Below are 121,896 nucleotides of genomic sequence, written 5' to 3'. Positions count from 1 at the left end.
TGCGTGGTGGCTCATGAAGCATTGACTCCAGCTGCAGTCCACTGCTTGTGAATCTCCCCCAAATTGTTGAATGGGCTTCGTTTCACAATCCTCTCAAGGCTGTGGTTATCCCTGTTGCCGACACGTGTTTTCCTTCCATTCAACTTTCCATTAATGCGCTTGGATGCAGCACTCTGTGAACAGCCAGCTTCTTGAACCAGACTGAGAGACCATTTAGGGACTCCTTTGCAGGTGTTTTGGGTTAATTAGCTGATCGGAATGTGATGTATCTAATGTTGAACTTTTTCACAATATTCCATTTTTTATTTTTATTTTTTTTAGATACTGAATTTTTTGGTTTTCATTAGCAATTCCTTCTCTTGTTCTTGTTCTTCACACCGGATTTAATTCACCCGTTAATTAATTAAGAAACACAGGGTTGCCAGATTAAACATTTACATACCTTCTAAATATTTTAGTATCAAATACAGAAAACTTGTTGTGGTATATTCAGTATTCATATTTTATATTTAATGTTTTTCATATTATAATTATTATTTAAATTGTGTGTGTGTGTGTGTGATAATTTGGCAACCCTACACACACACAGTGCTGGGACGCGCTGTATGGCGCAGGGGTGTGGAGTTTGAAGCGCGTTCTGAGTTTAAATAGTGTGTGTGTGTGTGTGTGTGTGGGAGGATCATGAACGCAACATCTTGAACACTTTGCAAACTTTCAGTAGGCCACGCGTGCGTGCGTGCGTGTGGGTGATCAACGGCAGGCAGGCAGGCAGGCAACGGCAGGATCACGCGCTGATGTAGGAGCGCGCGCGGAGCGATGAACCTGGACCGGAACTGTAACGTGGTGCAGAGTGCGGTGCAGAGTGCCGTAGGATCCCACAGCTGCGTGTTGTTCCGCGGCCACTGGCAGCCCACGCTTACCTACTGGAGCGCGTTCTTCAGCTTCGGCCTGTGCCTGGCCCTGCTCGGCCCCACCGTGCTCGACCTGCGCTGCCAGACGCACTCCACCCTTCAGCAGGTCACACTCGCCTTCTTCTCGCAGCAGTTCTGCCTGTTCGTGGGCAGCTTCGTGGGCGGAATCTTCAGCAAGTCGTGAGTAGAGGCAATACAAAACTACACACGCTCAGCGTGTAGGCTCTGAAGGTTCATCCTGGACACACACACACACACACACACACACTTTCTCTCTGTCTCTCACCTGAAACTGCTCGCCCACATCCATCAGTGTAATCTATTCATAGACTAAAGTATTCTGTTACCAGGAATAAATTCACATACAGTAGTTGCACATCACAGTAAACATTGTAATTCTTGGAAATCCATCATTTATACAATTCTTGAATGAAACCCTTTTACATTCTTCTACAAACTACACCAAAATGAGAGAAAAAAAAAAAAAAAGTAAATCAACACCACACACTCACACACCGCCTCCTAATATTAGTCATGATTAAAGGTGGCCATAATCACCAAGATGATAAATTATTTTATTGCTGATTGGAATTAGTACCTGTCGTTGATGGGTAAAGAGTTTGTAGAAAAAAAATAAGCCAATCAGCTTTAAATTAATCAGTGATAAGCCCATGTATGTCTGCCTGTCTTTCTGTACAGCAAAACTCGGTGCCTTACTTTATTAATATGAAGAAATAACATTTTGTAGGGTTGAGTTATTTTACAGCTTCTTTACACGAAGTTGTACTTCTATCATCGTCAGGCAAATACACTCCCTGTTCAGTAATCGGAAAGTGAATCACAGATAAGAAATTGAAAAACTAGATCGGATAAAGAGTAAGTTTTGCTTTAAAACGGCTCCACTAAAATTCACTTATACCACAGTGTATTTCAGCTTTTTTAATTAATATCTATTGGTGCAGGTGTTTGTTTACGTTGTGCACGTAGCTTATTAGAAGCTTATATTAAAGTAGATTATTAAATCTGGCACATGACTGTTAAACATAAATCAAACATGAATTGATTATATCACTTTTTTCTCAGCATTTTAATTTCACTTATGGTGCAGGTTAAACTTTAGGCAGATGTCTAAGTACTGCAAAAGTTTTATGAAATTCAGTCCAACAGTCAATTTAAGACACGCCGACAGTTTTTTTTTATTTTTATTTTGGCACAGGTTTAAATCAAGGCAGGTACCTAAGTACTGGCAAAGTGTCCTTAAATTCTGTCCAGCCAGTTTCGCGTGATGCTGTGACAAAATCTGGCTAAACATATGTACAGATAAAAAATTTAGAAAAATAATAATAAAAAATTGGGTATTCCAATATATGAAACGTAAAGATATTATTGAAAGAGCAAGTTCTGACCAATGTACAGACAAAACCTTTCTTTTATTCATATAGATCTCGGGCTAATTAATCTTTCTGTGCTTCCAAAGCTTTTAAACGAGAGGGTTTTTGTTTTCAACAGATTTTTTAATAGCATAAAGATGAAGCTCCGGTCCGACAAGCTGACCCTGACTTTGCAGATTTTTAACCTTTAAACCACACTATAATTATGTTAACAATAAAAAGAGGTATTTCAAGATTGCTAGCTGTTTGTCTCGGGCACGGTCCACCCTCATATTGACCAACAATCAAGCCTCGTAAAAATGAGAAATTTCCTTGGAATTTTTGCTTCTAGGCCTCAGTAAGGATGGGAAATTCTACAGTTTAATAAAATAATTTAATTATGTGAATAATAGGCAAATAAAATTTTTCCCCATGTGGGGGTGGGGGGTAATTTGGTTAAACTGAAATAATAAAAAGGGGGCTAACATTGGATACACTAATATAAATACTTCTTATTAAATTATAACGATAGGAAGAGTGCATATAAAATTGATTATATCTAAGTGAATAAAAATTGTGTAAAACTAAATGTTCATGAAACATGTATATAATAACTGCCATTTCATAAACATCTACAGGGTGAGTGGACTGAACTACGGTGAAGTAACTTGGCATTAAAATTTCAAATAAAATTCAGATTTCTAATAGAAATTTATTGAAACACATTGTAAATGTACTTTATTACATAGGAAAATGAGAGCAAATATTTAAATTGGGTGGCCACTTCCTGCATCGTTCACCGAGCCTGTGGTCATCAGCTGTTTATGACAATCTTTTATTGTCTCCGGACGTGGTGTTGCATTTCTCCCTTTCACTGTACGCCACCATCTCTGCACAAGAACAATGGAATTTCACACTTCGTAGTGACTGAAATCTGTTTTTTACTGAGTATTTTACAGTGTGTGAAACTGCGCCCACATGTAACGGTCTTACCTCGGGATACGAATTTAATCTGTTCATGTGTATAGCAAAACACATTTTTCCATAGGTTATAATGTAAATGCAGATAATCCTTATAATAATGAAATAAATGGAAATGACCCCTCACTTAACATTCCTTAACTTTGATTCCTCTTGGCACTGGCTGTTTTAAAAATCAAACTGTAAGTGGCTGCATTTTCTTCTTGCTATGGCCCATACTAACATTCTTGCGACCCATTGTGCGACGTCTTCTCTAAATCTTGCAAAAAAACAAACAAAAAAAGATGTAAGCTCGATTCGTGTGGCTTTGTACTGACACAAGCAAGTTTTGAACGGCTCCCGAATGTATGTGCAACTTAGCAGCCATTGGTTCGACCCGGTTGGTATGCTTAAAATACTTTGTATGCAGAGGCAAATTTCTTGCAATATATCAGTTCTCAAGATGAATATTCATAAGGCAGGTCATTCATAGGCCAAGGTGCCACCTTATGGCACTTTCACTATCATGTCAAAGGAAGCCAGGCAGATTGGTTCTCTTTTAAAAAAAAAAAAAAAAAAAAAAAAAAAAAAACTTTTTATAGACTAAACTGTGATTTGTCAGAACAATGCCAAGGGGAACAGGGTGGTAAGATGGCTTCCTTTGTTAAAAAAAATATATATATATATGCAGTAATTTGGAATTTTTTTTTGGGGGGGAGTACCACTACAGTAGCAACTAAATAGTAAAAGGCAGAGCTGCAAAACAGACAGGAAAATAGTGTGGACATCATGTCTGAATCCCTTCAGGGTGTCTCATTATTACTGCTAAACTTCAGCTGGTGTTCTGATGGCCATGACTTTAATACTGCTCATTGTGTCGTGCTCGCCTGGTATAGCTGCACATGTTATTTACTGTAGTCATTTTACTGTGATTGTTTAAACACAATAAATAAATAGTATGAAAAGAATTTGTCAAGACCGTATAACCGGGTTTATAAGTCTTATGTTTAATATATGTAGCCTCACTGTCTCATCTATACCGCTTTATCCTTTATACGGGGTCACGGGAGGCCTGGAGCCTATCCCAGGAGATTTAGATCATCTGGCTGTTAAAGCAGTGACATGAGATATACAAAACACACACACGTACAGAGTAATAAAAAGGACATACAAGTCATCCCAGTTGGCTTCTTCTAAGTATTTCTCCACACTGCTGATTATACCCATCATTAGTATAACAAGTGGAAGGTCGGTACACTGGATTAAATATAGCATTGCCTGGGGCTAAGGAACTTTCCAGAAGCATTTAAAACGGCCAGCAGTAAACGTCAGGGAAGCATGTCGATAACCATCTCGGCTTGTTTGTGTTCGGTTAGTGGCTGTCTGACCCCTAACTATCCTCCAACGCAGCTTAATTTTCAGGAAAGAACAAATGTGTTTGCAGTATCTTAAGGCGAGATTGAAGATAAGAGACTTTTTCAATTGGGTCTCAAGGTGATCTGAGTCTAAAGTTTTATAAAAACAGATTGTTGATTTATTAAAAGCAAATTTATAAGACTGCATCTTAATTTTAAACTAAAAAAATATCCATATTTTAAGGGCGGATTTTAAACTCTGTTTTTTCCAGCCATAACATTTTGATATGTTATCACTTTCAGGGCAAATAGAAATATCTCAAGTCAAGGTTAAATTAAAGTTGTTCCCAGGAGTTCTGTTACTTGGCTTGCCATATGAGTCTTTTTTTTAAATGATTACAGTATTTTTAAAACCTGTTTAAATAACCTTCTTTACATATCACTGGAAGTCCCACAACTATGTCATTGAAAAAGGCAATAACATCCCTGAAATCTTCGCGCTTTTTTCCAAAGAAAATAAATTGTTGGCCTCTTTTTTTTTTTTTTCCTTTGTCCTTCTTTCAAATCGTTTAATAAAAGGTCTTATACTGTCACATTTGTTGACAACTGAATTGTATTTATCATCTTTATTTTTAAAAGTATTAAAACATCTTTTTTTTAAAGACATGTTTTTTTATTTTACATTGTGTGTATAAAATACAGAAACCATAATAAAGAATGGGAAAAAAAAATAAACAAATAATCTTTGTACAGAAATTGACTGTAAGGTAACTTAGGGACTCTATGAGCAGCACTGAGCTTCTGTTGTTATTATTAGTAGTAGTAGTAGTAGTAGTGGTAATGGTTATTTAGAAATTAGAGATGCACTGATTTAAATTTTCTTGGTTGATCCGATTTTCTTCCCCCCTGTTAAAACTGATTTTGGTCAATAAGCAGACTTTATGTAACATCATATGGATTACCTTTAAGTTACCCTAGTTCACATACTTTCATAATGAACATGAGTATTATGGTAATATTGGGCTTTTGTTCATATTACCATCTTGAAGGGACTTAAGCAACATTCAAAAATGTGTACCCGAATGTAGACCACAGAACTGATTTGTGGTTGGTTTGTTTGTTTTTGTTAATGCACAAATTATGTTTTTCAGATCACATCTGTGTCTCTTTCGTATGGGGTCATGGATCTGATATATATCGGATGTGGTCATGTGACTTGAATGAGAATGTGCAGACATTAGTGTGTACGACTTTTTGCCTCTGTGCATGCATAGCATACTCCCTAATGTCATCAATCGCACCGGCAGTGCTGTAATGCACATTATAAAAATTTCCCAACAAGTTTTTATAGTAATGCCAGCAACAGCTGCTAAAACAGCTAAAGCGAGGTGTCTAGCTTTCTTCCTTCTTCTGAACCTCAACAAATACAGCCGACTAACTGCTCACCATTCTCCAGAGCAAAATCCCAAGCAGATGTTTGCTAAAATCCCATACATTGTTTGAAATGAATGGGTGGTCGCAGAAATATGACATGTTTACACCCAGATGATGCAAGCAAAGAGATGTTATGTGCATGTCTGTTTCAGAGGACCAACGCGTCCACATTAGTCAGATAAATCACTTATTACGAAAAAAAAACTCGGAACTGAACGATGCGGCTTGTAATGTGAATGTGGCCATATGGATTTATTTAAACTAGTCTTTTTCTGGAGTAGAAAGCTTGTACTACATAGATCTTTGGAAGAAGGAAATGGACAAATTTTGGAGCACAAGGTTTAAATTATTGTTTTGTTTTAGTTTTTTTTAACTTAGCATAGGGTCAGGATTACCTAAAGGGGCAACATTATACAGATGGCACACCTCACATTTATACCTGATATCATTGTTATCTTAAACAACACTTTGTCTACTTGGCAAGTCCCTGATCAAGGGAACTACTTGGTGTGTGGAACAACTGATTTTACACCTTACATAATGCAGTGGCTTTTTTTTTGGCTTTCCTTTTTTTTTTGGCTTTTGTTGATTAACTATTAATTAGAAAGCTTAAAATGTCTGTACGGCTTTTTACGGAGCGTAAAGCACAGCATATTAAGTATCTAAATGAGCTAAAGCTAACACTAGTAAGCGCCATTAAATCCAGGAGGAATCACATGTCATCACAATGTAATCATGTCATGGTAGTCACATGTTTGCAAAATGTCAGTAGGGAAAACCTTAATGTTCCTGATTGTGGTTAACCAGCTTTTGGGGCAATAGACGCTATTGTCAGAAGCATTAGCCTCAGAGTGTGCCTACATTCAACAAACAAACTTGACACACAGTAACTCTGAAATATAACACTTACAGATTGAAGATCTGAAGTTGAGTCACGAACAGTCAGACTAGATTGACTAGACTGTAGTGGATTTTCCTTTCGGAAATGCTTTTAAGTAGCACTGTTTTTAGAATACTTTAAAAGGGTTTAGAAACTTTATTTTTCTTAGCATATGGGCAGCTAATGTTATAAAAACCTCATGTAGTGTGCATTGGATCTACTGGTTTCATGTTGTTGGCACCCATAATAAAAGAAAGGCTCTTATGGCTCGATACCTAAAACTAAACCCTTGTTCTAGACTGAATGTTGATCTCTGCTCTGCAGATTTTGCTCCTCCTTGACGTCCCTTGCTGCATCCACATTCATCATCTCTGTGGTGTTTGCATTAATCCCACTATGCAGCAATCTGTCGATGCTAGTAACAGCAATGGCCGTTACTGGCCTGGCCATGGGCATTATCGATACCATCTCCAACCTGCAGCTGGTGAAGCTTTACCAAAAGGACTCCACTGTCTTCCTCCAGGTGAGAAGATGCACTATATTTTTACAAAAGTATGTGGACACATGACCATCACACCCATATGTCCTTTCTGAACATCTCTTTCCAGAGTTTGTCTCTCTTCGCTGTCTTCTGGAGAGGAGGATTTTGAATTGTGACTGGGGAATAGGAGTTGCAGACGGGGCTCTTTGTAGACCTTTTGGTTGCTTGCACACTAAGCTTATCTTCATGGACGTGGCTTTGTGCACAAACGGGGACAGGGTGGGGTCGCATGGGAGATGATGGGGATAGGAATATGATGGTCAAGTGTCCACATGCTTTTAGCCAAATGGGTTAGGGTTGAGGAATTGTGCTAGCTTCATAGAAGTTTCTACAGGCATCTAAAGACTTAATGCTTGAAAGAAATGCTCTTGTTATTATGGATAGGCAAAAATGTTTATTAAGCTCCTCAACTGATAATATTTCAGTAATGTTCCACGATAAGATGGGAATGGGCATTCTCACTTTAGTTCCATGGTCCCCAGATCTCCAGTTTCATAAATATAGAATTAGGTGGACTGGTAGGGCTAAATTTCCCCTAGGTGTGAACATGCTTGTGAATGCAATCGAATGGCATTGTAACTTACATCCAGAATTCATAGGATAGGTTTTGCTTTCAGGTCAAGTGCCACTCGACAAGACAAAGTACTAAAGATGCATGTTTTGTCTAAATACAGCCATCACCATCCCAAACCCATTTAGGTACAATGAATAGCCTATTTTGCATAGACAGGTAGCTCAAACTCCTGAACCTGTTAGCTGAATTTAACAGCAATCTAACAGGCAATTTGTTACATTTATACACTTGCAGCAAAAAGGTTTCATTTAGCAGTTTGTAGGGCATCTTGACATTCAATGTAAGCATGACCATAAAAAGACATATTTTAATAAAGGTATGTGCTCTTCATTTTATTTCATGTTATTTTACTCTCCAGGTGCTTCACTTTTTCATTGGTCTCGGAGCATTGTTAAGCCCCCTCATCGCTGACCCGTTTCTATCTGAAACTGACTGCATCTTAGGAAACACCACCATCAATTCAAGTTCAACCATGAGGCACCTGAGGAACACGCTATCCGGCAGACACCTACATAATGTGTCCCACATTTCTCTCGAAAATGACGGTGAAGTGGGCACCAAAGTGTCTTACGCCTTCTGGATCATGGCGTTCGTCAATGTAAGGCGTGTCGATTATGTTACTGCAATTTTGGCTAACTAGCGTTTGGGGCCTCAGAGTGTGCCTACATTCAACAAACAAACTTAGCACACAGTAAGTCTGAAATATAACACTTACAGATTGAGGATCTGAAGTTGAGTCACAGCCAGTCAGACTAGATCTACACACTTTAGAGCTTTAGTATTGTCCCTCATTGAGAAATCAGTCTTGCATTACTGTAACTGACTCAGTGGTTTAATTCAAAACACTATGTTGCTTTTGGGCAAATAAAATGACTCCTGGGCATAGCTGGGCCCTGAGAACTTTCCCAAATTTATTAAAGAAAAAAGGAGAGGATGTTATGTTTTTTTCCCATGTACTTGCACACTAGGGACCCATGAGACTGACCAAAAAGTACATTCCCCATTAAGTTACTTGCAAAGTTGTTGAATGTAACTTATTTTCTAGGGTGGATCGGAAACATCTTATGATTTAAGGCGGGGTTTGGAAAGGCCACTGGGATGACTGATATCACTGTGTGTGTTGTGAATGCCTTAACATTGAAATTGCAGCACATGGAAGGTGAAGTTTCTGAATCACTGACTGTGCATTAGTGAACTTAATAACTTAAGATAAGATACGATAAACCTTTATTAGTCCCACAAGTGGGAAATTTTGTTTTGCCACAGCAGCAAGTGGACAGTACAAAGTTAAAAATTAAGAAACAACAGAATAAAGTAAAAAAAAAAAAGAAAAAATAGAATACTAACAGTAGAAAATGTATACTATACAATCTGGCCATAAAATATGGACATCTGTGTACGGGCCAGGGGTAGCTCAGTGGTTAAGGCATTGGACTACGGTTCGAAAGATCCCACAACCACCTCAGGGGTAGCTCAGTGGTTAAGGCATTGGACTACGGTTCGAAAGATCCCACAACCACCAAGTTGCCCACCTTAACCCTCAACTGCTTAGATGTATAATGCGATAAAAATGTAAGTCACTCTGGATAAGAGCGTCTGCCAAATGCTTAAATGTAAAAAAGTATTTACATAAATATATATTTAGACTATAAGTAAACACCGTTAACTAAGTAATATGTTTGTACCCAATGAGTATATGTATACATACAGAGAGTGAGTGACAGGCATTTACAACAATATTTTAAATATTTTAAATTGCACTTTGCCCAGTTATGGTAGTTCCCCAAGACGGAAAGAAGAATTGCATGTTCCACCATAGTATTGCACATCACTATAAAGTTTAACATGTTCCGTCATTATATTGCACATAACTACCATGGTGTATTTGATGTGTGTGTTTGTTCATTTGTGCGTTTGCTTGTGCGTTTGTGGTCAGAGTCTAAGTTGTACACTCTGATAGCAGTTGGCAAGAAAGACTTACGGAATCTCTTCTTCCCACATCGTGGGTTCAGGAGTCTGCCACAGAAGGAGCTGCTCAGTGCTGTCAAAACCTCCTGCAAGGGGTGAGAGATGTTATCCAACAGGGATGACAGCTTAGCCACCATTCTCCTGTCACTCACCACCTCCACTGGGTCCAGAGGGCATCCTAGAACAGAGCTGTCCCTCCGGATCAGCCTGTCCAGTCTCTTTCTGGCCCCAGCAGAGATGCTGCTGCCACAGCAGACCACACCATAAAAGATGGCTGATGCCACCACAAAGTCATAAAAAGACTTTAGGAGTGGGCTCTGCACTCCAAAGGACCTGAGCCTCCGCAGCAGGTATAGCATTTGAATTGTGAGTCCAGTCCAGTTTATTATTCAGATGAACACCAAGGTACCTATAACTCTCCACAGACTTAATGACCATGCCTTGGATGTGGAGGATGTTTGTGCACTGCGAAAGTCTAGCACCAACTCTTTGGTTTTTCCAGTGTTGATCTGGAGGTAGTTCCTTTGGCACCAGTCCACAAAGTCCTTGTTAAGTTCCCTGTACTCCTTGTCATCCCTGTCAGTGATGAGGCCGACTATTGCAGAGTCATTGGAGAACTTCTGCAGGAAGCAGTTCGTGGAGTAGTGAGTGAAGTCTGCAGTGTAAATGGTGAAGAGGAACGGACATAGAACCGTTCCCTGTGGGGGCCCCCGTACTGCAGACCACCATGTCCGACACACAGCCCTGAGTTCTCACGTACTGTGGTCAAATAGTGAGGTAGTCCAGTATCCATGTTGTGAGGTGATGATTCACTCCTGTGTACTCCAGCTTGTCCCTCAGGATTGTGGAAAAGATGGTGTTGAAGGCACTGGAGAAATCAAAGAACATGATTCTCACAGAGCTCCCAGCAGTCTTCAGGTGAGAGAGGGAACGATGCAGTAGGTGAATGATGGCATCCTCTACTCCAGTGCCAGGCTGGTAAGCAAACTGAAGTGGGTCCAGTAATGAGCTAACTAGGGGCCGAAGCTGAGCCTGGACCAGCTAATCCAGGGTCTTCATCAAATGGGATGTCGGAGCTGTTTAGGTCCTTGGGTTGTGGGGTCTTTGGCACTGGTACCACACGAGGTTTTCCAAGGCTGTGGAACTCTCCCCAGCTTTAGGCTCATGTTGAAAATAAGCTCCATCACCCCACACAGTTGATTTTTTGCAGGACCTTACAACTCTGGAGCTGATTCCGTCTGGACCTGCATTCTTCCTGGCTTTGATCCTCTTAAGTTCCCTCCTGACCTAAATTGTTGAGAGAGACAGACTGGAGCCGTGTGTTGGATGTGTACTGGATGCTGTGGTTGGGGGTGGGGAAGTGAGCAGGATGTGTAGAGGAGGTGTAAAGTGATCTTATTTTTGGGTCAGAGGTGGAACAGCAGCAGTGAGGTTGGGGGTGTCTGCAGCCAATGTTAAAGAAGTGATTCAGTTCATTTGTTCACCTCACATCCCGCATGGGCAGAGCGTTTTGATCTTTGTGGCCTGAGATGGTTCTGAGGCCTCTCCAGACTTGCTAACATTGTTCCTCTGAAGCTGGTTTTCCATCTTCTTCCTATAGCTGTCTTTCCCATCCCTGATCAGTCCTTTCAGCTCTCTCTGCACCCTTTTCAGCTCCTCCTTGTCTCCAGATTTGAAGGCCACCCTCTTCTGCTTAAGGACCACTTTTATTTCTGGGGTAGTCCATGGTTTGTTGTTTGAGAAGCACCGTACAGTCCTTGTGGGTACAGTGTTATCCACACAGAAGTTAATGTAGTCCGTCATGCAGGTGACAAGGCCATTGATGTCCTCCCCGTGGTCGTCACAAAGCACCTTCCACACAGTAGACTCAAAACAGTCCTTTAGAGCCTCCTCGCTCTCCTCCGACCATCTCTGCAATGTGCGAGGGACTGGTGGCTACCTGCGCTCTAGGGGTTCGTACACAGGATCAAGGTGCACCAGGTTGTGATCAGATCTACTTCCTTTGTATTGGCAAACAGTAAGTCCAATGTTTTATTGTTTCTGGTGGTGCATGTCACATACTGGGTGAAGGTGGGCAGTGTAGAGTCCAGTGATACATGATTGAAGTCCCCAGATATTTAAAAAAAAGGGCTCCTGGCGATTGAGTTTGCAGTCTGCTGGCTACAGAGTGGAGAGAGTCACGGGCTGCCTCTGCTACGCTGTTTTCGCGAGTACATGCGAGAATTCTCGTGGAAGATAGTAAGGACGCATGCTAATGGCTAACAGCTCAGTGTCTCTGCTGCATTGTTGTTCTTTACAGTGATGTGCCCAGGGTTACACCATCTGTCGTTTACAAACACTGCCAGCCCCCCCCTCCTTTCCTCTTACCGCTCTCCCTCATCCTGTCCGCTCGCAGCAGCTGGAAACCGGGCTGCGCCACGTTCGTGTCCGGTGTTAGCATTGTTAGCCAGGACTCCGTTAGCATCATGATGCTACACTGCCGGTACCTCTGAGATCGGGTTAGCGCTGTTAGCTTATTCATCTTATTTACAAAAGATCTTACATTTCCCATGATTACAGAAGGCATAGATGGTCTGTAACGTCTTCTTCTCGGGTGATGACGCTCCCTCCCGGCTCAACATCCCCGTCTCTTCCTTCTCACCTCGCTGGGGATATCGGGTATATTCGCCAGCAGCACCGCTGCTGGGCGCAGGGCTAACGGCTGATCTCGAGTATAAACGAAGGAACCATGTGCCGGGTCTCCAAATACGGGTGAAAAAAGTAGTAAAGACTAGAGAAACATGGCCAGGACTGGCACAAAACCGTAGTGCATGCTGTCAGAATAAACCTATCTGCTCCCGGGGTGCAGTATCCTTGACTGACCCTGTGGTCTGACCACAGCTTCCTGACTAGGTTAAGCAAAATAAAAAAAAATTATAATAATTTCACCATGCTGTAAGGTACATGAGAAATAGAATCTTACTCTTATAACAGTGGTGAAAATAAAATGCAGTGTAAGATCCAATCAGTAAAGGTTTTGCATTTCATTTTTGCACGTTGTCCTCATGTTGCCAGTGAACAGCAGTACTGCCTGTTTATTGTCTCACAAACCCTTTGATATTTTTTATTTTTTCATATCTGCCAGGCATTCGTCTCTGTACTATGTGATAAATATTTTATTTGGATGATGATAATATAGTTGTGATATCACTAAAACAGTCCTTGCTTCCCCTCTTCCTGTTGAATACACACTGGATGTGATTACCTCCACACACAAAGCAATTCGAGCCTGAGTAGGGAAGATATCAAATTTTAAATTTCCTTCCTTATTCCCACAACTAAGAAACCTTTTCATACAATATAAGGTGAGGCTAGAAATCCTTCAAGTCTAGCACCCCACCTTGTCTATACAAACTAACACCCTCATGTTAATCCTACAAAAGCTTCTGGGATTGAACAGTATAAAAGTGAAACTTGACACAAACCCAAGAATAAAATTCGCCACCCATGGGCTAGAACAGCCGTGTCAAATTCAGTTTCTACCTGGGCCAAGAAGCATTTTTTCCAGGCCATTTATTGTCTATTCTGGTGAGTCAGAGCTCAAGTTATAGGTGATAAGGTACAGTAGAGGAAAACAATTCTAGCAAGCGGTTTAAACATGCATGTTATTAAAATTAAGTGATGTCATTGGTTAAACCGAGCATTTATAAAATGCACGTTTTCCAAGTATAAAAAAATATATAACCTTAATGAAGACCTTGTGCACTGAGTTTATTCATTTCAGCATTTTGAAATTAATCACTCTTTCGTCCTGAAGATTGTAACAATTTTTTAAAATACGTTTCTGATATGTAAGCAGCAAATAAGCATTGGTTTTCACCAGCCTTACAGCTATGTGAGTGTGTGAGAGCTCTAAAGTTAACGTCTCGGTTACAGGTCTACTGAAAATTTTAGACAGGAGAATATTTGGACAACAAATCAGAAAACTCCTCAGGCCAAAATGCATTGATTTGTATTGATTTGTTTGTGTAACTCATTTACATGGACAATGAAATGGCATGCTTGGAGAAGGATTGAAACAGTGGGAGTTTAAGGTATAAAATGTGCATTTAAGGAGAATTTGAGACCTGCATTAACCCCATGGTGAAAATATGGGACCTTTAGAGCAAGGAAGTTTTGCCCATTGTTTTAAATTATAACAATCCAGATGTATCCTTCTGATAATTTCATATACATTTCCATAATTTTTTCGTTTGATTCTGTAAAGCTGCTTTCCAACAATGGCCATTGTTAAAAGCGCTATACACTCACTCACTTATCTTCTTTATAGCTTTATTCTGTGTTCAGGGTTGCGGGGACCTGGAGCCTATCCCAGGAGGCTTAGGCCACGATGCGGGGTACACCCTGGACAGGGTGCCCATCCATCTCAGGGCACACACACATACTCACACACTTGTTTACAGACTATGGGCAATTTGGGAACACCTATTAGCCTAACCTGCATATTTTTGGACTGTGGGATGAAACCGGAGTACCCGGAGGAAACCCACCAAGCACAGGCAGAACATGCAAACTCCCATGCACACTGAGACGGGAATCGAGTCTTTCCGGGAATCGAGCCCGGACCCTGGAGGTGCAAGGCGACACTACACCATCGTGCCGCCAAGCACTACATAAATAAAATTTAATTGAATGTCCAAGCAGACATTAATTCATTGGAATTCTGAATATTTATTTCATGTAAATAGAATATTTCAGTCTCTATTTTCAGTAAATTAACAAAGCACTTCTTCAAAACATCTGTATTGTGGAGTACTGTGTTTAGAATGATGAGGGGCAAGAACGGATTAGAATCTGTTTTAAATAGTGCGTGAACCTTGAAAGCTTCTGAAAACTTCCCATTGAGAATGTATTAACAGTTTCATTACAAACTTAAATTTTTTATTCTAACCCTGCTATATATTTGTGTTTTTATCATACAATGCCATGCAAAAGTATTCATACCCCTTGACCTTTTCTTCATTTTGTCATGTTATACCCGCAACCATAAATGCATTTTATTGAGACTTTGTGATAGACCAACACAAAGTGGTACATAGTTGTAAAGTGGAAGGAAAATGATGAACGGTTTTCAAGATTTTTAACAAAGTAAAAATCAGAAAAGAAGGGCTAAAATCCAGTGGAACCAATTACCTCCAGAAGTCACTTAATTAGTAAAAAGAGTGCACTTGTGTGTAATTTAATCTTCGTATGAATACAGCTGATAACCTTAAATGTTTGCTGTTTGCGACTATGTGGGGGACACAGCAAATGTGGAAGAAGGTGCCCTGGTCACATGAGGCCAAAATACTATGTGTGGCAAAAACTAAACTAACACCGCGTCATGTTGTGTGGATGCTTTTTTTTTTTTTTTTTTAGCAGGGACAGGGACGCTGGTCAGAGTTGATGGGAAGAAGGCAATCTCAGAAGCATCTCCGATCGAAGCATATTCATATGTTAGAATGGCCCAGTCAAATTCCAGACGTTCTCCATCCAAACTGACTGAGCTTGAGCTATTTTCGTAAAGTAGAATGTTCAAAGGGAGGGGGGAGGCTAAATAAAATGCACGTTTTACTTTTCAGATATTTATTTGTTATACATTTTCCTTCCACTTTGCAATTATATGCCACTTTGTGTTTGTCTAATACATAAAATCCCAGTAATATACATTTGTTTGTGGTTGTAATGAGACAAAATGTGGAAAAGTTCCAAAGGGGTATGAATACTTTTGCAAGTCACTGTTTTACCTTTCTTTCCTTTTAGGAGAGTTCAGTAATTAGAAATAAATAATATCTTTTGGAAAATGAGAAATCATGCAGTGCATTGAGACTGGAGTAAAAACCAAGTGTATAATTGCGCGCCCTTCTTTCCATCCAGCTCCCTGTGCCTATTGCTGTTTTGATCCTAATGTATCGGCAGCAAATGCTCCCATGCTGCCCTGAGCCCAGTCCTCGTCTCCTGGGTCAGGAGTCACGCTTGGGTGCAGTGAAGATGCAGGGCAGCGTAGACAAGGCAGACGTAAGCAGCACAGAGCTGAATGAACCTACAGGCAAGACCCAAACTAACTACACCTTCTTCTTTGTTCTGATTGAGTGCAACACAAAAAACAAAGGAAATGTGTTATGTCTGAAGTAAAATGGAAAGAAAGCACATAAATTATCGAACGAACCACTTGATATTAACTTTTCTCCACAGGCCACATGGACATGCTAAACTGCTGTCGCCTCAGCAGGTTGAGAGGACAGCCTGCATCCTTCTTTGGGCTCCATGTCTTCGGCGGGATGGTGCTTTTCTTCTCAGATGGCATAGTGGTACGGAATACTGCTTCCAATCTACACTACTTTCTACTTTATTGTTTAATAGAGTGTGTAAGAAATATTAGTAGAAGCGCACTAGTGATTGATCTCATATTTTTTGCACTTCAGGGGTCGTACACAGGTTTTGTTTATACCTATGCCGTGGCTCCACCTATGAGTCTAACGCACAAGATGGCGGGCTACCTGACCAGTGTGTTCTGGGCAGCTATCACAGTGGGACGTCTAGTCTCTATACCGCTGTCTTACCGGGTCAAACCTGTTCGCCTACTCACATTTAACCAGGTATGTGTAAAAACCTACCAAACCTTAATTGCTTCAACCTTAAGCTGTGATGGTTATAGTGAGTGCTCATCTAGAAGGTCAAGGTACTATGTGTGTGGTGGTGTACTTCCAGTGTACATCTGTTTATTCCAAACAATGTATCAAAAACAGCTGTACTGTAGCGCTGGGATAATGGTAACCATTAGGGCTGCAACTAACGATTATTTTGATAATCGATTAGTTGGGCGATTATGTTTTCGATTAATCGATTAATCGGATAAACCTAACCACTTCATATTTCGCGTATAACTATATATATATATATATATATATATATATATATATATATATATATATATATATATATATATAAATCAGGGTATTATTTATGTATAAAAATAAACTTTTAAAAATGCAAAAGCCACATATAGAGTTTAATAATCTTTAATTTTGACATTTTAAACCTTAAATGAAATGTAGTGTGTGTATATATATAGAGAGAGAGAGAGAGAGAGAGAGTTTAAAAAATACACTGATATATTCAGTTGATAAGATATAAACAGCTAAAATTATGTAATTTTGTATAATAAAATGATGGATGCATAAGTAAAACCACAGTAAATTACAAGTTAACTTTGTAGTGGACTATAAAAAAAAAAATGTAGAAATGCAAAAAAGCTAATAGTCACAAATATACTGTTATTTGCATTCGCTGAAAACCACAATAATCACTAAATGTAATATTCTACTGTTATTCGCACCGTTTAAATTAAGCTAATCTAAAATAGCGCCATTTAACTAATCACTATTGCTCATGAGGTGATTGTGCGATGTGATGCTCGCGAGTAGCTCGTGAACAGATCTAGCGCGACTGTCCCGAAGTCAGCAAACAGTTTAAACAAAAGCACTTCAACTTTTACATGATGAAGGGATATAGTTTTTACTGACCCCGCTGACGTTTGGCCATCCGTAACACCAACATGTTTTTTTTTTTTAAGTATTCGTGCATGACATGCCATGAAAGCTCGGTCTTGCATAGCGTGCAGGTTACCGTCTTCTTAGAGGCGTTTAATGTAAATCACTCCCATACCTTGGAGGACTCGGGGCGCGCGCTTTTTCCTGCAGACGCTTCTGTAACCTCCATTGCGCGAGCGGCTGTGTGTATTTGTGCATCTTGTGGTCGCGCGCCTCAGTGACGTGAGCAGCCCAACTAATCGATAACGGCATTCGTTGACAACGAATTTCATTATCGATTTTATCGATTAGTTGTTGCAGCCCTAGTAACCATGAAGTTTTTTGAACTAGTGTAGGCTTAATACATGCTATGCTAATAGTTACAATGGACAAGTCAAACTGTGATCTTTTTTTTTTTTTGGAAATAAAGGTGTAAACCTGTTTGATGGAAGACTTTAGGCTGTAAAACATTTGCATAGGGCAACCATTTCAATGCATCTGTTTTTAGGGACTGTGCACACAAATGCAAAGTTATTCTCTGAGATAGACCCAAATAATGTAAGATTTCTTTAAAAGATGTCCCTAAAAGACCTGCTGCAACGGAATCCAATCAGGATATAAGATGCAGTGGAAGGCCCAAATGCACATCTTTCCAAGAAGACAAGTACTTATATGTGCAAGTCTATGGGAAGCACACCTTACTGCTACTGAATCCTAAAAAAAAAAGATAGGACTATAGGAGGCTCCAGTTGGCCTCATGGGCAGAGTTGCCAAGAAAAAAAAATAAACTTCTAAGGTTGGCAAATCAGAAGAAAAATTTTGCAGCTGGCCATTATGCAGAAACAATGGACTTTCGATGTTGGACCCAAGTTTTGTTCACTGATTTAATGTGTGATCTCATGAAAAGATGATAAAAGCCTACTTAACACCACTAGTAAAGGTGGCCCGAGATGCGCTCACAAAGGGAAAGTGGATAATCTGCATCATGTCCAAGACATCCTCTATCAGCATGGATACCACTCTATACTGAAGAGGCACGCTACTCTTTCTGGACAATGACTGACTGGGGATAACTTTATTGTAGAGCAAGACAATGACAAGGATCAAATCATTCTTCCCAATTGTATAAGAATTTTCTGGAGAGAAAATCACCGGATCTGAACCTGAGGTCTGGTGTGGGAGAAGCCGGAACGAAGATTTTAGGTACACTGGCCAACCAGCATAGGAGAACTTTGTGAAGTGCTGCAGAAGGCGTGGAAGAAAACCACAACGGGATATCTGCAAAAACCGATCAGGGGTAGCTCAATAGTTAAGCCATTGAAGAATGATTTGATCCTCGTCATTGTCTATGGTACGAAAGGTTCCAGGTTCAAAGCCCACGACCACCAAGTTGTCCCTGTTGGGCCCTTGAGCATGGCGTTTAAATCCTTAACTGCTCAGATTTTAAATGAGATGAAAAAAATCAAAGTCGCTCTGGATAAGGGCATCTGGCAAATGCCTAAATGTAAATGCTCCGAAGTTATTATGAAAGTTTAATGTGCAAATTTGATTTGACCATTATTCTTTCTCAAATATGCTTTAAATTGAATTGGTGATAATTTTTTTGTGTTTTGTGATTTATTTACATCAATTTGATTGAATAAAAAAAAGTGTTTGTAGAAGAAAAAGAAATGCTGGCTGCCCTGGAAAAAATGGTAATAGTGTTTAAGGAGCACAATAAGAAGGTACTTGACATGGTTGACATGGCCTGGAGAAAGCTGTTACTGAACCCATGCCACAAAACGGCCCTTTTCCCCTTCTCACTCATACTGTTTTCTTTAAAAAGTGGTACACATCTTGCAAATTCTTCCAAGGTATGTAAACTTTTTAGCACAACTGTATATATACACATATTTGTGTGTGTATAACGTTATCATTGATGTACAAATATGTATGTATACACATGTGTATGATAAAATTTCAGTTTGGAATTTCCTTAAAAATCCATTTACATATTTTTTTCTTTTAGTTCAATTTTATTTATATCGCGCTTTTAACAATGGTCATTGTCTCAAAGCAGCTTCACAAAAATGAAAGAAATTCATAAAAAAAAAAAAAAATATATATATATATATATATATATATATATTATATATATATATATATGTGTGTGTGTGTGTGTATTTTTTTCATAATACATACACGTTTGTGCATATATTATATATCATCAATTTTTTTTCTTTTTTATGTGAATGTTTTCCCGAAGTCGGTTTTACCACGTGGGCTGATGGTTTACCAGATTTTTTACCCCTTCAGCGTCTTTAACTTCTCCTTTACATAAAGATATATAAAACTCTGTAGTAGCATTCACTTGTAAAGTTTGTTTTTTTAAGGTTGACTTGTACCATAAAACAAATCAATCCAGCCATAAAACAAAGCACACATCTACATCCTTGTTCCTGCTGCATCGGTCACTTGGTACACTGGAGATGTCAGCCCACAGGTTTTATTTTGTTCTTTGTGCAAGGTGTATTATGTTCTATCCACAAGAGTATTTAAGGTCACCTGGACTGACTGAGGTAACAAACAATCAGTCAGGTGATCTTGGCTCCAGCACTAACTGTGTAGTAGTTGGTGCATTTGTCACGGTATATTTGTTTAACACAAGACAGGAATGTTTACTCAGATTTTATTGCCTGATTTTTGATGTTGGGTGAAGTTGGTATACCTTGGCTAAAAAAAAAAATTAAGGCTTAACTAATCAGCTGAGGCAGCTATCATATCCCCAACAAACCATCTACATCACTGTTAGCAACTATATAAATGTAAGTAAGTAAATGTAAAGAAGTGGTTTATCTTGACAGTAGATTCCATGTACTAAAGCAGAGTTCAGGCTAATTATAGGATTTAAAATCGATCAATTCAAGATAAAAACCTTTGTCCTTGTGAGTAAATTTACGTTTAGTAGGATAGGAACGTTTTCATCAGATTTTGTGGGATTTTCCTGAATAGGCGATTTTCTTGTGTAGAAGTTTTTACAGTTCTTATTTTGCCAGATCTTATTATCTTTCTTAATTTATTTCAACCTTGTACACACTCCAGAAATGTGATGACCGCTAACTAGAAATTTACTACTTATCACCATCACAATTTTTGTAACCGCAGATCTGTTTTTAGAGAACCTATTTTTAGAGACAGAGAACACACAAATGATCACAGGATTTTATCGGGCTCTTGCACAAAGTGAGAAGTAATGATCTTAAGACTAATATAATCACAAAAGGACACATCTTTTCTTCATTTTTTTTGTTGTTGTTTTTGTTCCTGTTCTTGCAGGTTGGAGTGATTTTGACTCAGTTGCTTCTGCTCATCCTGTACACAAACAGCGCCTTCCTTTTCGTTGGTACCTGCTTTCTTGGTCTGTTTATCAGCAGCGTCTACCCGTGTCTGCTGGCTCTGACGGAAGACCTCCTTGACTACAAAGGTATTTACAGCAATCTGTCACTAAGGATCTTGCTTTTGGTTCCCAGTGTGACACACAGATGATATCAGCAGTGTTTACCCAAGGCTTTCTGCTAAGATCAAGGATACGCCTGTAGGATGTGCCATCCTTTGGCTCCAAAACAAGTCATTCCTGTCCTCATCCCTGCGTTTATCACCAACGTCTTGGTTTGACTGCCCATCGATCTCTCTTGTAAGACTGACAGCTTTTTTTTTTTCTTTTTTTTTTTCTCCAAATTCATTCGGTGGACCCTGGTATTGGGACGCCACCTCAGAGTTGGACGCTCGATCCATATTCAAGTAAATGATAATTGATCTCTTCGGAGCCTCTTTTGGAAGGGCTGAGGAATTAGCACAGGCTCTGCACAGCTCAAGTTTGAAAGACATTAATAACCTTCTGAATGCAAGTCTGGGCGAGTGAATAATCTCATGATCCAGAGGAGAGAAATTAAAGCGGCATTAGTTCGTTCTCAGCGGCTTTAACACGTTCCCCCTCCTGTCCAATTAAAATAACCCCTCTTCTATTAAATTTGATGCCATCATGAATTGCTCTCTTAGAAGTTTTTCATAAGATACCCAGAAAATACTAAAATATGTCTGTGCTGTATGAATTGCTGCAGGGAGACCAAGTTTTGCATGATCCTATTCATAATTTTTTTTTTTTTTATTCATATTTTATTGAATTCATGAAGGGGGTTTGGTTGTGAAATTTAAGCATATTTTTTTTCTGGTGCTGTTTCTTTCTCGAATCCTCTGTAGAACATTGATGCACATTATTTTATATTTTTGTCATAAAGGTTGTGCCACTACAGTCCTTGTGACCTCTGCTGGGATGGGAGAGATGCTTCTTCAGTCACTGGTCGGATCGGTAATAAAACCCTGTTGTATTTCATATGTTATATAAATAACCTTGAACAGGTTTTGACCTTTTGCGCTTTTTCTTTTCCAGATGATAGATACACATGGCAGTTACAGCTTCTTGTTGTGTGGTATGATCTTTGGCTGCATGGGCTTCACACTCTTCCTGGCTCTGCTTTTAGTTCAACACAGACACAAAAAGCACTTAGCAGGTATGACTGCTTTTCAGTTACCTGTATTACTGAAAATGCATTTGTTTCGGAGGAATTCTTTGGCAAACAGAGAAGTATCAGTTAGAGATGTGCAATAAAACCAAAAATGCATTTTAATTCATCATTCGTTGGTCGTTTTGATCCATTGAACTGAGGGGGAGCTGGGTTTGCGGCACGCCAAACCAAATCACACGGGTATGGGATGGACTACATTGCTGAATGTACAAGGGGGTTTTAACAGCTCTCCTTTTCATCTCTTGAGTGCCTGGTTCTACCAGTGTAGATCCACCAGTATTGTGTTCCAGAGAAAAACCTGTTGGTTAACAGGTTGTTATGCTGGTGATTGTAATTTCAAAAACCTTGAACTAGTTTGTTGTCAATGTATTGTATTGTCTGTGTTGTTGGACAGCTGCGAGTGCCACTCCTGTAGCAGAAAGCTCTGGGACAAACGAAGATGAACACTGAGTAACCAGTCATGCTTTAGTCGAAGTAGGATCAAACAGACCAAGACGGTCACAGTCCGAGTCTGAGACTGCATCATACGAGAGAAGAGGACCAGACCGAGACTGAATCAGTGGATTGAGATGATCCTCACACGCTAAGATTTGATTTTTCAAAGAACTTTACACCAAGCCCAAAGATGATTTGTTGTTGATTCATCTGTATTAAGCAAGTAGAGGTGTTCCAAGTCTGAGGAAATCGGGGTTTTTGTTGCTGAGTCTGTTGTCGTTGCCAAAAAAAAAAAAGTGAGAAAGGCCTAGGACTTTCCTCCTGTTTGGACATGTTTGGTATGAGTTGGGCTAAAGCATGTTGTGAATCACCTTAAACGCTAAATTTATACATCACTGGCTGCCCGTTATGTTTGTGACTAATCATTATACAGTGTAAATCTAACAAATAAAACACATTTAATCCAACTTTCACATTGGGGTTAATGCATTTATTTGGGGGGAAAATATTTTGTGGATTAAGGTTAGAACAAGATGGTGGTCTTAATTGCTGTTTGTAAAAAGGGTAAATTGAGTACAATGGCCAACAAGATGCTGGAAATTCCAGCAGTGATTAAACATGGATCAAATGTATGGCATAAGCTTCTGGGAGTTTTTGTGTTGCTTGATATATTGTGTAATGCCTGTGGACTGTTTGCGTGTGGTGTTTGAACGGACATTTCAAATGAACATACATTTCTGAAGTTTTGATAAATAATTTTCAAATGATCTTAGCAAATATTTAAACAATGGGATACTAGATTTTCATGACCTAAAATTAAAAAGTACTTTTTCACTTTACTTGCAAAGAAGCAATAATGAGGCAAAGTTTTTAAACTAAATACAAAAAAAATATGCAATATTGTTTACACATTATTTTTTTTTAAATTTAAACGCACATCCTACAAGTCCACTAGTTTCTTAACATAATACTGGGTATCTGCAGGCATGTTTGGTGAAGTCCATGAACTTTGACCATGAATATGCGCAAAGTTAAGAGCCCTTTGCACAGTCAGTGTCTCCTTAATATCCACTGCTAACATAACAACAAACCAGAGAATTTATTAATTTCAATTTCTTTATTTCACCTTTTATTCAACTTTCACAATAGCAATGAAGCCATATTGACAGCTGTAAACATTTGCGCTGGTTGTGACAGACTGAAAAGACAGTAGGACAAAACATTCAAAAATAGCATTTGCACCTAGATATATTTATATATTTCTTCCTTTACAGGCTGAACATTTACATGATATGTTAAGGACTGGTCATGTGTCAAGGCAGTGTTTAGGAAATTTTTATTCCACTAAATTTAACCTTAGTTATTTTAAAAGGCATGAGCAGGTAACTTGAGTTGGCTTTTTTTCCCCAATCCAAATTTTCTGAAAATTTTATTCTTAAGAAAATAGATTTGTTTATCAATTGACTAGCTTGAATAGTGCATAAGATGAATATAATTCTGGAAAAAAAGTAGTAAATATAAAGGTCTCTTTAGCTGTGCAGTAAAAGACAGAGGTGCATAGATTTGTCTTTTTGTAGGAGGGAAAATGGAGGTACTTCCCCAGCTCCCCATACAGATTTGATTTCAACATGGGATATTTAAATGTAAGTGCCACAATAAAAATTAACACTGAAAAGTAAGATATAAGTTTGGGAATGCTACACAAACAAAAGAACGATTTAAAAAAAGAATGTCACAAACTAATCTACAGATAATATTTACATAACACAGACAAAACTATACATAAAATGTCAGCTTAAAATGTTTGAGGGCAAAATATGAGTATTTTTCATTTTATTAGCTGTATAATAAACATGAATATTGAGAAGAAATAAAAAAACAGTAATCTCCCATTTTACATCACACACTAAACACATCTGTGTGTGTATAAAATACACACCATAACGGGGTGAATACTTTCAGGAATGCTCAAGTCTAATAATTAGATATGTATTTAATCATTTAAAGCACACTAAGTAAATTGAAGGCTGTGGCTATTAAAGAAAACTGTTACTTGGAGGGGAGGGGGAGGGGGAGGGGGGAAAACACTGAGAAAAGCCACAAAAACTTCTCAAAGTAAACAGCACAAAAGCATTATTTTGAAGTCTAATTTTCAGGTCCTTAGACTTTCTAAAACATACATACTCTCAAATTACACTTTCAACCTTGTTAGCTTTAGTTAATATACGTTACAGCTAGGTTTTTGTTCCGAGTTTGTAAAGTCTGTAGTTCCAGAAAGCACCAACAGCCAAAAATCTGACCACAGAGAAACCAAAACAAAAAAGGGAGGGGAAAAAATTCTCTTGTATGGCAGTGAAAAATCAAATGCATTAATACACCTTAATTTCTACTTTCATGTTTTCTTTTAATAAAATTTATATAAAGCCCTTTTAAAAAGTTTAGGGATTAGAATAAAGAAATTGTAGCTACAATTTGTGTTTCTTTTAGAAACAACTTTGTTTTTCTTTAATATATAAATTCAAATAATTACCAATATATCCTTATCTTTTTATTGCAATGTATATTGTAGTTAAAATCAATTTTAAAATGGTTAAGTTACTGTTGAGTATTTATTTATTTATTTATTTCAAGTTATTCTGCCTCTTTATCGTTCATCATTACTGTTTAAATCGTACTGGCTTGGCTGTGTATTTATAATGCCCACATTCTCTACCTACGCAGTGTTTCAAGCTTTATACATACTGCATAAATGCTTTGTATTTGACATACCTGAGACTCAGTCTGAGATGCTGAATAATTTCAATTTTCTCTGTCACAATTTTGACACTAAGCTGAGCTGAGTTGCTCAAGCGCTTAAGTTGCAGATGTGTACTGAGTGAATAACGATAGCAGGCCGTGCATGGCCGTGAATCCAGTTCTGAGTTTGAGTCATGGCTTTACAAGATCCTAATTCGACACAATGACAGAGGTAGGATTTTGCGTTGTGCAACTGTTTAGATATACATTTCCTAGATTTGATCACAGCTGCAGAAATCTGCTGGCTTCACTATTAAAAGGAAATTTTATTTAAGACAATGGCCATGTCGCAAGTAGTCTCAACTGCATTGGATGGGAATGAATGGAATGAGAAATGTGGTACTACAGCAGGAATTTAAATAGTAAAAATCTTAAGTGAATTTGGAAGTAAAGCGTTGTACAGTAGTTGATTGAAATCTAACATTGAACTACATGACTTGAATTTGTGTTCAAGGCTTCAAATACAAGAGAATGATAATCAAGTGCAGAAAATATTTTAGTTGAACAATCCATTTCACGTTTAAAATTTGGGCAGTTAAATATGCGTTTCTTTAATTTCCTTATTTCCTACCATGTCAATCTATTCTGAAATGGATTGAGTTTTACACCTGATTATCATTGTACAGCTTGGTTTGAACCCGAGCAAACAAATATAATTTGATGCCTTTCAACTATAAAAATTTATTTTGAAATTTAAAGCTATACTTTTCAATTTTTTTTCCACAAAACTAAATGTGAAATTTTCTGGTAATAAAATGGCCAAATTAAAAGACAATTTTTTTTACAGACTTGTCCAAATAGAGCTCAAAATATTTCCACAGAATATTTGCGCTTTGCACTGGTATGAAATTTTAATTTTTCAATTTACGTTATGTACATTATATGTTTACTTAATTTAGATTCATTTATTCATTTCAATTCTTGCAGCTTTTGATAGAATTGTTTTATTTTTTGGTAAACATACTGAAAATTCTTTAAAACCACATTCATATTAATGTAATACACATTATAAAATAATCAGCTGTTTAATTTTTTTGGAGTTGATTTCAGATTAAGTTTTTTTTTTTTAAAGAGAAGGAGAGATTTAACTTGTTTTTTTACATTTGATGTCACTTTCTCAGTAGGTAACAAATATATTGAATAAGAAATGTGTGGAGCTGCCTACATTTACATTTTGACTTTTATTTAGACGTAGTGGCCTAAATTTTAAGTTCCAGATATTTATTTTCTATTTTTTAGTTATTTGAAAAATTACAAAAATAGTTTTTCCAGAAGAATCTTGGTATTATTTTTCAATCCAGTTTGACAACCAAATTCAACTTACCTGTCACTTAATTCCTCACAACATACGAATATATCTCTTAAAAAATAGTATGACAGCTATAAACCCTATTTCAACAGGCGATACAAACAATATAAAAATAAGAATCTGGATGCTTAGAGCCCCTGGGTCTTATTTTTCCATCTCAAAACTAGATAATTTCTAGATATTTCTGAAAAAGATTTAAACGTCCTTGAGACATTGTAAGTGCCTCAGTTAAGTGACTAAGTGACCGACATGAACGGTTGTGTAAAGGTGCTTGTAGATGTATGGCAAAAAAAAAGTGCAAAATAAGAGAAACTTTGTTTAAAATTTGGGTATCATCTCCCTCCAAATACGAAGGCAAAGAAACAAGAGGACTGGCCTGGCAGAGAGACAATTATGTAAACTATGCGTCATGATGTTGAAGTAGGGATGCATTGATACTGACACTGATGTTGAGTATCGGACTGATACCACATGATAGTACGTGTACAATACAATACAAGCTGATAAACTTTTTAAAATGCTAACTAGTTAAAATAACAGCTATTGCCTAGTAGGATGCTCTTGATAATCAGCTGGTTCATTTTTTAATAGAAACAGGTTTTCCGCATCTTGATAAAATTAGGCTTTATAAAAAGACCATATGTGCCTTTTGTGCTTTTCACAATCACTTCTTAAACTGAGGAAATATAAACAGAGCTAACTAATTTTCTGGCTGTGATATTCATGATCAATTACATAAGAAGTAGGTTACTTGTTTCCTGATAACTATCTATGATGACCAAGACACTTTTTTGGTCTTAGTTGATAATATTTATGCATCCCTATGTAGAAAGTATAAAAATAAAATCACTATCACAATCGCAATCACTGTATTTTTTTAAAACAACAGTGATTACAGACAGTGACTCCCTGAAAGCCATTCCCTAGAAAAGTCACAAAAACACAAAAAGAAAGAGCCAAAAAAATGTTCCCGTCTAAACATTTCCGTATCGATGGCTCTTCATCCATTTGAGCAAACAGCTAAAAAAAAAAAAAAAACACCTTTACAACTCTCCCTTCAGGACGAAGACAAAGTCCACCTGAAGTTCCTAAACACTCATTGTCGTTTTCGTCACCAGGAGGGAGCATTTGGTCAACAAGGTTGCACACATTTGTCTTAAAATAGAAAAAGACAGGATGAGGATGTGTGCTTTTTCTGTGTGTCAAGGCAACCCACCAATCATGGCAGTCTTCAATTTTTTTTGTTCCCCTCTTTTTATCCTCTATGTCTTCTGTGGGTCTGGAGAGAGGGGTCCAGGCGTGTTGGTGCCGTCCAGAGCGGGTACCGGCACAGAGAACTGGGTCGAGCTTAGGACAGATGGAAACTGAGGAGATATAAGATGCAAAGAGCATAAAAAGAAAGTCAGTCGAAGCTGTAATAAAAGTTGTACTAAAAAAATATTTTAAAATGTATATATAGTAGTGGCAAAAACTATTAAGACAGAAGTAAACCTAGTTTTGAAATGACAAGATAAGAATAATGTGTCTGCAAGTACTCTGGTGTTGTTCAATCTATGTCTGCTTGTTTGCTTCCTGAAGTACAGATGGTTTCTTAACTGCTCCTGCCTTCTTCACCATTATCCAGGAGTTTGCTATTGGCTTTAGGTCAGGAGAAAACCCAGGGCATGACTTCAGAAGCTGAACACCATTTCCACAAGTTTTTTTTCTAGTTAGCTCAACTCTTCAGGCTCAAAATTAATTAGTGACATTACCTGTTTTGTGCATGGAGAACTTTAGGACAATACAATATAGGGGCATACGATGTCTTAATACTTTTAATCACTATTATAATTTCTTCTGTGTACTTAATCATCCAAGATGTGTGTGTGTGATACTCTATATGGTACTTTAACACTGTATCACTAAACATTATGCCTAAATAAACAGTTTACCCAAACTGGTTGAAATTATATTGGTTTAAAATCATATATGTTTCTTAGAGATGGGGGGGGGGGGAAATCACTTGATTCAGTCTTTTGTGTGGCGATACACAAAACATGTCCACACTGACTATATATATATACACGTGCATTTGTGGTAAAAGGCTGCTATTCCTCTATTCCTCGATGATCCTACAGGTGGTGCACTCTAAACTATAGACCAAATATCATCATATTGGTTGGTCCCTGGTGATTTCAGTCCCTATTAAATACACCACAGTTTTGGTGAAAATACAAACTGCTTCCATGTTCTGCAAATACTTATGTTTTGTGAGAGTTTCGCTGCGTTTATATGTGGTTTGTGCCAATACTGCCACCTACTGGACCGGAGTGTTAAGCATAAGACTAGCATGGGGGAGTTAAAAAGGAAGACATGGCATTAAACAAATCAGTAACACAAGTTACACAGCTTCTCAATATTAATTATATACTTTTATTAGTTTTGAGACTTCAAAACCTGTAAGCAATATAGCTGCTTGAGAAGAAATCAGACAGTAAACATTAATGGTGGAATGTAATTGAAAAAAGAAAGTCACAATGCCAGTCACACCTCACTTTCACAGCTCACAGCACTTTCACAGCAAATTTACACACAACATTCTGTGTCAGTTCTGTGGCTGGAAGAGAGATAGTAAAGTATAAGGGCCAGACAAAGCATAATCTAATTTACAAACGTCAAATGAGTAACGTATGTTTTTTTTGTTTTTTGGCTTACTATATAGTTAGTGTTTTAGATGTAAACCAATAAATTTGCAGGTTAATTGATCCAAAGCCGATAATTGTATATAAGTATCAGCCCATTCAAAATGTAAAAAGAAGTTTTGCTTCGTTTATTTTCTATGATCAGAGCAGTACCTAAAGTTCCCTTCTTAGTCAAAGAACCATTTAGTGTTACAAAAGAATGGTTTATCAATTTGTATATAGCAAATAGTGCACTGTTTTGCTTTTTTTTTTCAATATTAAAAAATATATTCTTCATTTGAAACAATCATTGTTTGCACTATTTGCTTTAAATAATAGTGTTACTGTTGCACATCTCTCATCTATTAAATAAAAAAATGGACATAAATTTTTTTTATAATAAACAGACAAAGGTCATACAAATTGATCATGTCGGTCAAATAACTCTTCATCTTACCTTCTTCAACAAAAGGTACTATTCAACAGACACCCAGCGAAATAAAATCGATTTAATTGCATATTAAATATACCGTCACACTGACTTCAAATTGGATTTTTTTTTATACATTTTTACATGGTTTGCTGTTGAGGTGGTAAAGTGTTGTAGTTGCACCATAATCCTACAGGTGGCATATACACAATGGCATGCAGCACACCATTCCAAATAAGTTTTGCTGTTTGTGTAGAACTGTTACGAATATAAAAAAATCAGGATTTTTATAAAATCGTGATACTTACAGAATCACAGTACAAACTGAATTGGCAACTGGGTATGGCAATATCATATCAGGTGGCCCCTGGTGATTCCCATCCCTACTACTCAACATAGTCAAGTGATGCGTTTGTGCCAATATTAAAGTCATGGCGCAAATGCATAACTTATAATTAAGAATACATTACGTCTTACGTTTTTATAGAGGAAGAGTTACTCTACCAACATGTGGAATTCATGCCACCTGTCTTAATCAATAAAGAAAGATGCCCACTTTTGCATTATTTCAGGACAGCCCTTGTATTACATACAATTTCTGTTTTACATCACCCAGCCCTACTTCCATTTTTACCTACAAGCGTAACAATGTAATGATTGCAATGTTTTGAGCCCTCTTCTCATTCATTCTTATCAAGGTTGCATTCATACATTTTTTCCCCACCTCAACGCAAACACGCAGTTTTACATTAATCCTATAAGCATGTTTTGTTTAACTTCCTCTAACTCACAGGGACATGACAAGATAACAGGCAAAAACTGAAAGACGGGAATGCTGCATATTTTAAAAAGTGAGACAGAAAACTAAACCAAACGAAGCATGGTGACTTGCACCTTGTGAATACAAAATATGGATTAATAACAGGATGTGTGGATGAGCTAAAAAGAGACTCACCTGAAAGAGTGTATGTGCGCCTTGTCTTCGAGCCGGGCTGATTGGAGCAACAGGACTGAGTGTGCTCCAAAAATGGATGTTGGAGAGCAGAGGACTGGGTGTGAGCAACAAGGGTGTCTGTGGCACAGAACAAACATCTAATCAGCGAATGAGCTTACTTTACCTGTGTGTTCTCTTTACCGTAAAGCTATAAAATAAATTTCTACATCCTCATGTTTCTGTACAACAGCTGTGTTGATTTCTGAACTTTCTGGAAAAGAGACTTTCCAGTTTATTCAAAGCACATTAAGTTGCAGCTTTTTAGTCTTATTAAGAGAGAGAGAGAGTAAGAGTGACTAATAAGGGAATGTATAAAGCTGCTATAATTTAAGTGAAGACAGGAACAAATTTGAATTGTGGACATAAGTGAAGTCACTGATTATTTTCTACAATAGCGTTTCATTGTTAGTTTTAGCACAAACTGATCAAAATTATTTCTTTAAATTATATAAATATATATATATATATATATATATATATATATATATATATATTTCTTTGATTATGCTTCATTTTAAATATCTAACTGACTACAAAACAATGAAATATGTAAAAATGTTTTGTTACACATCATAACAATGCAAAAACCAGTCTGGTGGTACATGATTAGTTTTTAAAAAACACAGGAAGCCCATCCAGGCGTATGGACGTGCATTGTGACTACACAAAAGAAAAATCATAAACAAAAACAATACAATCCCTCATCTGTGGTGTAACTTTAACAAATAAATGGTTGAGCGACAGCTGAGCATCGTCATCTGCAACCAAACGAGTATCTGATCATAAAATCAGCCATTGTGTGGCCTTAATGAGGTTATCCATCAAAGCTTCATCCAACCAAATCTCCTCAAAACCCTGTGGGTGAGGAAGCCACCTATGCAGCAAAAAGCTAACCTCTGAAGCTGGAGCGTCACTGCCATCTACTGTCTGGATAACAAGTCTCCGTGTGGAAGAGGGAGGATATTAATTAGCCCCTGTTATCGACAGGAAGCTGTAATGGGAGTGAGGCATCTTGTCACCAGAACTGTCTTTCAGTTCAGACCTACAGATCACCTGCTTCTACATTCCTAACCCTAGCTACCTGTGGAAATATTTTATTACTGAGAAGATGTAACTAAGGGAAGCGTTCAAATCAATGAGGCAAAACGGAACACAGTTATGAGAGTATAAAGTTTCTTTATTTTTCTATATAATCCCCTGCTACACTAATGCACTTCTCCCAGAGTTCCACAAGTGCTTGAACGCAATCAACAAAGAAATTTTTCTCAGTATGCTGGAGACTGCCTCATGTTAGAAATGCTGGCCTCCGAAGAACTCCTAAACATGTAAAAATGGCTTGGAGTGAGGTCAGGACTATACAGTAGATGTGGCAATAACTCCCAGCCGAGTTCCGGTAAAGTGCAAGTGGTGTTGGTGAATGATTTTTTACACAATTCCCACAGACAATGCGTCTCTTTTGCAAGCTGGCGAGTCATTCACAGACTTACAGCCTTTTTTAAAACATTTGCATCATTCAAATGTTTGCAGCTAAGAGTCTCACCATACTGTGCTTAAAGCCCCGGTTTGACTTGAACACCCCTTATATATAATACATGTTCACAAGCGGACATGAGATATAACTTTAACATCATCTAGATCAGTGGTTCTCATCCTATTTCTGGTGGGACCACTGCCCTGCAGTGTTTCCCCTGCTTAATAAGAGAAGGCTGTTGATTAGTTGATTAGTTAAATCAGGTGTAGGTGTATCATGAGCTTTTTTAAAATAATCTACCAAATAAATAACACACGTATAAATCATTTAAGTGCTTTGGTTTAAAGACAGCCCAGTCTGCTTTTCTCCTTAAATCTGAAAATGAAATTGCATAACATGATCACAATGATTAACAGGCAAGTGCGACTAAAAAAAAAATGCATTTAGGCCATATCAAGAAGGATGATATAGACAGTATAGACTGAGCTGCATGTGGTTGCTATTGTCTTTAAATACCAGTATAACACAGTTAAACAGATGATACACCACATTGTAACCACTAGGGGTCAGTATAATCCTCATAGAAAATACATGTGTGCTAAGGAAATTTCAAGTAAACCTTCAATACATGTTTTTTTTTTTTTTATCATAACGCTGACTCCACAGCACCTGGGATGGTCAAAGAGGATCATACTAACCTGCAGGAAGGCTGGTGTGAGCGAGGCTGTAGGGAGTGACGGACTGGACAGGTTAAGGGGACTCAAATCCGAGCTGCTTACCAACAGCGTGGGCATCAGCTCAAGTCCTCTGGGCTTCTTCGACGTTTTGCCGCTTTGACTACGGCATAGGGACAGCGACATGTCTGAGGAGCTGGATTCAGATGAGGGCTGAATCTGGGGCAGAGGAGTAGCAAAGATTCAGTGTTAAATGAAAGGAGTCTCCAGTGTCAAGCAATACATTGTTAAAGCAGCTCTTCAGCATAAAAGATTTTATGTTTCAATGGTTTCAGCGGTTTTGGTTTTATTATTTTAAAAAGAGAAAAAGATAAAATTCAGTGAGGGAGGGATTATTTACAGCTGCTATAATGTAAGTAATAACAGTAACTAACTGGAAGAACTGTTGTTGCTGATTTAACTGTTGTGTGAGTTCAGAACACTGCAAATGAAAACCACAACACTAACCAGTAACTTGATTACTAATTAAGCACCTAAATTTATGGCCATTTTATGGTGGGACTTGACACCCATATTAACATATAAACTAATTTCCATAATAAATTTGGGGACTTTGCCTGTAGGTGCAGCTCAGAAGGCTGAGAGGAAACAGATTCGACATCCGTGTCTATAATCAGCTCCTTGGAGTCAGCGAGTGTGCTGGAAGAAGGCGACAAACATCCCAAAGAAGGAGAAATCCCTGAAAGGATAATGTTCATCGGCGCTGCGTCAGTACCGGGGTTCACCTCGAGCGGCGTGGAGGGAGTGAGCTGCTCTTCCTCAGGTTCTGACAACTGGATCGGGGGCTGAATCGCAGTTGGTGGAGGCGGAGTCAGCTTATCCATTACGCTCTGCGTAGGCACCCTGATCGGTGGCGAGGTCCCAAATTTGATGACTGATGGTGGCTGCGGGGCTTCCTTTTTCTCAGCCATCTTCTCCCCAGGATTTTCCATCTTGATGGACTTGAAGAGCTGTGTTCCAGACTGGAGAGAAGTCAGCGTAAAGGACGTGTACAGACCTGAGTGGATATAGTCATTCCGGCCCGACGATTTGGACTGGCTCGGAGTGGCGCTGCTTGGTTTGAAGGTGTCCTTGGGCGGTTTGGTGCTGGAGGCTAGCGCTTTGTTTGGCTGTTGTTGCTCAGGAGGGGGAGGAGGAGAAAAGGGACTCGCTTCGCTTCCTTCAGCTCGGGTGGCATAATCGGCTTTTAAAATATCCGGGTAGGAGACGAAGCGGTATACAAACTTCTGCCCGTTTACTTTCTTAATTATGTTCTAAGAAAAAGAAAAGAAAAAGCACAAGCCCCCAGCTCAGAAAATCACTATTTTGAAGTTACTAATCATCACAGATTCTACTGTAGTGAGTGAGAAGGTACCTTATCATAGTAGTAGCGCAGGGCTCGGCTCAACTTGTCGTAGTTCATGCTGGGCTTGTTCTTTCGAGCGCCCCATAGTTTAGCCACCTGCTCGGCCTGCAGCAGCTTAAACTCACCATCCTCATTGGTCCAGCAGATGAGCTGCTCATTGCCCGGTTCTAGCAGGAGCTGTAGCAGGAATTGCCACAGGGTCACTGAGCTGTCCATGCTCTTCTCTACATAAAAGGAAAACAAGACACCATACGTTATACTGTATATGTCTACTTTGCCAGCAAGTGAAGAAGTGTAGTGACCTTGACAGAGGTGACAGTACTGACAGATTTCAGGTCACCAGTGAAAAATTCTGATACTTATTATAGTGAGTCCTGGCAGCCCTAAATCTTAGACACTACCACCACTACTCACTACCGTGCATTACTGGTTTTAAGGTGTGGTCAGACTCGTTACTATAAGTACCACAGGATCACGCTCACCTGCATGCTGTGTGCGGTTTCTGCAAATTTATTATTCAATTATTTTGTGATATATAACTAACCAATCCCCTTAAATCCATCGTCCATCCGCTTACACCTTCCTTTTCCCCCTCCTATGAGAAGTTACAATATATAAACATTCCTGTACATACAGTATATATTAAGTGTTCGTTCCTCCATCTTTGCTCTGGTTGCTGTTGGAGCCAGAAGTTCATTAGGCATAGAGACATTTTTTTTAAATAGTTGTGTTTTTCAGCCATGAGAGCTCATGTCTCATTGTAAAGTCTTAAAGCTCATCTTAAGAGCTTAATAGGAGAGGGACACTTTCATTTATACTCATTTAACTTTTTCTAACCTAAAACAGTCAAAGTATGGAAGAATGTAACATAACCGAAGTGTAACAAACATGTTGGATATTTACCTCCTTACAACAGCCAACTGTGTCATCAATGTTTTAGGGCGCATTCACAATAGGCACGATTGATTTGTACCGAGCACAAGAACAATTGCTCCCCCCTCCCGACTCCCCAGTTGGCCAGCGTGAACATTGTTTTTTCTTCTCTGATCTCCCCAGGTGGTAGGACGCACCTAGTTGGTCATTAAATACGAAGAAAAGAAGAGAATGAGAAAGTCAATCTTCCAGCTATGCCTATTATTATTGATACTTTGTGGGAAAAAAAAAGTCAAGCGCACAGGTTCTGGAGTAGACATAAGAGACTGATGACATGTTCTGGTATGATTGGCTTCCATATCTGATTCGATCAAGCTGACTCAAGCATGGTTCCCAAGTGTGGAATGATTGTGCTCTCACTGATCAAAATGAATCGGACTTTGAAGTCAAGTGTTCTTGGAAATTATCATGGGTAGTAATGTGAAAATGACTTAGTGTTAATATACAAATATATATATATATATATATATATATATATATATATATATATATATATATTAATGGTGTCTTACTTTTTAGGCAACAGGGTGGTTGGTTTATTTGATTTCAATTGATTGGAATTTGGAAGTTAAAGGTTAAACTTCCCTAAACAAGGCCAGACATGGTCGTACATGTGTCTTTAAGACCTAAGTGTACAAAGCAAAGCATCACACAGAGCTCAGAAATGACCAAAGAACCCTGGAAAACAACATAAGCCACCGTGCCATCCTGAACGTCTCTGAACAGTGCCTCACTACCACTATGCATAGCAGTACAGTTTCTCCGAGCATCAAACACCATCAATACCATCATAATCACCATCATCTAATGCCCCTGGGGTTCCACTTTCAGAAAGGGATTAATACTTTCTTTAGAAAGTTTAGAAAGGAATTATTCAAAAACCCTGAATCAAAATACGTCAGAACACACTTTTTTAATGATATCTTAACAGTTTGTACATTGGAAGACCCAAAACCAATCTTTGACAGTATTTAGGTATTTGCCTGAAGTTAAACCTGCTCAATAACTGAAGTCAAAACGCTGAGAAGAAGTTAAGTTATGAGCACTTATGTGCCAAATTACAAACCGCAAGGTTTGACGGCGGACTGTACATGCGACAAACTGTGGGTGCGTATTAAATCAACCGCTGGACAGAATTTTATGAAACTTTTGCAGAGTAAACACTGCACTATAAGTGAAATCAAAACGTTGAATAAAAGTGATGGTATGAACAGTTATGTGCCAGATTTTTGACAAATTTCTATTTTCTTCTTCTATATTTGTTATATTGATATTTTGTTCTTATTCGTAAAGTATATTTTACTTTGTACAATATATTTCACTAGTTAATTTTATTTTCTAACGTTTTTCTTTTATTACAGTATATTTCACTTTGTATAGTATATTTTACTAGTTTATTTTATTTCTAACGTATTTCTTTTATTAATATTTATTTTTTTATGTATAAGCTTTTATTTTTTAAAGTCACTGGCAGTCGTATAAGCATTTCACTGCATATCGTACTGTGTATGTGACGAATAAAAATTTTATTTGAGATTTAATAACCTACTTTAAAATAACTAACATCTACTAACAAGCTTAATGTAAACTAATTCATGCACCAATAGATATTAATTAGAAAAGCTAAACTAAATATTTTTACTGGGATTAGTTCATATTTTCACTGCTGAAGTGGAATAAGTGAATTTCATCGACTGGGAAAGAAGTACATAAGTAGCATAAACAAGGCCTAAGACACTTAACCTTGCAAAATTGTAATTTCTTTGTATTAATAAGTTAGACAGAGTTCTGCTGTACAAAAAAAATAAATAAATAAATAAACTGATTCACTGATTACATTAAAGCTGATCAGCTTATTATTCGCTTCCCCCATGAACGGGTACTAACGCTAGTATATCAATCAGATCATTAGTATGAATCAACAGTGAAGATGAACTAGTTTTATGGATTTAAAAAAAAAACTCTCCAGTTGTAATGCATTGAACAGAATTCATACGGACAGCTATTTAGTTAGCTGGTTAATCTTAGACCTGGATGAAGTAATAATCGGGTTAACTTTACTATTTCGAGCTAGCAATGTACAGTAGTCGCAGTTTGTGTAACTTATATTACCGCGACCAAAGTTCACTGGCTAAAGTACCTAGCTAACTCAATTATCAACTCACCTAGCTAGTACACCTAACGTTATTAACCACATATTATTGCACACTGCATTTTAAAAACTATTTTGGTTGGTTGGTTAAAATATAACCTCAACTGAGCTCTGAGTTTCCACAACAAAACAACCTGTCAGCTTGCTAGCTAAAACTTAGCGCGCTAGCTAGGGAACTCTTGCTAACTCTGCTAGCTTCTCAGGTAAACAAAACAAGCTAGCTAGGACGAGTTAGCCGTCTGATCTTCAAGCATACAACCTAAATATTTATATTTTAACTTGTTTGATTAATAAGTTGATATATATATATATATATATATATATATATATATATATATATAAGTAGCTAGCTCACCTTGCTAGCTACGCTAAGATAGTTAACTTAGCCTCAATTATTCCCATCATAGATTCATACCTGCCAAATTCGATCCATCCAAAATATTTACTTTCTCACGTCGTTGTAAATAAAACAACAGCCTTCAAATTATTTAAAGGATTACAAACCCCTAAATTATAATTTTTCTTTTAATTCCATTTCAATGTTATTTTTATTATTATTATTTCTTTTAAACCAAAAACAGGAAGTGTGCGATTCATTCCTGCACTGAGTAAAGCCGCGGTTCTGTGTCCCGAATTCCTCGCTGTTCCCTACACACAGTGCACTTCACACAGTGTAAAATAAGGCCCTAAGAGCTAAGAAGTGCACTATGTCTCAGTTGACTGCGGTATTTAAGACGCAACCCGGAACCATCACTGTAAATGTACTGTATTTAAAATTATTAAAAAGCCAAAAGTAGAGTGGCAAGGGTTATTAGGGATGACAGCTGTCACTCTGAGACACCAGATTTTAAGATTTAAGAAATATCACTAATCTACGGAGCCCCTCTGGTGACATTGGGGGAAAAATATTTAGCGCCATGACCTACTAAGGCATAACTCAAAACTCCAAAACAACAATCATCCTGTCACATCTGGAACATGAATGATCTCATGATGATCGATGATGTCTCACTTACCTTAGTAAGTCATGGCCACAGAATATCGTTTCCTCCAATGTCATGAAAGGGGCTCTATACCAATCTAAAATGAAGGTGTTTATATATTTTTGATGGTGTGTGAAAATAATCAACTGGTCTAACAGTTTGTGTATTTAACAAATTTTCTTGTCTCTATAACTCTCTTTATTATCTATATACTTGGTCTATGTAGGAGTTCCTCTGCTAATGTAACAGTAGGCAGAATCATCATCATCTTATGAAAAGTGTATCACAGGCATTCCTTTAGAAAAAAAAAACAATAGACAGCATCATCTTCAACATTTATGTCATACGTTCAGCTGCCAAAAAATCAGAGCAGACTGAAGAACATCTACAATGGGTACACCAGGGTGAGGGCATAGCTACTAAAACCCCATATCAGACTGCATTGCGTGTACAGAGACAGTTTTTAGTCGTCAGGAACAAAGATGATGAGTGGTTGATCATAGGGAAATGATACTTTTGTGGTTGCTGGTAAGCTATCGGTTAGTGATTTATCATGGGAATTAGTGGTTGCTTTTTGGAACAATGATGATGTTCAGTTGGTTACTGGAAACAGTAATAATTAGTAATTGGTTAGTGTGAACAACTGTGGTCAGTGGTTGGTCAGTGGAATCAGTGGTAATTAATGATTGGACTGGTTGTTGGAAACAGTGTTGATCAGTTACTGGTTGTTGGGAAGAGTGGTGGTCAGTGATTGGACTGGGTGTTGGGATCAAAGGGGATCAGCGATTGGACACTGAGAACACACACATTTGATTCAGTTGGGCCTTACTGTAGTCTTGGAGAGCTGAGTAATCCTTATTTCTAAACTTTCAACTAGCAGGTAAAAAGTTATATTAAGTGCAGGAACATCGCACTAGACTAGCCAGGCATAATTTTAAATATAACCACTAAAAAGTTCTAAAAGAATCAACAGATATAGCAGCAAGATAAAAAAAAAAACAACTGATGTTGTGTAAAATATAAACATGCTATAAACAGCAGACCCACAGCCCACAGATGTTTTTTTTTTTACCAATCAGACAAAAGATTTAAACCTATATTGCAATATTGTTGTAAATATTAACCATACCTACATGCCAACTCTGCTTTAAGTAAGTTAGTGCAAATTTGCATATAGTTTGTAACAATGTACGTAGTGCACCCTAAATCAAAACCAAGTTTCACCATGTTGAATGGCTAAATCTTTTACAAATACCCCACATTTTTTATACTGGAACGGTATTTTAAACATAAACAGCAGCTGGCTTCTGAACCTGCCAGTTATTCCGAGTCAGCTATGCTTTTTAAACCCACTCCAGGCCTTAAAAATTGACCAGAGAGAGCCAGACATTCCTGTTTAACAGGCCGTCCAGCTTCCAGAGCCGATACTCAGATTCCATTCCCACATGCTTTATGTACCCGCTATATAAAGCTCTCACCTAATGCTCCAATAACAACAGCTTCAACTCTGAGACTCTGCATTGGGATGATGGAGTTATGATACTAAATACTAAATCGTGTTAAGATATTAGGATTACAGTATATTATTATCATTAGCTGTTTAATCTTGGCTGACTTATTACAATCAAGAAATAATTTTCTCTGACTTTTGCCTGACGAGGTTCATATTTATTCCACCAAAAACTGATTTCTTAATGTTATTTAGCCAAAGCATTAACACAATTTGTTTACAAATTTATTTGCACTTTGTTTTATGTGAATTATTAAATCTCTGCAAATAGCACATGACCTCAGATGTGTTGTGGTGTTGTCAGTTCCTTTAAAATATATAACAATAGTTATATCCCGAATTTAGGAGAAATATTGTCAGCACTTCATAAAAAATGAAACTGTTCATCTCACCAATATATGCACCTGTAAAATAATAATAATAATAATAATAATAAAAGAAACTAATTCATTTACAGTGGTCTCTTATTTTTTTCCAGAACTGTATACAATTTTTATATTAGATTTAGAAGCCCTAATTACCACAAAGGTTTGAATCAACACGCAGACATATAAATACAAAATCTAACATAACTGGATAAATAAATACAATTTCATAACCTAAACAGAAAAGAAAACATCACTCCACAAGAGCTTTACACTTAAACGATACATGTTCTTCTCTGGTTCTTCATCTTCAGCCTTCACAAGTAGCAACCATCCCCTGATTTGGGGCGTCGTCTGAAGCCAAGGAACTGCATCTTCCTTCCTTTTTCTAGGGACCTCCAGTCCCGTTTCTCTCCTCAATAAAAAGAGCACCTTTTATCCTTAATCTCCATCTCCCGGTGTCTGTGTTTGGTTTGCCCTGCTCAAAACTACATTAAAAACAAATGAATGCTTCAAAGAGTACTACTAAATAATTTTTTATTCCTTAAGGTAGCTACCCTTTATAGCACATTCATTACACACGCGTCCATGTGCACAAATGTATTATGAATGAATATATAATGGTAGATAAAGAATGTATAAAAATGTGCCTATACAGTGTTTATGTGCAAGTTAGTGTTCATTAATGATGTCACCGTGTAAGTTTAGAGTCATTTGTAAATAATAGGAAGGGGATGCATGAAGAATTTATAAATGCTTATGAACTTGAAACAAATAAACAACTTGTAGAATTTGGAAAAAGAAGTTTGTTCTCATATTAACATATTTATATAAAATGCAAAAAAAAAATCTATCCATTAATATTCCTCAGATTTCCATTGTTGAAATTTTTTTAGTCTTTCTAGTCATGTTATGAAGGCCCCGTGTAGGTAAAAGTGTTTATTTCTTTTAGGTTTGATGATTATAGCTTACAGCTAATGAAAATAACTTAATACACGAAACACACACTCTTATCAGCTAATTAATCCAAAACACCTGCAAAGGTTTCCTGAGCCTTTAAGTCTCTCAGTCTGGTTCAAGAAGCTGGCTGTTTAGAATGCTGCATCTAAGCACATTAATGGAAAGTTGAATAAAGGAAAAAATGATGTAGAAAAAGTTGCACAAGCAACAGGGATAACCGCAGCCTTGAGAGGATTGTGAAACGAAGCACATTCAAGAATGTAGGAGCAGATTCACAAAAAGTGGACTGCAGCTGGAGTCAATGCTTCAAGACCCACTACGCATAGAAGTATCCAGGACATGGGCTACAACCGTCACCTTCCTTGTGTCAAGCCACTTTTAAACCAGAAACAACGTCAGAGGCATCTTACCTGGGCAAAGGACAAAAAGGACTGGACTGTTGATCAGTGCGCCAAAGCCCTCTAAGTTTTGCGTTTCATTTGACTGGAACTTCTTACAAGTCTACCTGGGTCTTCAATACCTGGACTCCATATTAACATCAATTAACATCAGCTATTATAGCTGAACTGCCTCCCACCCTACACACTGTATAAATGCAGATCATTTACTGCTTTCTGTTTCACCCAAATGAGGATGGGTTCCCTGTTGAGTCTGGTTCCTCTCAAGGTTTCTTCTTATTACCATCTCAGGGAGTTTTTCCTTGCCACTGTCGTCCTCGGCTTGTTCATCAGGGACAAACTGACCATTTTGATTCATACAAATTCACATTTCATACAAACTTAAATAATTCTTTTGACTATGTAAAGCTGCTTTGCGGCAATGAAAATTGCTAAAAGCGCTATACAAATAAAATTGAATTGAATTGAATTGAATTTGGAAATTAAGGTCCCAGAGTCTGGAGGAAGAGTGGAGAGGCACAGAATCCAAGTTTCTTGATGTCCAGTGTAAAGTCTGCACAGTCAATGGTGGGTTGGTTCACCATCTTTTATTAGGTCCAAAGTCAGCACAGGCCTGTGCCACAGACTGATCACCTCCATTGCTGCAGTAATTCATGCAAAGAAAGCCTTGACCAAGTATTAAGTGTTGTACATGTTCATTCTCTTAACTAATATAAAAATTTTCTAAGATACTGAATTTTCGTTTTTTAATTAGTTGTAATCATCAAAATTAAAAGAAATAAACATGTGAAATATATCTGTCTGTGTATAATTTATCGATATATGATTTTTACTGTTTGAATTGAATGACTGAAATAAGTCAACTTTTCGATGATATTCTAATTTATTAAGATGCACCTGTATGTATTCTAGCTGTATGTAAAAGAAGACAAAAATTGGTCCAAATGAGCTTTATAGCTAATTGCTTTTTCACGTTTTATTGTCATACATAGGAAAATAACATTTATCTTCTTCAGTTAAAAAAAAACATTAAATAAAAGAGGATAGACTTCTCCAGCTACATGGCTGAGCAGCTATACTGGATGGCTTTAATCATGAAATTAAAGTGTTAATGCTTTAGTATGAGTCTCGTAAGATGAAGGAAAAAAAGGGAACGGCCATGGAGGGATGTGGCCAGAAAAAAAGCACATCTCTTCTACCAAGAGAAGAGAAAAGTGAAGAGGTCATGAGACATGTGTTTCAATACAGTTTTTAAAGCTGCCCTTCCTTTGAATGATTTGCACTTTCAAACTAAATCCAGCTCGAACACAGAGACTGAATCTGGACTACATGACCTTTTTTATTGCTTTAAAGTCTAATCTTTATGCTCTCTAGCAAACTAAAGCCTTTTTTTTTTATTTGTCTCTTCAACAGGTGGTTTTCTGTAGGTGAACATAGAGCTGATTATTCCCAATCCTGTGGTTTCTCATCACATATATTAAACATAGCTTTTGTTTCTACTGGCCTTTTTTTTAAATGCAACTTCAAGCATTTAAGTAATGATCTATTTAGACCACATTTTTATTGTGTAGTTGACAGCTCAGAACCGTACTTACAAGTTTTAATAATGCATTGGACAGCTTTAAACCCAGTTATTAAGTTATTTTAATGTTCTCTTTGCTTGATGCAGGGTAAAAAAAAAGAAAAACGTTTTTCAACAGGAATCAAATTGAATAAAAATCAGGGAACCAAGCTGATTTTATGTGTATAAAAAAAACACTACACATTCAGAGATGATGTTTAAACAGAATAAAAATTTCGAATTTTAAAAAAATAGTACAAGGTAAGATTCATTAAAAAATTAATAAAAAACCTAAATACAGATCACAATATCTGTGATTTCACAGAAATGTGTATTGTGAGACAATAGGACAATATGAATATTATATTGTAACTTCTAATTATGTATTTAATTTTTACAGTTAATACTAACACTTTTACCTACAGACTTAATGTTTTTACTTTATCAGTGTATCCAACTTAAAATGTAGAGATGCATTAGGATCAATCCATCTATCTATCTGATTAGCAGCATCTTCAACATTCGATATTTTGACTTATACCACAGCACTAGTTGATAGGTCTCCAGTGTCAGTGCCTGGTAACAGGGAGACAAAGCTGTGGCAGAGATTTATACTTTGTGATGTTTATACCATTAAATATTTGTTAAATTAATTTTAGGCAACAGTGAGAAAGGACAGTGATGGAGTAACTGTTTACAGCTACTGTAACGTAAGAGATTTTTCAGGTTTTTTAAAAATCTATAACATCATGGATGTTATTTACACTTCTGGGTTTTAAATCAGATTTGTTTGGCATTTTATCTAATCAATTGTTTTGTCATAACACAGCGACTTCTGGACTAACAGCTGACAATTACACTGCCTTAAGGTGAAATACCCTGGGCAAGTTGGCAAGGGCGTATTAAATACAGCATTGAAACAGAAAAAGTAACAACATGAAGCACCCTCATCATTTGAGCACCACCAAGTGAGGCACCTTTGTGCTCATGACTCTTCTAAAGAACAAAGAAAAGTTTGATATAACCATAAATCCAGATGTTAAAAAAAAATGCAAAGGCAAAAGTGAGGAAGCTTTATAAGCTACTGATCAGCTCTCTTTGATAGAGAATAGAACCTATAAGATGGAAAGAAAAAAGATTCACTGATTTATGATTAACATTCATAACACTATAGCTTAATTAAAATTGATAAAATATGAAACAATCATCTGCTCCCGATGAATCGAAATACAATACAGCTCCGCTCTTAGACATAGCTTATCAACGTTGCTCAAGTTTTTATTTATTGTCTGGCAGGGATGCATCGATGCACCTTTTTTTCTTTTAAAATATATAAACATCACAGATACATATACTGATACTACAAGTACAGAAGTACAGCTCTATACTGTACGATGCTTCTCTGGTTTAAACAGCGACCATGAAAAGCGCATTGTGTTTAGGCAACTAGGTTTGTTCTTTATAATGTTAGCTAAGTGATTTAAATTAAGTGCATTAGCTAGTTACAATAGTTAGCTGGAGAAGGGCAGATTTTGGGGTAAAGATAAACAATGCCTAAGTACAACTGTATTTAAAGTAGATTTTTGTTTTCATCGTGTCAGATCGCTCATTGGCTGCTTGTCAAGAACATCATACTGAGTAAGAGCTGTTATTTTCACTCTCCTAGCATGTTTCATTATCGCCTAGCTAGTGTTGTCTGTAAGGTTACTCGTACTGAAGGAGAATAATGCATTGCATTATCGTAAAAAATACATAGCCATCTCTGTCATCTGCCCATTCACACGACAACAACCATTAGTCTTACCTCACTTGGTAATTGTTTTTGCCCCAGTATGAATAAATAAGCCCAATATTCAACTGGTAACGATATTCTCGTATCGATGCATCCCTCTTCCCTCTTAGCTTATGTGTGCTTTTACAGTACGTCAGCGGTTTAATTCCTTAAATGTAGTGAATGTCATACGCCAAAAGTCCCACCCGGGATCTCTGGTTTGGCATTAGCCTCTCTCAACAAATTGAAAGAGATACGAGGCACAAAACAGATGCACTTCAACATGATTTGGTTCAATCAGGTATGTGATTGGGCCGTAAAGAGGACGAGTAGCAAAAAAAAAAAAAAAAAAAGATAGAGAGAAAGGAAAGTCAGTAACATCGGGCATTAGTAACAAAAAAAAGGAAGAAAGTAAGGTACATCAAGTTACAAAACACCAATCACACTGGATCTTGCATTGATTTTCAGAGGCAGGATATTTTTAAACCTCACCTTAAGTGCTAAACATTAGATACTGTTTTATGATAGTATAACGATATATTATATCGTTATATGTGTATAACGAAGAACTGATTATCTGATTCAAGCTGGCACGGCAGTGCATGTTTAAGAAAAAAAAACATCTGGATTATTATCGGTTCTCGGTTTTAGCGTACATAGAATATAGGAGACATTTTTCCACCTTTACAAGCAAGTATACATGATGCTTAGGAAAGACACCCCTGTAAATGTAAGGCATCCTGGAGACATGCTCAAGTTTGGGGTTCGGAGCTCGTAGGAAGTCTTTCCGATTCAGATTACTAGGGAATATTCACACGTTTAGCACCTTGCTTATCCTCACTTCGGATTTTTGCTTGGAAATACCAAGATCGTACAAGGGAAAGTGAGATGTGTGCGGCGCAAATCTGCTTCGGGGCTGAACAATCACATCCCTGAGGTTCAAGTTAGCCAACGCTAGCACCGAGAAAAGCAGAGATCTGGAGAAAACCAAGCAGGAAGGAAGGAAAAAAAATACAATGGAAAATCTAGCTTTTCCAGGTTTTGTGGAAGGATCGTGCTGCTTCATGTGCTTGGTCTGGCCAGTCTGCTTGCGCGTGGGCTCCTGTGCACCTTGGTGTGTTTGGACAGGTGGTCGCTTCTGGCGAACTTCTTGTCGCACATCGTGCATTTGTAAGGCTTGACTCCCGAGTGCGAGCGGCGGTGACGGGATAATTCATCCGACCGGGAGAATCTACAAGATGAAATAAAAAATAAAATTAATAAACATTAAAATAAAACACAAAGGAAGGATAAAACACAACTCCTAAAGAAGGAGATTTAATTACTGAAATCTTATACTTAAATACATCTACAGTCAACTCCAAAAATATTGGCACTCTCAATTTTAATACATGACAATCAATACACAATAAACAATAGCAAACCTATTAAAACAAAGGATCTTTTGCTTTTAAATACATGAAAACACAATAATCTTTTTTTTAATTAGCAATTGTGCAATTTAATTCCTGTATTTGTTTTAAGTAATAAATATTGGCACCCCCAATTTTAAAAGTAAAAAAAAAAAAAAAAACATTTTAAACGGAAAATGTAAAAATAAATGTATATAAATATTGTACATAATATTTTTTTAGTTTTAATAGTTAAACCTTGGATTGCGAGTATAATTCATTCTGGAAGCGTGCTTGTATATCAAAGCACTCGTAAATGAAAACCGAATAATGGAAACTCTGATTATTCGTTCCACAACCCAAAAATAGTTATTTATTTAAAAATAGTCAATACAAAATATAAAGAAAAAATTAAAACAAATTGACCTGCACTTTAACTCTGTAAAGGATCCTGACAGAGCAGTGTTTCCGTTAGTATGTGTGCGTGTATGTGAGTGTGCACGCACGTGTGTATGTGTGAAGACGAGAGGAGAGAAAAAAGGAGGAAGCTACTGTGTAGGATGAATTTCTACACTTTCACACGCACACTAATCATTGCTCTTTAATAGAGAAAGACTCTAAAAACTGGATCTTTAACAAGGGAACCTCTCTAATGACACTTGCTTTTACTTTACGCGCGCGCACACATGTGGTCACAACGTTATAGTAAACAGTACATGCGCGCACGGATGTTGACGATACGAGTGACACACTCGCACTGAGACGGAGCATGGGAGACAATTACCCACAAGGTGCAAAAGAAGAACCATTGGCTTGGTTGTAATCATGTGATGCTCAGCAGGCAAAGCACATGCATACTACGTTTATATAAAGACCTCGCTCGTTTATTAAGGCAAAATCTTAAAAGATTTTGCTCAACTTGCAAAACGCTCGCAGACCAAGTCACTTGCAATCCAAGGCTCCACTGTATTTTGAAAATGATTGGCACCTCATTTGAATTTGCACTTTTCTAAAATGGCTGGTTTTACATTAAAAACTACATCTTAAGTCTTATTGTAGAATATTAGGAATATTTATTTGCTATAATTGCAATTATTCACCTATAATGGGCATGGTTTCAAAATTACTAATCCCCCCCCCCCCCCCCCCCCCCAGCACACAATCACATTTGGTTGATGACCAGTATTCTGTTTCTGTTCTGTTAGAGGGTGCCATTACTTCTAAAACTGACTATAATATTAATTTATTGTGATATACTATGTATTCACAGTAGTGAAACTATACATATAGTTCTTTATAACAGATACATAAAATAAACAAATATGTTACATATATATGTAATAAATATGTAGCAATATTAAATTATGTTAATAATTAAATCTGAACTCCAAATAGATGCATTTAAAAAGTTAGAACAGTATTGAGTCTGACCTCCAGCCGCAGTCTGGCCAACTGCACATGTATGGCTTTTCGCCTGTGTGTCTGCGGAAGTGAGCCTTCAGGTGGCTGCTCTTGGTGTACATCTTCTCACACCCTGGATGTGAACACTTGTGCACACGCAAGTTTTCAGTGGAGGACCGGGGCGGGCGTGGAGGTATGGCTTTGACCAAGCTGGTCCCTGCTATGCCGACCGCCCTCAATGCGATGGGCAGGGGGGCGATCTTTACATACTTTTGGTCTTGGCATCCGGTCTCACCGACAACAGGCAGCACAGTCGCAGAGGGCACTGGAGGGCACAGCAAGGCAACATTCTGGCCACCCTGGACACCCAGCACCAGGTGGGCGACCCGAAGTCCGCTGGCAGGGGTGTTTATTTGAGGAAGCGTGTGGCTGATCTGCACAGGCTGAATCTGAAGCACCACTGGAGCTCCAACTATCACTGGAGCAGCTGCAGCACTAGCATCCTGACTAGCCGGTGCTTGCGCGCAAGATTTGACTTCTGTACTGTTCTGCTGACTTGCAGGAGACAGCGCGTCTTCATCAACAACCTGCTCTGTTTTTGTGTCTGGAATGACGAGGCCCTTTTCCACCTGATCCATCTTTTCCATTAAGAACTCCTCGATGTCATCAAGCGTCGGAGAGAAGCTGCTTGAAACGTGCAAGGTAAAATCAGGAAGTCGGGAAACATCCTCCAATGTGAAGTCAAAGTTCAAGATTCCATCTTCATCTTCTTCTTCTTCTTCACCCAAACCTGTGGGAGTGCCACCTGTCTCAGGACTGGAGCAGGAGGCTGAGCTGCCTCCTTCACTGCCCCCCTCGCTGCCTCCTGCCTCCATGCAGGGCAGTGTGAGCAGCATATGGGAGTCATTTGCAATGGCCACTGGTTTATCACCTAATGAAACCATTTACAGTCTGGGTGAAAAAAGGGCAGGTGAGTGAGGGAGTATACTACTGCAGACCTCTTGCTTTAATACTCCTAAAGCACATAAAAAAAGGAAACAAAATTATGGTGGAAATGAAGAACATATAAAACCTTTCAGAGTTAATGTAATATTAATACAAATGTAAAGCTAACATAAATGTGAACAGTATATTCTTTTACACTGATCACTAATAAAGTTTAATCCAATGACAAGTGGCGTAAATAACACTGATTATTTCCTAACAATGGCACCTGTCAGAAAAGTAAAATATATCTGCTGTTTTCAAAGTTTACACAGGAAAAAAAAAACAAGCGTGTGAATCTGAGTAACTCTGACAAGGCCCAGCTTGTGATGTCTAGACAACTGGGTCAGAGTTGTTGCTGGGTCAGGTGGTGTGTGGTGTTTCCGCTGTGCAGTAGCACCAAGCAAAAGTGCTAAGGACAGACAATCAGTGAAACGGTAATGGGATCATAAGCTCCCAAAGGTCCATTTCTAAACAAGAGATACTGTAATACAGACTGCTAAAAAAGTTCACGCTGACTCTGTTAGAAAGGAGTCTGAACACACAATGGATCACAGTTTATTGTGTACAGAGCTGCGTAGCTGGTGACCCCCCAGTGTCCATGACCAAATGCTCCTACAATGGGCATGTACTGGACCGTGGAACAATGGAGAAAAGGTGGCTTGGTCTGATGAATCACGTTTTTCTTTTTCAAATGTAGTATATGTTCTTTAGCAACTGTACTGCAACGACAGCCTCCGTAAAAGTAAAAAAGAAGTATGTAAAAACTGTAGCAGGAGATGAATCTGTTTAATGATAATGCAATCGCACATTTCGGCAAAATCCTCAAATGGAGGCAAAAGCAAGGGTCATTAGAAAGGTTCCTTGTTAAAGAAGATTTCCGATAGAGACTCTCTGTCAGAGACGAGTGATTCTGTTAGTGTGTGCGTGTGTTTGAGAAAGCCGTCCTACACAGTAGCCCCCCATCCTCTGTCGGCCTACTTCCGTCACAATTATTTTCAAAGTTAAAGTGCAAGTTAATTTGTTTCATTTTTACTTTACATTTTTATGTAAATAATTTTTTGGTTGTCGAATGATTTTAGGTTATGAATGATGTTTCCATTATTTCTTATGGGAAAATTCACCACGATATACGAGTGCTTTGGATTACAAGCACACTTCCAGAACGAATTGTGTAATTTAATATCTGTAATCTAAACATTAAAAATAAATAAACCTCTTATTCTATAATATGCTGAAATGTAAAATTATCGAGCGGCACAGTGGCATAGTGGTCAGCACTGTTGCCTTGCACCTCCAGGGTTAGGGATTAGATTCCAGCCTCAGGTTTGTGTGCATGTGGTTTGCATATTCTTCCCCTGTGCTTGGTGGGTTTTCTCAGGGTACTCTGGTTTCCTCCCACAGTCCAAAGACAATGGGCGTTCCCAAATTTCCTGTAGTGTGGGAACGGGTTTCTGTGTGTGCCCTGCGATGGATTAGCATCCTGGTCAGTGTGTACAAAAGTCTCCTGGGATAAACTCCAGGCCCCCCGTGACCCTGAATACCGGATAAAGTGGCATAGACGATGAGTGAGTGAGTGAGTAAGTGAGAAAGTGAGTAAAATTATTGGCACCATCACACACACAGTGGTGCCAATAATTATGCAATGAACGCAAACATTAAACTACAGTGGTGTACGAATGCCACACCTTAAGAATTTTCACCTTAAAAAATAAAATTTTGCAAGAAGTTTGCTTCGGCATACAAATAATTTTCAGCAAATGAGCACACGAACAAAACCAAAGCGAACACCAGCTAAGTTGCGTGTAGGTCCAGAAGAGGTTAAAAAAACTTTTTTTTCGGTTTGTGCAAGATTTAATGAAGACGAAGCTCCATGAGCCCCAAGAATGTTAGCAAGAAGGAAAGGGAGTTAAGTGTTAAGTGAGGTTTAATGTCCTGATGATTGATTTTATAGTTTACTTCATTGACATATCTTACCCAAATGTTATGACTGTTTTTACATGCAAATATATGATTACAGTGTTGGAAATTGGTAATATTTTTGGGTGTCTGGAACAAGTTATCTGTATGCTGATGTACCACTGTATAGTATAAGATTCAAATGCAAAATTAACCCAAAAAAAAAAAGAAAAATGTCCAAGTGGAATTAATATACAGAACAATGACAACATCAAAAAAGGTAAGAACCTCATTATAGTCAAGGTCAGAATTATTGGCACCGACAGAGCATCAGACTGGGGTGCGAATAATTTTGCAACCTGCGTTTTATAGCCTAAATGAAAGTATTCATCATCGCCACAATATGTTTAAGCTTTAAACATCAGACACTCAGTCTTATGTTTAAGAAATCTTGACAAGATTGTTCCTCTAAATATGAAATAATCATACATATACAATATATTGTTGATAGTTTCTGTATGTGATTTTTCAGCCCTATGTAAAAAAAAAAAAAACACCTTTATTAGTTTAAGGTCACTACTTTCTAAAAGTCTGTCTGCGCATATCGCGCGCTGCCACGCGGTAAAAGTGCGTCAGAGCTCCGGACTCGCGTGACGTTTTGCGGAATAAAAAACGCGACGGAATTAAAGGAAAGGTTTCAACTCGTTAAAACGAGTCTCCCTAAACAATCCCACACACGCGTCGCAGGGTCAAAATCACAAAATTTTTTTTTTTTTTTTAAAGAAACCTGCGTATTTTCTGCGCAGTCTCACCAAGAAGCGCGCGCCCTCCGCCTTTTCCTAAACACCCCGCGTGCGACTTTCCTCCTTAAGGATTTAAAGGTGAAAAAACTGACGCTTTGTTACTAATTACCTCGACACTGAGACGGTTGGAGATCACCGATGTGTAATAAAACATAAAGTCGTCTGGGACGCGGGTCGTTTTATCGCACTAATGCAGCTGAAGAACTCGTCCTCGCCTCGGTTCCATGTTGGCGTTTTCTCGGAGGCCCGCGTCACATGACCACACGGATCCGATTCCTTCACTCTGATTGGCTGCGCTTCCGGAGGCTCGCCTTGAGACGGCGCGTCTGATTGGTCACTCCGCCACGTTTCATGCATTATTTATTTTGAGGGAAGCCAGGCGAGAGCACGAGGCCACATACTGAAAACAGAGCCAGGGCGCGTGCTTGGACAGACACACTCCTCGGCCACTTTATTAGGAACATTTTAATAATAAATAATACATCTATATAAATAAAAGCATGGTTTTGTCTGTACATTGGTCATAGCTGTCTCTGTCAGTGATATCTTTATGTTTCATACATTGAAAAATTTCGGTCATCCTGCAAATTCAGACAGAATTTAATGAAACTTTGGCTTTGCCTGAATTTAAACCTGCACAATACATGACATCAAAATGTTGAGAAGAAGGGAGGTTATGAACAGTTACGTGCCAAATTACATCACAACATTTAATGCTTTTTAAAAAATATTTTTTATTCATCCTGCTGGAAGGTTAAAACCAGGATTTGCACGGCCTCTCCTATATAATTGCTTCAAATATATCTATTAGAACATAATTTTATCACATAAAATTGGCTGGACACAATCTAGTGAAACTTTGGCAGTACTTAGATATCTGAAGTTTTACCTGCACCATAACTGAAATCTAAATGTTGAGTAAAAGCGATGTTATAAACAGTTATGTGCTGGATTTAATAATCTACTTTATAATAAGATACTAATAAGCTACTTGATCGATGTAAACAAACTCCTGCACCAATAGATATTAAACAGAAAAAATATTTTTTACTGGGATATATTTTCAATGCTGAAATAACAGCGCTAAAGTGGTATAAGTGAATTTTACTTTTGCAATCTACTTTTTCAACTTCTCATCTGTGATTCATTCTCCAGTTATCAAGTAGGAAGTTTATTTGCCTGACGATAAAAGAACTTCAACTTAGCGTAAACAAGGCGCAAAATACTCAACTTTGCAGAATATAATTTCTTTGTATTAATAAGGCAAAAAGTTTTTCCATACAGAAAGACAGTCAGACATGTGTGCTTTACCCTGAAATAATATCACTGATTACATTAAACTTATTATCAGCATATTTTAAGCTTTAACTTTTTCACTATTTCTACAAACACTTAAGTCAACGACTGGTAAAAAGTTTTGGTTAAACCTGTTGATTATTGAATTTAGGTGTTGCTTCGGGATTCCATGTCATCTTGGACAATGCTATGCTTCTAACTTCGTGGTAACAGCTTGGGGAAGGCCCTTCTCTATTCCACCATGACTGTGCTCCAGTGCACCAAGATCGGGCTATAAAGACATGAAGAACTTAGCCCGCACAGAGCCCTGACCTCAACCCCATAGAGCACTTTTGGAATGAACTGGAATGGAGATTCAATACCTTCTTGTCCAACATCGTCTAACCTCATAAATGCTGAACGAATTTCCACAGGAACACTCCAAAATCTTGTGCCCAGCCTTCCAAAAGGAGTGTAAGCTGTTATGGCAGCACAAGGGGGACCAACTCCCTATTGAAGTATATGTATTTGGATACAATTTCATTGCAGATAGCCAAATAATTTTGTCCATATAAAGTAGGTGCACAAACATTAGGAGAATCTGGGATCTTCTGTTATATCACTTATTCCAACAGTATACACAAATCAAGACTTTTAGGACATTTATGAGATGGTATCAAAAAGTTTCGAGATAAGCTCTGTTTACAAGCTTTGTTTTTTGCCTCATGTCCTCCCTCAGATTCACTGTTGACGGTCTAGCACCTGAGAATTAATTCCCAATGCACAATACTGTGAACGCTGAAAACGATCAAGAGCATGCACTTAGTCGTGGGGATGATGGGCTTTTCCACCGTGAAGACTGTTGTTTCATCTCAGGGTTGTACACCCAAGTTACGTCACCGGTAATGATCATTGACATGAAGGACAGGTCATCCATGGCACACTGACTGAGTCCTTGAAGACTTTGTCCCAAAGGTCCTTCTGTTCCTGTGTCAGCAACCTGGGGACATACTTGGCATCAACACGCCGCATGTTCCAATCACACATAATTGTTCGCCGACGATCATCATGCACAAGTTGCCGAATGGTTTTGACATTTTCATTGCTTGAGCTTATTGAAGGTCTTCCTGATCTCTTGTTGTCTTCCAGGGATGTTCTTTCGCTCTTAAGGTTCGTGTGCCACTCAAAACACTTCGCTGTAAATTTGTTGAATCATGATAAACGTCTCTGTGGCAGATTTGACCAGTTTCACGCAGAATTTCATATTCGCTCTTTTTTCTAACTTGCAGTTCTTTCCATGATGAAATCGCAGATGTGGTAACGCATGTGGTTAGAGTAGCTCCAGCTGCACAGTTTCTGATTTACACTGGTCAATGTTTTTTGGCACACTGATTAATTAATGAATGTTGGTGCTGTGACATGTTATAAAAACTAGTCTCGAAACCCCATCATATATACACAGTGTGTTTAGGATATGTCAGAAGCACTCTGCATATTGCAATGTGCATTCAGTTTAAATAACTGCCTGGTCAAAAAAAGTCACTTGGATTTAAGCTAACAAATACTTAAGAGCTTTCCATTTAATGATGACTGCTGTGATTGATATGTTTCAGCTGGCAACAAGCTAAATTTAACCCTTACTGATGCACTGAGTATCTTCTTATTTCTTAAACAACCATGTCAGAAGACATGTCCTGTGTGGTGGCATAGATGTAACCCTGTTTAACAAGAGTCGAATTACAAATTATTGCCCTGTATCGAGCAGAGACAAAGGAGATGACAATACTAGAAAAAAAATAAGAACTGTCCAAAACATGGAAGTATAGTGATGGTCCATCATCTTTAAGGAAGAAATGGCATCAGACATTTTCTTTTGAGTGACCGTGATCAGACTGTCCTGTACTGTATTGTCCTGCATTGCTTTTAAACTTTGTGTGTCTACTATTACTACTACTACTACTAATAATAATTTTAGATTTGTGATTAATCTACATAACTGAAATTTGGTCTACCTTGCCATATTTTTTGTCTCATGAACACACAATTTTTTTTACTTAAAGTCACCTAACATATAAAGTAGGCTTATGTATGTGACATTCTATTGATAACCGGAGTGAAATGTGTTGCAATGAAATGTAAACACAACACCTGTGATTTAAAATGTGTTATTTAATATAGCTTTAAACACACACACACACACACACACACACACACACACACACATATATATATATATATATATATATATATATATACAGTGGTGTGAAAAACTATTTGCCCCCTTCCTGATTTCTTATTCTTTTGCATGTTTGTCACACAAAATGTTTCTGATCATCAAACACATTTAACTATTAGTCAAAGATAACACAAGTAAACACAAAATGCAGTTTTTAAATGATGGTTTTTATTATTTAGGGAGAAAAAAAATCCAAACTTACATGGCCCTGTGTAAAAAAGTAATTGCCCCCTGAACCTAATAACTGGTTGGGCCACCCTTAGCAGCAATAACTGCAATCAAGTGTTTGCGATAACTTGCAACGAGTCTTTTACAGAGCTCTGGAGGAATTTTGGCCCACTCATCTTTGCAGAATTGTTGCAATTCAGCTTTATTTGAGAGTTTTCTAGCATGAACCGCCTTTTTAAGGTCATGCGACAAAATCTCAATAGGATTCAGGTCAGGACTTTGACTGGGCCACTCCAAAGTCTTCATTTTGTTTTTCTTCAGCCATTCAGAGGTGGATTTGCTGGTGTGTTTTGGGTCATTGTCCTGCTGCAGCACCCAAGATCGCTTCAGCTTGAGTTGACGAACAGATGGCCAGACATTCTCCTTCAGGATTTTTTGGTAGACAGTAGAATTCATGGTTCCATCTATCACAGCAAGCCTTCCAGGTCCTGAAGCAGCAAAACAACCCCAGACCATCACACTACCACCCCCATATTTTACTGTTGGTATGGTGTTCTTTTTCTGAAATGCTGTGTTACTTTTACGCCAGATGTAACGGGACACGCACCTTCCAAAAAGTTCAACTTTTGTCTCGTCGGTCCACAAGGTATTTTCCCAAAAGTCTTGGCAATCATTGAGATGTTTTTTAGCAAAATTGAGACGAGCCTTGATGTTCTTTTTGCTTAAGTGGTTTGCGCCTTGGAAATCTGCCATGCAGGCCGTTTTTGCCCAGTCTCTTTCTTTTGGTGGAGTCGTGAACACTGACCTTAATTGAGGCAAGTGAGGCCTGCAGTTCTTTAGTTGTTGTCCTGGGGTCTTTTGTGGCCTCTCGGATGAGTTGTCTCTGCGCTCTTGGGGTAATTTTGGTCGGCTGGCCACTCCTGGGAAGGTTCACCACTGTTCCATGTTTTTGCCATTTGTGGATGATGGCTCTCACTGTGGTTCGCTGGAGTCCCAAGGCTTTGGAAATGGCTTTATAACCTTTACCAGCCTGATAGATCTCAATTACTTTTGTTCTCATTTTTTTCTGAATTTCTTTGGATCTTGGCATAATGTCTAGCTTTTGAGGTGCTTTTGGTCTACTTCTCTGTGTCAGGTAGCTCCTATTTAAGTGATTTTTTGATTGAAACAGGTGTGGCAGTAATCAGGCCTGGGGGTGACTACAGAAATTGAACTTTTAACTGTGATAAACCACAGTTAAGTTATTTTTTAACAAGGGGGGGCAATTACTTTTTCACACAGGGCCATGTAGATTTGGAGTTTTTTTTCTCCCTTAATAACATAATCTTCATTTAAAAACTGCATTTTGTGTTCAATTATGTTATCTTTGACTAATAGTTAACGGTTTTTGATGAGCAGAAACATTTAAGTGTGACAAACATGCAAAAGAATAAGAAATCAGGAAGGGGGCAAATAGTTTTTCACACCACTGTATATATATATATCCCAAATTACCTGATTTTAATATTATGTACTACTCTGTGTACTTTGGTGATGCAAAATCCATATAAAGTTCATGTCTTTTTCTGGCTATGACACAAATGACACTTATGAAATGCACTGTATACACAAGTTGGAATGTAACAGAGGAAATAGATCAAAGTCTATTGTTTAAGCTTCATCCTTAAAAAAAGGATAAAATGCTACATAGTCAGCATATATATACTGGACAAAATATAAGAATTATAACAATAATGTAGCAGTCAAAGTTAAATAATCAAATTTAAATTATTAGAATATTTAGGAGTAAGTTTCATATTTTCATCCAAATTCACAAAAATACACTTACTAAAATTACCTAAATTCTTTTAAAAACATTTCACAGTCCCATAATTCATCTAAGAAAATATACCACTATGAACTTGTATATTCTTGATTTTGAAATAATAATAAATAACAATAAACACAGTTGCTAGGCAACTAGGAAACATGAACAGTCTAATAGTTGTATAATTATGACACATTATATCTAAACTGATGTGACATTTAAGTTGACTTAGAGATAATACCGCTCCAATTTACAAATAATAAAATTGATGAAGCTGCACAGTGATTTACACCCTTGGAACAAAACTCAAGAGCTCATGGATCCATCTTTAAGTACCAGTGTTTTGTATACCAAATGGGGGGGAAATCATTATTCCTGAACCTGTGAGGTTAACAAGCTTTAACACAACAACCTTATTTCAGTTCTAAACTTTTACACAATATGTAAAATGTCAAAAACAAACAAAAACACAATTCCCGAAAGCAATCTCTTTAATACGTCCTCTAGTCACCTCTACAGAGGACTCTTCAATGACTGAAGTGTGTTAATCAGCATGGCACAAGGGCCAAATAAATATTTTATACATTCAAATAAGTTAAGAAATTCAATTAGAAAATGTTTCTGACAGAAATGAACAAAAACCAATAACAATACATTCACACTAGCAAGTAACAAAGTGTCTAGTCACTGGAGGTTGGGGATTCAAACCCCAGTTCTGGCCAGCTTTCAAAGCCCTTAACCCTGTCTGCTACAGGAACCATGTATCATAGCTAAGTATGTGCTATGACCCCAGCTCCCTTAGTTGGGATAATTAGGAAAAGAAGTTCACTCTGCAGTAATATAGGTGTAAGAAATAAACACATAACTATCGTCAGTCTTTATCTTTGTGCTAAACATTTTCACAATTAATTGTAAATTATGTAGAAGAGAAATGAGACAAATCTAAACAACAGGTTTGAATGATTTTTGGACCAATCTTGTGGCATGTGTGGTAAATTCTTTCTTCAGTTCCCCCTTACAACATTAGTTCATACATTGGAAATAAAGCCAAAAACAACTTAGTGCATAAGGTAATTTGTGTTTAACTAGTTAGCTTATGGAGCTTCGACTGTTTCTCATCGAAACTGAAAAAAAATAAAAAACAGCCACAAGAAACAAGAATAGCAGTCGCTGTATGACCACAAGAGACAAATTACAAGTAAAATGAGCAATTTGTCTCCTGATATAAACGTCCTGTGAACCTTGGAACAATTTTACACAATGTGTTATTACATTCACAGGTTTACACCCCAAGACATTACATTTTCTGTCATGGTTGTTACCATGTGTTACCGTGTAGTAGAATGCCCTTGGTGTGGACAGTCTTGGTGATAATTTCTTTGGCAGCTGGCAAAAATCTTTAGAATTTACTCTGGATTGGGTAAGATTGGAGGGAATTTCTCTGGGAGCGTCCAGTAGTGGTGAAAATGATTTCAGGTGTGTGTATGATTTGAGAGAATTTATTTGGGAGTTGATATGATTGGTGAAAGTTTGTTTGAGGGTGAGCAAGATTTGTCAGAATTTGGGAGACTAGTTAGAGGTCTGTTGGAAGTGGTGGAATTCCGTTGTATGTGGGTAATATTAGGGAGAATTTCTCTTGGAGTGGGAGAGATTGATGGGCAACATGGGTAGAATTCCCTTAAGGTGGGCAAGATTGGAGAATTTCTTTAAAAGAGAGAGAGAGAGATTGATGAGCATTTCTTTGGAAGTGGGCAAGATTTCTAGACTTCTCTTGGGGTGGGCAAAATTTGTGAGAATTTCCTTGGTAATGGGCAAAAGTCATCAAAATTTCTTCAGGGGTGGGTAACATTGTTGAGAATTCCTTTGGTGGTCAGAACTTTTTTGGGGGTGGGCAAGATTGGTAGGAATTTCTTTAGGAGTGAGCAACAGTGGTCAGTGGGCAAGATGCTGTGGGTTTCTTTAAAAGAAGGTAAAGGTCTTTAGGATTCCCTCAGGAGTGGGTAAGGTTGCTGGGAACTTGGTGGGGGAACGTAACAGTGGCTAGAATTATCTTTGAAGTGGATAAGATTTTTCAGAATTTCATCAGAGTGAGATAAAAATACTAAACACACACCTCTTACCATGGCAGCTGTGTGTAAACCTGACAATGCTCTGGCCAGCATGCACTTTATCAGATATTTATAGCTTTAAATGCTACAGATACTGTTAGACCACTGATGAATCACTTTAACATTTCCATTTCCTGCCTGGTGAAGACAATCCTGCTGGAAAGAATGACGGCAAGCAGGCTAAGAACCAAAGAGCACACTGTGTAGGCTGTGACGCTGCTGAAAAGCTGCACGATGGTGCCCATGAAGAGTGACGGTACGACCTGCGACAAGAAATATGCACTGTCCAGGATGGCAATGTCCAGACACATTCCCCTCTGAGGCAGGAAGGAGTCGTGCAAGGAGTCCACATCTGGGGAAACGTGTGAAACAAGTAAAGAGGAAACAGGTTGTTTGGTCATCGCAATTCCTGCTACAGCATGGCCATTCAAACAGTAGTTTGGGCTCGGGAACATAGCAGAAACCTGCTTATGACTAACCAGGCCACTCTTGCTGGACAGGAGTTTGCTACTGGAAAAAAACACCTAAGAGAAATAAAAGAGTGTAAAGTCATATACGACTACAGGTTGAAAACATTTCAAAGTGCATTCCAACAAGCTCACCTGCTTGTCTGAGTGGTAAAGACAGGTGAGTGTATACGGCAGGATCTGCAGAGTACAGAAGGTGTAACCCGTCAAGGCCGCCATCACAGTCACCAGGACGACATTCTTCGAGACGGTCATTACAGCCATGCTTAACGCCAGGAGTACCAAGCTACTCAAATAGAGTACACGTGCACCAACACATGCCACCATCCTCTCCATCAGTATTGAGAAGGTCACTGAGGTCACACACTGCAAGAACAGCCCAAGGCTGGCCATACGCACACCTGGCAAAATCAAACAGGTACTCTGTTAACTCTTCTATTCTATATTACACTGTTAAAGGTTATTCACAATCAGGTGTCACTCAGAAAAGGACAGGTTCTATTGCGAGTTTCTCATTTGGGATCTAAAAGACAATGTTGGCTGTTTAAAGCTCTGTGGAAATGAAATGTAGGTTTTTGCTTTTAATGAAAGTCACATTTTAGGTTTGTCTAGAATTACCTACAGTAGCATGTTTGCCAAATGTGAGTATCCTTAAATTGCAAGCAATTTATTATATCTAAGATGTAAACTGAAAACTGTAGCTACACAACCAAATGTATTTTTAAAAATAACATAAATATAACTATACTTTAGATTTGACAGAAGCAGAGACCCCCTTTTTCCAGAAAAAAGAATTAATGAATAAAGGAACAAATCAATCTATGAATTTGTTCCATATTATACAATTTATTTAGGTAATATTTTAAATATTAATTGAGTTGATAATTTGGTTAAACTATATGACATTTGGAATGTAGCTATATTTTAGTCATTAAAAAAATATATATATATACATAAAAAACCTGAAGCCATCACAGTCTAATAATATTGACTTTTTTGTTAATATTTTTTAAAATAAATTATTAAGTTGTTTAACTGGTTGTAAGAGATTACCTTCCTCATAGCGAAGTCTCTCCGGAGAGCCTGTCTTAGCGCTGGGCACACCATGATACAATCCCTCCCCCACAAAGTCCGTGTAAAACAGCACAAAAGTCATAAGAGCCATCCAGCTGCACAGCTCAGCCACAAACAGCCTAGCAATCACCCTAGGAATGTGACTGTACAGTGACCAGAGTCTGGGCATGACTGCCAACAGATTACCCATGGCACACTTCAGCAACTGCACTCTGGAGAACAAACCGAACGGCCCACAGCATGCGCCGTACCAGCTCTGAGATCTCCTAGACGACTCAGTCACAGTTCTGACTGTTGGCTCTTCTGAGATCAAGACTGTGGTCATGAGGCATATGAGGAATAGCCCTGTGAGGAGTGTGTAGATAAAGGCTTTCTGCCCTCCCAGGTAAGATGACACACCTAGGCCTGTCCAGTCCACAGCTGGAAGCAGATATCCGATGCATCCTCCCAGACTGAGCATGATGGAATAGAAGGAAAATGCTTGACGGCTCTCCTTTTCTCCAGGGTAGAGATCAGACACCAGTGCCTCCAGAGGGGTGAAGCAGGCCTGACCGCAAAACTCCAGTACGCAGATGGATGACACCAACAACAGAATCTCCAACCTGGAACAGAAAATTTCCATTGACCACCAAAAATAATTACAGTGTCTACTAGACAAACATTTGCACTCAGGACAAAATGATGGAATTTATACCTATATAACACTTAGCGTAATGTGGCATAAAGACATTGTTAACTCCAAAAGTTTGCCAACTTTTAAGACAAATAAGGGTATTTATAGCAAAACATTAAATACGAACTTTTTCACTCATGACTAGAGATGCATCGATACACATAGTAACTGGTATCAATCTGGTATTTTGCTTGTTTACTCACAGAAATGCTTTTATATGATTATATAATGTCAACATACCCAGACTGGTGCTGTTTAGAGAACAGAGAGGTGATCTGGGAAGCACGAGGGATTAACACAAGGCTGAGCAGAACACCAACACACAGGGCCCAGATGAAGGGACGCCGACGCCCAAAACGACTGCGCCACCTGTCGCTCAATGAACCGAGTGGAGGGACGAATATTAGACCCAGTACAGGGCCAACACCTGCACAACAACGAACAATGTAAATGAATAAAATGTTTTAAAGTGCTTAAACATGTTGCATTGTATGTTAAATGTATTGTATGTTGTCACTGTACAGTTACTTAAAAACAAGTACATGCACACGGATGTTAGCTATACAAGTGTACATTATACAACTACACAAGTACACACACTGAGCCAAAGCATGGAAGATGATTGCCCACAATCCCGCAGCGAGAGAGAGAGAGAGAGAGAGAGAGAGAAAATAACCATTGGCCCAGTTGTGATAGTGTGACGCTTGAAAGCTAAAGCATATACAGTACTTACTACAGTACTTGTATTGCAAGACCTCACTCGATTATCAGGTTAAAATTTATTTAAAACTTTTGCTCATTTTGTAAAACACTCACAGACTAAAAGTTATTCGCAATCCATGGTTTTACTGTATTAAAATTTTAAAATACTATAATTTTTTAATGTTGAAATTTTGGAATACAGTGGTACCTCGGCATGCGAATTGTATTCTTTATGGAGAGAAGTTCTTAAGGCAAAATTTCATTTTGCAAAATGCATTTTTCCTTTTTAAAAAATGTTCTAACCATGTTAAATATTACCAATATTACCAATTTCCAACACTATAATAATATTTTTGCATTAAAAAAATATGAATTAATAGACATTAAACCTCATTTAACCTTTAAAAATGCAACTGTCCTTGCTAACATTCTTGAGAGCCATGGTGCTATGTCTTCAATAAAAAGCTTCCCCTGACTTCCCCAGACTTTCCACTGACGCAAACAAGTTTTGAACGGTTCCTGGACGTACATGCAACATGCGCACGAGTTTTCGGTTCAGCGCGTTTCATTCACTCATGTGCCGAAAATGCTTCATATGCGGGAAAATATTCAGAAAATCCCTCTTCTGAGTGGAGGGAATAAAGGTTAAATTGAAAGAAAATTCAAAAACCTTGACAATCAACAGCAATTTTGGAAAGTTAGAATTCTGACTAAAAAAATTTGAAATGTTTTCTATCTAAAGTAGGAAATGGATAACCTTTAGCCGAAGCTAAAGCAGGATGAAGGAACCCGTGAACCTTTAGGATAAATTTCCCAAATTCACATTTATTTTTCAGTTCCCAAATGCTCACTCACCAAGCACCATGGTCATGAAGCGCTCCTGCACTCCAGCCTCCAGGAGCATGGGGGGGATGTAGATGGTGCCGGTAGCCATGCATATCTCCAGCCCACATGTTAACACATTGACCAGAAACAAGTCCAAGAGCCTGCTACGCATGGCCGAAAGGTCTTCACACTTCAACTGCTGGTGGGTGAACAACTCTGGATTTGGACTCGATCTGGAGGTTCATGCTTGACTTTGGATCCTGCATGATGTTGCCTGTAAAACACAGCTTAGTTGAAGTAAACTTTACTTTCACAGCTTTAGAACATTCAGAAAATAAGAGTTACAGTGTGTCACAGGTGTTATTAACTAACCACACCCACACCTGCTTTATTTATATTGGGAAGTAAATTGAGAATTCAAAGAAATAATACAATGTTATTCTACTGGTTTTAAAGTATTTTATTTCATGCAGTTTCTTAAATTTCTTAAACTAAATTTCTATAATTCTACTCACTACATTTACAATTTCATCAATACATTTCCCCGTAACTGTCAGAATCAGTGAAAAGTGCAGAAAACGTTAACAATAAAACACCTTTAAACTTTGGAAAAAGTCTAAAAGAACCTCAAAACTAGAACATCCAAAAACAAGGAACTAAACTTGGACAAGTAAAGTAAATGCTGGTAAAATGCAAATATTAACAGTAACATATACAAAGAGGTGGAACGAAAAAACAAGGACTTGAATAAAATAACTAAGAGGAGGAGAATACAATGAACCAGGGCTGTCAAGCCCAAGAGATGTTTTGTCTTAAAAACAATTTTAGTGTGTTAAAATTCATTGTAAATTCACAAAAAGCGCCGTTATTTCAGCGTCGAAAATATTACCATGGCACTTAGTTATTAACCTAGTTAACCCAGTGTAAGTATGTATCCATTGATGTAAACTTTAAAGCATTTTTGTAAGTTGCTCTGGATAAGAGCGTCTGCCAAATGCCTAAATGTAAATGTAAATGTAAATTAACTGATGCCATTAAAAATATTTAGTTTAACTTTTCTAATTCATATGTATTGGTGCAGGTGTTTATTTACATTAAGCAGGTACCTTATTAGTAGCTTAAAAAAGTCCACCTCGTACTGACAAATATTCATTAAATTCTGTCCAACAGTCGATTTAAGACACGCCCACAGTCTGATGCATGCATAGTACACTGTAAAAACTTGCGGTTCATAATCAAGCACATACATGAACTGCTCATAACTTCACTTCTGCTCAACATTTTGATTTCACTTAGTTCAGTTCAGGTGCAGTTCAGTTTCCGTTGTGTACGTCCCATTTTTTTGAGCAAGCCCTGATGAGTGGCACTGACATTTCGGTAGTTTCTGTGTCTTCCACAAACGTGATGAACTATCGCGTTAATGGGCTTGGCTTTGTTGAGTGACTTGGGGCAAAGGCTCCAAATGAATTGCCTCTCTTGAGTGACACGTATATCACACGTAAGCCACCCTCACCTTGAGGCAAAAGCGCTGAATTGATTAGCTCTGTTGAGTGATGCCTATAGCGTATAGGCTGGACAGATAAGAAAAACATGATCATCTCAAGGCTATATGGTTTGTTAAATTAGACCAGCATTATGCTGTTGTAGAACAGTGACTTAAGTTATACTTAACATACTTAACATGTTTACTTGACATGTTTGGGCTCTTTGCTGAATTTCTTGTCTTTTAGGCAGGCCACAATGCTTTACTATATTTAAAATATCTAACTAATGATTGGTTTGCCACATGTCTATGAAACACTGTAGGTGTAAAATGTTCTGCATCATGTATGACTATAAAGTTTTAAACCTGAAATCAGGGCCTCACTGTTTCCTAAAGCTTCAGTGGTGTGACATTCCTGTGTTAGTAAGCTGTAGATTTTTTTTACTAAATCATTACTGGTTAACATGATTAAAAGCTTACTGCGAGAACATATTCGAACAATGGGACCCAGGCAAAGCCCACTATTAAATGTTTTACACTATAGTTTTTTTTTTATGATTATTATTATTATTATTTTGTATTATAATAAAATAATCATTAGTAATGGTAAAATTATTACCTCTACTCTATTTTCTAATAAATATTATATATATATATATATATATATATATATATATATGATCTTTGGATCTTGGCATGATGTCTAGCTTTTGAGGTGCTTTTGGTCTACTTCTCTGTGTCAGGTAGCTCCTATTTAGGTGATTTCTTGATTGAAACAGGTGTGGCAGTAATCAGGCCTGGGGGTGACTACAGAAATTGAACTCAGGTGTGATAAACCACAGTTAAGTTATTTTTTAACAAGGGGGGCAATTACTTTTTCACACAGGGCCATGTTGGTTTGGATTTTTTTTTCTCCCTAAATAATAAAAACCTTCATTTAAAAACTGCAGTTTGTGTTTACTTGTGTTATCTTTGATTAATAGTTAAATGTGTTTGATGATCAGAAACATTTTGTGTGACAAACATGCAAAAGAATAAGAAATCAGGAAGGGGGCAAATAGTTTTTCACACCACTGTATATAATTATAATATAACATAAATTCTACAGCATTACTACCAAAGGGAGTGTTTTCCATTAATAGAATTTTTGTAATATTATTTACCCCATATACATAGAAACACATGCCAAAATTTTTAAAGAATAGTACTGTGAAAATGTATTTAACTCTGTAACTGATTATTTGTCTGAAACAGCATGATGTGGAGTTATTTATTGGTTTCTAAAGTTTATTAGATTACAAAATTAGGCACTGGTGGCTCAGTGGTTGGTGCTTCGCCTGCCATACGGAAGGCCCGGGTTTGATTCCCAGCCAGTGCCCAAACACCAGCCAGTGCCGGTCCCAAGCCCGGATAAAATGTGAGGGATGCGTCAGGAAGGGCATCCGGCGTAAAACCTGTGCCGAGTTGTAGTGTGGACTGTGGCGACCCCTTGCCGGGAGCAGCCGAAAGACCGACATTAGATTACAAAATTAACATTTTATTCATAAATTCTTTGGACTCATTACCTAATTAATTCTTTATTCAGTACTATAGTATTTAATTTTTAATGTTTTATAGTATAGTAGTGCAGCTGGAATTAGTTAGCATACCCTTTGAACAATAAAAGAACCCATCAACAGAACTGATAAACCAGTGCTAATGGCGCGTCACTAAGCAGTGAATCCCACTGCAAATAAAACAAGTTGTGTGTCATGAGAAAACATTATTTTAAAGGATTCACAAAATAGATCCTACTGTTACGGTAAATGATTCAGAAAGAGATGAGGTCATTTGTAATAATGCAATACTGACAGTAACGCCTGCTTAGTCAACAGTCAAGAGATTTCACAAGTGTACATTTTTCCTGATGAATTTCTTTCTTCAAACAGTACTGTATGTACAAAAATACCACTAGTGTATGACAATATTGTAGAATGTTTAAATTATCCTGACTCTGGTAGCTGTACCCCACAAATAGTAGAAATGGCTAGATATCTATTTTCTCTTTAACACTAAAACTGCTAAAACTTAAACATATGTGATATTGATATCCGTACATATGATATTTTATTATTTTATAACTACTAGGTGTTAAAATGTTATTTTTTTGTACTGATGTAGTCATAAAAAAAACGAAAAGGTGCTAGCAGCTTTTTTTTTATTTTACAAAACTGCGAATATAATAAATAAAATAATTAATAAGATTGTAGAGTGTACAATCCCTTGTTCCACACACCAAGTAGTGCCCTTGAACAGGGGTTAGAGAGATATTTGGGATTCGGTCTTGTGTTAAAAGCTAGGTAGCTTTGTAGCTCCTGTTAGCTGCGAACAGAACAAACAGACGGTTCACAGGCAGCTTAAAATGATTTAGGAGACAGTGTGTTGTTTAAGATGATATAACATTATCAGATGTTTGCTTTTGCTGAAAGTGCTTCTATGTCTGGTTTTAAATGTAGGTTTTGGCAGGCAGCTGCTCTCTCCTCAGTACTGCGGACCATACAGACCTACTTTTACCCTTGCTACAACTGACAGTTAGTGTAATTAACAATTGTAGTATACCTGGAAGACAGATTGATACATATAGTTCTTACATCTCAGTGCTGTTACTGTCCATTATTATCATTCATGGAATGCTTTTGGTTCAATCAGTTTACTTGTTTAGAAGCAACTGTTGTATAATAACAACGAAGAATCTTTCAGAGTATCCCTGGCTACTTTATGGATAAATAAGAGTCTTTAATAGATAAGTAGATAGAACGTCCACTCAGTGACTCTATCCTTAACAGTAACAATTACTGCTTATTTAATTTGCTGTCTCAGCATAACTGCTGTTTCTCTCTTATTATAAGGCAACTTCACCTTAAAAAAAATACTTTACAGAACTCACTGTATTAAAAACTAGCTGCCGTCACTGCGTGGTCTATTTGTGGTGTAAATTTGACAACATGTTCTCAAGAAGGAGTGGAGGATCAAGCATACGTGCAGGAAGCTGAGTACTGCGCAACTGCTGATGATACACCACCCTTTAAGTCAACTCGAGCCATGCTACTGTTCAAACACACACTGACTGTTCTTGGGGCAGATTTCAAAAAGGTGTATAGTGTATACACACAGACTTGTGGAAATGGAACAGAGTGCCGCAATTAATATAATGATAAAATGCATGCACGGAAAATATGACTGATGGCGTTTCCTTCTTTTTAGATTTTCATCTTTAAGCTTAGAAGTAAGAGAAGATATTAAAGATTATTATTTTTTTTCATTTAGCTTTATTTTAAATTAAGTTAAGCCTTCATTTGTCACATATGCATTATAAAAGAGACTGGAGTGTTGGTCAGTTTCGAACTGTCCTAGAGATAAATAGCTAGAAATCTTGAACTATACATGTACGTACAGTATATAGAAACTGTATATAATGACAGAAGGAAGACGTCTCAGTCTCAGTGCTTTGCTTGTCTTTGGGACAAAGGACTTTACAGTTTGCAGTTTCATGGTAACATAAGATGTTTTTCCCCTTTTAAATTTTTAACTACATGAGCGGAAAAAAAGAGAGGCAAGAAAGGCAAAGAGAAGCACTGACACTAAGGACTCCTTCCATTATGATATTCAAAAATTGTACATACTGTTTTTAAGGTTTAATAAAGGTCAGATCTTTTCTTCCCAAAATCAATGACAGAAAAAGTGCTTTGAAGGAAATTGATCACTTAATGGAGGGAAGCTTGTGATTCGGGATCCCTCCCAGGCTAACAGATGTTTCATCAAACACTTCTTATTTGCTTTCTTGCACTTTGCTATTTGAACAAGCTGAATTGCATCACACTGATGAATACGAATATGACTTGGAAGGTTTGAAAATTGTGTGGCATGAGAAACACACACCTGAGTTTTATTGCGTGTAATTGTGTATTGTGGCCAAACATTTGGGGCAATGAAGGTGTGAGATACAGAGATGTTTCATGAACCAAAGAAAAAGCAAATTCTTATCGGATTTGTCCGTGACTCTTTTATTTGTTTGTAAAAATGGGAAAATGGTGGAACAGTGTTTTTTTTAATAATGATTATGTTTTGCTTGACGCAAACTAAAATAGGAAAATTAAATCAAATTTAATATTTATAATTCAAACAAACACACACACACACACACACACCACATAACCACAGCTGAGAACTGACATAGAAGTAATTCTAAACATAATTCTCTAGAAACTAAAAATATACTTTGTACTGGATTTGCTGTTTTACATGCATCAATAAAAAAAAAAAACATTAAATAATTAATTTAGCTTAAAAGAATAATAAAGACTATAAAGAAATTATTAAAAACTGAACAACTGATCCAAGCGGATGCAATATATACAAGGACTTTATGTAATGTGATCTGTTTAAAAGCTTACAACTGTTTTGAACATTTTATTTGCAAATGATGCTGCCATTCAAAGAAAATTTCTTTGTATGTTCTACATTCTACAACAATACTGGGTATTTCAAAACTATGAAATAACACTTATTAAATTAAATAAATATGTATGCTAAATATATTGTTAAGTAAATATGATAAATATGTCTTTCTGGAGTGGTTCTTGCAAGAACAGTATTGTCAACTGCATTTGCAAAACCCATCAAGCACCGTGATGAAACTGTCTCTCATGAAGACCCTCCCAGCAATTATTACATATTTTAGATGCCTTCAGCATTGCTTTACAATGTAGAAATAAATAAGTGTATGTACAGTGTATATATCCTTGTTTCTCATATTTATAAAGTAAACTACATTTTTTCCCTTTTTTAATTTTACATTCTTACATTTAATTTTAATATAAAATTATTTAAATTTTTATTTTAATTGAAAAATATAGAACATATTTATAATATATAGATGATAAACCTGTTTTATTTTATTTGTTAATAACACATATTTATAATCATTTATTCAGCCAGACATTTATTATTTAGCCAGTATATTATTTAATAGTAACATGTAAGTAGTAAGACTAAATTTTTTAAAAACTTAATAAAAACTTTTTTATGCAAAATTTGTTAAAAGGTATCCAGTTGTTTTTTATTCTATAACTTGAACATGCATTTCACATCAAAAATGATAAATAATAATAAAATGTATAATTATGCAACATTTTAAAGATACTATGTGATGCTCTGAGCATAGAAAAATACCATGGTATGTTAAATTACTGTAAAGTAAGTTTAGAGATGATTTATAACTCATCTCTTTCTAAAAATCCTTAAACTATTTATTAGATTTAAAGCTTTTGTCTAAATAAAACCAGAACAGAAATTCACAATACATACATTCAGGTTCAGTTTTTGATGAGGATCCATATCTTCAGTCCTTCACTCACAAGTACAGTGTGTCACACTGTGCCATAGAATTTCATCTCAAGAATCAACATTGCTAAAAGGAGGAGTCTAATAAGGAAGTCTGTAACGCTGATGATGGAAAAAAAACTCAACAAACCAGAACTTAACAAATGCAGAACCTGAAGTTCAGCTTTTTTAGTGCTGACATGGACTCTTTACACTGACCAATCCTGAACAAACTAAAAGATTCTAGGTTGTGGGTAAAAAAGTTACAGTTGTGTGCAATAGTATGTGTATATAATATGTATATAAAATCACCAAATATTAACACAAAGATACCTTTTAATTCATAAAAGTCACAAAATGTAACTTGACAATTCACTCCACAAGAATCAGAAGATAACTTCAGGAGAAAACTGGTATGACAATTCCAGAGTGGAATACATTCTCTAAACCTTCAACCTTTATACTTAGTCTTAACCATCATGGGCTCCTCCAAGCAGCTGACTCAGGATCCGAAGTCAAAGCTAATTGATACTTACGAAGCAGAGAAAGAAAGAAAGAAGAAAAAGATATTAAAGCACTTCCAGACCAGTTTCCATAGGCTGAATGTCAGTTAAGGGGAATTTGGACGTCAAGCCAAGACCAAGCAAACTTTATAGATAGAACTTCATGTACTGGTGGGGAGGAAGGCATATAAAATATGACCTGCATGAAAGGCCCATCAGAAGTCAGTGTCTGAAGTATGTAAAACACAGGCTTTCTGGAAACAAGTGCTCTGAACTGTTGAAGTGAAAAAGGAAAAATCTGGGTCATAATCACCAATAGTGTAACTAGAAAATCCAGCATGGGGTGGAAAGGTTATGCGTTGGGGTTGTGCAGCATCCAGTGCTAAAGAAAACATTTTAAGCAGGGACGACACTTCTTCGACAGGATAATGATCAAAGCGTACCTAAAATTGACAAGACAATTCTTAAAATCTTGAACATAGAGAGGGGCAAAAAAATTATATTCACTATTATATATATATATATCCATCAAGGGACTGTGGAGGCCAGTGGTGCCATTGCACTTATTTCCATGTAAACGACCATTGTAGGCCCTCCAGTCAACATTCACATGAACATTCACACACTACAGGCAATTTAGGAACACCAACACTGCATGTCTTTGCACTGTTGCATCATACCCACAGTCAAACATGGTGGTGGTGGTGGTAGTGCAGCTTCAGAACCTGGAAGGCTTGCCATAATTGATAGAACCATGAATTCTGCACTGTACCAGAAAATCCTGAAGGAGGATGTCTAGCTATTAGTTTGTGACCCCAGGCTCAAGAGCCCTAGGGCTATGCAGCCATTCCATAGTTGCCCTGGCTTTATGTTTTGGGTCGTTGTCCTGCTGGAAGGTGAACCTCCGCCCCAGTCTCAAGTCTTTTGCAGACTCCAATAGGTTTTCTTCCAAGATTGCCCTGTATTTGGCTTCATCCATCTTCCCATCAACTCTGACCAGCTTCCCTGTATATATATATATATATATATATATATATATATATATATATATATATATATACACAGTGGCTTGCAAAACACACACACAAAAAATTAAGGTTTTGGAATGAGACTTACTCTGGACTTAAATCTGATTGAGATGCTGTGGCATGACCTTATACAGTTCGTTCATGCTCCCTCCCATGTCTCTGAAAACCCCCTGAATTAAAACAATTCTATGTAAAGGATTGGCCCAAAATTAATTCACAGCGATTTAAAAGACTTATTGCCAGTTCTTACAAATGCTTGATTGCAATTATTGCTGCCAAGGGTGGCACAACCAGTTATTAGGTTTAGGAGGCAATTGCTTTGTCACTTAGGGCCAAGTAGGTTTGGTCATCATTTAAAATATGCTTTTTAGAATGAAAAAAAAAAGATGATAATAAACAAGCACATTTCAACCTCTGCTTTGTCTCAGGATACATTTTGTCTCTTACTAAATTGCCTAAATATATCAGTGATGAGAATTAGCAGATATTGAAATGTGCTTGTTTTTTCATTCTAAAAAGTGCTTGCAGACGACTAGAGTGCTAGACAACTAGAAGACACATGATCTGTGTAAGGGAATAAAAATTTGCATAAAGTTACAGTAGAGCGCCAGAGCTATTATCATTTTGCCGCGTAGTTTCACAGTTGGTTTATTTCTTGATGACTCAGAAGTGTTGGATTTCACAAGGAAGTGAACGTTTTAAAAAAATAAACGTGAGTCAGTGAGAAACAGAGAAATAGATAGATAGAGAGAGAGCAAGAGAGAGAAAGAGAGAGAGAGAGAATTTAAAAGTTCTATTCATTTCATTTTTATACTGGCAGGCAGAAAGGCAGGATCAATAGAGACTGTATTTCCAGAACTTGTCTTTAAAACAGATAGAATAGAACCAGAATAGAACTGGAACAGAATCCATCTTGACTCCACTTTTAAGGAGGAAGTCATCTCTGCATGAATCATTTGATCTTACATTACATTAAGAAACATGTGGTGTTCTTGTCTTCAGTTTTAGAACTTATGGAATATCTTCAATTCTGATTGGCCATTTCTCTGCGTTAATTGGAACGACAAGGGGCATTTAAGCCAAAATCCCTTTTTCTCTCTCTATAATACCCTGTATATGGGTCATTGACGGATAAGACTTTAAAAAAAAAAAAGCCTTAAAAAAGTCATCTGGGGCGACCGTAATATATCTCAGAATTCACATTTTTATGTATCATTAAGACTAGTTGAACTCATATCAGTAAGTAGATAAACTGATGAAGAAAGATAAACTTTAGTGCCTTTTTCATTTCACAAGTTTATTCTATAATATCAGAGTCTCCTTCATTATCCAGTTAAAATAAATGTTTATCCCTATAAAAGGAATGGAAAATGGCTGAATAAAAAAAAAAAAAGATAAAATATACAAATAATTATGCTTAAACAATTAACTCTATGTATATAATTGATGTATAGAATATGAAAACTACAAATATAGGACATATATCTATCATTTAAAACATTTAGCAGTGGTCGCCCCACACGATACTCGGTCGCCCCATATGATGTTTTCAAGTTTACTCAAGTATAGCAGGCTAACAGTTAGCCTCAGAAACCAAACTAGCTTCTTCTAGTGACAAAGCATTATCAAATTTATCATCAAAATATAGATTTGTGGAAAAAAATTATAATTCACAGTTTTGGGGTGGTCGCCGCACATGATGACCAAAAGTGACTACAACATCACAGCCGTTAAAAAACAGCTTTTTCTTACTATATGAGAGAGACTGATTTACTATACAGTTGTTCCCAGGGGGTCTTCACTTGTGTCTGGCTGATGCAGTATCCCATCCTTGAGATGTTTTTTAAAATAAAGGTCCCAAAATTGTGGTTTGTTGATGGTCGCCCCGGATAAAATGGATAGAATCAACATAATTCGGACAACATTCGTTTGTATATCATGATAGAAATATATGTGCAAATGCTTTATAGTTTTGTCAATGGATGTAAAACATGTTTAAAATTATGCCAACTAGGAAAAGGGATATATTTAAGTTGATTTAAAGTGTTTTTAAACCAGTTGTCCTAACTAAAGTCAAGGCCGGACGGTCGCCCCATATGGTGTTTTGGCACTTCGGATAGCAGAAAAATGATGAAAAACTTAAAAATTTGGAGAAGTTAGAGTGGTTTAGTAGGTAAAGAAGGTATAACAAGTAGATGAGAAATTTTTATGTATTTTTTAGTTTTTTTCTGCAAAATAAAATTAACCCGGACAGAAAAAGGGGGCGTCACGTCATTGACCCATATTGTTTATATATGCACATTTCTTATCATGGTATACACTACCTCCTTATTGCAGCATCCATAATCATTTACACTCATTGTATTTTTCAATGATCTAATCTAATCTAATCTAATCTAATCTACATCAATCTACTTATCCCAGTGTTTCACTAATGCTTGGATACAATCAAGGTAGAAATGTTTCTTGGCCCAAACATGTAAAAATGGCTAAGGACTGTGCAGTGATGTGCTAATAACTCCCAGCCGAAGTCTTATATTGTGCAAGTTGTGTTGGTGTACGTGATGATGGTGTGTACGGTTCCTGTACTGTGCTTGAAGTCTTCTGTAAATGTCAATCGCTTTTATGCCTTTATTCACAAGTCATGGGAGGTACTTAGTATTGCTCGCATATTTTAGTGCTTAATTTTTGTTAAATAAATAAATAGAGTTTGTACTTGCCTAATCTGAGACCCTGAGTATCAGATGGGGTTACTGACATGTCTGTGTGCTCTTATATATACAGGGGCTTGCATGATGTGTGCGTAATTATTCAGCCCCCTGAGTCAACACTTTGTAGAACCACCTTTTGCTGCAATTACAGCTGCCAGTCTTTTAGGGTATGTCTCTACCAGCTTTGCACATCTAGAGATTGAAATTCTTGCCCATTCTTCTTTGCAAAACAGCTCCAGCTCAGTCAGATTAGATGGACAGCATTTGTGAACAGCAGTTTTCAGATCTTGCCACAGATACTCTGACTGGGCCATTCTAACACATGGATATGTTTTGTTTTAAACCATTCCATTGTTGCCCTGGTTTTATGTTTAGGGTCGTTGTCCTGCTGGAAGGTGAACCTCCGCCCCAGTCTCAAGTCTTTTGTCTTTTTCCAAGAGGTTTTCTTCCAAGATTGCCCTGTATTTGGCTCCATCCATCTTCCCATCAACTCTGACCAGCTTCCCTGTCCCTGCTGAAGAGAAGCACCCCCAGAGCATGATGCTGCCACCACCATATTTAACAGTGGGGATGTTGTGTTCAGAGTGATGTGCAGTGTTAGTTTTCCGCCACACATAGCGTTTTGCATTTTGGTCTCATCTGACCAGAGCACCTTCTTCCACATGTTTGCTGTTACCTCCACATGGTTTGTAGCAAACTGCAAACCGGACTTCTTATGGTTTTCTGTTAACAATGACTTTCTTCCTGCCACTCTTCCATAAAGAATAACTTTGTGCAGTGCACGACTAATAGTTGTCCTATGGACAGACATGATTGCACTAATCAGGCAATGTCTATGGGCAACTGACTGCACTCAGACCAAAGGGGGCTGAATAATTACGCACACCCCACTTTGCAGTTATTTTAAAAAAATGTTTGGAATCATGTATGATTTTCGTTCCACTTCTCACGTGTACACCACTTTGTATTGGTCTTTCACGTGGAATTCCAATAAAATTGATTCATGTTTGTGGCTGTAATGTGACAAAATGTGGTGCATCTCAATAAATTAGAATATCATCTAAAATTCAAAAAAGTGAAACTCATTACATTGATTAATTACACACAGACTGATAATAAAAAGATAATAACAGCTAATAAAACTGATAATTGATAACAGCTAATTAAAAACCCCAAATTCAGTATCTCAGAAAATTTGAATATTACTTAAGACCAATAAAATAAATAAAAACAAAGACTTTAACAAAGAAATGCTGTACTACTGAAAAGTATGAACATGTACGGCTCTTAATACTTATTCAGGTCTCTCTTAGCATATATTACTGCAGCAATGCGGTGTGGCATGAAGGTTATCAATCTGTGGCACTGCTCAGGTGTTATGAAAGTCCAGGTTGCTCTGATAGCGGCCTTCAGCTCTTCTGCATCGTTGGGTCTGATGCCTCACATCTGCCTCTTTATAGTATTCTATAGATTCTCTATGGGGTTTAGGTTAAATCAGCAACTCTTAAAATATCAGTCTGTCTAATGAATCTATGCAAGTTACACATTTGAATTGAATTAATGAAAAAAAATCTACTTTTCAGCAGTATTCAAATTTATCGAGATGCACCTGTGTGTGTGTAGAGAGAGAGAGAATCAGTTTTAAATCATTTTGAACAGTGGAAGGTTACTGTTGTGTGAAAGGAATAAAATGCCCTCAATGGTGTTGCTCCTTACGTTTGACATACAAGCTCATTATAGTCAATTGGTTCAGTCTAGCACTTTTTGCCAGTGTTTACAAAACTGCTCTATAAAGTTGACTTTTGTACCTCATATGTATAATAAGACTCGGGACAAAATAAAAAAAAAAACACACATCTGTATTGCCCCCCCCCCAATCCAGATCCTGTGCCAAATGCCATTATAAACAAGTGACCCACAAACAAAAAACACTTCCTTATGGTTAATGTTACTTGAAGTTAATCCTGGATATGCAATGTTTACCCGTCTCAATAACTCTACAACGCACTTCTGATTTTAAAATGGGTTTAATCCGTCGAAAAGCATCACTTTAATTCAAAGCAGCCGGTTTTTGTGTGAAAATCTAATCCTGAAGATACTGAATTGTTAATGCTAAATTACTACTTCTTTTTTTTTTGGGGGGGGGGGGAAGAGTGACATCTTGTGGTCGTGGATGAACAGAGCAGCACTCAAAAAAAAAAAGGAAAATGAGGAAGACACTCCTCTAGCACTATCAAACATTTCTTAGGTTCCAGACAGACGTTAGTTCTTTTAGTTTTCTTAGGCCGTAAAGCAAACCTTAAATGGGCATTTATAAAAAAAAAAAACTCTACATCTTAGAGCTAGATCTATAAACTTCTGAATTTTTTTTTCCTTTTTACTAAGAGAACCAGCGATTAGTTTTGTGAAAATGCTGATTTAACAAAAGGCACATTTTAAAATCAAGATACATTTTTATTTCTTTTCTTAAAAAACAAAAAGCAAACAAAAATTACAAAAATTCTGAGGAGAATTACAGAAAAATCAAACAAATAGACAAAAAAAAAAAAAATCCTTTGAGAAGAGATTTGAAGGTTGAAAAACAATCTGAGACAACACACTTGTTGGGAAGCCAATAAGCGTTAGAGTAGGGTACGGTACGGGAGATTCCCAGTGATGCCTGGCACAAAAACGACAGAACCGTGTTGTATTGAGCCTCGTACGGAGTTCATGCACATGAACAGACTGTACAGATGAAGTAATGATCATAGTCCATCATGTTAAAGCACTGAAGCTGGAACGGGAACAGAGGCGGAGGATGAACAGGACCCCGTCTGATTTAGATAAATTTGCCTTTGAAAAAGTTGAAAAGTTGCTTGACGTTTCAGTGCTCGGGGCTACAAGATAAAAGCCTCGATCTCGCTTTGAAAGGCCTGGATGCAACAAAATAAAAGCACCTTCAAACTGCTGGAGTTGGAGAAGAAAAAATTTCCAGAGCATTAAAGCATTTACACCTCTGTCCTATAAAGATGAGTGTGTAGCTTAAAAAAAAAAAAAAAAAAAAAAAAAAACTTACATAGGCTCAAATCATCATCAAAAGGAACAAAGTGGGAATAAATTGTTTAAAAACGTCCTATACCATTACACTGCTTTAGAATTCACTTCTCTCTCACACACACACAAACACACATACAAAACACAAATTTGAACAGTATGAAATGTACATTAAAACCGCAGAACTGATTGCGCTACGAGATGACGTAGTGGATAAGAACTAACGGGAAAAAAAAAAAAAAACAGACAAAGGAAACTCTGAAAAGAAAGGTCATGTGGACTCAACACAAGCAAGCGCAGATGCCGTGCCTGCTGTTTCATCACCTTCATTTGCTCAAAATGAGACGTCTGAAGATGGTTTAGTAAACGTCCTGCACAGGGTTTTAGGCTTAAACAACTAAACATTTGTCTTTCAGGAAATGAAAATTTCTCAATTATGTTGCTTTGATAAAAAAAAAAAAAAAAAAAAAAAAAAAGTGGCAAGGTGGGGTTAAACATGGACAAAATTTAAGGAATACACTGACAGTCTCATAAAAACAGCAATACATCTTTTTTTGTGTTTTGTTTTTTTTTATAAGAAAATGAAACATGCTGCACGGCATCAAGGTTCTACACTGATGCCAGGATGCCGACTTTGTTCTGGGGAATTTTGTGAAATAAAAAAAAAAAAAAAAAAAAAAGTGACCAAAACAAAAAAAACAATATGATAAAAGGGGAATTTTAAAGATCCCGGTTCTGTTACAGCCTTCTTCTTCACCGATTTCCTGCTCAAACACTCCACAGCTTTACATTTTATTGTTTCTAATGCATTTTATAAAGAAAACATGCTCCCTCACAATTACATGCGCCACAGGGACGGTAAGCCGGATCGGCTCATGGTGTGAAAACAGCTCAGATTGGATGTAAAGCAGCGTTTTAGACTTTACTCACAGTTTGAATGGTTTTTAATGAAAAGGCTGTGCAACTATTCGTTAATTTGTACAATCTTACCCTATTTCCATTACTTCTTTTAAAATAAAACTTCTTAATAGTATATAATGTGTTAGTTAGTACATTTGACACAAACATTTTTATTTATCCAGCATATAACCAATAGGTGGGATTTCTGTGATCTGGCAACCCTATTAATCAGGATCCAACAATAGGCTGGCTGTCTGAGCGCTAATTTACGATCATTGCTTCAGTGTTTGGTTTTTTTTTTCTATTAATACTTGTTCGTACACAAACATTTTATTTTTCAACTGAATATGGTCCAAAAAAAAAAAAAAAAGGCATCCTTAGTCAGTAAACGTACCTGATATTTCAATATGTAATGTTGTCCAAGTCAAACACACGCAGATCGAATTTCTTTTACATTAATGACCTCGTAACATTCTCCATTCACCATGACAGAAAGCATCAGTGCATCTTTCAAGCAAGAAGATCGAGCACCAGCTGAAAGATCACTAATATGAGCTGTGGAGAAGGGGCGGGCTTTCAAAAGGCATCGGTTACGCAATTGTCAATCATTCCAGGTGTATACCTGTACGTGTAGGTTTGCGTTTTTACCGCATGAAGGAGCTGGAAAAAGTTAAGGTGAGCGTGTTAGAGCAGGAAAAACACAAGGACTGATGTTGGGGAAACACCAGGAACTATGTGGAGATAAGAGCAGAATTGAAAAAGAACCGACAGAGCAGCAGCCCGTTAGCAGTGGATGAGCATTGGGCTTCCTTATAGTTCTTACCTATAAATAAAAGACCTCCCTTACACACACATACATACATACACACCTGCGTGCACGTAAGGTCTGATGCACAGCGGGACAACGTGGTTTTGTGGTATAGAAACTACAGGTTTAAAAAAAAAAAAAAAAAAAAAAAGAAGCCAGGTCATCACAGACAATTAATAATAATCAAAAAAAAAAAAATCCAAAGGAAAAAAAAAAAAAAAAAAAAAAAGACAGGAAAGGGATGAAGAGAGCACAAATGAGAAGAGAGGCAGCTAATCTTCTCCAGATGCCGCGTCTTCTTCTGAACCATCCTCTTCTTCCTCGTCTTCCTCCTCATCAGGGGTGTTTTTCTTCTTTTTTGCGGGCGGCGGTGGTGAGCTCTTCTTTTCCAGCTCGTCCTCCTCCTCGTCCTCAGGCAGGCTCTCGGGCTCCTCCTCCTCTTTAGGCGAAGATTTCTCCATGGCCTTGGCTGCACTTGGGCGACCTTTGCCCTTTCCCTTCATAGGGCTTGGGGTGACTGTGAGACAGACACACAGGAGTTAGACTGAGGCGCTCCCAGTGTCCCAGTACGCATCTCTCTTTCCCCGTCTCCCGGTCACACACTAAGTCTGTCCTTGTCCCCACCCCTCAGTTTCTTAATCACTGCATCTAAAAGCCTGTCTCTGTCTGTTTCTGTCCAACTCTCTCTGTCACTCACTTGCTACTCTTTCAATCACTCTCGGCTATCTATCCGTCTATCCGCCTCTTGCTCACTCACTGAGTCTCTTTAGTTTCGATAGAAAAACTGTTCTCAGAAGCAACAGATCTGAACAGAAGTGACCCCCACTGCAAGGAAAAACATGCTCTGTACCTGTGGCCTTTAGTCTGGGTTTAGGGGATTTCTTCTCCTTCTTTTCCACCTTGCGTCCTCTCTGGCTCACTTTCTTGCCCTTCTTTTTGGAATGGCCGTAATCACTATCGTCATCGTCGTCCACCATGAAGTCCTCGTCACTCCCAGACTCTTCTGTAACACGAGCAGAGTGACCAGGGTCAGGACTAAACAACACGATAAAGACGATATGATATGGACGAGCTTAAAAGATTTCAAAAGCAGAAAATAAATCGGAATAATACACTCGGGCACCGTTCAAAACCGTCATCATAGAGACAGAAATACACAGAGGACGGAGAGACACTGATAAAAAAAGGAACAAGAAGAAAGAGAAAGATGGGACAGAAAGAAGAGAAGGAAGAAGGAGGAGACCGACAGGAACAAGAAGAGAAACAGACATGAAGTATGCGCAAAAGAATTAGAAGGAAAGAATAATAAACAGGAAGAAAGAGGGGAAAAAAAAGAGGGAAAAGAAGAACATGAGAGACAAAAAAAAAGGAAAAAAGATGAGAAAGAACAACCAAATCAGACAGGACAAAAAAGAGAAACAAATAAAAGATAAGTAGCAAAGCATAGAAGAATAAAGATGGAGAAATATGACAGACAGAAAAAACTGAAACTGAAAAATAAAAAGGAATGGAGAAAAAAGAAGAAGAAAAAACAAACAAAAAAAAAAACCAACAAGTGGTCTGCTGGATCCTGATTGGTCAGCGCTCTGACAGGGTGTCCATCTGCGTCTCGGGAAACTGTTTCCCCGTTTCCTATTTACACACCTGTTTTAGCCTTGTGGTCAGACAAAACTAGGATTTCATGCTCTCTTCGAGTCAGTGTTTTTTACATCAAGTAAATCAGAGTGCACTCACGGTCCATGTAGGTGTGCTCTTCTTCATCTTTATCCTCATCCTCACTCCCTCTGTCCCCGAGCAGGATCTCTCTCTGTTTGGATGCAGCCTTGGAGGCGGCTTGTCTCACCTGCCTGGGCTTCCGGCTCACCTCCTTATCCTCGTCACTCTCATCTGTCCAGAGGAACACACAAACACACCCCTTTTAGAAGCATTACTCAACAACGTGTCTGTAACAAACTGAACCAAACTGAAAGCAACAACAGAGGAAAAGGTAATGGCACCAACCGGAATCCCTTTTCCTCTTCAGTGACCTTCTACTGGACTTCTCCACTTTTCCACCCTTCTTCCCCTTCTTCCCTTTTTTGGCATCAAAATCACTTCCACCATCTTCATCCTCCTCCTCTTCCTCCCCAAAGTCGTTGTCTTCGTCGCTACCAAAATCATCTGAGAAGAACAAAAAAAAAAATTATTATTTTAAGTTAAGAGTGTTAAAATACTCTTATAATATTATAGCTGCAACGGTTTCGCTTACCCGCTGAATCGTTTTTAGGTTTGGAGAGTTTCTCATCGGAGTCCTCGCTGGGAGAGAAAAAGGGGGGGAAAATTAGTAATTTTAAAATATCATTAGCTCCAGAATCTTGAAAAAGGTGTTTAAAGCTAAAGGAAGGCAGAATTTGAATCGGAACAGAATTCAATTTTTTGGTGGGTTTGCAATAATTTCTTGCAGATTTCTCTGCTTGCTTGTGATTGATAGAAAGATCTCAGAAGTTAGTGAGGGATTTGGGATTCGGGATTCAGCCTTGTGTTAGAAGCCAATTTGCTTTGCAGTTCAACTTGGGCATAAAGAAAACACATGTAATGACAATCAAGTAAACAAAGTGTTGTTTAAGATGACAATGTTATCAGATGTATTCTTGCTGAAAGTGCTTCTGTGTCTGGTTGTGAATATAGGTTTTGCCAGTCAGCTGCTCCATTCCCAGTACTGCAGACCGTACAGACGTACTTTTCACCCATGTTGCGACTGACAGTGTTATTAATTATTTTAGAACAACTGTGACGCCGAGTGATGCATACTGTTGTACGTCCCATGCCTCTCATCCAATCAGCTTACTCGGTGGTTATATAATAACTAATGATAAATAAAAACTTCCGGGTGGTTATCAGCAAGTCCACATCATTGCAGCATCCTGTCAGTGATTAATTTTCTATAACAGCACAACAATTTTATTTCTTACTACTTTTAAATATCTGTTAACTTAGGACGACAAGTACCCCTAGACTTCCATATAAAAAGCCCCACCTTTCCTCCTGAGAGTTTTTGGACTTCTTGTGCTTGATTTCACGCGGCGCTGCGCGAATCTTCTTCGGCTTTTCCGCGTCTTGCTCATACTCATCTGAAACATAAACGATTACTGGGAAACTTGAATAACTTATTATAAACATAACAGAATTTATTTTCTAAGTGCTCATTGAGGATGTAAATTCAAATAAAAGTATCCTTTAAAACAACAGTTTTGTTACACATGACGACAAATGCTCCGTTTTACCGTTAACTTTTAAAGTGTGCGACAAATTTGACTTTTTGTTTTCCAAGACAGGAGTCCTGTGGCAATCGAAAACTTTTCAGCTGTTACATGTATGCTTTGTTACCAGAACGGACTTTTTAATTCCAAAAACAGGAATTATAAATGCATTGTGATGTCACACGATGCCCCCTGTGAGATATCTTGGCATACGCCAACATTTTTCTTCATAAAGCTGAATAAGAGAACAGTGTCACTGCTACACTTGCCCAGGAGAACTACTTAATGTGGCCTTTTTTAGAATGTTACCTTAAAGATACATCATTCAATCTTCCAGATCTCACTGCCAACAAGCAGTTCCTGATTACACAGCTAATAACATTATATACTCTCTTTAAATCTAAATGGTGGAAATATTCATAAAAAAAAATAGACTTTTATATATATATATATATATATATATATATATATATATATATATATATATTAGGGCTGCAACAACTGAGGCGCGCGACCACAAGATGCACAAATACACACAGATACAAAGCCGCTCGCGCAATGGAGGTTACAGGAGCCTCTGCAGGAAAAAGCGCGCGCCCCGAGTCCTCCAAGGTTTGATAGCAGTTCACATTAAACGCCTCTAAGAAGACGGTAACCTGCACGCTATGCAAGACTGAGCTTTCATGGCATGTCATGCACGAACACTTAAAAAGTTGCGGATGGCGAAACGTCAGCAGGGTCGGTAAAAACTGTATCTCTTCATCGTGTAAAAGTTGTATAGTTTAAGTGCTTTTTGAAAACTGTTCGCTAACTTCGGGACAGTCGCGCTAGATCTGTTCACGTGCTACTCGCTAGCATCACATTGTGCAATCACCTCATGAGCAATAATGATTAGTTAAATGGCGCTACTTTAACTAATCTTAAATTACACGGTGCAAATAACAGTAGAATATTACATTTAGTAATTGTTGTGGTTTTCAGCAAACGCAAATACCAGTATATTTGTGACTATTAGCTTTTTGCATTTCTACAGTTTTTTTTTATAGTCCACTACAAAGTTAACTTGTAATTTACTGTGGTTTTACTTATGCATACATCATTTTATTATACAAAATTACATTATTTTAGCTGTTTATATCTTATCAACTGAATATATCAGTGTATTCTTTAAACTAATATATATATATATATATATATATATATATATAAACTGTATATATTATATACTACATTTCATTTAAGGTTTAAAATGTCAAAATTAAAAATTATTAAACTCTATATGTGGCTTTTGCATTTTTAAAAGTTTATTTTTATACATAAATAACACCCTGATTTTTTTTTTTTTTTTAATAGTTATAAGCAAAATATCAAATTTAAGAAGCGGTTAGGTTTTATCCGATTAATCGATTAATCGAAAACATAATCGCCCAACTAATCGATTATCAAAATAATCGTTAGTTGCAGCCCTAATATATATATATATATATATATATATATATATATATATATATATATTTTTTTTTTTTTGAAAGCTATTGCGGTGTACTCAAATTAGATCTAGAAATGTATCCCTGAAGTGATGATTACAGATGAATCATGCATAAGGATGAAAGTTAACAAGGTCAAAAAGAAGATTTTAATGTTCCTTTAAAGCTGCTGAAGAAAGTATCAAAACTTATTTTCTACACAAAGAATTAATTTACAGAGTATGAAAGTTGTATTTTACATGCAAAAAATAATTTTTCAAAAACACATTTAAAAAATTATGTTACCTGCATCATCAGATTCGTTAAACTGTGAATAATTCACCACCTTTCTGTTCCTGTAGAAAAAAAACAATAATATTAAAATATTGTTCCACATGGAGACCCATGTGTGTGTGTGTGTTTATATATATATATATATATATATATATATATATATATATACAATAATATAATAATTATATTATTATATTATTTTATATATATATATATATATATATATATATATATATATATATATATATATATATATAAAATAATATAATAATATAATGAACTGAATTTTAACCAACTATACAAACATGACCTAATTAGAAAAATGTAAAAAAAAAAAAAATCCAAAAGGTTGGATAGAAAAATAAATACCAGACACATCCAGATGTTTTAATGGGGTTTTTGTTGTTGTTTTTTCTGTGATATTGATAATGCGCACAATTTTTATTTCTGCATTTTTGCAAGGTCACCCATATTCCGGCAGGAGTACAAATTAATCACAACATATCAGAAGATCCAAATACACAGTGTGATGTCTGAAGCCTATAATATACAATTATGTATAAGCGGTTGAGTGTTTTTGGTTTTCTTTTTGTTTAGTTTTTTGTTTAAGAGCAGCCTGTTCACTGTGCAAAACAATGCATCTCCGTTCCATTCCCAAATGTACAGGGTGCTCTTTTCTCTCTGCTCCGTTTTCAGGGAATGTCAGTTAAGGGAACTTCCCTCGACAAAACGCCACCATTTGAAACACCCCGCGAAGTCACTTCCTCCATGCGTTACCATGGTAACATAAGCACCTTGCACACCTGCACTGCTGCTGTGGATATTTTACACTACAGAAATTAAATATTAAATATTTATTAAAACAAAAACTAATACCATAATGAAACGTATGCTATTGAAATGTGTATAACTTGTGAATAAATAACAGAGCTAGAACTGAGCTAGAACACCGATTTCGATACATTACTTTAGTGTCATTTAAATGCCTAAAGAATTTTTCCTCTGGTTCACCCTCACCTCACGTAAACAATTTTCTGACTGCGAAAATGCACGTGAATGCAAGTCGGAAAGCTCTAATAATACAAATTCAACTAATCTTTGTAGCAAGCGAGTGTCGATTTCACATTCCGACTCAGGAAAAAGACCATCCGATGAGCGTGTGATTGCTGTAATTAAACTTGCCCTGACAGCAGCAGGTAGCATTAGTTTGCTAAGCTAAACGCGCTGAGATAAAAATGCCTAAAGCAAAATGTTCTGAAGTGTGACGCTATTTAACAACAAAGGTTTCAAACACCGCGACAACATGTCTAACCTTTGCGCGCCATGTCAAACCTAATGAAACATTTGGAGACACATGGAATGAAGTTAAAAGCAGAGGGATGCAGAACGTATGCACACCAGCCTCAGTGAAAATGTTTAACAACAGGGCAATCGCACAATTCCACAAAATCCTCAAATGGAGGCAAAAGCTAGTGTTATTAGATCAGGTCCTGGTTGAAGTCAAACAACAAGGAAAAAAGCTTCCAATTAACCTACACTGTCAAGAGCAGTAATCCTGTTAGTGATGGTAAAAGTAACCCTACACAATTACTCTTTTCTTCTTCGTATTCCTCACACCAGCTATAATTCTTTTCAAAGGAAAAGTGCAGGTTAATTTGTTTTATTTTAAGATTATTTATTTTGTATTAATTATTTTTATATCAATATTTTTAGTTTGTGGATCACGAGTTTCCATCATTTCTTACAGGGAAATTTGCTTTGATATACGAGTACAAGCACATTTCCGAAACAAAATATGCTCACAATCTAAGGTTTACCTGTACCAAGATTTTAGTGGGTTTAAGACTAATTTACATAAAAAAATGTGTTAATGTTGCAGCACTCGGAAGCTTGGTACAGGATGGGTTATATCTGATTGGCCGATCAAGCAATAAAAACAGACACCTGGCCGATCGACCGGTGTGTTTCTATTATGATTATAAAAACTAATAAAAAAATATAAATGATTAAAACTAATTTTTAGTCAGTGTGGCAATACATGAACCAAACAATCAAACAAAACAGCGTTTCCCAACCAATCTCTAATAAATATAATTATATGTTTCAATATCTGCTTATCCGAGTTACCATTATGAAGTCAATCATTATAGAAAATATAGCAATAATAATACAGACTGGCGTTAAACTTAAACGCAACAGTCAAGACCCAGAAAACTACTGCATTATTCCCCCCACGTCCAACGTCTAAATGTAGGATTTGTGTATGATACTAATTATATTAACATTTGTTTTTTTTTTCCTTCAAGTTTTCTCCTTCTGAGCATTAGTGGTGTAACAAAAAAATTTTAAGAATACCTGCACAATCTGATTCTTTATTGATTTGGAAGTCATTTATTAGCATAATTTTGGATTTTTTTTTTCCTTTCTAATCTCAAACTTTAAAATTAAAAAAAAAATTAAAGATAAAAAAAAAATTATTTAATCTTCATAATAAGTCTTTATTTTTGTGTCACATTCATTAACAAATTAAAGCATTAAAGCTAGTGTCCTATTAATATAGATCTATTTATTTGGACAACATAGCTTCAGTTACTACTGATCACCTGCAAAACAAACAATTAAATTTTTAGGCGATTTTACTATTTTTTTTTCCTCCAAACTAACAAACATATTAAACAATGTTTTTAATATATTTTTCAAGTAAATTAAATAAATAAATAATTAATGCTTATTTAAATAGCTAAGTCACTTTTAATTAGGACACTTTAAATAAAATAATGTTATGAAATATTAAAAGCACTAAAGTACTTTTTTTTTATCTCATCAGATTAAAACGCAGAGGGGGCGTCGTCGCAGAATACGCCCCGCCCCTTTGTTGCGTCACCCGTCATGTTAATTGAGCGCGAGCCGCAGCAGCGTCTTTTTTCCTCATTTTTTTCTTTTTAAATCAAACGCGTGAACACACTTTTTTTCAAAAATATTGGCACACCCTAGATTATTTTATGTACGGTGTAATAAGGAAGATCTAAATTAAAAGGATCTCCCTAGTGTCGAGATTTTTTCCCGATTCTGCTATGAATGGGAGGCCATGATGTTCTTGCTCGGGGAGAAAAAAAATCTGAACCTGGTTGTATTTCTAAGACATAAATGTCTGCAACACTGCTGCATGATTCATGCACATCAGAAGGGTAAACGTGAAAAAGAAAAAAGAAACAAAGCATGCATGATATATCTGCAAACATGCATTTTGCACGGGATGAGTTAAACGCGTGAATAAACACACACACACAAATTAAAAACGATGAGCATTAAAATGAGGTTATTAAAGCAAAAGAGACGCTGGCACGTGCGTGAAACTCCTGAGCGCGCGCGTGCGATCAATGCAGCAGCGCACGCGGAGGACATTTTAAACCCAACGTACCTCACTGGTCGTGACATTTCTGCAGGAACACTGTGGACGCTTTGTGTGTTTTTTCGTTAAAAAAAAAGAGAATAAAAAATAGCTTCGCTAATTGACAGACTCGGTGTAACGTCGCATGAAAAAAACCCACCAACGCCCCCGTTGTTTACCCCCCGACTCGCAAAAGTAAATAAAGCGGATAAAAAGCTCTGCTGCACTGAAGGATTTTACTTTAATATTTTACCTTCAGCTTCACAAAATGGTGAATAAAACAAACTGAAACTGCAGACCTCCGCGCAACCTAACCCTCTAGCCTCGGTAGGCGGAGCTTGCGCAGCATTTAAACCCGCCCTGTTCCAGAACTCGCGGCGCGCGCGCGCTTTTCCATCCCGCGTCCCAATTGGTCCGTTCGAACTCGCATCAGCTTTCTAATTCGCCACTCGATTTGCCTGTCAAATCAAATCAGCGCGCGTGACCCTCCCCTCCCCCTTCTTCTTCTCTCTCTTGTCTCTGTGCGCAGTTAGGTTGCGCCGTCACTGCTTCAGAAAACAAAAAGAGGCCCTATTACAACCAAAGAGAGATGTGGAGTGGCTTCAGTTTACAACACAAACTGTGCCACTTTAGAATGGTGTTCATTAGTCACAAAGAATCTATGACACGTATTTCTAAATTTACAATTGACCCACCCTCTCCCTAAATTGTGACCTATTTTTGGTGCCCAGACTGTCTCCAAAATGGCATCCTACTCTATAGTACCTGTTCTCTATAAACTCAACTGTATATGATGGAAGCTCAGGATTTCCTAGGTTAGCTTGTTTGGTCAATAGCATACTGTAGTGCATTGTAGGATTTCATGAGTGTTAGGTCTTCTAAGGTCAGTGACAATTCAAATGACAAAGTGTATTAAAGATTACATGAAATTTGTAGGATTTTATAATACTTCCAATATTTGCCACAGTGTCTATAGATGTCTATAGACATTGTGGCAAATATCCCATAAAAAATTTTGCTTTGTTAAACTTATAAATTAACTTAAAATTAATTTATGATTCCTCTTGGCACCGGCTGTTTTTTCAATCCGATCCACACGCAGGCAAACATTTACACTATTTAGGCCTTAGGCAGGTGGTCTTATCGAGTGCGACTTACATAAGTGCCTTAAAGTTTCTATTATTAGATACTGTATATCCTTACACTCGTTTACTAGGTTAGTAACTAGAAGTACCATCAGTCCAACACTGTTGGGAAGGATTCCATAAAAAACGAAAAAAAAAAGCTAGCCTAAATGCCTAGAGACAGATAGGTCTTTAATTGTCACTTTAGTTGTCGCTGTACCAATACTCCATGTACCCTTGTACCAAAGTTTGTACTATGGCACTATATACCATAGTACAGGTACCATTGGACTACCAGGGCATTTATTTTCTGGTAAAAATTTCTTATGGGAATAGTGCACGATATACTGTAGTGTATAGGATGCAGTTTCAAGTAGTAAAAAAGTGAAAATTATGGAATGCTTTAAAGTTTAATAAATCTGTATGTAAGTGATACAATTAATTCTCATATTTGGATAATTCATGCATTGTTTAAATCGAAGAATAAACTAGAAAACAAATATGATGTGAACATACGATTCATATGTGCGTAGGTGTCATAGTCATTTCATGAAATCTCTCTCTCTCTCTCTCACACTTTCAATCCTAGATTTAAAACAATGAAAATCAAAGCTGAAAACAACACACTCATAAAAAGTAAAGCTTTCATTAGATAAATATGCATTATTAGTTTTCAAAATAAGAGGTTGGCACCTACAGAGAAACTTTAAGTGCTACCCCAAAGGGAAAATTGAACCAAGCTGACTACAATCAAACTTACAATCTATGTAATGTTCATCACTAGCTAAAAAAATCTGATGTAAATCTGCAGCTATAAACCTAAAAGATATGATTTGTTAGCCACTGTGTATTTCATTTAAAATTCCTGTGAGACTTTATAACTCACCTAACAGAACTTCCAGTGCATTACAGAACCTGATATGGATGTCAAGCCTCTCTAATTCATGCATCACTGAAACCATAAGAGCAGAGCTGTGAAGAAAGCTTGTTATATCTATATTAATCTGACCTGGTCTGCACTCAGCCTTGCATTTTTTATTTTTCATGAAAATAAGAAGGAGAAATTCATGCTTCTCCCTGTTACTTGCCGAGCACTGAATTGAGAAGAGAAACTGTTTCCATGGCAACCAGGTAAGGCAGAGCTGCCACCTTACCGGCTCTCACTTTCCGTCTCTGTTTTTTTCCAATGTATGTGCTGTTTCCTTCACTAACCTTCACACAGTCCTCTCTGTACATCGCCAGGTTATTTCCTGACACAATGTCCTGAATAACATACAGGAGATGCAGATTTCTTTTTTTTTTTTTTATCATATTAATGCATGCACACGTGGTCGGTATATTGAAATGCCTCTGGGCCAGTTTTAGCAATGATCAGAATGTCACCACACAACATCATCTAATGGCAGTGCAGAAAACTAGAAGAAGCAGAAGCACAATGTATCTTGACAAAAAAAGGAAAAAAAAAAAAGCAACATGGCCTGCAATGTTAGGTTTTATATAAATGTTAATGTTTTTACAGTGGAGAGAAATAAATTAGCAGTGTATGATATATACTGTAATAATGTGTTGTGAGAATTAACAGGATGCTATAATAGTTAATATTCTTACTTAAAAGATATTGTATATAGTAACAGGATGGTATAATATTTTTTATATAATTAAATATAAAGGAAATTTTTGAATGTTATTTAAAAAAAAGTTAATACAAGAATTAAAAAATGTTTGAAATTTTTCAAAGTCAAGTCAGTGAAAGTCAATGTTTAAAAAACTGCGTCATGTGAAATTGCTTGAAATCCCAACGATCATATTATCTGAGAAAACCTTTGTTAAAAACACATGCTAACCTTACCAAAGTCAAACCCTAGACATAATAAATATTGATTTCTTTAGATATTTTTTGACGTTTTTTGTGTAGTATTTTTTTTTAGTGTTTTATAAGCTACGGTTTTATGCTATTTTTGTACTTTAATATTGTAATTCCAATAGAAAATAAAATTTTTATTTGTCACATTCACAGTCATACACAGTACGATATGCTGAAAACTTACAACCACAAGAGAAGATGGTTGCAGTGATGATATGCAGTGAAATTCTTAAATGACCGCCCGTAACCTTAAAAATAAAAGATTATTTACAGTAAATAAATATAAATAAAAAATTAATAAAATAGAAAATAAATTTAGCTAAGATAAGAATAATATAAGAATATACTGTATATGTAATTCTGAAACTTTTCAGATGCCTTACCATATACATACAATGTCATTCTAGGATGACCAAATCAATTGGTCAAATCAATACAATTGTCATGAATTACTGTACTAGAAATGTTTATTCCTCAAACACACTGAGGAGTCTGCTTCCTTTTCCTTGGTGTTTAAATAAAACTATAGTATGTGGCCAATAAAATGAAGCACAGACCTAGTTTTTTCATTCAATATATATATTTTTGTTGGGTGAAAGTAAACAATGTTTTTGGTATATGAAAGACACTAAGCTAAGCCTCAAAACTCATTTAGATTTTTTTTAACCCTTAAAACCCAAGCAGCACAGATATGTGCCGGCAACTAAGGATCGGTCAAAAATAGGTTAAAAAAATAGAAAATTATATATATATATATATATATATATATATATATATATATATATATAGACTTCAAAATGTGTATTTGGGTTTTTGAATATGTCAGGTAGAACAAAAGTTATTATTACTTTTACAAAGGGTAAATTTTATCATTATAACAATATATACTGAACAAAAATTTAAACGCAACACTTTTGTTTTTGCTCCCATTTTTAATGAGATGAACTCAAAGATCTGAAACGTTTTCTACATAAACAAAATAACCATATCTCTCAAATATTGTTCACAAATCTGTCAAAATCCGTTACAATGAAGAACTGGAATCAAGTCGAGACCCCAATGAGGACGACGAGCATGCAGATGAGCTTCCCTGAGACTGTTTCTGACAGTTTGTGCAGAAATCCTTTGGTTATGCACTCCGACTGTTTCAGCAGCTGTCCGAGTGGCTGGTCTCAGACGATCTTGGAGGTGAACATGCTGAATGTGGAGGATCTGGGCTGGTGTGGTTACATGTCTTTTGCAGTTGTGAGGCCGGTTGGATGTACTGCCAAATCCTTTGAAACACCTTTGGAGACGGCTTATGGTAGAGAAATGAACATTCAATTCACGAGCAACAGCTCTGGTAAACATTCCTGCTGTCAGCATGCCAATTGCACGCTCCCTCAAAACTTCTGTGGCATTGTGCTGTGTGATTCAACTGAACCTTTCAAAGTGGCCTTTTACAGGTGGCCAGTCTAAGGCACACCTGTGCAATAATCATGCTGTCTAATCAGCATCTTGATATGGCACACCTGTGAGGTGGGATGGATTATCTCGGCTAAGGAGAAGTGCTCACTATCACAGATTTTGACAGATTTGTGAACAATATTTAAAAAGATATGGTTATTTTGTGTATGTAGAAAATGTTTCAGATCTTTGAGTTCATCTCATAAAAAATGGGAGCAAAAACAAAAGTGTTGCGTTTATATTTTTGTTCAGTATATGAAAGATGTTGCAAAAAATATAGACCTCATAAAATTAGCATTTTAATATTATTCTTTTTTTTTGGTTATAGGAACAACAGAAAACAACCATGCCTTTGTGACTTAGTTTCTAACTTTTGCTCTGTTGTGTTTGGGAAAGTTGGTTAAAATAAAGTAAATTTAGTACACTTCATTACATTGCCTATTTTGTGCTAAAAGAAATTATATGTCACTTTATACAGCACAATCCTGAGCTCTATTTATGTTTATAAAAAAAAACACAGCAAAACAAATACTGTAACGGCTAAAATGCTCTTAGCTTTAAGGGCTACCTCAGAGCAGTTGAAGAAATAGGATGGAATTCTCCAGGAATTTTCCACACAGGGAGTTTAGCTGTGGTATAGCCCTGTAAGTAGCTTAGAAGATGTAAAAGTTGTGCTAGTTAAGGAAAAAAAATCCATGTTGTATCATTGCAAATGTATGTCAAATAAAGCACAACAAATACAGTCCCATCCATTAACCACCCTATTTACCTTGGTAGTGTATTTTGGTCAAGCAACAGTAAAATGACCAGCAAGTTCATAAAGCAAGTTTGGAATACCTTGTATTGTAAACCTGTATTGTTCTGACTTACAAACCCAAACAATGGCAACATCGAACGTCCAAATTCGGCAACTAACATTGCTGCAACGTTAGCTAGCCTGATGTAAATTTTCTGCTAGGGTAGAAATAAAAAATATATATGACCACCACATCAACACATTTTTTAAATATTAGTACTACATAAGAATATATTACAAACATTCAGCTTAATTACCATAAATGCTTCTCATTCATCATGTTCTTTTGTAGACCTGTGACAATTTAGCTGTTTGCATTCTCACAAAATCTCACATAACCTTCATAATGGATTCCACAAGGTTCAAGTCCTGGACCATTTTTTCTTCTTTGTTTAAAACTCTATTACTGCCATTTTGCACCACTTACACTAACTGCTATTGTTAAACAATGAATGTGTAGAATGCCTTAGATGCATACTAATGTATTTGTTCTTCTTGGATCAAACAAGGCAGTAAAGCCTTGTCTTAACAGATAATCAGGAAGACATTAGATCCCTTAATCTTCTTCTAAATCCTGACTGCAACGACTTACACATGTACAGTACATTTTGTACATTGCCAAATTAAGGACTATATTACTATAGACAGGTCCAAAACCCATGTACTAGGGGCAGTTAAGTCAAACAAGGACTTTTGATTTTGCGAAATAACAGAACGTAGTTATAAGGGGAAAAACCTCCTTTATTTATTTATATAATCCCATGCAACACTAATGCACTTATTCCAGCGTTTCACTAGTGCTTGGATACCATCCAGGTAGAAAGTTTTCTCAGCATGCCGGAGCCATGATCCGGGCACAGGAGCCTGTTTCACATCAGAAACGCTGGCCTCCCAGTACCTCTTTTAATTGCCCAAACGTGTGGAAATGGCTTGAACTGGCTTGAACCAGCCAAGTTCCTAAAGTCCAAGAGGTGCGGAGAATATTATGAGGTTGTCCATTGTCATGCAAAAACAGAATATCTTTGATAATCAAACCAGGCCATTGAATTCATAAATTTTTTATTTTAAGGTTTATTTATAAAACTATATATGTGACAAGGATGGTCAAATTATTTAAATAGGTAAAAATATCAAATACACCACGATGTTTGAGGATGTACTATGACAGACTTCCTGTATAACTAGTAAATCTACAAGTGAATGATTATTTGCAGTGGCATCAAATGGCCATTAGAGGTCAGCAGAGCATTATATTCCTAATACAGATACAACAAGCACAGGAGGATTTAGAAAATAAACCAATAAACCAGACCAGAATACAGGGTTTGTTTGTTGGCGTTTTCCAAGCATGAATGTTTTATGCTTTTCAGTTGAGAAAAATTTTATAAAATGTAATAAAAACCGTTTAATACTTGTCAATATTTGTCAGCATGTGTCTGTCTTCTTCTTTGTCTTTCGGCTGTTCCCTTTCAGGGGTCGCCACAGCAAATCATCTGCCTCCATCTAACCCTATCCTCTGCATCCTCTTCTCTCACACCAACTAACTTCCTGTCCTCTGTCACTGCATCCATAAATCTTCTCTTTGGTCTTCCTCTAGACCTCCTGCTTGGCAGTTCCAACCTCAGCATCCTTCTACCGATATATTCACAATCTCTCCTCTGCACATGTCCAATCCACCTCAATCTGGCCTCTCTGACTTTATCTCCAAAACATCTAACATGGGTTGTCCCTCTGATGAACTCATTCTTGATCCTATCCATCCTTGTCACTCCCAAGGAGAACCTCAACATCTTCAGCTCTGCTACCTCCAACTCTGCCTCCTGTCTTTTCTTCAGCGCCACTGTCTCTAAGCCGTAGAGCATCGCTGGTCTCACCACTGTCCTGTACACCTTGCCTTTCATTCTCGCTGATACTCTTTTATCGCACAACACACCTGATACTTTTCTTCACCCATTCCAACCTGTCTGTACCAGCCTCTTCACCTCCTTTGAACACTCTCCGTTGCTCTGGACCGTTGACCCTAAGTTCTTAAAATCCTGCACATTTTTTACCTCTGCCCCCTGTGGCCTCACCGTTTCTCTTGGGTCCCTCTCATTCACACACATGTATTCCGTCTTGCTGCGGCTAACCTTCCGTCCTCTGATTTCCAGAGCATACCTTCACCTCTCCAAATTTTCCTTCACCTGTTCATGTCATCTGCAAACATCATAGTCCATGGAGACTTCTGTCTTACCTCATCTGTCATCCTGTCCATCACCAGAGCAAACAAAAAGGGGCTTAGAGCCGATCCTTGATGCAGACCCACTTCCACCTTGAACTCTTCTGCCACACTTACAGCACATCTTACCACTGTCTCAGCGCTCTCATACATGTCCTTGGCACCCTGTCGTACGCTTCTTTGACCAACAGTAGCCCAAATTCCACCGGCACCCTGTAAGGTCAACAGCACCGGTGGCGGTCGTTGTTAACCTGGGCCACGACCGATCTGGTATGGGAGTTATGTTTGTGATTCGCATCATTGATTTGGCAAATGTTTTACGTCAGGTGCCCTTCCTGACACAACCTTCTGCATTTATCCAGACTTGGGACTGGCACAAAAAGACACTGGATTGCGCCCCCTGTGGTTGCATTTGTCAGCATGTGTCTGTATTGTTGTTATTGAAAATCTGTATTCAGTTACAGCGTTAATGTTAATATTTACCAGGTTTAATCACGATATGACTGAATAAAGTTCTAAGTGTGGTGTTGATTGTATAAATTACCATAAATAGTGTTACTCTTTAACACTGCTTAAATACTGTTTACTATTGAGCACAAAAAAGTATATATGAATATATGAAAAATTCTGCAACATTTGTAAATTTAAAACATTTAAAGAAAAAGCTAACAATTTAGATGTACTTAGACAATAGAATTTGCATGGATTCGTTAAAAAAAATTACTTTATTATTAAATCTCTTGCTTTTTACACTCTTTTCTCATAAATGATTTACCTACTTAAGGTGAAGTGAAATGTTGGGTTTGGCAAATTCAATTTAATTAAATTCAATCTAGTTCAATTCCATGACTACTTAAATCATATAAAAACACTAGCCAAACATGTTGCACTTTACTGATGTGATAATTTGGGTCATTCAGTACATTTAGGTTGTCAGATGACTTCATTTTTTTTGCCACATAATGTTGCCGAGCATAGACTTGGGCAACTGAAGAAAGTGGATACTGTACGCCACATTACTACACAATCTGGACAGTGCAATCTTTATTCTCTCTAGCAAACAGAAGCCTCTTTTCTGGTGAGTCTCACTAACAATCAGCTTTCTTATGGCCACACAGCTGTTTAGTCCCAATCCTGTGAGTTCTCATCACATTGTGCGTGGATGGAAATTCTCTTACTTTCAATATTAAAAATAGTCGATAATGCCATTTAGCATTTTCAAATTTCCTTTGCTTAATAAAACACAATAAATGAAAATTTCTGAAATAGAATTTTTTTTGGTCATGCAGTGTATTTCTATTTAGATAATTATCTTAATCTGAACTTTTTACGCACTCACTCATCGTCTATACCGCTTTATTTAGTGTACAGAGTCACGGGGGAATATCCCAAGAGACTTAGGACACAAGGTGGGTACACACTGGACGGGGTGCCAATCCGTCACAGGGAACACACACTACAGGCAATTTGGGAACGCCAATGAGCCTAATCTGCAGGTCTTTGGGAGGAAACCGGAGTTTCTGAGGAAACCAACCGAGTCTGGCCAGAAATCGAACCCGGACCCTGGAGGTGCAAGGTGACAGTGCTAACCACTACACCATCATGCCACCTCTGAATTTCTTTATCTTTTAAATAATAATACTTGCCATGAAAAAAAATCCTTAAGATGATACTGATGAACCTTTCAAAGCTCCCGGTATTAACAACACAATATTGATGAACTTTCACCCTGAGCTCAAAGTCTTAAAATGTTTTTTTTTTCTTTAAAAGTTAAATCATAAATATGCTTATTCTGTACAATGCAAATGGCCTGAGGCTGAAAGTACTGTTTTATCCTGTGATGACTTTGTTCTAAATGAAGTGAGCTGCTTGAGGGGCAAAAGCTTTTCCCTCATTTTTATCACTTTTATTTTTTCCTAGTGTTGTTTCAAAGTCCTGCTGTGAGCCATCTGGAGCTCGCCTCCAATTACAAACCAGCGCTGCATTTCTGCATTTTGAAAAAGATTTATTTGGTGAAGGAAACTCACAGAATACATGGACTGACATGACACATCCATGGATAAGAAACACTGCGCTGGGTTTCTCTGTTCTTCTGTAGCACAGGTAGATATCTGGCTTCTGATTGGTTTATTTCATACTGTATAACATTATAATGCATTAAGTAACCTCCAATTCACATAAACTTGACATGGTGAAAATTTTTATGTTAAAAATGGGGAAAATGTTTATTTAACATTTATGGAAGGAGTCTCCAGTGTCAGTATTTTTTCGTAAATGTTCCAGACAGAAGAGATTATGCTTTGAGATTTCTCTGTAACTTGTGACAAACTGTGCTCTCTCTCTCTCTCTCTCTCTCTCTCTCTCTCTTTATCTGCACCTGTTTTTCACTGGTTCATGCTTTAAGTTCGATGTTGCTTTAACACATATAGGTCACTGATGGCTTAACAAACAGAAAACATTCCTCTGAAACTGCTTAGGCACAGAGACTGGACTGAAAATGAGAGACAAAAACACGGCGAAAATGAGACGAAGCCTGCAAAACAAAGGGGATCAAGACTTTTGCACAGTGCTATATACAGAGTGAAGTATAATGCAGCTTCAGAGAACTGCATTAAAAAGAATATTAAGCATTATAATTTCACACAGCTTTTAGATACTTACAAACTGGTACTCGTGAACATGAATTAGACGTCCTGTAGTATTAATTAAATTCTTTTGAAGTGTGAGAGTAAAGTTTCTTAATCTCCATCTTCTTCTTCAGACCAGTACGTATATCTCAGATGTCATATCTTCTGAAGTTTTAGAGACCTATACGCTGTGTGCTGTTTTTAAATTGTACAATGTCAGAATCATCTGCGTAGCTCCTGGAGGAAACCCACAGGAAGACGGGGAGAACATGCAAACTCCGTGCACACACAGACAGGAATCAAGCGGACTCTGGAGGTGATAACCACTACACCATTGTGCCGCCTACTAGGACTGTATGATGAATTGAATTTCTAAAAATTTTAACCAAAAAACTAGATAATTAAGATCTTGCTTCTGTTTTTTTTTGGCCAGATTGTGGCTTCTATCTTATTTTTAATTTTGTATTTTTTAATTGATCTTAAAGAAAATCCACTGGTAAAATCATTTTATAAGCGCAGTATGTTTCCAAAGTGATCTCACTATTGACCAAAATAACCATGATTAGGATTTTTCCCCCATAAACAAGCAGCCACGTGATCAATGTCTCCTTGTACGTGTGTTTTCCCTCCATTTCTCTTTTCAATACAAATGAGCAAGCGATCATTTCTCAAAGGCGTCAAATACAGCACATATTGATTTATGACTTTTATTAAGATGTATTATCAATACAAATGACCTGTTTAATTGAATGTGGCGATATGTCACAAAGCTGGGCCATAATTATTATTCTGGTGAAGGCTCAAAAAAACAAGAAGGGGAAAAAAAAAAAGTTGACCTCATTTTTCAATCAGCGTGTGATAGAAAAAGAAAGTCAAGGTGCATACGGTAAATAAGCGTAGTATTACATTTCAGAATGCCCTGAGTGTATAATATGATGCACATTCATAAGGTAACACTGGCAGCTCTCTCTCTCTCTCTCGCTCTGTGTGTGTGTGTGTGTGTGTGTGTGTGTGTGTGTGTGTGTGTGTGTGTGTGTGTGTGTGTGTGATGTGAATATTTGAATAAATTCCCCTCAGTGCCGAGTGAGGCACAGCATGATGGGTTCAGCTCTGGGACACGAACTCTAGAGACGAGTGTACAATCACGACAGTGTCTTTACATCTTGTTAGAATACAGTAAATATTATACATTATAAGTATATACATAATACTTATAATACAGTAATTTGCCCATAAATCCCAGTTTTCATTTATTAAAGCATGGCATATCTGCTATCTACTATGAAAAAAAAAGCTTGTTGCACTGATGGGGCATTAATCAGCAATATCTCATTTACACAGACATTGAAATGATGCATTTCAGCTGGAGCATCATCTCTCTCACACATATGAGATTTATGTTAACCTGTTACAGAAATGGTAAAATATGGAACCTTTAAATGTTGTGGAATGCCATCAAAATGACCATCTGTTATCATTTGCAATACATTCTATCAGGTGTAAAAAAGTTGTTCTGCCACCAACCGTTCTCTCTCTCTCCTTTTTTAATAAAATAAGATACAAACAAACAAAGCTCGTCATTGGATTATAAGGAAAATCAAAAGGTGTACAGTACTTCTTTTGAGTGAATCACTGTTCATGGTCCGGTCAGGGATCTGACAACATGACACGAGAAATTCCTTAGTATAAATGAGAAAACAAGCACGGGTCAAAACAAGGAAGTTTAGGCTAGAAGTACAAAAACAAAAGAACAGAGGAAACATGGGTGAACACGACCATGGAAACATACTCTACAACAATGACAGCGTATGTCATGCTGAAACAAAAGACGCAGGAAGGTAGAGAAATGAATCAGGAACCAATCAGGAAACAGGTGGTCAGACTCAAGGCACAATCAGGAGATAAAGCAATGACGAAACATAGGAGAGTATAAGACCATAGAAAAAGAGAACATAAAGCTCATGGGACATAATGTAGTTGCCCAGTAGGAACATAACAACAGCCTGTGTGTTCCCTATTTCTTCAGCCCTGTGTTCCCAGATGTTCCAAGTTCTGTATTAGTTTGTTAAAATCTGATTTATTTTCCCATTTCCTTTTTTTACAGGTGTATTTGTTTGAGCTTTGGTTTGGTTTGGAAAATATGATATGATAAAAAAAATGACCTTGGAAAAAAATACACACTAGACATCAACATTCACATGGTGTTTATGAGTGTGTAATTGAAATCTACTTAATAAACGCAATCTTATACCTTTATTCGCAGGATTTTTTTTCTAGTGTTATAGAAACCAAGGTAGCTCTGATTGCAGCCTTCAGTTCTTCTGCATTGTTGGCTCTGGTGTCTCGCATCTTCCTCATCAGAATACTCCATGAGGTCAAGTCTATATGGGGTTTAAATTGGGTGAGTTTGCTGGTCTATCAACCACAGGGATACCATGGTCCTTAAACCAGGTATCAGTACTTTGGGCAGTGTGGGCAGGTGCCAAGTCCTGCTGGATAATGAAATCAGCATCTCCATAAAGCTGGTCAGCAGAGGAGAGCATGAAGTATTCTAAAACTACCTGTTGATCTGTGCCGACCTTGGTCCTGATAAAACACAGTGGACCAGCAGATGGCATGGCTCCCCAACCAACCACTGACTGTGCAAACGTTACAGAGGACTTTGCAAGTCCTACTTACTTTGAATCCAAGTAATTTGGATTCTGTGCCTCTCCCCTCTTCCTCCAGACTCTGCGACCTTGGTTTCCAAAAATTTGCTAAATTTACTCTTATCTAAAAAGAGGACTTTGACCCAATGAGCAACAGTCCAGTCTTTTTCGTCCTATGTCTCTGACATTGTCTCTGGTTCAAGAGCTGCTTGACACAAGGGATGAAACAGTTGTAGCCCATGTCCTGGATACGTTTGTGTGTTGGGGGAGATTCACAAGGTGTCCATACCTTGTGAATCTACATCAAATTCTTGAAAGTGCTTCGTTTCACAGCCTCTCTGCTCGTGCAACTTTTTCTCCCACATTTTTCCTTCATTTAATTTTCCATTAATGTGCTTGGATACAGCAACCAGAAGAGCCAGCTTCTTTAGCAATTCTTTAGTCTTACCCTCCATGTGCAGGGTGTCAATGATCATCTTCTGGACAACTGTCAAATTAGCTAACTAGAGTGACCCATGAGAAATTACCATTAATTTAAAAGAAATTAACATTTGAAATATATCATTCTGTGTGTAATGGATATACATAATATACTGTATAAGTTTTACTTTTTGAATTGGATTACTGAATTAAATCCACTTTTCGATGATGTTCTAATTTATTGAGATGCACCAATGTATATATATATACTTACCAAAAAAAAAGAAACGTCCCTTTTTCAGGACTGTGTATTTCAACAATAATGTTGTAAAAAATCCAAATAACTTTACAGATCTTCATTGTAAAGGGTTTAAACAATGTTTTCCATGCATGTTCAATTACCCATAATCCATTAATTAACATGCACCTGTGGAATGGTCGTTAAGACCTTAACAGCTTACGGAAAGTAGGCATTTAAGGTCACAGTTCTAAAAACGCAGGACACTAAGGAGACTCGTCTACCGACTGTGAAAAACACCCAAAGAAAGATGCCCAGGGTCCCTGCTCATCTGCGTGAATGTGCATTAGGCATGCTGCAGGGAGACAGGAAGGACGGCTGATTATCCTCGCAGTGGAAGACCACGTGTAACAACACCTGCACAGGATCGGTACATCCGAATATCACACCCGCGTGACAGGTACAGGATGGCCACAACAACTGCCCGAGTCACACCAGGAACACACAATCCCTCCATCAGTGCTCAGACTGTCCGCAATAGGCAGTCCATGAGGAGGAGATGCACTGCAGTACTTCAAGCAGATACTGACTGGTACTTTTGATTTTGAGCCTCCCTTCATTCAGGGACACATTGTGAAACATTTTTAGTTTATGTCTCATGGTGTTGACTCTTTTAGTGTTCATACAAATATTTAGTTAAACAGTTGAAAGTCAGAGGACGTTTCTTTTTTTGCTGAGTATATATATGTATATGTGTGTGTGTGTATGTGCATCTCAATAATATAAAACATCATCGAAAAGTATATATACACATATAGGTGCATCTCTAGGCTTCAGGCCCCGTGACCCTGTATACAGGATAATAGCCTATATATAAAACACATGAAAAACACATGAAACCATACCCATTAGTTTTTGTTTAAAAATACTATTATTTGTAACCGAATAATATGAAAAAATATTTTATCCTGAAATGGGTCAAAATTATGCTTGGCTCACAGAATGAGAGTGTTAATGTGTGATAACAGAAAAATGCCCTAGAGAACATAGGATCCTAGGAAAAGACAGTAGGTACAGTACCCCCGTCCCCATTTAAATGGTTGGCGTGTACCCTGATTCACCTGGAGTGACCTGGAATTAAACTGCAAGGCATACATGAAAATGAGTTCATCCTGTATGTGTAGCTGCACTCTTTGTAGTCATGTAAAGCAGATGGCACCGTGTACAGAAGAGTAAACAAAAATGGCGGATTCTCTCAAGTGTCTTCATCTAAGCAGACCCAGGATACACTCCTGTCTGATTAAGGACAGGTTTCAGTTTCTGTGAGTGTGTGTATGTGTGTAGTTGTGTATAGGTCTGTGTGTATGAAAGACATAGAGATGGAGGGCAGAAGTGTGATGTTGCCTCTTAAAAAAAGTGCACACTTCACACTGAAGGCTTCTTAACCCGTCCCGGAGGCTGTTTGATCCCGTGCATGATCAAAATTGCAAGAAGTCCTCTCCTCGGGTCTCCTCCAGCTGCATGGCTGTTGAGAAGCTGTCATCTTTTCACGCCGGCTGCAGAGAAGGATCAAAGAACCCGAAGAGGCGGCTGGGGAGGAGAGGGAGAGGGAAAAAAAAAAAAAAAAAACAGAGAAAAATTTCGGGGTGAACCAGAGGACACCGTCTCAGCGACTAAACAAGATAACCCAGTTCTTGTGATCGCTATTCTAGGGAGCTGGCAGACTTATAAACATATTCAATTAAGACATCAAACCTCACAAGTGAACAAAAATGGCGGTTCTGTGAGTTCAGGCAACTCCGCTGCTCCTCTTAGGTTGGTTTATCACTCCTTATGATAAAATAATTATGGCACAGTGCATAGAGGCTAAAATATAACGAGCTCAGTGTGCCAGAGATTTAAGAAGTACTTATAAAAAAATAAAAAAGCAACCCATTTTGTTTAAAGTGCAAAACTTCAATTGGAATTCGAAGGGCGTTCACTTTTTCACCACAGCTTCAACTGATCCTCAGCATATGCAATTCATCACCTCGTAAATTATTGATTTATTTTTATTTTGAACTGAAAACGACTCTATGGTACTGTAGTTGACCTGATGACCGAATCTGAAGTAAGATACAGAAAGCAATTCATAGCACATAATTTTACTCATGTGGTGTTATAAGGTTTTATTTATTTTTTTATTTTGATTACTGTTGTTGTTGTTGTTATTGACTTATTTGTCCATTTTTCCCTATTCATTTTACCTGTTATATTTTTCCATTTGCTTTTTTCTTTATGTATATATAATTTGCAATAACAATGTATGTGTGTGTGTGTGTGTGTGTGTGTGTGTGTGTGTGTAAAAGAGAGAGAGAGAGAGAGAGAGAGAGACTCGATACTTGTTTTTTAAAACAGTAGTTGCACTTTAAGAAGCATTTTACAAGCATAACATTTCCAAAACCCTGGTGTAAAACCTCAGAAATTATTTCTAAATACAACACTAATTATAAAAGCGTAATCAATTAAACTGAAATGCATAATTAATGGGAATAAAACCAGTGTAAGCCTGCTCCTGTAAGCTTGCACAGTGTGGGAATGAGGGAGATGTTACAGCTGTGACAGATTCGACTTGATGACTTCATTAGCTGGTTGTGTGATGCCTCCTTTAGCCACTAGAGGTCACTGTGTACATTTGATGGAATAATATATTATTTAACTGTTTATCATAAACAATTAATTTCTGATTTTTGTGAAAGTTTTTTTATTGAGGATTTTATTATTTATATTATTTGAGGTCATAACAATCCTCACAAAGCATTAAATACAGGTGATTATTCACTTTAACACAGTAATGGTTTATATACTGTAGTATAATATACATATACAGATGTGCTAAAAAGTTTGCATACCCTGAAAGAAAATGTTAAACATTGCAAAACATTAATGATAATCTAAAAGAAGTCATTAATTATCACATAGTTGTTTGACTTAAAAAAAAAATGTTTTTTAAATCTAATGATAACCCAAACAATGATGATCAAAAGTTTACACATCCTTCAATGCTTGGCCACATTATATACACACACAGGTTGAAACGGCTATTAAAGGGACGTTTTCACACCTGTGACTCATTGTAATTGTAATTAATGTCTCTGCTTAAATAATCAGTGATTTTCGCATGAAAAATACGGTATTTAAACTTTATGAAACAGTATAATGATATAAAAAACAACATCTCAACATTTGAAATTGCCAGTCAGTACCGCTGAACCTCTGATAAAGAGGTAGAAAATATGAGGTTCTGTTGAAACTAAGCCCCGGCCAGGTAGACCAAGATTTCACCGTCTACTGCCTGAAGAATTGTACGCAATGCAAATGAAAAACCCACAAACAACTTCAGGAGAAATACAGGCTGAACATATGAACTTCAGTCGCATAAGAAACTGTGCAGAAAAAAATGGGACTTTTTTAAGAGTGACACATTATAATGTGTTTTAGTATTTATATTCAATAATATCATAATAAGAAATATTAGATGTGTTTTCTATATTAAAGATATATTAGGATAACATGTTTATAAATGTTATTCTTAACGTAGGTCATTGTTCATAAGGCTGTGATATGAACATGTCTAACATATAATATTTGTTCCTGCCATGTGCTTTATTGTTGTCTGATACATGTACAGTATATACTGTATGTATAGGTTTAGTGTGTGACCAGAGTGCAATCAGAACAGAGCGGTGTTCCCATCCATTCCGGTCTGATTCCCATCCAGTTTCCTGTTGGAATTTGTAGTGGGTAAATAACATCTGTTATGTAACAGCGTGAAACACCAGTTATATCAAGTCTGAGATGCTAAACAAATCAATAAGCTCAGCAGGCAAAGTGAGACACACGGTCTGTAGTGTAACTGCCAGTTTAGTCTTCTCTTCTAATTTGTTTCAATGAACCCCCGGCACAAATCTCTAGCCCATCCGTACCCCTTTCGCTCCGAAGACTTGAAGTTTAAAATAATCCAGATTAGATGTATAATAAAAAGACAACTAAATACACTAATATTCTTATGGGGTTCTTATGGGGTTTACGATTGCTGTTTTTTTTTTTTTTTGCCTCACAGAGATCTTTTATCTGACTTGAGCCATGTGTCTTGCACTCCAAGTGCATTTATACAGTAGGTGAGACATGTGGAGAGGGCATAATCCTATAAATCATCCTGGCTCTATCCTCAGTGATTTATCCTCAAAAGTCCTTATAGGAAAAGTTCTTAAGGCAGCCAAAAAATGGGAATCAATCTCCGAGCACACAGCAAGCGCAATCAAGCTGAGGAATTGACACAGGTTCACCTGAAGACCTGCAGTAATGGCAGTCGTGAACTTCTGACCCAGTGGACTAAAGGACTTCACTGAGATGGGTATCCCGTGACCATTAGTCTGCTGTCCCTCTGCACAACACAACTCAGAGGTAAAGCAAATGACAATTACATAATTAGTTGTAATAGAATTACTCGTAATAGTCATCGAGAAATTTTACATACAGCTACTTTAAGTGGGCTTCTCAGCATTTAGTCCAAAATAATTAAAGGTGAGATTTTAGTTTTCTAAATGTTAATAGTTTTATATATAATGCAATAATGCTTTGTTGAGGGATTACACAACCATGCATAAAAAAATATTCTTTAAATTATCTATTTTGGACATTTACATCCAGCAGGTACAGTGAGGTCAATAAGTATTTGATCACCCTGTGATTTTGCAAGTTCTCCTATGGAGGGGTCTACAATTTTCAGCATAGGTGCATTTCCACTGTGAGAGACAGAATCTAAAAAGAAAAATCCGGAAATCACATTGTATCATTTTTTTAAACAATTTATTTGGGAATTACTGTGTCAAATAAGTATTTGATCACTTGCTTATCAGCCAGATTTCTGACCCTTAAAGACCTGTTATTTTGCTTTTAAATAGTCCAGCTACTCTCTGCTCATGATTCTAAATTAGTAGCACCTGTAAGAATGGTGAAGAATCAGCCCAGAACTACACGAGAGGAGCTGGTCAATGCTGTGAAGAGAGCTGGGACCATCGTTTCCAAGGCTACCATCAGTAATACGTAATACACTATGACGTCACGGTTTAAAATCTTGCATCGCACGGAAGGTTCCCCTGCTTAAGTCAGCCCATGTCCAGGCCCGTCTGAAGTTTGCCAGGGACCATCTGGATGATCCAGAGGAGTCAAGGGAGAAAGTCCTGTGGTCAGATGAGACCAAAGTAGAACTTTTTGGTCTTAACTCCATTCGCCGTGTTTGGAGGAGAAAGAATGATGAGTATCATCCCAATAATACCATACCTACAGTGAAGCATGAGGCTGGAAGCATCATGCTCTGGGGGTGTTTTTATGCACAGGGGACAGGACGACTGCACTGTATTAAGGAGAGGATGAACAGGGCTATGTTTTGTGACATATTGGGCAAAAACCTCCTTCCCTCAGTCAGAGCATTAAAGATGGGTCGTGGCTGGGTGACAATGACCCAAAGCACACAGCCAGGAAAACCAAGGAGTGGCTCCTTGGTTCATAAAATGTGATTTCCGGATTTTTCTTTTTAGATTCTGTCTCTCACAGTGGAAATGCACATATGCTGAAAATTTGTAGACCCCTCCATGATTTCTAAGTAAGAGAACTTGCAAAATCACAGGATGATCAAATACTTATTGACCTCACTATAACATAAAATCACTTTTACTCAACATTTTGATTTGATCGCATAACACCCTCAGTTCGAATATTTTACAGCCCTCACGTCGGACTGATTTTTGCTCTAATGACTTGTGGTTTATCTTATCAGAACATATGCGACCAACTGGTTTTAAACTTTCAGCACAAAGAAAAAACTTTGAATAAAATCTTTGAAAAAAGTCAGTTTACAAAAGTTGCATAACTTTTTTGGAGCAAAACATTCTGTGTTGTCAATTTGTTTGTATTTGGTGAGGATTTGGATGCTTTGTAGGGGCATTACAGTTGTTTCTGTGTGTCCCGCATACTCTCTGTATTCATGGGAAAAAATTATGTTGATTGGCTCTGTTGAGTGATGCATATAGCCACTCCCACTTCGAGAGCAAAAACACTGTATTCGTCCGAAAAAGAGATTGAGGTAATCTAGCACAAAACTGTTCATAGCATCTAGTGTATTTTACTCAATACACACACACACACACACACACACACACACACACACACACACACACACACACACAGAACTTCTTACTGGTTTCAGGTCCTCCAATGTATGAAATGTAAATATATCATTCAAATAATATTTTTCGTGTATAAATTAATCATTTATTAATCATATATTTGGTTGTCATCTTATAATTGGACTAGAAAACAGGATTCTAGGTATTTTCACTTACATGTATGTCACACATTTGCAGTGTTGTAATGCATTCATAAGTTAAAGTCAAGCCTTTATTTGTCACATATACATTACAGCACAGAAAAATTGTTTCTTCGCATAACCCAGCGTAACTGGGGTCAGAACACAGGGTCAGCCATGATACAGCGCCCCTGGAGCAGTTAATGTTAAGGGCCTTGCTCAAGGGCCCAACAGCGGCAACCTGGTGGAGCTGGGGATCAAACCGCCGATCTTCCGATCAGTAACTCAGTGCCTTAGCACTCTAAGCCACCACTGCCCCCAAGGCCAATATAATGTCACAAAATCATAATGCATAGCACAGAATGCCTCAAAGTGTAAAACATTCTCAAAAGTAATAAGAATATACTGAATATCAAGTGTTCGTGATAATTAGATCTGTTTGAGACTCCTCTGAATTTTGTCTTGTCTCTGATTTAGTGTCCTACAGATGAGCTCAGACTTCCACACACACACACACACACACGCGCATGCACGCACGCACGCACACAGAAATAAGACCTTTTGTAAATACTGATGATTATGCAAATTCTCTGTTTCATTTCAGAAACTTTCTCGGAGGTAATATCACACGGAAACGAAAGTAAGCCACAAAAGTCTATGTATAAATCATGAATTTCTTTTTTTGGAAACCTACCACCATGTTGTATTTTTGCTGTAAAAATATCTTGCACATGAAAATCTAATTACTGTGTTTAGAGCAAGTGAACTCTGCTGTAGGAGGAAATGTGCGACAGGACTACAGGAAGTAAAACAAAAACATGGCATGTCCTATAGGTTGAAGATTAATTTGTTTTTTGTGTGTTTGCATATTTATTATTATCATTATTATGATTATTATTATTAATATTATTATTTGTAAATATTCATTCCATATTGCAAAGAATATTTACAAAAAATAATAATTTGGCTCATGAACAAAATAAATTATTAAAAAGTATTATTTTCACCTTTCAACATTTGAACATTTAAACAAAAAACAAAAAAATCTAAGCAGGCAGAGAAACTGAGAATTTCCAGATTATAAAATTTTAAGTGTTTACTGCTGTAACTTGTAATTCTGCTTGAAAATATTCAGTTCATTATTGAGCCCCCAACAGCGTGAGCACTGGTTCCAAGCCCGTATATAATGGGAGGGTTGCATCAAGAATGGCATCTGGCATAAGACCTGGCATAAAACCAAAAAAGCTGAGTATTAAGTAACTCATGCAGTTTGTGGTTATCCTAAGTGTTTTGTTTCTCTTATACCCCAGTGCCAGCAAAAATTCAAACTACTACAGTGTTTAAGTTATTCAATAAAAAAAACATTACACTTTTTATCCATTTCCAGATACAGTTTAAAAGGTCTTCAGCATTTCCAGAGCTAATACTCAAAAAAATAACTTGTTAAATGAACATAATTAAATCATGGAAATAATTTCCACCTGATTTAATGTCTTACTTTCAGCATTTAGTAATTTTGTTGGCCCAACTTATTAGGTTGATTTAACTTATTTACTACAGCTGCGTCCAACATAATTTAATACTGTTAACATAAATGAATAGCGTTGGTACAACAAATTTTTCAGTTGTAAATTAAGTTGATCCAACTCAAGGAAATTTAAATTTCAAGCCCTGGTCAACAGAATTCTGTGAAGGAAGGAAGCATAAGACAAACGGGAAAAAATTAAGATTTTTATTTTATATTTAATAAAAACCCTGTTTAACACCAGCAGCAACTTACAAATGAGGTCTTAATTTAAAAAGATGTACAAAACATAAAACACCACAAATAAATATTAATCATAGAAATTTTTTTATACACCAACAGAAACGTTTTGTACTTTATAACTGTACGTTATGACTTTTAAATATGACCGTTAGAGACGGTTGGTCAGGAAACTCCTGAAGTCAGATGCAGACAGGACACTTTCACTCACAAACTGCTGTGAAAAAATATAGAGATAGATTTAATTAAAATTCGTAATACTTAAATTAGCAAATGAAAAAATATTTATGCAACTCATGAGAACAGTCCGAAACCAGAACCGAACCGCAGATTAAGCACGCGCATATAACCGTCGGTATTTTAGGTGTGATTAAAAATACAAGAAATAGCTTAAACCAAAATAACGTGACTAAACATCGTTAAACAGCAGGTGACAGTATTTCAGTATTTCGTTTCTATTTAGAAAGATGGGAATTAATCTCTGCTTACCTTTTCCACACGCGCGCCAAACGTTTGTCTTCTCAACACGCTGTGTTCTCTTCTCGTTTTTGGTTTTTCTGGTTTTGCTATTTCCCCTTTTTCAAGGTGACAAGATCTCTTTGGTTTATCTCAATTTGATTGAATCTAATACATGTTCAGTTGTTGAATTTCATGCAAATACAACATAATTTATTCATGTTCAACTTGAAAACATGAAATTATCATGTACAAAACACATATTACATTTTAGTAGATGTAACAGGTAGCCAACTTCCTTTTTTTGAGTGTACTTGTAGTTTCCTGCATGCTTTTTTTTAGCTGTCTGTTTTCCCCGAGCACCTCGTGTGGTTTCCGTTAATCAGAGTTCTGGGAGATTTTACTCATTTCCTGGAAGGCTGCCCCCTCATGCCCCATTATGACCGCCAACAGATATAAACAAAGAAGGCCCAAGGGCTTGCCTCGTTCCTGATTCTGCACTCCCGTAGTTGTTGCTAGTTGTTGTTGGAAAAGCACAGAGTGATATTACTCATACATTGTGTTATTAAAGGACGACTGTCTGACGTAAGGCGTAGACGGGTGGTGTAGTGGTTAGCACTGTCCCCTTGCACCTCCAGGGTCCGGGTTCAGTTCCCGACCAGGCTTGATTTCTGCCCCTGTATGCATGGAGTTTGCATGTTCTCCACTTGCTTGTTAGGATTCCTCCGGGTACTCCAGTTTCTTCTCACAGTCCAAAGACATGCAGGTTAGGCTAATTGCCATTTCCACATTGCAAGTGTGTGTATGTGTGTGTGTGTGCCCTGCAATGGATTGGCACCCTGTCCAGGGTGTCTAATGCCTCATCCCCTAAGCCTCCTGGGATAGGCTCCAGGTCCCCGCGACCCTGAATACAGGACAAAGCGGTATAAGATGAGTGAGTGAGTGTCTGACATAAACCTGAGTAATGAATTAATTACTTACACATAGCATATATTTACATACGCAATAAGGTGTTTATTCATAAACCAGCTTATAAGCTTTCTATGCTTTCTAAAATTTGTCTCCTGACTTCTTTAAAAGATGGTTAATTGATTTTCTTTCTTTCTTTCTTTCTTTCTTTCTTTCTTTCTTTCTTTCTTTCTTTCTATTGTATTACTTCATTCCTTGCTTTACCTTTCATTTCTTTTTCTTTTTATATTCCTTCTTTCTTTCTTTCTTTCTTTCTTTCTTAGACTAAGAGATTGAAAACGTAATTATGCATTAAAATAAATCTTTGAATTAGTCTCAGACCCATAATCGCGCATCGCCTCCAGCTGAAAATAAACATGTGCGGTGAGTGTGCAGCACAGACTGTGTGTGGAGCGGTATAACACACAGCAAGACCTCAGTGAAGCCGCAGACATTTTCACTGCCACAACCATCTAGCACAGCCGCGTGCAGTTGGAGCCAAACCTTGCAGCTGACAGCTGGATCTGGCTGGATGCAGTTACATGCACATACATCAACAGGACCAGCTCTGTAGATCAGCATGCACACAAACACACAGTGATGTTGTGACCTCTGAAACACATGATATAAGATCTATTTATATCGGGTATAAGTCACAGACTCTGGGACTCCAGAAAACCATGGTGAGAGCCATTATCCACAAAGGGAGAACATCAGAAACAGTGGTGAACCTTCCCAGGAATGGCCAGCCAACCAAAATTGCTTTAAGAGCACGATGACCAATCATCATGATTATCCTTTTAATTATGCAAATATTCTTTGTACTGATGGAACAAAAGTTTTTGGAAGGTGTGCTTTCTGTTACATCCTTTATAAATCTAACACAGCATTTTATAAAAATGGAATAAAATGGAACATCATATCAACATGGTGGTGGTAGTATAATGGTCATCATTTGTATGATTTGCATGATTTGTACATAATTACTTGTAAATATTAATGACCTTATATAATAGAGGATATATAATCATCATTTAAAAACAATTCAGTATGCATAGAGACATCACCGGTTCTTTTACAAACTGAAAAAGGAGGGAGCTGTCCCCTTGAAATATTATGATCACTGTAAGAAAAAATTGCACTAAAATCAAGCAACACGAACATGGAGAGACAAGCCTAATCAAAGCACAATAGTAGGACATTGGATCTTGTGCATAAGGAGGAGGTTTGTTTTCACCCTACAGTTAAATAGGTGACAAGTTTTCAGGTTAGATTTTTGATTGTAACTGCTAGTTTAAAGCAGGTTCATAAGCAGTGTGAAGGGTGGACCTGATTATTTTAAAAGTACTTACCGGCGCAATTGTTCCTGGTAGAATCAAATTTAAACAAATGTCTAAGATGTATGTCTACTACATAAAGTGATGATTTTAAAAAGTAAAGTTATTTAAATGATTTCAGTTCGTTAGATGGCAGTATTCCAATTGCTCTACTGAAGTGGATACAGTATGTTTTCCACATTGTTAGTTATGAGTTTTTTCTAAATGAACACTGAATCTTTTTCTGATATTTTCATATTAAATCATTTTTATATTTTCACTTTTAAATCAATGAAAATACTAGCTATTATGTATTTTTGTTGATGCCTTTATTGTGCTCTTGTTCCTAGGTAACCGCTACTGTACGAGGTGTGTTGAAACTGTGACTTTTGATTTTGCAAAATAACAGAACACAGTTATAAGAGTAAAAACTCTCTTTATTTCTCTATATAATCCCCTGCTACACTAATGCACTTTTCCCAGTGTTTCACTAGTGCTTGGATATCGTCAAGGTAAAAGGTTTTCTCAGTACATCACAGTACATCATTCACTTTAAAATGTTTGCACCGTTCAATTGTTTTACTGTGGATAAGAGTCTCATCACCGTACTGTTCTTGAAGACTTCTGTAAATGTCAATTTAATTTGTCAATGTCAAATTAAATAAAAATCTAGGATTAATTTCATCATGTTTTGTTTTTTATGCATTCAAAACTTTTATATAGCTAAGAAACCTGTCCTTCTATGTTGTTTGTATGGCATTTATTATTCCTCCTGATTTTGTTTTCTTTTAAGTGAGTGAAGCAGAACCCTGAGACCTTAAGCATTTAATTGCCTGTTGAAGTTCTAAGGGGTCAGACGGTCAACCACTCAAGGTAGAGATTTTCAATAAAACATATTACAGCAGCTGTAGTGATTTCTATGCTTGATGCAGTAGTGTGGTAAAGTGCACATGCCTTATTCCGACTAAAAGACTGTTAGTGTGACTATGTTTTCTATGCTTAATCCACCTATTGATATTAAGTCAAGTGTGTGTGCGTGTGTGTGCGTGCATGTGTGAGCAAGTCATATTACATTCTGATATCAGAAAATAATTTCTCTACACACAGCCAAGAAAAAGCTCTAAAACCACAGTATAACGTAAATAAATCAAAGCTTATTCAATAGTATTCGTTTATACTTTATATAAATATGGCCGGCAAATGAAGTAACACCACATTCACAAGTCGTGCTTCTTTACTTTTTAATTTTGTTGACCTTCAGATAGTGATGGGCTTTGCTGTCTGTGCCATAACACACAGACAAAGACACAAACTCTTAATTTATTCTCCTGCCCCCCCCCCCCCCCCCTCCGTCCGCCCCCCCAAACACAACACTGCAGCCTAATTGTCTCTGACAGCCTCGCCAACTCGAATCTAAACAGCTTTTCCCCAGCACTGCATTTTTCCCCTCCTCTTCTGTACAATTCTAATTAGGCCCAATCAGCCCGAGTGATATTTATCGATTCCACCATCTCAGTTTGAAGGAGACTTTACCTCTTCGCCCCTGTGCTGCCAGCAAGGCTAACATTTACCCAAAGATTTGTGTTACTTTTAGCATCAGTAAACTAATTAAGATTGATGCAGGTATGTCTTTGTTCTTAAATTCAGTAAGCTGATAAAACAAAAACGGATGGGAAAGTAATTAATCCGCATGAATGGTTCGAGTAAGGAGTTAAAGCTGTGTTGTTCTGATTCTTGACACCCATTTCATATTTTTCTTGTTGTTAATAAATGTCATAAAGTTTTATGACTGTTTTGGACTCTGTTGAAACCAAGCGCAACAGCATCACCAATGTTTGTATGAAAAGTGCACAGTTGTGTGAGAAGCGAGACTAAGGCTGATTTATTTCCTGGATATGATCTCTATTTGGAAGATATCAATAACTCTCAATAATTCAGCAGTTAAGGTGTTTGATGAATACGAGCAAGTCATGTTCAGTTTATATCAGAACTGGAAAGCCGGTGCTCAAAAAGACATAATTTTTGCCCTCTGTGTCTTTAAAGTGAATCGTTCAAATGGGATAAAAATCCAGCAACCATGTTTTTCATTTAATTTCATTTAAAAACGGTTAACTCTATACATTATGTTTTAGATTTAATAAGCTATGATGATTACAGATGCTGGAGCAACAACAAAAAAGAGCTGCTTTGTTTACTGTAGAAACTATGAGCACCCATGCTGATTTGCATGAGTTACTTGCTGAATTATGAACTCAAAGTTGAGGGATCTTTGCTTTGTTTCGAAACTCCTAAGGATGGTTTCAGAACAGTACCTAGCATTAGCATCAGCGTTCGTTCGGTAAAATGCTAAAACAATTTTACAGTATCAACCTGGTCAAGTTTAGTTACCCTACTCCAAAGCAAAAAAACAAAAACAGAAAAAAAACACATGTATTTTAAATTTTATTTCATAATGCATTTACAGATGATATATTTTGCATTATATATTTGAATGTGTGGTATTTTACCCCATCTTGGATTAGCTGTGCCCATAAGATCATTTTACTTTTTGAGCTCTTCATAACTCTATACTAAAAAATAGGAGCCTGTTGAAATAGTGCGTGATTGGCGTGCCCTCGCATTGCCCTCTGGATCACTGGGATTTGAGAGCGTCGGGTTGCATGTACAGCTTGCCGCTCAGAGCAGGGTTTTTCCCACTTGACCGGCAGCCCACCCTTTGATCAAAGGCACAGCCGCTAGGCAAGCCGCCAGCGGCAGAGTTTACCGTGTATCCCGCTTTTGCTTTCCTACACTGAAAGTTAAAATTCAGTTACGTAAATATACTAGTGGTCACCGTAGACGTGTAGTGAAGTACCATGTTATGCAACTTCTGTGACTGGATTTGACTATCCTGTGCTTCCGAATAGATGTAGGCTGGCTTTAGTCAACCTCCTCCAAGCTCAAAAAGACAGACTGACAGACAGAGTGGGAGAAATATGAAGGGAGAGAATAACTACCACTCAAGGTCTTGTCAGTGTAAGAGGACTTCCTGTTGAGATAATGACTGCTTTTTGGTGCCATTTCAGTGACCTGTGTGTGTACACTTGCTACTAACCTCATCTAGAGCACAGGATGTTTTTTTTTTTTTTGTAGAATATCTCTTTGATAAGGAGAACTGAACAAAGACAAAGCGATAGCAGACAGAAGAGCTAATGTGTGGGAGAGGTGGCTGGGGCTGTCATGAATCACCCCTCTCAGGGTTTTCAGTGAATGTCTGTTATTCTATAGGTTTTTTTCGCTTCTCTTGTGTTACTTCATTGGTTTTTATTACTCCAGTCTTTTATTCATGTTGTCTTTGTCTTTGCTCTTAGTTTTAATGCTGTAATGTGTATAATGTGTATATGTATAGCTGTCCTAATATGTAGACCTATGTGTTAAATCCTGAAAGGAAACATACAGGATGTTGGGGTTATCTTCAAGATTCAAGATTTAAAGACGGTGTAATGGCGTAACTAACACCTTTTAGGTACCTCTTTATTTACATACTACAAGCACAGACTGGAAACAATGGATGGGGTTCTGATGTTAAGTCGCCATTGGGATGTTACTGAGTTGTTACTCTATGAATGGAGTTCTCACTTCAACCTATTCAGGCATGTGCTATTCAATTCAATTCAATTCAATTTTATTTGTATAGCGCTTTTAACGATTTACATCATCACAAAGCAGCTTTACACAATCAAAAGAATTAAGTTTGTATGAAATGTGAATGTGTATGAATTAAAATTATATGATTGTCCCTGATGAGCAAGCCTAGGACGACAGCGACAGTGGCAAGGAAAAACTCCCTGAGATGGTAATAGGAAGAAACCTTGAGAGGAACCAGACTCAACAGGGAACCCATCCTCATCTGGGTGAAAACAGATAGCAGGGATTGATGTGCATAATAATATGCGAGACTGGAAGTTCAGTAGAAGAGGAGATGTGTAAGATTTAAGTCTAGTTTGTTCCTGGAGGCTCAGGTAGACTGTGAAAAATTCCAGTCCTGAACTATTGAGCGACTGAAGTCACAGGTCCTCAGAGAACAGCAGTCTGCATCAGTCGAGGACAGGACCACCTTCATGGAAAAGTGGAACCAACCCCAGTCACCACACGCATTCCTGGCAGACCACACGGGGGCATCCATGTGATGAGATCTCCAACCAGAAGCAGGACTCCAGGATGAGTTAGAGAGGTCCAGCGGGCAGAGGGCGTCTGGATCACTGGCAGCTCAGGAGCGACATGTATAGCTTGACAGAGAGATAGGTAGAGGAAAAAGGAGAGAGGGAGAGAGAGAGAGAGGAGAGAGCAGAAAAGGAGAGAGCAAAGAGATGGAGAGATAACAGTTAGGTATGGTCACAGTCGAACAATGTAAAAAGTGAATGTATATTTAGTGCAGAGTGCAAGCAGAGACTCCGGCAGGACTAGCTATGACAGCATAACTAAAAAGGGAGAGCCAGACCATGCTATGACAGTGGCATGTCCATGCCACATTGTCGAAGATGGTATTAAATTCGTATTATGTTTTTCTACAGTTTACTACATTTGTGGCATACATGCAGCAGGTGATCAGAGCGATTATGTCACATTCAGCGAATTTGTGTGTGATCATGTAAGCAATAGAAAATTAGTGACAACATGATAGATACATTAAGAATCTGACAAGAATGTCTATAAGTTGATAAATGCGTATTATTTTATTTTGAGCATTCAGGACCTGCTGCACTCTTCGATAGTTTTAGGACACTTCATCGTCTTTGTCTGCATTTGACGGGGCTTTACTAGACAGACTAGGGCTACGTTTACACTGTCAGGTTAATGTGACCCAATTCCGATTTTTTGCTCATATGTGACACATATTAGATATATTCTATGTCCGTGTAAACAGGAAAAAAACGCATGCATTCCGATATTTCGGGATCGGTTTCAGGCCTCCTAAAATCAGATATGTGCTAATGTGATTGTCGTGTAAACAGACAGAGCGGATTTCCTGAGGCATTGTGTTCTGTAGGTCATTAAAACTGTGACTTCTTCGCGGTTTAACGACGTAATGTTATCTCCGGTGGAAGCGCGTGTGGAATTATAACATCGCAGGTGACAAGGAAAAGGAAAAGCACCCAGCCCATACCCCCCGTTTGCTATTTCTAAGCCAGAAAAAGACACATGATAGAATCTTAGAAAGCAGCATTATTTGGAAACATTTTTGACAATTTTTTTTCATTTCCAGGCTGCAAAAACAAATAAGTCTACATTTACACTGTACCATTTTTACCCCTCGCAAACAGAATTGCACATGACAAAAGAATTTCTTGGCTAGTTAGAACAGCAGTCATGAAATACCATGGGTGACGTGTTTATCGTAACATTGAAACCAAGGATGGCCAACAAGAAAGTTCCTACACTATTGAAAATTTAATGTGTAATGATTTAAAACAAGTATGAATTCTCCTACAACCTCTGTTGACATTTATAAAAACACCTAGGGGATGTTTTTATAGGGTTAAAATTCGAAATATAAACCTAACATGCCAATGGATATTATTATATCTGAGTTATATTATAACTATATGAGTTATATTATAACTCAGTTTGAAAATGTTTATAATTATGCTAGTCCATTTTCTGCATGAGCCCAAATCATACTGATTAATGACATAAACAGATCATAGTAATTTATTCTTTAATTGCAGACCAATTGTGCACTGCCCGGCTAAAAAGAAAAAAATATATATTTAATTGAACTGCCTTTTGCCTTCATTATGGTCGTAACAACGTTTTGATCACATTAATTTCCAAGATCTTATATTTATGATGTGACAATCTACTTCAGAACATCACAAACAATCTCAATGGGGTTAAGGTCTGGACTTTAGGGTCTGGTTGTGATCTTACCAATCCATGTGTGAAAATGATGTCTCATGCTCCCTGAACCACGTTTTCACAATTCAAGCCTAATTAAATTTGCCATTGTTATCTTGGAACATGCTTTTGCCATCAGGGAAAAAAAAATCCATTAATGTAAAACCTGGTCATTTAATATTTACAGGTATCCAGCTGACCTAATCACTTAGGCACTAGGCATGATGGGTAAATCAGTGCTTCCGCCCCTCTTCTTACCCTGAATCACTCATTACTCTGAAACAGGGCAAATCAGGACTCATCGAACACATGACCTTTTTCCAATGCTCCCCAGTCCATTCTTTATGCTCCCTAGCAAACTGAAGCCTTTTTTTGTGTGATTAGTCTCACTAATAGTAAGTGTGTAAGTCTACATAGCCTTTATCTTTGCATTTACAGTATTGTGTGGAAATGCTCTTGCTTTAATTATTTAAAGCAACAATAAATATATATAAAATAAACATATAGTAAACATAGCCGTGAATTCAACTGTTTTTTTTTTTTTTTGCTTTATGATTTAATTTCACTAAATGTTTAAGTGATCTCCCATCACGCTCATTTATAATTATTTTTCTGACCACATTTCGTCCTTGAGGATCATGGTTCACCATTGAATGATGTGTTTTACAGATCTTAACACAATTTTTTGTAGTTTTAGCAACTCTCCTTAGTTGTTTCCTTTACTTGATGCACTTTAATAACTTGACCATTTTGAAATCTTTGCCATGACCACTGGATATTTTTTGTCAGTTGAATCATTTTAATCACTGCAGTAATTGTCCAAGGGGAGACTCTTAACTATTTGCCTAGTTAAATCCAGGCAGTGTAGAATTTACCATAAAGAAACTTTAACACAGTGAAAAAAATATTCATGTATCAACATATTTTAATTAATAGCAATATGTAGGTTAAACAAAAATAATTTATGGTTAAATAATGGTTAAAAATAGACCTGAATAGACCTGTTTAGGTTAAACTAGAAAAAAAAATAGAATTTAGTATATTGCATATTTTATTTTTAGGAAAATAGATGAAATATAGACCAGATTCCTTTTTCTTCGTGTAGATTTCAGACAAGATTATATTATGATCATGTCACACAATATAAACAGTCATACTCTTAAAATGTTTGAAAAATTTTTAAAACATTTTTGTAATCAATGAGATTTTCTTAAGATGTAAAAAAGTTTTGTTTTCAGCAGATTGTTCAGGCCAATTTGAAACAAATGTCAGAGTTTCTGAACAGGCTTGTCAAAATCCTGCCAGAGAAAATTCCACAATGAAACGTTAATGAGTTTTTGCCTTCAAAAGATTTGAGCTTAATATTAAAAATATTAAAACATTGCTTTGTTAAAAAGCAGCTGGAAGACTTTTCGACCCACTTCAATATTTGTGAAAGCTTTAGTAGCTTATTAAAGATCATTATGAATTTCAGAAGCCTACAAGTTAAATCTTTTCATGATGCATTTTCTTTCAAGCTTGCTGGAACAACACACAGAGCTGGAATGTTTTCAAAGTTAAACTTCTTAAAGTACTTATAGCAAACATTTGATGGCAAAAAATATCAGGTTGTGTTCCAAACACGTTTAGTGCTCCAGACTTCATCAAACGGGGGGAAAAAAAAAGAACCTTTCTATCGACCGCACCGTCCTTGCCTCCATTTACACATAAGAGCACTAGATGTTGTGATGTGGACGGGCACCTTGAAAAGTCTTCACTAATTGTTGAAGAGCAGGCCGTTTTCCCTGCTCTCTGCAGTACAATGAGGATTAGCTCCACAATTTTCACTTCAAACAATTGACCCCTGACTCAGGCTCAAACCAAGCGGGGATCTGGAGATTCTTTTTATTATGACACTGAGTAAGCTACAGTCCAAACCCTCCAGAGCCCAATCCATTAACATGCCTTTGAAAACACCAGCACTTTCTTTTTATGACCCTACGTCTATAAAAAGCTTTCAATCCTCACAAAGCTGTATAAAAAGTTTAAATAACACATAGGGTTGTTTTTTTCACATACAAAGATTAAAGTCTTCATTTAAAAAACAAAAAAAAAATTCTCATCTTGTTTTAGCCGACTTGCATACAGATATCTGTAACGATTAGCGTCAGTGCCACTGAAAAGTAATGGGCTATAAAAGAAGATTATAATATTATTTTTAATGTAAATTACTGTATACCTGACCTCAAGCTAGGTTGTACATACTGACAGACAATACCTTAGAATAGCTATAGAATGATTAATGTCTTTAGACTGGTTAGCATATATTAACAACCTAAGTTATGTCTATGAATAGTGGAATAAATGACCTCTGATTATAAAGACTCTTTGCCTGCTTTAAAACTGTGATATTACAAGCTGTGTTGAAGTCAATTTTGGACTTTGGTTATGCAGAATATCAGAACACAGTTATGAGAGTAAAACCTCCTTTATTTCTCATAGTACCCTACTACACTAACGCAGTTCTCCCAACATTTCACTAGTGTTCGGAGATCATCAAGACATTAAGTTCCCTTTCAAAAGTTACACTCGATGCTGCATTAAGTTCCCTTTCAAAAGTTACACTCGATGCTGCGTGAAAACGCTATAGGAACATCTTTTGGTGTTGCCGGTTGTGAAGCCTGTGTGTATCAAACACGCCCAATTTTTGGCTTATATAACCTCGGTCAGGTGACATCATCTGAAGTGCACCTGCAGGTTATAAATAGGAGTGAACTGGAAACATTACTCAGATCGTTTTGTCTTCAGGACTGGTATTGTGAGTGTGTGTAGACCAGAAAAGGTTGGAAAATCTTTTACTCACCGATATGGCTGCGCTTCAAGCGAGATGTGTCCCTCCGTGTAATAATCCTATATCGGAGGGCGATCTCCACACTTAGTGTTTGGGGGAATGTCACGCTCTCCTCGGGCATCAAGGATAGTGTGAGCACTGTGACCTCCTCCCGATCAAAGTGCCTCGTGAGGGGGCCTCCGAGTGGGGCAGTGTTAAAGTGTTAAAGAGGAGAGGGATATGAGGTACTTTGTGCTTCCACATTAATCACGGCTCTACAGCCAATCAGGGGCGTCTGTGAGCTCGCGCATGCGGAAGGACTGGCTAGCGCTTTCCTCTGAGTGTGTTACGCCACCCCTAATGGTGCGTGAGCAAGCAGTTTGAAAACATGCGGTCGGCTGGCGTCACGCGGTTCGGAGAAAACACGTGATAGTCTTCGGCCCTCCCGGCTAAATGGTAGTAGTAGCCTTAATGTGGGAGCCCCCTAGTGGCGGGGAGGAATTGGCCACGATTAAATTAGGGAGAAAATCGGGAAAAAAAAGTGCTTAGTGCGTGGCCCGCCTTCTTTAAAGAGAAGCGGCGCATTTCTGGAGTACTCGTATGGATCTGGCAGATGTGCATGTGACGGATTCTTCCCTCCTTTCTCTTACGCTCTTGCGGGATTGGGCGATTCCTTCACCCGCTTCTTAAGCGCGCTCCGGCACTTCTTGGGAATGGCCAGGAGAGACATCCTCTCTCGCTTCCGCGGAGATGGAAATAGCCACCTTAGAGTGCTCTTCTAGTGAAAACAGAGGGTATGATGAGTTACTCGAAGTAGTAACCCATGCGGTCGAACAGCTGCATATCGACTGGCCCCAGCAGTGAGCTTCCCCCAAGCACTCGAAACCAGACGACAGGTTTCTGTTGGGTGGCCAGGGGCGGACCCTCAATCATGCTCTCTCCCCTTCTTTAGCGACCACCATGACGAGTTAACTTTTTCATGAAGCAAGCCATGTTCATCCTGTGTTTTCGTGCCATCGACTTTGATTTATTAGAATATCATTGATGCGGAAGCGCTGGGTTATATGATGATGCCCCAGATAGAAGAGATGCTTGTGGGCTATGTCTCTCCTGGGACATCATCCTCCCTGAAAAAGCCAACACTTCCTTCCAAACCGTGTAGACTTTCGTCTTCCCTGGGGGGGAAAAGCTTTTCAGGCAGCAGGTCAGGCTAGTGCTGCACTGCACACCATGGCGGTTTTGCAGGCTTACCAGGCTGACCTGCTGAAAGACTTGAGCACTGGCGAGGCTCTTGATGATAGGGCATTTTTGGAGTTACGCTGAGCCACAGACCTGTCTCTTTGTGCAACAAAGCAGACGGCTGTTCTATGGCTGCTATGGTTTCCGCGGAGAGGCACTTGTGGCTGAATTTTATGGGCATAAAAGATAAGGATCGTGCATTCCTTCTTGATGCCCCCATCCTGCCTTCTGGGCTTGTTTGGCGACGCCGTTAACTCGGTTGCCACCAGGTTTAGGGAGGCGAAGCTATACGAACAAGCCTTCAGGAAATTCCTTTCTCCGCTGTGATCAGGAGTCGTGACTGTCGGCCACCCAGTCCCGACCGGGTCTGACTCTCGCGAAGCGTGAAGCACAGAAAGAGAATGTTTTGAGCCGGGCACCCTCTCGTAAAGACTGGGGTGCAGCGCATCCGCCGCAAAGAAGTCAGACCGAGGAAGGGGCACGTGCATTTTTTCCATCAAGGAGGAATGCTCTCCCTGGCACTCCCAGGAGGTTGGTGTTCAGATGCAGAACATCTAACACTCCCCCTCCTCACCCCAGTGTAACCGAGCCGCCAAGACTTTTGCCCCTTTCGGAGAAACTGGCAGCGTGGAAGCTACTGCCAAGTATATCTCCTTGGGTACAAAGCATTGTAGAAAGAGGCTACAGGATCCAGTTCTCTTATCGCCCTCCGCGTTTCAACATGGTCTCTACTTCCGTCAAACCGGAAAGGGCGCATCTGCTGACTCTGGAGTTACAGACGTTGCTAGAAAAAGGGGCCATAGAACATGTT

General features: G+C 37.5%; 5 protein-coding genes across 7 annotated transcripts; 1 reads left to right on the top strand and 4 right to left on the bottom strand.

The window, feature by feature from the left end:
- Positions 1-760: 760 nt before the first annotated feature.
- Positions 761-23,016, top strand: mfsd4aa (major facilitator superfamily domain containing 4Aa). 2 transcript variants are annotated; one of them, XM_053484245.1, is made up of 10 exons: positions 761-1,091; positions 7,235-7,433; positions 8,384-8,623; positions 15,889-16,060; positions 16,207-16,322; positions 16,437-16,610; positions 20,859-21,006; positions 21,821-21,891; positions 21,973-22,093; positions 22,503-23,016. In XM_053484245.1, exons 1-10 carry the CDS (start codon positions 817-819, stop codon positions 22,556-22,558), a joined length of 1,572 nt encoding a protein of 523 aa, XP_053340220.1. In that variant the 5' UTR covers positions 761-816; the 3' UTR covers positions 22,559-23,016. The 2 variants fall into 2 exon arrangements, with proteins under 2 accessions (XP_053340220.1, XP_053340221.1); XM_053484246.1 differs by lacking the exon at positions 8,384-8,623.
- Positions 23,017-27,639: 4,623 nt separating this feature from the next.
- elk4 (ETS transcription factor ELK4) lies at positions 27,640-37,980 on the bottom strand. 2 transcript variants are annotated; one of them, XM_053484122.1, is made up of 7 exons: positions 37,783-37,980; positions 35,186-35,352; positions 34,292-34,506; positions 33,495-34,190; positions 32,902-33,096; positions 30,694-30,810; positions 27,640-28,012 (listed from the first exon to the last, which is right to left on the bottom strand). In XM_053484122.1, exons 3-7 carry the CDS (start codon positions 34,496-34,498, stop codon positions 27,911-27,913), a joined length of 1,317 nt encoding a protein of 438 aa, XP_053340097.1. In that variant the 5' UTR covers positions 34,499-34,506; positions 35,186-35,352; positions 37,783-37,980; the 3' UTR covers positions 27,640-27,910. The 2 variants fall into 2 exon arrangements, with proteins under 2 accessions (XP_053340097.1, XP_053340096.1); XM_053484121.1 differs by lacking the exon at positions 35,186-35,352.
- Positions 37,981-43,881: 5,901 nt separating this feature from the next.
- Positions 43,882-51,634, bottom strand: si:ch211-117k10.3 (Krueppel-like factor 15). The gene is made up of 3 exons (XM_053483666.1): positions 51,503-51,634; positions 47,738-48,722; positions 43,882-46,146 (listed from the first exon to the last, which is right to left on the bottom strand). Exons 2-3 carry the CDS (start codon positions 48,649-48,651, stop codon positions 45,978-45,980), a joined length of 1,083 nt encoding a protein of 360 aa, XP_053339641.1. The 5' UTR covers positions 48,652-48,722; positions 51,503-51,634; the 3' UTR covers positions 43,882-45,977.
- A 7,185-nt stretch (positions 51,635-58,819) lies between these two features.
- On the bottom strand, positions 58,820-69,640 carry LOC128511357 (solute carrier family 45 member 3). Its single transcript, XM_053484186.1, has 6 exons — positions 69,558-69,640; positions 62,759-63,002; positions 61,442-61,628; positions 60,508-61,130; positions 59,590-59,855; positions 58,820-59,511 (listed from the first exon to the last, which is right to left on the bottom strand). The coding sequence occupies exons 2-6, from the start codon at positions 62,898-62,900 to the stop codon at positions 59,101-59,103; spliced, it is 1,629 nt and encodes a 542-aa protein (XP_053340161.1). The 5' UTR covers positions 62,901-63,002; positions 69,558-69,640; the 3' UTR covers positions 58,820-59,100.
- A 9,104-nt stretch (positions 69,641-78,744) lies between these two features.
- nucks1a (nuclear casein kinase and cyclin-dependent kinase substrate 1a) lies at positions 78,745-87,260 on the bottom strand. Its single transcript, XM_053484289.1, has 8 exons — positions 86,976-87,260; positions 83,567-83,616; positions 81,572-81,665; positions 80,804-80,850; positions 80,557-80,715; positions 80,290-80,442; positions 79,406-79,558; positions 78,745-79,072 (listed from the first exon to the last, which is right to left on the bottom strand). Exons 1-8 carry the CDS (start codon positions 86,990-86,992, stop codon positions 78,828-78,830), a joined length of 918 nt encoding a protein of 305 aa, XP_053340264.1. The 5' UTR covers positions 86,993-87,260; the 3' UTR covers positions 78,745-78,827.
- Positions 87,261-121,896: the final 34,636 nt, after the last annotated feature.

This window comes from Clarias gariepinus, chromosome 23 (assembly GCF_024256425.1).
Source record: "Clarias gariepinus isolate MV-2021 ecotype Netherlands chromosome 23, CGAR_prim_01v2, whole genome shotgun sequence".
In the NCBI taxonomy this organism is placed as follows: domain Eukaryota; kingdom Metazoa; phylum Chordata; class Actinopteri; order Siluriformes; family Clariidae; genus Clarias; species Clarias gariepinus.
This window is presented reverse-complemented; position numbering and strand designations above follow the sequence as displayed.

Coding starts and splice junctions, on each gene's coding strand:
- nucks1a (XM_053484289.1), bottom strand. Junction 80,851..81,571: donor AAAAACTCTCAGGAGGAAAG/GTGGGGCTTTTT, acceptor TTTCTCTCCCAG/CGAGGACTCCGATGAGAAAC. Junction 80,443..80,556: donor GAAGAGGAAAAGGGATTCCG/GTTGGTGCCATT, acceptor TCCTCTGGACAG/ATGAGAGTGACGAGGATAAG.
- LOC128511357 (XM_053484186.1), bottom strand. CDS start 62,900: ATGCGTAGCAGGCTCTTGGACTTGTTTCTGGTCAATGTGTTAACATGT. Junction 61,629..62,758: donor CTTCATGACCATGGTGCTTG/GTGAGTGAGCAT, acceptor GTTGTTGTGCAG/GTGTTGGCCCTGTACTGGGT. Junction 59,856..60,507: donor GAGACTTCGCTATGAGGAAG/GTAATCTCTTAC, acceptor TGATTTTGCCAG/GTGTGCGTATGGCCAGCCTT.
- si:ch211-117k10.3 (XM_053483666.1), bottom strand. CDS start 48,651: ATGGTTTCATTAGGTGATAAACCAGTGGCCATTGCAAATGACTCCCAT. Junction 46,147..47,737: donor TGGCCAGACTGCGGCTGGAG/GTCAGACTCAAT, acceptor TTCATCTTGTAG/ATTCTCCCGGTCGGATGAAT.
- mfsd4aa (XM_053484245.1), top strand. CDS start 817: ATGAACCTGGACCGGAACTGTAACGTGGTGCAGAGTGCGGTGCAGAGT. Junction 16,061..16,206: donor AGAGCTGAATGAACCTACAG/GCAAGACCCAAA, acceptor TTTTCTCCACAG/GCCACATGGACATGCTAAAC. Junction 16,611..20,858: donor GCCTACTCACATTTAACCAG/GTATGTGTAAAA, acceptor CTGTTCTTGCAG/GTTGGAGTGATTTTGACTCA.
- elk4 (XM_053484122.1), bottom strand. CDS start 34,498: ATGGACAGCTCAGTGACCCTGTGGCAATTCCTGCTACAGCTCCTGCTA. Junction 34,191..34,291: donor TGCGCTACTACTATGATAAG/GTACCTTCTCAC, acceptor TCTTTTTCTTAG/AACATAATTAAGAAAGTAAA. Junction 33,097..33,494: donor CTTCTGAGCTGCACCTACAG/GCAAAGTCCCCA, acceptor CCTCTGCCCCAG/ATTCAGCCCTCATCTGAATC.